Genomic DNA, 144,179 nt, shown 5'->3' with positions numbered 1-144,179 from the left:
GCATTTTGCTATATCACAATAGTATTAATTAGTGATGATAGTCACAATACTAGTGATACTATTACAGATCACAAGATTGACAGTTTAGCGCTAGTGATGAACAGAAAGACTATGAACTTCATTGTCACAGGTGTATACATTTAGGTGTTCCTTATGCTATTTGATACTGTGTTGTGTGAAATCCTTTTTTCCTTTGATATGGTTGGTGTGTATTTAATTGTATAAGAAACTGCAAACTGTTTCCAAAGGGACTATATCATTTGAATTCTTACCAATAATGTATGAAAATTTCAGTTCTTCTACATCCTTGGATTATTAGCTTTTGAGACTCAATATTAGTGAAAAAGATGACATTTTATAATTTTAGAAAGAAATTTGACTTTCAAAAGTATAAGTCTGTCATAATATGGGTAAAAACTCAAAATTATAATGGGTCTCGTGATTATTTCTCTACAAATGTCAATAAGCTATACGGAAATTGGCAGACAGAAATGCTAATGAAATACAAATCTCTGTACTAGACACCACAAATATAGCTAAATGACACAAGAACTCAGGAATCCTTTTGACTTCAACCATTCAGACTTCTTTTTTTCCTCCCTCCTTCCCTCCCTTCTTTTTTTCGTTCTTTCTTTCTTTCTTTCTTTCTTTCTTTCTTTCTTTCTTTCTTTCTTTCTTTACTTTCTTTCTTTTGCAGTACTGGGAAGGGAACCCAGGGGATTCTACCTCTGAGCCACACCCCAGCCCTATGTTTTATTCTTTATTTTGAAACAGAGTCTCACTGAGTTGCAAAGGGCCTCACTAAGTAGTAGCTGAGGCTGTCTGTGAACCGTGATCCTCCAGTCTCAGCCTCCCGAATGCTGGGATTACAAGCATGCGACACCACGCCCGGCTTTAAATCCAGATTTCTACAAAATTATTTTTTAAAATATTGTGTCTTCTTGGGTAGAAAATAAGTATTTTTGTTCTCCTTTGGTAAACTGGAGAAAAATTTCTCTAGAAATCTTTTTCTTACCTCTAAGTCAGTTTCCATGAAATCAAAGACAAGGCTAATATTTGATTTATGTCCAAAAGCATCAAGGAGCTGCAAAGCAAAATTTAAAAAAAATTAAATTAAAAGCGATTCCCTATTTTATACTGTTGGCATGACAACAACAGACCAACTGAGGTACTTTTTAAAAATTTAAACAAGGGCCAGGTGTGATGGTGTGTGCTATAATCCCAGTATGAGGGAGCCTGAGACAGAAGAATCAAAGGTTCAAGGAGAACTTCAGCCATTTAGCAAAGCCCTGTTTCAACATAAAAAATAGAAAGGACTGGAGTGTAGCTTGGGGTAGAATGCCCCTGGGTTCAATCTCAAGTACAAAAGAAGAAAAACAAAAACAAATGAAAAACTTCTGAAAGCATTTGACTGTTGATAATTTCCTATAAAGACAAAATAATTTTTTTTTTGGTACTTGGATGAAACCCAGGGGCATTCTACCTCCAAGCTACACCCACAGCCCTATTTTTTATTCTTTATTTTGAAACAGGGTCTCACTGAGTTGCAAAGGGCCTAAGTAGCTGAGGCTGTCCTTGAACCGTGATCCTCCTGTTTCAGCTTCCCGAAATTCTGGGATTACAAGTATGCACCACCACGCCTGGCTCAAGCTGGAATAATTCTATTAAAGTTGACACTTGTAGGAGTTGAGAATGATGGTGCACTCCTGAAATCCTAGTACTTGGAAGGCTGAAACAGGGAGAGCACAGGTTCAAGGACACAACCTCAGCAACTTAGTGAGGTCCTTACAACTTAATGAGACCGTTTCAAAATAAAAAATAAAATAGGCCTGGAGTGTAGCTCAGAGGTAGAACTACCTTTGGGTTCAATCCCTAGTTCCAAAAAATAAAAAAAGACATTTGTGCTTTTATTTATTTATTTTTTTGACAATACTAAAGAAATTAGTGTCTTGAGGCACAAAAATATTAAAATTTTTGTTACATTTATTGATTTTAGTTTTGCAATGTTGGAATCAAATCCAAGGACTTGTGCATGTTAGGCAAGCAATCTACTACTGAGCTCTGACCACTCAGTCCCTAAACTATTTTATTTTATTTTAATTTATTTATTTTTGGTGGTACTGCGGGTGGAACCCAGAGGCTTTCTTTTCTGGGCTACACTCCCAGACCTATTTTATACTTTATTTGGAAACAGGGTCGCACTAACTTGCTGAGAGCCTCACTAAGTAGCTGAGGCTGGCTTCAAACCTGTGTGATCCTCCTGTCTCAGGCTCCCAAACACGGGGATTACAAGCGTGTGCCACCACGACCAGCTCCTAAATTATTTTATAAAAACATGAAATACTGAAGCTTTTCTCCCACATCTTGGGAGTTATAATGAAGAAATAAATTAACAAAAACTTCACCTCAGTCACCAATTTTAAAAAAATTTCCAAGCACAAGACTTAACCCATTTCTCATTTAGGGGGAAAAAAGTATAGTTTGCTGCCATGTTCGTTTAATCTTACAGAAATATGTCCTTTGAGGCTAAAGCAAATCTGACTGTAATTCATTGACTGCAGTGTTTCTGTATGGAGTACATCAGGTAAAAATTTATTTATAAGAATGCTGTTGGCCAGGTGTGGTGGCGTACACTCATAATCCCAGTACTTGGGAGACCGAGACAGGAAGATGGCTAAGGTTCGAAGCCAGCCTCAGCTACTTAGTGAGGCTCTCAGCAACTTAGTGAGACTCTGTTTTCAAATAAAATAAAAAATAGGTCTGAGAGTGTAGCCTGAAGGTAGAAAGCCTCTGGGTTCCATTCTCAGCATCACAAAAAAAAAAAAAAAAAAAAAAAAAAAAGAATGTTGTTTGGCTAGGCATGGTGTTGTACTCTTTTAATCCCAGTACTCAGGATGCATCCTCCTGGATGGCAGGCTAGCAGCCAGCCTCAGCAACTTAGTGAGACCTTGTTTTCAAATAAAAAATAAAACAATGGTAGGGGTATAGGCTGGAAGTAAAAAACAAAAACCCAAACCTGGAATCTACTCCAGTATCTCTCTCTCTCTCTCACACACACGCCATTGACCTTGTGCAATAAAATCTTGGCCTTTGATTGGCCAGTAAATATGAAAGAAGTGTTGAAAAAATACAGACACCAAAGCAAAAGTAAAATCTTTTATCCCAAAAGACCATGTCATTCAAAACATCTCCAGCTCAGGTTTTTGCACAGTAAGGCCTTCAGCAACTTAGAGCCAGGCATAGTGGTGTCGCTTGCAATCCCAGCATTTGGGAGGCTGAGACAGGAGGATCATGGTTAGCAGACAGCCTCAGTTACTTAGTGAGACCCTCTGCACCCTGTTTCAAATAAATAAAAAATAGGGCTGGAGGTGTAGCTCAGAGGTAGAATGCCTGGGTTCCAGCCCCAGTACTGAAAAAAAAAAAAAAAAAAGAAAAAGAAAATACTTATCAGGCAGATAAACTCTTAAACTTCCTTTTCAAGAGTCATCTAGAACAATTCATCTTGCTGAATCATCAATCAACATTCACCACAATCAGAAAAGACAGGGTCCCAATTATCAAACAATTTAAGTTATACTCACACCAATTATGTTTGGATGACTTAGCTCCTGCAATAATTTTATTTCTCTTAAGGCTGTCCTATTTATACCTAAGTAAAAAGACAAAAGCAAAATGTGAACTACAATTCTAAAGTCTCAAACCTTCTTATAAACATATACATATATGTTTTATATATATATGTGCACATATATATACATATATATATATGTGTGTGTGTGTATATATATATATATATATCTCCAAGTTCCATTACACACACACACACACACACACACACACACACACACACGGTTACGCTCCAATCAGATTTTATTTTTTTGTTTTGAAACAGGATCTTGCTAGGCTGCTGAGAGTTTGCTACATTGCTGATGCTGTCCTTGAATCTGTGATTTTCCTGTCTCAGCCTCCCAAGCACTGGGTAGGATTATAGTACTTGGATTAAATAGGTTCTTTTCTCTTGACCAATGAAAATATTAAGGGAAGATTTTTTTTGTGTGCTAAAAGTAAACTAGTGACAAGACAGTTTTTTCTTTTCTTCTGGTTTTTTTTTTTTTTTTTTTTTTTTTTTTTTTTGCGGTACCAGGGATGAAATTCAGGGGCATTCTACCTTCGAGCTATACCCTCAGCCCTATTTTTTTAAAAATATTTTATTGGTGCATTATATTCATACATCATATTGGGGTAAAAAACTTGTGTGGACATACATGTACATATCACCCATTTAGTCCCTACCCAATTTCCACCCCATTCCCTCCCCATCCCTCCTTCCCATGGTGGCTTATTGATTGACTTCGATATGTTTAAGTACATTGTGTGTGTGTGTTTTAGAGAATTTCCTTCTCCCCCCCACCCCCATCCCCGCATTTAGGTTATCTTGTTTGCTCCTCTATAGGATTTTCTTTTTCATCTAGAGTTCCTCCTATGACCCATTTCTCCTTAGCTTTGGTGGTACTGAGGTTCCTGGAAACCCTGTACCTCCGGGCTACACTCCCAGAAACCTATTTTTTTTTAAATACATTTTTTATTTGGAAACAAGGTCTCCTAAACCAGCAAGGTTGGCTTCGAACCTGAGTGATCCTCCTGTCCTGCCTCCCAAGCCCAGGGATTATAAGCGTGCGCCACCACGCCCGGCCCTATTTTTTATTCTTTATTTTGAAACAGGTTCTCACTGAGTTGCAAAGGACCTAATTAGCTGAGGCTGTCTGCAAACCACGATCCTCCTGTCTCAGCCTCCTGAATGCTGAGATTACAAGTGTGAGCCACCATGTTGGCTACAAGACAGAATCTTTTCTAACACAAAGGATAGAATTTAAAAGAAGATTGAGTACTGGCACTTACACAGATGATAGTTCCCCATTTCCCAGTACTGGAGATTTTAACCAGGGCTTCCCATATGTTAGGCAAACATCCTACCACTGAGCTACATCCCCAGGGCTTTTTTTCTTTTCGCAGTACTTGGGATGGAAACCAGGGACATTCTACCTCCGAGCTACACCCCCAGCCCTATTTTTTTTTTTTTTAATTCTTTATTTTGAAACAGGGTGTCACTGAAATGGGGTCTTGCTAAATTGCCCAAGCTGGCCTTGATTTTGAGTCCCTCCTGCCTCAGGCTCCTGAGAATCTGGGATTATAGACATGTGTCACCCTGCTTCGCAATGGATGCCTTTATGTGGCGGGTGGGTGCAGAGGGGTTCTAGGGATTGATCCCAGAGGTATTCTAGCCTAGCCCTTTTTATTTAGAAACAGTGTCTCACTAAGTTGCCAAGGGCCTCACTGCATTGCTGAGGCTGATCTAGAATCTTCAATCCTCCTGTCTCAGCCTCCCAAGTATTGGAATTATAAGTGTGTGCCACTACCCCAAGATAAAGGATATTTTTTATAAGAAATATTTTGTGATGACTAAACAGGACTTACAACTCTAACAAAGCTCTGGAAGAAATAAATCATTTCCCCATAGTGAATTTTGTGTATTTCCACAAAGACATAACCTAATTTTCAAAGTACTCAGAAGCTCAGAAACAGAAAAAGCAATGGCTCATAACAACTAAAGCACTGAGGACAGCAGAACGACCTACTAATAACCTTGTTGCTCTCCATTTACTTAATAATTTGAATGCTCCTCTGAATTTAAATGGTAGAAACATCAAGTCCTTTCTCTATCCTAAGTCTATTTTCGTTCTTTTGGGATACTGTAAAAACTCTAACCAGCATCCATGCTCAGCCTTATTAGTACTTTGCTCACTTCCTCAGAATGACCAAAAACATTTCTCATTTTGACAAATTATACGACATACTTACCATCTTTAGCTTCTGATCTATGTCCAAGTTTTATCTGGTAGAAAAGAAAAACACACATTAAAAATGTGACTGGGCGTTGTGGCACATGCTTGTAATCCTAGTACTTGGGAGGCCGAAACAGGAGGATACCAGGTTCGAGGACAGCCTTAGCAACTTAGTAATGCCCTCTGGAACTTAGACCCCATTTAAAAATAAACAAATAAAATCGGGCTGGGGATGTAGCCTGGAGGTAGCATGCCCTTGGGTTCCATCCCCAGGACCACAGAAACAAAAAATGAAATGTGTGCTAAATTACGTAGAATTAACATGCAATTTATACTTTAAAAACTTAGCTATGGCCGGGCTTGGTGGTGTATGCTTGTAATCCCAGCATTTAGGAGGCTAAGAAAGGAGGATCCGGGTTCGCAGCCAGCCTCAGCTACTTAGTGAGGCCCTTTGCAATTCAGTGAGATCCTGTTTCAAAATAAAGACTAAAAGCTGGGTGTGGTGGCACACACTTGTAATCCTAGCATTTGAGAAGCTGAGACTGGAGGATCGCAGTTTGTAGACAGCTTCAGCTATTTAGTGAGGCTCTCCACAACTTGGTGAGACCTTGCTTCATAAAAAAAAAAAAAAAAAAAAAAAAAAAAGGGCAGGGGGTATAGCTTGGAGGTCGAAGGCCCCTGGGTTTCTTCAGCAGACTCACACACACAAAAAAGTAAAATAAATAAAGAATTTTAAAAAAGGGCTGGGGATGTAGCTTGGAGGTAGAATGCCCCTGGGTTCCATCCCCAGTACAAAAAAAAAAAAAAAAAAAAAAAAACTTAACTATGTAGTAAAACCATATAGTAACTCTTTGGCAGCTAGCATTAGTAGGCAAAAAGGGAGTGAGAATCATGAAATAAAAGCACCTCAGTGGTATAGCACATACTTGGTATGTACAAAAACCTTAAAGTTGACCCCTAACACCAAGAAAAGAAAAAGGCAACATTAGTAATACTTCAAAAATCAGCTAGGGGCATAACTCAGGGGAAAACAGCTTGCATAGCACATATGAGGCCTGTGTTCAGTCCTCAGTACCACACACAAAATGTTTAGCTGGGCATGGTGGTACACATCTACAAGCCTAGTACTTGGGAGGCTGAGACAGGAGGACCACAGGTTTCAGCAATTTAGCAAGGCCCTCAGCAACTTAGCAAGATCTTACTTCAAAATAAAGAATAAAAAGGATTGGATGTGTAGCTCAGAGGTAGAATGCCTCTGGGTTCAATTCCCAGGCAAGTACCATCATGTCCTACTCAGAACGATTCTTTACTTCACAGTCTATTGGGAGAGTTAAGTGAAGGAAATTTAGGTTAAAGTGCCTGGAACACATAAAGTTAGCTATATATGACTACAATCTTTTGGATGAATATAAGTTTAAAAGCTACATATGTATTTTTTTTATGTGTGTGTGTGTTAGTGGGGATTGTACCCAGGGGTATTCTACCTCCCCAGACCTATTTTTAATCCATTTGGAAACAGGGCCTCACTAAGTAGGTGAGGCTGGCCAGGAACCTGGAATCCTATCTCAGCCTCCCAAGTACTGGGATTACAAGTGTGTGCCACCACGCCCGGCTTATGAAGTCATTTTTGGAAATGCATCACATCATTATTGTAAGTGTTAATGAAAGCCTTCATGTAAATCTATATGAAAGACAGAACGGGATGCAAATAGAGCAATATAAGTGACCTGAAAATAAATAGTTCTGAAAACCGAACAGATATGCAGTATGTGTTCCTTTAGCCAACTCTGAGTTTATGCAGCAAAAATAACACGCAGCTTCCTCTTCAATTTAACTTGCATTGATGGAACAAAAACTGGTGCCGCCCCCGAGTTCCATCTTGGAATACAAGGCACTAATTAATGCTATTGTCTCAGAAAATGACAACAGTAACTCATTATCGGAGTGCAGTCAAGAGTAGTAAAAGGCCACCAAACAACTTATAATACAGATATCTTCAAGGGCACTTGAGGGGGGAAAAAAATTAACTTACTTTCTTAATGGCGACAATTTGGTTGGTGTTCTTATCTCTAGCCTTATACACCGTAGCAAACTAGAAAGAAGACCAGGAATAAGGTTACGTTTGTGGGAGTTTTTGTGTGTGCGTGTGCTGCCTTTTTGTTTTTGCTTTTTATTTTACACTAGAGAAAGCAAAGACCCCCCCCGCCCCGGGTTCAGGAGCGGGCTCGCGGCGGCGTGGAACGTGGCTGGGAAAGTCCACGTCCCGCTCCAGCCGGTTCTTCAGGAAGCCAGGCGGCGCCCCGCGGGGTCCCTCGCAGGGTGTCAGAGGACGCGAAGCGGCCGGCGGCCTCCCCAGGAGGAGGAGCAGCAGGCCAGTTCTCTGGCTTCCAGGAGAACCTGCAGAGGTGTGCGGGGCACCGAGCCGAGCGCTCGGCCCCGGTCCCGGGGAGAGCCTCACCTGTCCCTCCCCGAGGAAGTCCAGCTTCTCGTAGCGCTTCGCTCGAGACTTCACGTCTACAGCCATCAGGCGCCGACCACCGATTCCAGTCAAAACGGGAGCGCTCCCCACACAGCAGGAATTTAAAGCCACTAGAAAGCCTCCAACAGCCACTTCCGCTCCCCGGAGTTACGTCCTAGGAGGTCCGCCCCACTTCCGGGCTGGGCGGGGTCGCTGCTAAAAGGGCCCGGCGGAGACCGCACTGCCCGGCTGGGCGGGGCGGGGCCGATGCTGCCCCGCCCCGTCACGTGGTGCCTGTTCGTGCCGGAAGCCGAGCGTTTTTTTCGTGGCTTCTGTCTCACCGTTACTGTTTCAACTCCGTTATTTTTTTCACTTCCAGGGACAGGCCCGCCTTCTGACACACGTTGTTGTGATTTTAGTATTGGGTAGGACTGTATGACTGTGGAAGGCTTCGCATTATACCCTATACCCCATCTCACTTTCTGGTTCTTGCTCAAGAGCGTCCTGTCGCCACGGTTGCTAGGGACGCCAAACCCCGCGATCTCTCCGTAGAGGCGTGCCAAGTTTTTAAGGGCTGGTACCGAGCAAAAGCCAGCCGGGCGTGGTGGCGCACACTTGTAATCCCAGCATTTGGGAGTCTGAGACAGAACGCTCGCGGTTTACGGAAGCCTAAGCATTCTACCTCTGAACTACACCCCCAGTCATATGTGTGTATGTATATATACACACACACATATATATATATACATACATATATACATATATAATTTTTTTGTAGAACTGGGGATGGAACTAAGGGGCATTCTGCCCATGGGCTACACTCCCAGACCTATTTTATAATTTTATTTGGAAACAGGGTCTCTTAAACCAGCAGAGGCTAGCTTTGAACCTGCGCGATCCTCCTGTCTCAGCGCGGGGATTACAAATGCACCACCACGCCCGGCTTTATTCTTTATTTTTAAACAGGATCTCACCGAGTTGCAGAGGGCCTCACCAAGTGGCAGAGGCTGGCCACAAACCATTATCCTCCTGTCTCAGCCTCCCAAATATTGGGATTACAAGCTTGTGCCACCACAGATCCCCCAGCCCTATTTTGTTTTTATTTGAAAACAGTGTCTCACTAGGTTGCTGAGAGTCTCACTACTCTATGAGACTGTCATCTCCTGTGATCCTATCTCAGCTTCCTAGGTACCGGGATTACAATCCTGCACCACCGTGCCCAGCTCCTTTTTTAAAAATCAGTATTAGAAATTAAACCCGGTGACTTTCTACTTCTGAGCTACACCCCCAACCCTATTTTTTTCTTTATTCTGAAACAAAGTCTCACTAAATGGCAGAGGACCTCATTAAGTAGCTGAGGCTGGCCTCAAACCTGCAATCCTCCTCTCAACCTCCCAAGTACTTGGATTATATGTGTGCATCACTATGCCCAGCTCCTACTTTTTTTTACTTTGAAAAAGGGTCTCAATTGTTGAAGGCCTCAAAAATTTTTAAGACTCATTTGGGTGCAGTGGCACATGCCTGTAATTCTAGTACTTGGGAGGCTGAGACAGGAGGATCTCGGTTCATGGACAGCCTCAGGTACTTAGTGAGACCCCTGGCAACTCAGTGAGACCCTATTTCAAAATAAAGAATAAAAAGCTGGGTGTGGTGGTGCCGGCTTGTGATCCTAGCATTTGGGAGGCCAAAACAGGAGGACTGCAGACAGCCTCAGCTAGTTAGCGAGGCCCTTCACAACTCAGTGAGACCCTGTTTCAAAAATAAGAAAGACTAGCTGGGCATAGTGGTGCATGCTTGTAATCCTAGTGCTTTGGGAGGCTGAGACAGGAGGATCACACAGGTTGGAAGCCAGCCAGACTCAGCTTCTTAGTGAGGCTCTCAGCAACTTGGTGAGACTTTGCTTCCAAATAAAGTATAAAAAATAGGTCTGGGAGTATACCCCGGAGGTACAAAAGCCCCTGTGTTCCACCCTCAGTACCACGCAAAAAAAAAAAAAAAAAAAAAAAAGACTAAAAAATAGGGCTGGGGGGGGGTGTAGTTTTGAGGTACAATGTACAATGTCCCCTGTGTTCCATATCTGGTACCTGCAAAAACAAAAACAAAAAAAGCTGGGTGTGGTGGCGCACGCTTGTAATCCCCGCACTTGGGATGCTGAGACAGGAGGATCAAAGCCAGCCTCAGCTACTTAGTGAGGCTCTCAGAAACTTATTGAGACTCTGTTTCCAAAATAAAAAATATAAAATAGGTCTGGGGGTATAGCCCGGAGGTGGAAAGCCTCTGGGTTCCACCCCCAGTACCACCAAAACAAAACAAACAAAAAAAAAACCCGCAAAGAAACAAATAAAAAATAGGTGTAGCTTAGAGGTAGAATGCCCCTGGGTTCCACCCCCAGTACTGCAAATAAATAAATATAAAATAAAAGAAGTATGACTACAATGAATCAATAAAAAAATTAAAAGAAAAAATGGCTGGAGGTATACAGCTTAGATGTAGAAAGCCTCTGGGTTCAATTACCAGTGCAAAAAAATGAAGTGGTTAACTCTGGAATTATAGAAAAAAAAACAAAGATGAACTCCCAGGAAATAGGGCAAATAGTAGAAGCATATACAACACCCCCACTATTTATTCTCCATGAGTCAACCTTGTTATTAGGGGTGACTTCTTTTTTTGTGCGAGGCACTAGGAATTGAAGCCAGGGGCATTCTACCTCTCAGGTACATCCCCACTTGTTTTATTTTTACTTTGAAATGGGGTCTCACTAGGTTGATGAGACTCACTACATTGCTGAGGCTGTCCTAGACCCTGTGATCCTCCTGTCTGTCTCCCAAGTACTGGAATTACAAGCATGTGCCACCACGCCCAGCCTTACAGTGACTTCTTTAAAGCATGTTCTAGAAATGACTATATACGGAAGGGAATTTATTTCGCTTTGTGATGCTCTTTTACAACATGCATACTGTAGACAGAGGATACCTTTATCATAATTTCACAGGTTGCTTTAATAAGGTAAATAGGTAGGTTTTCCTTCTATTCTCTCTTTGAGTTACACTCAGCCTTTTTTTAAACAGGGTTTCACTAAGTTGCTTATGGCTGGCCTTGAAGCCACAACCCTCCTGTCTTGGCCTCCCAAGTACTGGGATTACAGGTATGCGTAACCATTCCCCGCTATGTTGACTTTATGAGGCATTCAGACATTAAGTTTGAGAATAATGGTCATCAGGTTTCGCACATATCTCAAAACCAAATGGTAGCTGGGCAGGTGGCGCACGCTTGTAATCCCAGTACTTGGGAGGCTGAGACAGGAAAATTGCAGGTTTGTTCCCGGCCTCAGCTACTTAGTGAGGCCCTCTGCAACTTAGTGAGAACCTGTTTCAAAATAAAGAATAAAAAAATAGGGCTGGGGGTGTAGCTCGGAGGCAGATGCCTCTGGGTTCAATCCCTAGTACTGGGGGGGGAAAAATTCTTTCCATGTCTAAACAGAAATCAAAAGAAAAGTGAACTCATAGGAAACCTATGATACTTTACTAGACACTGTGTTCTTTTAATAGTTTATTATTGGTGATATCTGATAATCAAGAGTAAATTAATAGGCTAACATTTAAAAATGATAATTTAATAAGTATAGAGTATATAAACAATTAGGTAAGCTTGTAGAGAAGCTGACCAGAATAATATAGACAGATAAAGTATCCATCTAAATATTCTATATTTCTTTTCTGATGAATATTTATTAAGGTTTTTTAATATACAATTTTTCATTTGCATTTTGGAAATCCTTTATTATAAAGACAGTTCTTTTGTCTGATGACAAAGAGCAGCCACATGACTATTCTGGACCTCCACGCTGAAAAAGAAAACATAATGCCATAAGATTAGATGCTAAATTGACACAGAATTTTTTTTTTTCTTTCTTCGTACTGGGGGAACCCAGGGGCTTTTCTACCTCCAGGCTATATACTCCCATACCTTTGAGGCTGGCTTCAAACCTGTGCAATCCTCCTGTCTCAGCCTCCCAAGCGCTGGGATTACAAGCGTGTGCCACCAAGCCCAGCAACACAGGAAATGTTTTTAACAGCCATTATAGAAATTTACACAATTTTAAGCTGATGAATCCCAGCCCCTTTTATTTCTTATTTGGAAATAGGGCCTTGCTATGTTGCTCATAGCCTGAGTTGCTCTGTGGCTGTCTCAGCCTCCCAAGCATTGGTATTACAGGAGTGACCATAATGCCTGGTTTGATTTTTACTTTTTTTTTTTTTTGGTGGTACGGGGGTTCCTGGAAGCCCTTCTACCTCTGGGCTATACTCCCAGACTTATTTTATTTTTTGAAACAGGGTCTCTTAAGCCAGTGCAGCTGGCTTCGAAAGAGCGTGATCCCCCTGTCTCTGCCTCCCAATTTCGGGGATTACAAGTATGCGCCACCATGCCCAGATTGATTCACATGCTTGTAATTCCAACATTTGGGAGGCTGAAACAGGAGGATCACAGGTTCGGGGCCAGCCTCAACTACTTAGTGAGGCCCTTTGCAACTCAGTGAGAACCTGATTCAAAATAAAGAATAAATGCCGGGCGTGGTGGCGCACGCTTGTAATCCCCTCGCTTGGGAGGTGGAGACAGGAGGATTGCGCAGGTTCGCAGTCAGCCGTGCTGGCTTAAGAGACCCTGTTTCCAAATAAAAAATGTAAAAATAGGTCTGGGAGTGTAGCCCGGAGATAGAAGGGCTTCCAGGAACCCCAGTACCACAAAAAAAAAAAAAAAAAAAGGAAGGAAGGAAGGAAGGAAGGAAGGAAGGCAGGCAGAGCTCGGAGGCAGAACATCCCTGGGTTCCATCCCCAGTACCTCAAAAAAAAAAAAAAAAAATTCAGGTCTTTCATAGTTTTGGGCACTTATAGCAACTGTTGTAATCAGAATTACAGATTCAGTGAGTTAGTGAGAGACCCTGTTTTAAAATAAAGAAATAAAAAAAAAAAAGAGGGCTAGGAATGTAGCTTGGAGGTAGAATGCTCTTGGGTTCAATCCCCAGTACCTTAAAAAGAAAAATTTAAAAGCTGGGTGTGGTGGCACATGCTTGTAATACCAGCATTTGGGAGACTGAGACAGGAAGATCATGGTTCCAGGACAGCCTCAGCTACTACTTAGTGAGGCCCTTTGCAACTCAGTGAGACCCTGTTTCAAAATAAAGAATAAAAAATAGGGCTAGAGGTACAGTTTGGAGGTAGAATGTCCCTGGTTTTTTCCATCCCCACTATGCAAAAAAAAAAAAAAAAAGAAAAGAAAAGAAAAAAAATTTATCTAGTAGCCGGACATGGTGGTACATGCTTGTAATCCCAGTACTTGGAAGGCTCAGACAGAAGGATCACAGTTTCGAGGACAGCCTCAGCAAATAGTGATGACTCTCATTAAGCTAGCAAGATTTTTTTTTTTTTGGCGGGTCTGGGGATGGAACCCAGGGGCATTCTACCTGCGAGCTATACCCAGCCCTATATTTTAGTCTTTATTACATATATATTTTTTGGTGGTACTGGGGTTCCTGGAAACCCTTCTACCTCTGGGGCTACACTCCCAGACCTATTTTTATACCTTTTTTTTTTGGAAACGGTCTCTTAAGCCAGTGCGATCCTCCTGTCTCCGCCTCCCAAGCGCAGAGATTACAGGGGTGCGCCACCACCATGGCTTATTCTTTATTTTGAAACAGAGTCTCACTGAGTTGCAGAGGGCCTCACTAAGTAGTAGCTGAGGCTGTCCACGAACCGTGATCCTCCAGTCTCAGCCTCCAGAATGCTAGGATTACAAGCTTGCGCCACCATGCCCGGCGTAGATTTTTTTTCCAAAATAAAAATAAAAATAAAAATAAAAATAAAAGAGAGCTGGGGTGTAGCTCGGAGGTAGAATGCCCCTGGATTCAATCCCCAGTGCCACACACAGAAATTTTATCCAGTGACATATACGCAGATTTGCTGAGGTCTCCAAGGGTAGTCTGTTTTTCAGATCTGGCCTTTGTCTTTGCTATGACTATACTTGATAAAACAGAAAGAGCAAGTAAATCAGCAAATGAAAATCCCAAACCAATATGCTACAGTGTTTTGCAGTCTTACGATAAAGAGTAACAACATACTTGGATGAATTCAATTTCTTCTTGAGATACAGGTTTCCTTCGATATTTCTGAGGTAATGACTTTATTATTTCTGCAGTGTCTGGAGGGCCTTGATGCATCAGCAAATCTGGTGGTTTACTTCCTTTAGAGTGCTGTGAAATCACAGAAGAATGAGATGGTAGCCCTGAGGATCTCAAAGCTTCTGAAACTGAAATTTAAAAACACAACACCTAATTAGAGAAATCATTCAGGTGTCATAAAATTTTATTTTGAGTTACCTATTGGTAAAGAATCAAGTCATTCTTTTTCTTTTTTTTTTTTTTTTTTGTACTAGGGATTGGATCCAGGAGTGTTCTGCCTCCAAGTTATACACCTAATCCTTTTTATTTTTTAATTTTAATTTTTTTGTGGTACTGAGGATGGAACCCAGGGGCATTCTATCTGTGAGCTACACCCTCAACCCTATTTTTTTTTGCGGGTCTAGGGATGGAACTCAGGGGCATTCGACCTCTGAGCTATAGCCCCTGCCCTATTTTTCATTCTTTATTTTTGAAACTGGGTCTCACTGAGTTGCAGTGGGCCTCACTAAGTAGCTGAGGCTGTCCACGAACCTCAATCCTCCGATCTCAGCCTCCCAAATGCTGGGATTACAAGCATGCGCCACCACACCCGGATCGTCAGCCCTATTTTTTATTCTTTCTCTCTCTCTCTTTTTTTTTTTTTTTTTAGTGGTACTAGGGGTGGAACCCATCTACCTATGGGCTACACTCCTAGACTTATTTTATACTTTATTTGCAAACAGGGTCTTACTAAATTGCTGAGAGCCTCACTAAGTAGCTAAGGCCAGCTTCGAACATGTGCGATCCTCCTGTCTCAGCCTCCCAAGCAAAGGGTTTACAAGCGTGCGCCCGTCTTTATTCTTTATTTTGAAACAGGGTCTCACTGAGTCACAAGGGGCTTCACTAAGTAGCTAAAGGTGGCCACGAATCCGGATTCTCCTGTTTCAGCCTCCAAAAGGCTGGGATTACAGCTGGGCGTGGTGGTACAAGTTTGTAATCCCAGGATTGGGGAGGATGAGACGGGAGGATCGAGGTTCGTGGACAGCCTTAGCAAGTAGTAAGATTCTCATCAACCTAATGAGACCCTATTTCCAAATAAGCAATAAAAGCCAGGCGTGGTGGCACATGTTTGTAATCCCAGCATTTGGGAGGCTGAAACCAGAGGATCGCGGTTCGCAGACAGCCTCAGCTACTTAGTGAGGCCTTCTGCAACTCAGTGAGACCTTGTTTCAAAATAAATAAAAAATAGGGCAGGGGGTATAGCTTGGAAGTTGAATGCCCCTGTATTCCATCCCCAGACCTGTAAAAAATAAAAATAAAAAATAAAATAAAAATAAAAAATAAAAATGAGTTGGAGGTGTAGCTAGAGGGTAGAATGCCTGGTTCCATCCCCAGTACTGAGGGGGAAAAAAAAAAAGTAGAATGCCTTTGGGTTCAATACCCAGTATTACAAAGAAAGAATGAAAGACAGACAGACAGACAGACAGACAGACAGAAAGAAAAATGAAAATGTTTGTTAGATAAACCATTAGAGGCCAACACATTATGAAGTTTACATGTAATATTGTAAAATGGGAAATAACAAAGTCATTAGCCAGGCGGAGCCTGGTGGCACACACTTGTAATCCCAGTACTTGAGAGGCTGAGACAAGAGAATTGCAGGTTTGAGGACAGCCTCACAATGTAGTGAGACTCATCAACCTAGCGAGACGGTCTCTGAATAAGAAATAAAAAACTGGGCTAAGGGTATGGCTCGAAGATAGAATGCCTCTGAGTTCAATCCCCAGGAAAACACACACACACACACACACACACACACACACACACACACACACACACACAGAGTCACTAGCCAGGAGTGATGGCACATGCCTGTAATCCCAGTACTTGGGGAGCTGAGACAGGAGGATTGAATGTTCAAGGTCAGCCTCAGCAACTTGATGAGACCATGTTTCAAAATAAAAAAATAAATTGGGCATGGAGGTACATGCTCATAATCCAGTACTTAGGGGACTGAGACAAGAGGATCTGGGTTCACAGCCAGCCTCAGGTACTCAGTGAGACCCTGTTTCAAAATAAAGAATAAAAAACTGGGCTGAGCCAGGTGTGGTGGCACACACTTATAATCTCCACGCTTGGAAGGCTGAGACAGGAGGATCACACAGGTTCAAAGCCAGCCTCAGCTACTGAGTGAGGCTCTCAGCAACTTGATGAGACCCTGTTTCCAAATAAAATATAAAATAGGTCTAGGAGTAGAGTCCGGAGGTAGAAAGCCCCTGGGTTCCACCCTCAGTATCACCAAAAAATAACAAAAAAAAAAAAAAACTACGTGGTTGCTGGTCATGCTGCTGCACGCTTGTAATCCCAGCATTCAGGAGGCTGAGACAGGAAGGATCGCAGTTCTCGGACAACCTCAGCTACTTAGTGAGGCCCTCCACAACTCAGTGAGACCCAGTTTCAAAATAATAAAAAATTGGGTGCAGGGGGTGTAGCTCAGGGATCAAATGCCTCTGGGTTCCATCCCCAGACCCACAAAAAAAAAAAAAAAAAAAAAAAAAATAGGGCTGACAGCATATCTCGGAGATAGAATGTTCCTAGGTTCCATCCCCAGTACCAAAATAAAAATAAAACTGGGCTGGTGGTATAGCTTGGAGGTAGAATAGCTCTGAGTTCAATCCCCAGCACCATAAAAATAACTAACTAACTAAAAAATAAAGAAATAGGGCTGGGGGTGTAGTTCAGAGGTAGTATGCCTCTGGGTTCAACCTTCAATTACCAAAAACAGACAGACAAAGAACACAGTCATTAAATGAGAGTAGTTCTTTCAATAGTTTTCATACCTGCTTTTCTTAATGTTTTAGTAGTTAAATGTAAGTTTAAAAATCAATACATAAAGGCTGGGTGTGGTGGCACATGCTCATAATCCCAGCATTTGTGAGACTAAGACAGGAGGAATGCGGTTCACAGACAGCCTCAGCTCCTTAGTGAAACCCTTTGCACGCAGTGAGACTCTGTTTCAAAGATAAAGAATAAAGCCGGGTGTGGTGGTGCTCACTTGTAATCCCAGTACTTGGGAGGCTGATATAGGAGGATCATAGGTTCGAAGCCAGCCTCAGCAGCTTAGTGAGAGCCTATTTCCAAAAATAAAATATAATAGGTCTGGGAGTGTAGCCTGGAGGTAGAAGGCCCCTGAGTTCCATCCCCAGTACCACAAAAAAAAAAAAAAAAAAAAAAAAAATAGGGCTGGGGTATAGCTTGGAGGTAAAATGCCCCTGGGTCCCACCCTCAGTACTGCAAAAGAAAGAAAGAAAGAAAGAAAGAAAGAAAGAAAGAAAGAAAGAAAGAAAGAAAGAAAGAAAGAAAGAAGTACAACAAAATTCTTCCAATTTAATTCAGTATCACTAAAAATCGAGGCATCTGTTCTTGAGTCATAACTTTTTATTTATTTATTTATTTATTTATTTATTTATTTATTTATTTATTTATTTATTTTATATACTTGGGGTTGAACCCAGGAGCATTCTACTTCTAAGCTATACCCCCAGCACTGTTTATTTTATTTACTTATTTATTTATTCCAAGCTACACCCCCAGCCCTATTTTTATTCTTTATTTTTTTGAAACAAGGTCTCACTGAGTTGCAAAGGAGGGCCTCACTAAGTAGCTGAGGCTGTCCACAAACCATGATCCTCCTGTCTCAGCCTCCCAAATGCTGGGATTACAAATTTCTGTCACCATGCCCAGCTTCTTTTTCTTTTCTTTATTTATTTGCTGGTTTGGGGATGGAACCCAAGGGCATTCAACCCTCAAGCTACACCCCCTGCCCTAATTTTTATTCTTTAATTTGAAACAGGGTCTCACTAAGTTGTGGAGGGCCTCACTAAGTAGCTGAGGCTGGCCGAAAACAGCTATCCTCCAGTCTCAGCCTTCCTAATGCTGGGATTACAAGCGTGTGCCAACACGCCTGGCTTTCTTTTTATTTTAAAAGTGTCTTGCTAAGTTGCTGAGGGTGTCCTCAAACCTAAATCCTCTGTCTCAGCCTCCCAAGTATTGGGATTATAGGCATGTGACATGTCTATCTTTTGTCTTAATGTTTTAATTTTTGGTGCTGGGGGTCAAAAACGGGCATTTTACCTCGAAGCACATCCCTAGCCCTATTTTATTTTTTACTTGAAACAATTATTTCACTAAGTTGCTGAGGGTCTTGCTAAATTGCTGAGACTAGCCTTGAATTTACAATCCTCCTGTCTCAAACCTCTGAAGTACTGGGATTATATATGTGTACCACTTCACCCAACAAGTATCAACCTTTTATATTTATTTACTTATTTATTTATGCATTTATTTTTTGGGGGGTACTGGGGATGGAACCCAGGGGCTTTCTACTTCCGGGCTCTACTCTCAGACCTATTTTATATTTTATTTTGAAATAGGGTCTCCCAAAGTTACTGAGAGCCTCACTAAGTAGCTGAGGCTGGCTTCGAACCTGCGTGATCCTGCTGTTTTAGGCTCCCAAGAGCTGGGATTACAAGCATGAGCCACCATCCCTGACTAAGTAACTACATTTTAAAACAGAAGTAAAGCCGGGCGTGGTGGCGTACCTTGTAATCCCCGCCCTTGGGAGGCAGAGACAGGAGGATCACGCAGGTTCGAAGCCAGCCGTGCTGGATTAGGAGACCCTGTTTCCAAAAATAAAAAAGTATAAAATAGGTCTGGGAGTGTAGCCCGGAGGCAGAAGGGCTTCCAGGAACCCCAGTACGACCACTAATAATAATAATAATAAATTAATAATAATAATAACAATAATAATAAAACAGAAGTAAAGAAGTAATAGCTGCGCATGATGGCACATGCCTGTAATCTCAGTACTTGGGAGGCTATGACAGGTGGATCTCAGGTTTGTGGCCAGCCTCAGTTATTTAGTGAGAAGAGGGTGGGGGTGTAGCTCAGAGGCAGAATGCTCCTGGATTCAATCCCCAGTACAGCAATAAATAAACAAACAAACAAACAAACAAATAAAACAGGGGTAATAAAAAGTTAATGTCTACTTGTATGCTACCAAAGGTACCATTTTGATCTATCCTACAACAGTCTGACTTTAAAGGGCTTTTTTTTTCTTTTTTTTCTTTTTTGAACCAGGGATTAAACCCAGAATGCCATACCTGTGAGAAATACTGCTTATAATACGATATTCATCTCTAAACATGTATATATACTTTTTTAAAAAACCTAAATAAAAGCTGGGCATGGTGACGCAGGCTTGTTATCCACAGGCTTGGGAGGCTGAGACAGGAGGATCGCAGACAGGTTCAAAGCCAGCCTCAGCTACTTAGTGAGGCTCTCAGCAACTTAGTGAGATCCTGTTTCCAAATAAAATATGAAAGAGGTCTGGGAGTATAGCTCGGAGGTAGAAAGCCCCTGGGTTCCACCCCCAGTACCACCAAAAAAAAAAAAAAAAAAATCTAAATAAAGTACAACTTACCACTGAGTTTTGGATTGTCTCTTCTGTCAGGGAACCTTATTAATGGAGTATGTGGCTTGACTACCTAAAGGAAAAATAAAATGTATATAAAGAAAAAAACCCATTAACTATAAAAGCAATGATCTACTAATCCTCATGGATACCTGTTAGAATAAATTATTTGATAATATCATTACATTTTACTCATCCCCAAAGTGTGATGCTGACCTATGAATTAATTCATCTGTTAGTCATCACTCTGTACTTCACATATTATAAAACTGTGTGTGCGTATTACTAGGGATACTCTCAGAAAGCTAGTGAGACCCTGTTTCAAAATAAAAAATGCTAGCCGGGTGTGGTGGCGCACGCTTGTAATCCCCGCGCTTGAGAGGCTGAGACAGGAGGATCCTGCAGGTTCGAAGCCAGCCTCAGCTACTGAGTGAGGCTCTCAGCAACTTAGTGAGACCCTGTTTCCAAATAAAATATAAAATAGGTCTGGGAGTATAGCCCGGAGGTAGAAAGCCTCTGGGTTCTACCCAAGTACCACCAAAATAAATAAATAATGCTGAGTGTTGTCCTGCATGCCTGTAATCCCAGAACTTGGAAGTCACCATGCCTGGCTCCCAATTTTTATTCTTTGCTTTGTTTTGCTTTTGTTTTGCAGCATCAGTGACATTCAACCTCTGAGCTACACCCCCTGCCCTATTTTTTTCCTACTCTTTTACTTTGAAACAGGGTCTAAGTTGCTGAAGACAGGAGGATGGGGGTTCAGGGTTCACGCAAAGCCTCAGCTACTTAGTGAGGTCCTTTGCAACTCAAAATTTATTTGTAAAAAATAAATACTGGGATTACAGGCATGTGTCACATCGCAGAACATGTTAAGACTTTTGAGCACCTTTCATGTTTATTGCTCATTTGGGTATCTCTTTAGGCAGTATCAATTCCTTTACTTTTTTTTTTTTTTTTTTTTGCAGTATTAGGGATGGAACCCAGGGGCATTTGACCTCCAAGCTAAAGCCCCAGCCTATTTTTATTTATTTATTTATTTATTTATTTATTTATTTATTTATTTATTTATTTTTTGCGAGTCTGGGGATGGAAACCAGGGGCATTCGACCTCCGAGCTATACTCCCTGCCCTTTTTTTTATTATTTATTTTCAAACAGGGTCTAAGTTGAAAAGGGCCTCACTATGTAGCTGAGGCTGTTGGCAAACCGTGATCCTCCCATCTCAGCCTCCTGAATGCTGGGATTACAAGCATGCGCCACCACACCCAGCTCTTCCAGTCCTATCTTTTCATTCTTTATTTTTATTTTTATTACTTTTGTTTTTGCGGGCCTGGGGATGGAACCCAGGGGCATTTGACCTCTGAGCTACACCCTCTGCCCTATTTTTTATTCTTTATTTTGAAACAGGGTCTCACTGAGTTGCAAAGGGCCTCACTAAGTAGCTAAGGTTGTCCGTGAACCGCGATCCTCCTGTCTCAGCCTCCCTAATGCTGGAAATACAAGCGTGCGCCACCACACCCGGCTTATTCTTTATTTTTAAACAAGGTCTAAATTATGGAGGGACTAACAGGCGTAAGTTATGGAATAATAATTGGGCGGTGTATTACTGATTATAAGGTTTTCTATTATGAATACTAGACCTTTGTCAGGTGTTCTGTCTACAGAATCTTAATTAGCGATCAGTACCCACCCATTGAATGAATGAATGATCATTCCACTGCAATGGGCCAAAGACTAGGACTTCAGGAAAAGATCCTTTGAGAAAGGTACTCGCATAAAAGGAAATGCACTTTTATTAATGGTAAACGTTAGCCATTAAATAATATGCTTTCTAGGTTCAAAAAAAAAGACGAAACCAATTACAAAAGGTTCGCATTTTGCCTTTCCTATTTACGTTAGACTGGAGCTTCAGAACCAAATACAAAAGGTGTCAGGAGTTAGTAGTTTGTAGGTGGAATAATAATATGAGCCTAGCTAAACACTGAGAAAAAAGGGTTAGGAAACATATACCAATAGAGTGGCATCTTTTTCCATACCCGCCCCCCACTGGGCCTGTAGTCAGACCCTTGGGCAGGCGGGTGTGCCGTCCCAGGGGCCACCTATCTGGCCATCCCCAAGACCTTGAAGGGACACCGGGTCAGACCCAGAACGCGCTTCCTCCAACGCCGCAAAACTGCCTCCTCCCGATTGGCTGGCTGGGGACGCCACAGCCGAGCCTCGGCGGCGATTGGCCAGCTCCGGGAGGTCAGCCCAGCCCACAGACTCCGCAGGCTGCGGAGGTGCAGGCGGAGGAGCCCCGGGCCCGCGCCGGGACGTGCCGGTCGGCGGGCCTGCCCCACTGCCCCCGCCAGGCTGGGACCCGCGGCTCCGCACCCCGGCCCACCGCCCGACGCGGCGGGCTTGCGTTCCTATCCTCACACGCGCCCCGGGCGCAGCCTCAGGGCCGCGTCGCCGCGCATCCTCTGCCACCGCCTTTCCTCCCTGGCCCCGTGGCTACGTCTGCGCTACCTCTACTGGCCAAGGCGCGAAAAGCTTCCCAGTCTCTTTACCTGGACGACCCGGCTGGCAGACGCCATCTTGCTGCCCATCATGACCCCCGAGAAGGGGCAGCTTCCGGGGCGCCAGCGAGCGACCGCGGTGCTGGAGTCTGGGCGACCGGGGCGGGGCCTGGGCGTGACGTCTCGGGGGGCGGGGCGAGCGGACGCGGACTGAGCCGCCCTGGCCCCGCCCCTCTGCTCCTGGCCCCGCCCCCAGCCTGCCTTCTGGCCCAAGACCTGAGCCGTACTATTTAATTTTGCTGTAGAGGGTTTGTGATGTTGGATTCATTTAATTGTTCCTTGGCCTGTGCGTAATCTAAGACCTTTTGTTTCTCAGCCAGTTTTTTTTTCCTTTGGAGACTGAAGGTGAAGAATCTGTCTCTGAACTACTCCCCCAGCCCCAGCATTATTTATTTTTATTTTTTATTTTTTATTTTTGCAAAGGCTAGGGGTGGGGAGTATAGGTTGGAGGTAAAAATTCTCCTGGGTTCCCTTCCCAGTACCGGAAAAAGAGAGAGGGAGAGAGAGACGGGGTCCTAGTAAGTTGCTGACAGCCTCACTAAATTGTTGAGGCTGGCTTTGAACCTGCAATCCTCCTGTCTTCTCAGTCTCCCAATGCTGTTATTTTTGTTGGGATTACAAGCAAGCACCACTACCAGCTTAGTTCAAAATTTAAGGTGGAAACAAATAGGTAACACATGATGCAGTTGTGTTTTCCTAAAATAGCCGGTCTTGTTAAAATGGGTGGGAGGTGTTAATGGCTGCAGTGGTGCTGTGGGCCCTTCATCCTCTTTTTTTTTTTTTTTTTTTTGCGGGTTTGGGGATGAAACCCAGGGGCATTTGACCTCCGAACTACACCTCCTGCCCTATTTTTTTTTTATTATTCTTTATTTTGAAACGGGGTTTCACTGAGTTGCAGAGGGCCACACTAAGTAGCTGAGGCTGTCCGTGAACCATGATACTCCGGTCCCAGCCTCCCAAATGCTGGGATTACACGCGTGCACCACCACGCCTGGCTTCTTCATCCTTTTTTCAACTAAAATATGTTGGCTAGGGAAATTAAAACGAATAGACAGGCTGGACATGGTGGCACACTTATAATACCATCATTTGGGAGGCTGAGATAGGAGGAGCTCGGTTCTGGACAGCATCAGCTACTTAGTGAGGCCCTTTGCAACTCTTGAGGTCCTGTTTCAAAATAAAGAAGATAGGGCTGGGGGTGTATCTCGGAGGTAGAATGTCCCTGGGTTCCATCCCTAGTACTGCAAATAAATAAATAAATAAATAAATAAATAAAATTGTGTTCGCAGCCGCCATCGCTCTCCAACACCAGCGCCGCCTCTTGCTCGCCGAGCTCCAGCCGAAGGTGAAGGCGGGTAAATAAGGAGATCTTTATACCATGAGCCTTACTATGCAGACTGCCCGCAAATCGACTGGTGGTAAAGCACCCAGGAAACAACTGGCTACAAAAGCCGCTCGAAAGAGTGCGCCCTCTACTGGAAGGGTGAAGAAACCTCATCGTTACAGGCCTGGTACTGTGACACTGCGTGAAATTAGAAGTTATCAGAAGTCCACTAAACTACTGATTCGCAAACTGCCCTTCCAACATCTGGTACGAGAAATTGCTCAGGACTTCAAATAGATCTGCGTTTCCAGAGCGCAGCTATTGGTGCTTTGCAGGAGGCAAGTGAAGCGTACCTGGTTGGCCTTTTTGAAGACACCAACCTGTGTGCTATCCATGCCAAACGTGTAACCATCATGCCAAAAGACACCCAGCTGGCACGCCGCATACGTGGAGAACGTGCTTAAGAATCCACTATGATGGGAAACATTTCATTCTCAAAAAAATTTCTTTTCTTCCTGTTATTGGTAGTTCTGAACGTTAGATATTTTTTTCCATGGGGTCAAAAGGTTCCTAAGTATATGATTGGGAGAGGAAAAATAGGGGACAGAAATCAGGTATTGGCAGCTTTTCTATTTCCATTTGTGAATTTTTAATATAAATGCAGGGATGTAAAGCATTAATGCAAGTCAAAATGTTTCAGTGAACAAGTTTGAGCAGTTCAACTTTATAACAATTATAAATAAACCTGTTACATTTTTCTGGACAGTGCCAGCATTTGGATTTTTTTAAAACAAATTTCTTATTGACGGCAACTAAATGGTGTTTGTAGCATTTTTATCATACAGTAGATTCCATCCATTCACTATACTTTTCTAACTGAGTTGTCCTACAGGCAAGTATATGTTTTTAATGTTGTCTGTCTTCTGTGCTGTTCCTGTAAGTTTGCTATTAAAATACATTAAACTAAAAAATAAACAAGTAAAACTAACAGCTTGGTGCAGCTTTAAGAATACTTTATTACACAATTAGTAGGAAATAAAAAGGGAGAAGTAAAGCAGCATATCTGGGGCACACTGGAGAGCCTGGTGATGGAATTCTGCTTCCTTCTCCCTCCCTGGCCTGTGCTTTGCCTCTGGACCGTGTACTTACTAAGTGCAGGGGTCAATAGTCTACCTTGTTTTTACCTCTAGTATATTGGGCTATATTGGTTGCTAGTCAATTATGGGTGCTTTGAAGTAGCACAGAGAGTCTACCTTTCCTATACATCAAGTTGGGTCACAAAGGAGAGGAGGTAAGCAGAGGCAGTGATTGCCTCTACATACACACACACACACACACACACACACACACACACACACACATATATATATATATATTTTTTTTTTTAAGGGCGGAAGGCTTCAGTTTTCCCTAGGGCTTTTAAGGGTAAATGCCTTAATTTCATTACATTCTTACTATAGGTAGTATAACATTTGCCAACCCACTCTTCCAGTACCGACACGGGTTATTGCTAAGCTCAGAACAGTCAATTCTGTTTGTAATGTTAGTAATTAGCCAGAGATAAGCAGGGTAGGAAAAGAAAATGGGGTAGGGAGCCTTCTTGAGAAGAGATATAGGAGCCGGGCATGGTGGTGCACGCTTGTAATCCCAGCATTCGGGAGGCTGAGACCAAAGGATCGCGGTTCGCGGACAGCCTCAGCTACTTAGTGAGGCCCTCCGTAATTTAGTGAGACCCTGTTTCAAAATAAAGAATAAAAAAACAGGGCAGGAGGTGTAGCTCGGAGGTTAAATGCCCCTGGGTTCCATCCCTAGACACCCACACCCCCCCACACACACACACAAAAGAGATATGGGAATGGCCCCACCCAGCTGAGGTCAGAGAACACATCCAACCTGTAGCTTTAGATACCAGCCAGAAATCCAGCATGACAAATTCAGTGGGCTAAGGTGTAACCCCACAAATGACTGCATGAGATGGGCTGGGATTTCTGGGCAGTATAAAACCTCACCAAAAGGCAGACTCACCCTTCCTTCTTATGCTCCTGGACTAGACAGCTCTGTGAACCTCATGGTGAACCCACCTAATATTACCTTTTATACTCACCCTGAGTCCCCCAAAAGAAGTGTTTCTTATAGGGAGACAAGAACTGAGGGAAATTTATGGCCCTGTAAGTATAAGGACCACATCATACTCCCTTAATAATTGACATTGCTTGATTTCAGTTTGTTTCTGTTTTCTCTAATTTATCTAATTTGTCCTAATAATTGAACTGCTGCCTTCACTTCAAGCATTTTTATTTTGTTTTATTCAGAACTGAGAATTGAACATGGGGATTCTACCTCCGAGCTACACCCCCAGTCCTATTTTTATTATTTATTTTGAAACAGGGTCTCAAAGTTGTGGAGGTCCTCACTATGTAGCTGAGGCTGGCTGTGAACCTATGATCCTCCTGTCTCAGCCTCCCAAGTATTGGGATTATAAACATGCATCACCACGCCTGGCTCCCAGTCCTATTTTTTATTCTTTTTTTTTTTTTTTTTTTGGTGGTACTGGGGTTCCTGGAAGCCCTTCTACCTCCGGGCTACACTCCCAGACCTATTTTTACGTTTTTATTTGGAAACAGGGTCTCCTAAGCCAGCGCGTGCGGCTGGCTTCGAACCTGCGCGATCCTCCTGTCTCTGCCTCCCAAGTGCGGGGATTACAAGTGTGCGCCACCACGCCCGGCTTTATTCTTTATATTAAAAAAAAACATCTAAGTTGTGGAGGGCCTCATTAAGTAGCTGAGGGTGGCCTTGATCTTCCTGTCTCAACCTCGCAAGTACTGAGATTACAAATGTGAACCACAATGCCCCACTTGCTTCAAGTATTTTAAAAACATAAACCAGCCGGGCGTGGTGGCACACGCTTGTAATCCCAGCGCTTGGGAGGCTGAGACAGGAGGATCACACAGGTTCGAAGCCAGCCTCAGCTACTTAGTGAGGCTCTCAGCAACTTAGTGAGACCCTGTTTCCAAATAAAGTATAAAAAATAGGTCTGGGGGTATAGCCCGGAGGAAGAAAAGCCTCTGGGTTCCACCCCCAGTACGAAAAAAAAAAAAAAAAAAACTAGCATCTCAGTGAAATGCTAAGTTCCAAGTAAGGAGATCAGCTGAAGAGGTAGGTGCAAGACAAGAATGTGTCCTCTGCCCTACAGGACGAAGGGGGTGGAGTTTGGCACTCCTCCTTGACCCAGGAGGCCTTGGGGGTAGTTAATATTATAAGACCAAAGGTGCTTGTAGCCCAATTGTAGGAGTAGAGGGCACAGCCTTTGTCCTTTGAAAACAGCACAGAGCCCAGGGCTGGCAAATTAAGACTCTTGACCTAGGCCCAGCTTTGTGGGTCTGGAGTACTCTCTTCCTGCCTGCCTACACTACCAGTCCCTGCTGACCTACCACCTGGTCCATTCCTATGGCAGTGAAACTTGAGGCTGGGGCACGGGTGGAGGTACCAGGGATTGAACCCAGGGCATTCTACTCCAAGCCACACTCTCAAGCCTATTTTATTATTTATTTGGAAACAGGATCTCACTGAGTTGCTGACAGCCTCACTAAGTTGCTGAGTCTGTCCTCAAACCTGTGATCCTCCTGCCTCAGCCTCCCAAGTACTGGAATTACAGGTGTGTGCCACCACACCCAACAGCTCCCAGTGTTTTAATGGCATAGTTAAGTTGCCTTGCCTCTGCTTCCAGATTATCAGGAGTGAAGGAAACAAACTCGGTGTTTTCTAGTGTCTTCTAAGGGAAAAGCTGTAGAATTGCAACAGCCAGACTGACCTTGAGATCCTGATATGGAGAAACTCCAGGGATTTGGTTTCAGGAGGTCTCCATGGTGTTCACAGGCAAACCTCCATCTCACATTGCAAGTCCCAGAAATTAGGTTGATTTTCTGGAAAAGTGAAATGCCTTGGGACTTTGGTGCACAGGATGTCTCCTGGGCTTTAGACCTTAGCCCAGGCCTGAGTTGGAAAAGTAGTTTCAAAGCCAGGCATGGTGGAGCATGTTTTTAATCCCAGCATTTGGGAGGCGAAGACAGGAAGATTGCAGTTTGCAGACAGGCTCAGCTTCTACTTAATGAGGCCTTTTGCAACTCAGTGAGACCCTGTTTCAAAATAAATAAAAAATGGGGCTGGGGGTGTAGTTCGGAGATAGAATGCCCCTGGCTTCCATCCCCAGGACCGGGGGTGGGGGAGGCTCTTCCATGAATGACAGAGTCAGAATAACTAGAGAAGCAGGGCTGCTGGGGGAGAGAGATCTCTTCAATCTCATCCAACCAGTGCCTCCTTTTTTTGGGTAGTGTTTAGGAAAAACATTACAGAGAATAATTACAACTCAATAAATCAATCATAGGGAGAATGAAGAATAAACAATAATATAATCAAGATATTCTGGAAAGACATAATCATAGCTGAGTCATGGCACAAAAGGATAAACAATACTGAGAAAGAGGAGATGGTCAGAGTCCCTTTTTATGGGTCAGAGCCTCAGCTTACTGGTCCCATTTGGTCCTTGGAAATTGCTGGCATGCAAAAAATCTCCACTTGGGCAGTTTGTGCCCCTCCCAAGCCACACTGAGGTGACCTTAGTGCTCCAACATAATCCCAGAACCAAAAAAAGGCAAAGAGAAAAAGACAGTTGAAGCAGGGTGTGGTGGTGCACACTTGTAATCCCAGTGCTTGGGAGGCTCAGACAGGAAGGAGGATCGCATGGGTTCGAAGCCAGCCTCAGCTACTTAGTGAGGCTCTCAGCAACTTAGTGAGACCCTGTTTCCAAATAAACTATAAAATAGGTCTGGGAGTATAGCCCGGAGGTAGAAAGCCTCTGGGTTCCATGACCAGTACCACCAAAAAAAAAAACCTAAATAAAAAATAAAATAAAATTTTATTTTTATAAAATTATATATATATATGTGTGTGTGTGTGTGTGTGTGTCTAGGAAGTATAGCCTGGAAGTAGGAAGCCTCTGGGTTCCACCCCCAGTACCACACACACAGACACACACAAAAGGGCTCAGGGTGTAGCTCAGAGGTTGAATGCCCCTGGGTTCCATCCCCAGTACCCCCCCCCCACACACACACAGTCTCAGGAGCTGAGTGTGATGTTATATGCCTATAATCCTAGTATTTGAAAGGTTCAGACCAAAGAATCACAGGTTCAAGGTCCGCTTTGTCAATTTACTGAGACCATCAGAAACTTAATGAAACTGTTTCAAAAGAAAAAAATAAGCCAGGTGTGGTGGCACAAGCTTGTAATTTCAGGGCTTGGGAGGCTGAGACAAGAGGATCACACAGGTTTGAAGCCAGCCTCAGCTACTGAGTGAGGGTCTCAGCAACTTAGTAAGACCCTGTTTCCAAATAAAGTATAAAATAAGTCTGAGAGTATTTCCTGAAAGTAGAAAAGCCCCTGGGTTCCACTCCCAGTACCACAAAAATAAAATAAAATAAAAAAGGCTGGAGGTATAGCTTAGAGATAGAATGCCCCTGGGTTCAATCCTCAGTACAAAAAAAAAAGTGTCAGCTGGGTACAGTAATTCAAGCCTATAATCCTAGTATTGGGGAGGCTGAGACAAGAGGATAACAAGTTTGAGGCCAGCATGGGCAATTTACAGAGGACCCTGTCTCAAAGTAAGTTGAGCATGGGGGCACAGGCCTGGGAAAGCTAGACCAGAGGATCACATGTGCGTGGCCAGCCTCAGCAATTGAGTGAGGTCTTTGGCAACTCAGCGACACCCTGTTTCAAAATGAAGAATAAAAGCCGGACATGGGGGCGCACGTTTGTAATCCTAGCATTCGGGAGGCTGAGACTGGAGGATGGTGGTTCACAGATACCCTCAGCTATTTAGCGAGGCCCTGTTTCAAAATAAGAATAAAAAATAGGGCAGGGGGTATAGCTTGGGGGTCGAATGCCCCTGGGTTCTAACCCCAGACACACACACAAAAATTTTTAAAAATCAAAAAATTAAAAATAAAAATAACAAAAAGAATGATAAAGAGAAAAATAAAGTCACACACAATCCCTGTACAAATAATTACAACTATTAACACTTTGGATATACTTTTCTAATATAGATATATTTTTAGATTTTTTTATTTTTTATTTTTTGCAGGTCTGGGTTGGAACCCAGGGGCATTCAACCTCTGAGCTACACCCCTGCCCTATTTTTTATTCTTTATTTTGAAACAGGGTCTCACTAAGTTGCAGAGAGCCTCGCTAAGTAGCTGAGGCTGTCTGCGAACCGTGATCCTCCAGGTCTCAGCCTCCTGATGCTGGGATTAAAAGCGTGCGCCACCACGCCCGGCTTTTCTAATATTTTTATTGACACACAAATACACAAAAATGTATAAATGCATAGGTATATTCCAAAGAACAGCAGGGACCATCAGAAATGTTGTTGAACTAGATATCTTCTTTCCAAGCTAAGATTTTCTTTCAGAGTATGCCAACCACTTTAACACGTACATTTAAAACAATGGCTTTTGCCTGGTGTGGTGGCGCACGCTTGTAATCCCTGTGCTTGGGAGGCAGAGACGGGAGATCACACACGTTCCAAGTAAAAGACCCTGTTTCCAAATAAAAAAGTATAAAAATAGGTCTGGGAGTGTAGCCCGGAAGTAGAAGGGTTTCCAGGAACCCCAGTACCGCCAAAAAATAAAAAATAAAGAAAAAAAATAAAACAATGGATTTTAAGCTGTAGTGTTAAGCTAAAAGAAAATTGCAGCATTAGAATAGTAATAGTTCCAAATATACTAAAAATAATTCACTAGAAATCTGCTAATTAATAATAAAAATTAAAAACAATGGCAAAACAGTATTTTTATTAGATCATGGTGAGATTCTTCTCAAGCTGCAGAACAGTTTCCCTGAGGGTAGGATCCTCTGCCCAGTTGGCTTTGCTCCCCAAAATGAGGTTCTGCAAGTAAATCAACAAGTTATAAGTAAGCGCTTTGTAAACTTTAACAAGATTTTGAACATTCTTTCATCGATCTTATCATTTACAAGGTATGCATCTCTGTGATTGGAAATAAAAACACAGTAACACACTCATGCTTTTGTTCCCTCTTTCAGTAGGGCTTCAGCCTGGTTCCCACAATGCCAGGTGATATTTACATTGTGTATGGGAACTGCCAATATGTCATCAGTTTCGATGCATGGGTCTTATTTGTTAAGGATATTTGCAGTGTTATTTTATTATTTTTTTTTGGTGTGTGTGTATGTAGTACTGGGGATGGAACCCAGGGGCATTCTACCTCCGAGCGACATCCCCAGCCCTATTTTTTATTCTTTATTTTGAAACAAGGTCTCACTGAGTTGCAAAGGGCCTCACTAAGCAGCTGAGGCTGGCCTCGAACCTGCACTTTCCTCCTGTCTCAGCCTCCCAAATGCTGGGATTACAAGCGTGCTCCACTACGCCCGGCTCTGCAGTGTCATTCTAAACTAGAGGTAAAAGGCTATAGCTGTGGGTGTATTCATTTCGAGTCACCCCCCCCCCCATGCCATTTTGGCATGGGGCTGTATTTCTATTTTCTGTATTTCTATCTTTCTAATAAACTTCTTTAAATCTTCAAAAAAAAAAAAAAAAGACTACAGCTGTGGTGAAAATAGCAATTTAGTTTAGTTTTTTTTTGGTGGTACTGGGTACTGAACTCAGGAGCATTCTGAGCCACACCCCCAGCCCCTATTTCTTATTTTATTTACTTAATTACTTATTTATGTATTTATTATTTTTGCAGGCCTGGGCTCCGAGCTACATCCTCTGCCTATTTTTTATTCTTTATTTTGAAATAGGGTCTCACTAAGTTGCAGAGAGCCCTACTAGGTAGCTGAGGCTGATCCTCCAGTCTCAACCTCCTGAATGCTGGGATTACAAGTGTGTGCCACCATGCCCGGCTTTTATTTTTTATTTTGAAACAGGGTTTCACTAAGTTTCTGGGGTCCTTGCTAAGGTGCTGAGGCTGGCTTCCAATCTACAATCCTTCTGTCTTAGCCTCCCAAATACTTAGATTACAGGTATAGCAACCTCACTCAGCTAATATGCCTTATTTTCAAAAGATGTTAAAGAAAAGTTTAGTTCTCGGCCCTTACAAAGTTTCAAGACACTGAAGAAGGTGAAGAATATTTTTGTGATAGATAATGGAGGAATTATTAGGGTCATAATTAATAGAAATTTTAGCCTTTACTGTACAAAAAAACTATGACTCAATGTTAATGAGCTATTGATCATCTCAGTCCTAATACTGAATTATCAGGATTAAAGATGCAATGCAAGTAAGTAAATACTGTAATTGTATTTTTTTTTTTTTTTTTTTTTTTGGGTCTGGGGATGGAACCCAGGGGCATTTGGCCTTCGAGCTACACCCCCTGCCTTATTTATTCTTTTAGTTTGAAACAGGGTCTCACTAAGTTGCGGAGGGCCTCACTAAGTAGCTGAGGCTGTCCGTGAACCACGATCCTCCAGTCTCAGCCTTCCAAATGCTGGGATTACAAGTGTGCGCCACCACTCCCGGCTTGTAAGTGTATTTTTTAAAAAGTTCTTTAACCCTTCCTAATTTATATAAATGGTACCTGGAAGCAGGGCATGGTGGCTCACGCTTGTAATCCCCGCGCTTGGTAGGCAGAGACAGGAGCATCGCATAGGTTCGAAGCCAGCCTCAGCTACTTAGTAAGGCTCTTGGCAATTTAGTGAGATCCTGTTTCCAAATAAAGTATAAAATAGGTCTGGGAGCCGGGCATGGTGGCACATGCTTGTAATCCCAGCGCTTGGGAGGCTGAGACAGGAGGATCGCACAGTTTTGAAGCCAGCCTCAGCTACTTCGTGAGGCTCTCAGCAACTAGTGAGACCCTGTTTCCAAATAAAGTATAAAATAGGTCTGGGAGTATAGCCCAGAGGTAGAAAAGCCCCTGGGTTCCACCCTCAGTACCAAAAAAAGAAAAAGAAAAGGTCTGGGAGTGTAGCCTGGAGGTAGAAAGCCCCTGGGTTCCACCCCCAGTACCACCAAAATAAATAAATAAATAAATAAATAAATAAAAAAAATAAATAAATGTTACCTGGAACACATGTTGAATAACTGTAGTAACGTGTATCTCTCTCTGTAGTTTTTGTTGCATGGTCTTTATGTTGTCTGAATTTTCCATACTGTCCAAATCCTCTTTCTGTTTGTTCTTTTCAGTTTGTATTTCTAAAAGCTTACTTTCTGAAGCTTGTTTTAATTCTATTAGGTTAAAAACAAAACAATATACTATATCAGACAATTCTATAAACAAGAATCTTAACTAATCATGAAGTAAAGTGAGGTGTGGTGGCGCACGCTTGTAATCCCAGCATTCGGGAGGCTGAGACCGGAGGACTGTGATTCGTGGACAGCCTCAGTTACTTAAGCGAGGCCCTTTGCAACTCAGTGAGACCCGGTTTCAAAATAAAGAATAAAATATAGGGCAGGGGGTATAGCTCAGAGGTCGAATGCCCCTGGGTTCCATCCCCAGACTGCACAAAAAATAAATAAATATGAGGGAAAAAAAATTTTTTTTTGGTGGTAATGGAGATAGAACCCAAGAACAGTCTACCTTTGAGCAACACCCCCAGCCTCCCTCTTTCTCTCCTTTCCTTTCACTCTCTCCCTCTTTTCTCTCTTTTTTCTTGTGGTACTGGGGATTGAACTCAGGGCCATTTTACCTCTGAGCTCCTATTTGTGTGTGTGTGTGTGTGTGTGTGTGTGTGTGTGTGTGTGTGTGTGTTACTGGGAATTGAACCTAGGGGCATTCTACCTCGCAGCTACCCCTCTACCCCTATTTTATTCTTTATTTTGAAACAAGGTCTAATTAAGTTGAGGAGGGCCTCCCAAGTTATTGAGGCTGGCCTCATACTGGCGATCCTTCTGTCTGAGCCTCCCAAGTACTGGGATTACAAGCATGGGCCATCACACCTTGCTCTGCCAGCCCTATTTTCTTCTCTTTTTTTCTGCAGTAGTGGGGACTGAATCCAAAGGCATTCTACCTCTGAACTACATCCTAAGCCCTACTTATTTATTTTTATTGTATTTTTTTGCAGGTGTGGGGATGGAACCCAGGGACATTTGACCTCTGAGCTACATCCCCTGCCCTATTTTTTATTCTTTTTTATTTTTTTGTGGTACTGGGGATGGAACCCAGGGGCTTTCTACCTCCGGGCTATACTCCCAGGCCTATTTTATATTTTATTTGGAAACAGGGTCTCACTAAGTTGCTGAAAGCCTAAGTAGCTAAGGCTGGCTTCGAACCTATGTGATCCTCCTGTCTCAGCATCCCAAGCCCTGGGATTACAAATGTATGCCACCACATCCCACTCTTTTATTCTTTATTTTGAAACGGGGTTTCACTAAGTTGTGGATGGCCTCACTAAGTAGCTCTGGTTGTCCGTGAACTGCAATTATCTGGTCTCAGTCACCTGAATGCTGGGATTTGTGGACAGCCTCAGCTACTTAGTGAGGCCCTCCACAATTTAGTGAGACCCTGTTTCAAAATAAAGAATAAAAAATAGGGCATGCGGTGTAGCTTGGAGGTCTAATGCCCCTGGGTTCCATCCTAAGACCCACAAAAAGAAAAGAAAAAAAAAAAAAAAACTACCATCTTCCTGTATCTGCCTCCCAAGTACTGAGATTATAGACATAATCACACCTGTTTGAACTTAGATGACTGGGTTATTTTTTTGGAACAGGGTTAGGTGGGGTGGCACACACTTGTAATCAGTTACTTAGGAGTTGAAAACAGAAGGATCACAAGTTCAAGGCCAGCCTTGGCAATTTAGTGCAGACCCTGTCTCAAAATAAAAAATAAAAAGCTAGCATTGTGGTGCACACTCATAATACCAGCATCCGGGAAGCTGAGACCAAAGGATTGTGGTTTGTGGACAAACTCAGCTACTTAGGGAGGTCCTTCACAACTTAGTGATACCCTGTTTCAAAATAAAGAATTAAAAATAGGGCTGGGAGCCTGGGGTGGTGGTGCACCTTGTAATCCCAGCATTTGGGAAGCTGAGACAGGAGGATTGCGGTTCAAGGATAGCCTCAGCTCCTTAGTGAGGCTCTCTGCAACTTAGTGAGACCCTGTTTCAAAATAAAGAATAAAAAAAATAGGGCTGGGGTGTAAGTCAGAGGTCAAATGCCCCTGGGTTCCATCCCTAGTACTGCAAAAAAAAAAAAAAAAAAAAAAAAAAAAATTATGGCTGGGGGTGTAGCTCAGAGGTACAACATCTCTAGGTTCCATCCCTAGTAACGAAAATAAATAAATACATAAATAAATAAAAGCCAGCATGGTGGAACACTCCTATAAATCCAGTACTTGAGACGCTGAGACAGGATGATTGCAATTCAAGGACAGCCTCAACAACTTAGTAAAACCCTGTTTCAATAAATAAATAAGCAAATAAAGGACTAGGAGTATAGCTCAGTGTACAACACCCCCAGGTTTAATCTTCAGTACTACAGAAACAAAAAATAATATATCATGTATATACTGTGGGGTTTTGTGTGTGTGTGTGGTACTGGGGATTGAACCTGGGGGATTCTACCTCTGAGTGACACCCCCAGCTCTATTTTTTATTCTTTATTCTGAAACAAGGTCCCACTGAGTTGCAGAGGGCCTCAATAAGTAGCTGAAGCTGTCTGTGAACCGCGATCCTCCTGTCTCGGCCTCCCAAATGCTGGGATTACAAGCGTGCACCACCACACTCAGCTATATTCTACTTTTTAAATTGTCATGTTCAAAATTTTAAGAAGTTTTGAAAGTTAAAAAATTTGTCAGGCGCTTAGATCTGGCCTTATCAATCTCTAAAGTAGGTAAAAATGTGTTCTACCAAAATATAAGTATGTTACATACGCAATCTTTTCTTTTTAACATGAAGTAGTTTTTCTTCTAATTCCCAAGATTCCTGTTATTAAAATAAAAACATTAAGGCATATTATTAAGAATAAATCTATTATATTTAAATAATTGAGTTTCATCTATTCATGTTTTTGTAAATCTTCAATTTTCAACTTTATTTCCACATCAAAAAAGGATAAAGAGATTTACTTAAAAGTAGATAATTTGCAATACTAGTCAGCAATAAGAATTATGAATAAAAAATGGGAACTTGAAATTCCAGTCACACCAATCCCTGCGGGCAATTTTTTTATTTTTGCGGTTCTGAGGATGGAACTCGGGGGCATTCTACCTCCGAGCTACACCTCTAGCCCTATTTTTTAATTCTTTATTTTGAAACAGGGTCTCACTGAGTTGCAGAGGACCTCTCTAAGTAGCTGAGGCTGTCCGCAAACCGCGATCCTCCTGTTTTAGCCTCTCAAATGCTGGGATTTACAAGCGTGCACCACCACGTTAGTAAGCAGTTGTCTCTGAAATCACAAGAATGTGTAAGCACAAGGTGTAAGTTTACCTGCTGTAGCTTCATTATTAATTTATTTAGCTTTAATATGTGTTTCATGTTATCCATGAGCATACTGAAAGGAAAAAAAAGTATGATTAACCTTAGTTAACAGAGTAAGTGTCCAGTTTTGTTTTTAAATGATATATCAGTTAGTGTTTTATTGTTTTTGTTTTTTGTGGTACTGGGGATGGAACCCATGAGCATTCTATTTATATATATATATATTAATATTATATTAATATTTATATACATAAATATTATATTTATATATGTGTGTGTGTATATATATATATATATATATTTTTTTTTTTTTAATGTTTTGGTGGTACTGGGGTTCCTGGAAACCCTTCTACCTCCGGGCTACACTCCCAGACCCATTTTCATCTTTTTATTCGGAAACAGGGTCTCTTAAGCCAGCGAGGCTGGCTTCGAACCTGTGTGATCCTCCTGTCTCCGCCTCCCAAGCGCTGGGATTACAAGCGTGCGCCACCACACCTGGCTGTCTTTATATGTTTTTGAAACAGGGTCTCACTGAGTTGCAAAGGGCCTTAGTAAGTAGGATGTCCTCAAACCTCGATCCTCCAGTCTCTGCTGCCCAAATGCTGGGATTGCAAGCGTGCACCGCCATTCCCAGCCCAATTAATGTCTTTATAGGTGTTCTATAGCTAATACAACAGGACAAAATTAGTTAAAAATTTTTAACTAATGAAAAAATCAATTAGTAAAAAATTACTTTTATTTCTTTTTTGTGGTCTTGGAGAGTGAATACAGGGGAATTCTATCTTTAAGCTATACCCCAGCGTATTTTTTTAACCCAGTACTGGGGATTGAACCCAGGGGCATTCTACCTTGGAGCTACACCCAATGTCCTATTTTTAATTCTTTATTTTGAAACAGGGCCTTGCTAAGTTGTGGAGGGCCTAAGTAGCTGAGGCTGGCCACAAACCTGGGATCCTCCTGTCTCAGCCTTCCAAATACTGGGATCACAAGGGTGGACCAGCATGCCTGGCTTCTAGCCCAATTTTTTTTTTTTTTTTTTTTTTGGTGGTACTGGTGATGGAACCCTGGGGCCTTCTACCTCCGGGCTACACTCCCAGACCTATTTTTTTATATTTTATTTGGAAACAGGGCCTCTTAAACCAGCTAAGGCTGGCTTCGAACCTTCGTGATCCTCCTGTCTCAGCCTCCCAGGCACGGGGATTACAAGGGTGCGCCACCACACCTGGCTCCCAGCCCTAATTTCTATTTTGAAACAGGTCTCACTAAGTTGCTGATGGTCTTGCTAAGTTGTTGCAACTATCCTTGAACCTATGATTCTCTTGTCTCTGCCTTCCAGGTACTGGGATTATAGATATACTAATAAGCTACATTTCCATCCCTTAGTGCTGTGGTTTGACTTTCTCCCAAAAGTTCCTTTGCTGAGGGTGTAGCTCAGCGGTAGAATGTCCCAGGATTCAGTCGGGTGTGGTGGCATACCCTTGTAATCCCAAGACAGGAGGAACACAGGCTTATAGCTAGTCTCAGCTACTTAGTGAGGCCCTCTGGAACTTAGACCTCTTTCAAACTAAAATTTAAAATAGGGAAGAGAGTGTAGCTCTGAGGTACCCTAAATTAAATCCCCAGTACTATACATACAAAAAACAAGACAAAACCCCCAAACTTCAAAGGGCTGGGGGTATACCTCTAAGGTAAAATGCCCCTGGCTCAAACTCCACTATCACTATCACACACACATATAAACACAGAAGAAATAAGCTTAGAGCCAGGAACAGTTGTTCATGCCAGTATTCCCATTACTTGGGAGGCTGAAACAGTAGAATTGCAGGTTCAAAGACAGCCTCAGCAAAGTAGAGAAACCCTGTTTTTAAAAAAAAAAAGAAACTTGGGGCATAACTCAGAGGTAGAATATCCTTGGGTCAATCTCCAGCATGCATGCACGCACGCGCGCGCACACACACACACACACACACACACACACACACACACACACACACACTGTCCCCCACAAAACTACAGTCAGTTTATTGATCTTCCTAACTCTTCCTATCCTTTCTATCCTCATGGGGGTGGTGGGGGTCGTACCTGCTCTGGGTGTCATTTTTTTCCAGGCTTTTTTTAAGTGCATTTGAAAGTTGCATCCTATGAGAAGGAAAAAGTTTGCATTATAAAACAGATATTTATGGTACATTAAAACTTTTCCTATCTATTATGAGATTGATTTCCTTTAAAATATGTACACAAAATTTAAAACATAAGTAGATTTTTAAAAAACATTGCATGGAAAATACTTTGAGAAATAAATCATAAAAATATAAATAACAGCAAGACAGACAGGGCTGTGGCCTATGGCTATGCACTGAGGCAGAGTGATCTGAGTCATCTGAGCCCATGAGCTATATGAGCCATCCACCTTGAGGGGTCAGCACAGGTCTGAATGGAGAGACTTAGGGAATACAAAGCCACATTTGACTGTAAACTTTAAAATTTACAGCAACTAATTACTTTATTTTTTATTTTTTTGTGCTACTGGGGTTAGAACCCAGGGACCTTCTACCTCCGAGCTCTACCTCCAGACCTGTTTTATTTTTTATTTGGAAACAGGATGTCATTAAGTTGCTGAGAGCCTCCTGTCTCAGCCTCACAAGTACTGCGATTACAGTTGTGTGCCACTGTGCCAGATAAAAATAAAAGTATTTTATGTCCTATGACAATTGTTTTTTCTTGATTAATAATCACTAGAATAAGTCAATCTATGTAATCCTTTCAAACAGCAACAGGAGTATTAACCTCACACTTCCACTGTCTTCCTTGAAGTTTCCTAGCCAGCTGTGGTGGCGCATGCCAATAATCCCAAAACTTGGGAGGCTGAGACAGAATTCCAGGTTCAAGGACAGACTCAACAACATAGTAAGATTCATCAATCTAGTAAAACTCTGTTTCAAAATAAAAATAAATAGGGCTGGGTATGTGACTCACAGGTAGAACACTCCTGGGTCCAATCCCTAGTACCACAATGAATAAACAAATGAATGAATAAATAAAGGGCTGGGAGTTTCCCTTAGAATTGTAATGTCCCTGGATTTAATCAATAAGTAAATATATAAACAATTTCCTCCACCTTGCCCACATACCCATTTTGCATTCAGTTTACAATGCTTATTAAAAATGTAATATTGCCGGGCGTGGTGGTGCACGCTTGTAATCCCCACGCTTGGGAGGCTGAGACAGGAGGATCGCGCAGGTTCGAAGCCAGCCTCTGCTAATTAGTGAGGCTCTCAGCAACTTAGTGAGACCCTGTTTCCAAATAAAATATATAATATAATATGTCTGGGAGTACAGCCTGGACGTAGATAGCCTCTGGGTTCCACCCCCAGTACCATAAAAAAAAAAAGTAAAGTAATATTACCTGTCTAATGCAAGACTTTTCATTTCAAAATCAATCTTGACCTCTTCAATTTCATTTTCCAGATCTTCAACTTTGCTATTAAAGAAACACAAGCAAAAGAACGTCAGCAATTATAGAAAAAGTCCTAACTGAATTAAATGTATAAAGTAAGCCTCTGAAACAAGTAAAACAACCTTACTTGATTATGAGTATTGTATTAAAAAATACAGCTTTACTCTATCAATGCAGTTACAGATTTAGTAAACTGATTCTACCCACCGTCTCCACCATGGGGTATTCTACCTTTGAGCTAAACCAATAAACCAATAGACCTTTATTTTATTTTTTTGTGGGATTAGGGATGGAGCTCAGGGGCCTTCTACCTCTGGGCTACACCCCCAACCCCAATATATTTTTCTTTGAAAAGAGTCTCATTAAGTTGCTGAGAGCCTTACTGAATTGCTGAGGCTGACCTCGAGCCTGTGATCCTCCTGTCTCAGCCTCCTAAGTACCGGGATTACAAGTGTGGGCCACCACTGCTGGCTAGATTCCACTTTAATACTTCACTCAGTACAAGGGATGTCAGAACTCTAATGTAATCATTCATCTACTTTTAAGTCCCATTCCAAATCAGCAACTTTCAATAGATGTATGACATATTACTTGTTAAAATAAAGGAAAGAGTAAAAACCACAAATAAAATTTAAAATTATGACATACGCTTCTATTTGTTTTTCCTGCATGATTTGTTCTGGAGTTTTTTCTTCATCTACAAAAAAATAATATTTTGAAGTCAGTAACATTTTAGAATGGCACCATCCCAAAAGAATATAATGTAAGGCACAAATGCAAAAGATGGAATTTTATTTTATTTTGTTGCTCCTGGCCATTGAATTTAGGGCCTCCCACATACTAAGCATATGCTCTACCACTAAGCTATATCCTCAGCCCGAAAGATGCAAGTAAGTGTGCATGTGTGTGTGTGTGTGTGTGTGTGTGTGTGCGTGTTAATGGGAATTGAACTCAGGAACATTCTACCTCCGAGCTATATCCTCAACCCTATTTTATTTTATTTTATTTTTATTTATTTTTTTTTTTTTTTGGTGGTACTGGGGTTCCTGGAAGCCCTTCTACCTCCGGGCTACACTCCCAGACCTATTTTGACATTTTTATTTGGAAACAGGGTCTCCTAAGCCAACGCGCACGGCTGGCTTCGAACCTGCACGATCCTCCTGTCTCTGCCTCCCAAGCGCGGGGATTACAAGCGTGCGCCACCACGCCCGGCAACCCTATTTTATTTTTATTTTGAAACAGGGGCTTGCTAGTTTGTTAAGAGTCTCACTACTTGCTGAGGCTGTCCTTAAACCTGTGATACTCCTGTCTCAGCCTCTCAAGTACTGAAATTACAGGCATGCATGACCATGTCTGGCCTCAAATATGTAATTTTATATATTTAATTCTTGTGGCACTGGAATTGAACCTGGGGGCATTCTACTTCTGAGCTACAACCCCAGTGCTACTTTATTTTTTAGTTCAAAACAGGGTCTCATTAAGTTGTGGAGGAACAACTAAGTTGCTGAGGCTGATCTTAAACCTGTGATCCTCCCGTCTCAACCTCCCAAGTACTAGAATTGCAGAGGTGCATCACCACGCTCAGCTAAAATATGTAATTTTGAAGGTAAGTTTCCATAAAACTGTAATGAGAAACAAGTAAAATTAATTTTTTGGTGGTGGTACTAGGAATGGAACCCAGGGGCTTTCTATCTCCAGGCTATACTCCCAGCCCTATTTTATATTTTATTTGGAAACAGGGTCTCACTAAACTGCTGAGAGCCTCACTAAGTAGCTGAGGCTGGCTTTGAATCTGCGCAATCCTCCTGTCTCAGCCTCTCAAGTACTGGGATTACAAGTGTGTGACACTATGCCCAGCTAGTAAAATTAATTTTAATATATTTAGCTCAGTAGATCCAAAATATTGTTCTAGCACACAATTTAAAATAACTAATGAAATATTTTACATTCTTTTCTTCTGTGTGTATTTTATATTTATTGCCCATTTCAATGAGGACTATCTACTTTTTTTTTTTGTGGTACCAGAGATGGAACCCAGGGGCATTGTACCTCTGAGCTACACCCCCAGCCCTATGTTTTAGTCTTTTTATAATTTTTGAAACAGGGTCTCACTGAGTTGCAAAGGGCCTCATCTGTCCACAAACTGTGATCCTCTGGTCTCTGACTCCCGAATGTTGGGATCACAAGCGTGCGCCACTACGCCTGACTACTAACTACATTTTTTTTTTTTTTTGCAGTATTGGGGATCAATCCCAGGGGCAGTCTACCTTCAAGCTACACCCCCAGCCCTATTTTTTATTCTTTATTTGAAACAGGGTCTCAATAAGTTGCCGAGAGCCTCACTTAAGTAGGTGAGACTGACTGAAACCTATAATCCTGTCTCAGCTTCCCAAGTACAAGGATGACAAGTGTGTGCCACCACACCGGACAACTAACTACATTTCAAGTCTTCAATAGACATACAGAGCTAGTGTTCATCACACTGGACAGAACAGTGTTAGAATGGCAGAAAATAAAGGAGAATAAAATTAGTAAGATATTTAGTAGCCAGGCATGGTGGCACATGGCTGTAATCCCAGTACTTGGGAGACTGATACAGGAGAATTATAGGTTTAAGGACAACCTCAGCAACATAACAAAATACTCTCAGCAACCTAATGAGACTGTTTCAAAACAAAATAATAGCCGGGCATGGTGGCGCACGCTTGTAATCCCCACGCTTGAGAGGTGGAGACAGGAGGATTGCGCAGGTTCAAAGCCAGCCTCTCTGGCTTAAGAGACCCTGTTTTCAAATAAAAAAAATATAAAAATACGTCTGGGAGTGTAGCCCAGAGGTAAAAGGATTTCCAGGAACCCCAGTACCACCAAAAAAAAAAAAAAAAAAAAGCTGGGTATGGTGGCAAATGCTTGTAATCCCAGCATTTGGAAGGCTAGGCCAGGAGGACTGTGGTTCGCGGACATCCTCAGCTACTACTTAGTGAGGCCCTTTGCAACTCAGTGAGATCCTGTTTCAAAATAAAGAATAAAAATAGGGCTGGGGGTGTCACTCAGAGGTAGAATGTCCCTGGATTCCACATCCAATACTGCAAAAACAGCAACAACAACAACAAATCTCCAAAATAATACCCAGGTGTGGTGGCATAAGTTTGTAATCCCAGCATTTGGGAGGCTGAGACAGGAGGATCATAGTTTTTGGACAGCCTCAGCTATTTAGTGAGGCCCTTTGCAACTGAGTGAGACCCTGTTTCAAAATAAAATAAAAAAAAAATTGGGCTGGAGTGTAGCTTGAAGGTAGAATACCCCTCGGTTCCATCCCAGTAACACACACACACACACACACACACACACACACACACACACGCAAGCTAGGGATATAGCTTGGAGGCAGACTGTTCCTGAGTTCAACCCCTAAATACCACAAAAAGAAAACAAGTATGTTCTACCACACCTGGCTCCTGTGTGGTCAGCTTTAAATCTTATATTTATTTATTTATTTATTTATTTATTTATTTATTATTATTATTATTATTATTGTGTGTGTGGGGGGGGGTCTGGGGATGGAACCCAGAAGCATTTGACCTCTGAGCTACAACTTCTGCCCTGTTTTTTATTCCTTATTTTGAAACCGGGTCTCACTAAGTTGTGGAGGGCCTAAGTAGCTGAGGCTGTTCGCGAACCGCGATCCTCCGGTCTCAGCCTCTTGAATGCTGGGATGACGAGCGTGCGCCACCACGCCCGGCTCGGTCTGCTTTAAATCCGTCCTCTCCTTTAGGTATAGAAATTCTATAGTATGAAATTAAACCTAATGAAATTTTCAGATATTATAATCACTTAAAAGTAGAATTTTTTTTTTTTTTTGCAGGTCTGAGGATGGAACCCAGGGGCATTTGACCTCTGAGCTACACCCCCTGCCCTTTTTTATTCTTTATTTTGAAACAGGGTATCACTGAGTTACAGAGGGTCTCACTAAGTAGCTAAGGCTGTCCGCGAACTGCAATCCCCTGGTCTCAGCTTCCTGAATGCTGGAATTACAAGCATGCGCCACCATGCCTGGCTCAAAACAGTGCCTCACTAAGTAGCTGAGGCTGTCCAAGAACCGCAATCCTCCTGTCTCGGCCTCCCAAATGGTGGGATTACAAGTGTGGGCCACCACGCCTGGCTCCACACTTCTTAATTATCTTACAGGTTTCTTTGTTTACTTGTTTTGCTATACTAGAATATATATAAAAAATCTTTTGTAAAGTTGATTTTCTGTTCCTAGAATACTGTTCCATCATCAAACTTGCAAAACCTTATCTGAAAATGAAAGCACTTACTTGCAGCAACCATGGACTTATATTCTAAGAGTTGTTGTTTCGTCTGTGCTCTCAGCCTGAAAACAGAGAACAGAAATTCATGTTTATAAATTGAGGTTTGACTGACATAAACCAATTCATCTTATATCATCCAAGTTGATATAACAAAATGAACACAAATTCAGCATTAGAGTCTTCCAGTTTGACCTATTTTTTTTATTTTTTGTGGTACTGGGATTAAAATCCAGGGACTTTCTACCTCTGGACTACACTCACCGACATATATATATAATTTTTTTTTTTTAAACTTAGAAACTGGGTCTCACTAAGCTGCTGAGAGCTCACTAAGTAGCTTGGGCTGGCTTTGAACCTGCAATCCTCCTGTCTGAGCCTCCCAAGTACTGAGATTACAAGTGTGTGCCACCAAGCCCAGCATATTTTAATTTTTTTAGAAACAGGGTCTTGCTAGGTGGCTGAGAATCTTACTACATGCTGAGGCTGTCCTTGAACCTGTGATCCTCCAGTCTCAGCCTCCTAAGTGCTGAGCCGCCACACTCAGCCAGAACAGTTCCTTTTTTGGCTGAAATGGAAAAGAGATTATATGTATTTGGCACTGGGAATGAAACCTGGGACATTCTACCTCTGAAATATACTCTTAGCCTAATTGTATTTTTTTGGTTTGGAACAGGGTCTCACTCAATTGCTGAGGCTGGCTTCATATGATCCTCCTGTTTCAGTCTCCCAAAGTATTGGGATTACAGGTTATGCCAGCACATTTGGTTGAAAATAAAGAATAAAAAATAGGGCTGGAGGTGTGGCGTGGAGGTAGAATTCCCTTGCATTCCATCCCCAGTACTGCAAAAAAAGAGCTAAAATATAGTCACACTATTTGAAAAAAATTCCCCTTGTTTTGGTGTGTGTGTGTGTGTGTGTGTGTGTGTGTGTGTGGTACTGAGGATCGAACCCAGAGGCAATCTACCTTTGAGCCAAAACCCCAGCTCGATTATTTCTTTTTATTTTGAAACAGGGTCCCACTAAGACTTAGACTCCATTTTGTAAAACTGTCATTGTATAACCTTGTGTGTGCTTGTATTTTTGTAAAGATAGCATTTCTTGGAAATTGTGTGTGCTTACCCCTCATCTGGCATCCTCTTTAGCCAATGCTGTAAAGATTATGAGGCTATGTTCCCACCAATAGCAGCACAGCATAGCACAGCACAGAAACCCCTTGTTGGAAATAAAATATGCAGCAGTTTTTTTTTTTTTTGTTTTGTTTTCGGGTCTGGGGATGGGACCTCTGAGCTACACTCCTTGTCCTGTTTTTTATTCTTTATTTTGATTTATTTATTATTATTTTTTTTTGCGGGTCTGGGAATTGAACTTAGGGGCATTCAACCTCCGAACTATACCCCCTGCCCTATTTTTTATTCTTTATTTCGAAACAGGGTCTCACTAAGTTACGGAGTGCCTCACTAAGTAGCTGAGGCTGTCCGCGAACCGCAATCCTCCAGTCTCAGCCTCCTGAATGCTGGGATTACAAGCGTGCGCCACCACGCCTGGCTATTTTGAAACAGGGTCTCAGTAAATTGTGAAGGGCCTCACTAAGCAGCTGAGGCTGCCTGCGAACCGCAATCCTCTGGTTTCAGCCTCCCAAATCCTGGGATTACAAGTGTGTGCCACCACACCCAGCTTCCAGCAGTTTTTCTACTATGCTGTTCCTATGTGTTTGACTTACTGGTGGCAAGATCCTTTTTGGCAAAATGTATAATTCGCCTTACTAGCTGGGGGTGATGGCACACGCTTGTAATCCCAGCATTTGGGAGGCTGAGACAGGACAATTGCAGTTCACGGGCAGCCTCAGCTACTTAAGAGAGGCCCTTTGCAAAATAAAGAAAAAAAAAAAATAGGGCTGGGGGTGCGGCTCAGAGGTAGAATGTCCCTCAGTTCTATCTCCAGCACTGCAACAACAATAACAAAAGCCTTACCAAGCTGCTTTCTAATTTGTGTCTTCTTACAACTCCATAGAAATATATTTCTAACTCTGTCTCAGCTTCCCAAGTGCAGGGATTAAAGTATTCGCTACCATGCATGGCCCTTGTTATGAGTTAGAAAAAGGGTTTGCAAGATTTTTTATTTTTAAGGACCAGATAGCAAATAATTTATTGATGTATTCCAATAAAATTTTACTTACGGGCACTGAAATTTAAATTTCATAATGCTGTAGTGATCTCTTTCCACACTACCGTTTAAACGTGTAAAAAGCCGGGTGTAGTGGCACAGGCTTGTAATCCCAGTACTTGGAAGGCAGACAGGAGGATTTCAGGTTCCAGGCCAGCTTCAGCAAATAGTGAGACTCTCATAAACCTAGCGATGAGAAAATAAAAATAAAATAGGGTGGGGGGTAGCTAGGAGGCAGAATGCCCCTGGGTTCACTCTCCAGTGCCATACACACATATACACACAGCAAAAACAAAACAAAAAGGTTCTTAGAGCGGTCCCACAAAAATAAGCAGTAGAGTAGATTCGGCTTTAGTAATCCCTTGTGGTACTGGGGATGGAACCCAGTAGCTTTCCACCTTCGGGCTACACTCCCAAACCTATTTTGTATTTTATTTGGAGACAGGGTCTCACTAAGTTGCTGAGAGCCTCACTAAGGATCTGAGGCTGGCTTCCAACCTGCTCAATCCTCCTGTCTCAGCCTCCAAAGTACTGGGATTAGAAACATGGGCCACCACACCTGGCTTGTCATCAGATCTTGCCTACCAAGTGCTTAACGAAAAAACATGAACATTGCCCTCTTAGAAAACACATAAGGACGCCAAATAAAATATAAAATAGGTCTGGGGGTGTAGTCTGGGAGTAGAAAAGTCCCTGGGTTCCATCCCCAGTACCACAAAAAAAGAAAGAAAAAGAAAGAAAGAAAGAAAGAAAGAAGACATAATGAAGCCTGGCGTGGTGGCATAGGCTTGTAATCCCAGCATTTGGGAGCCTGAGCCCGGAGGATCGTGGTTCTCAGCCTCAGCTACTTAGTGAGGCCCTTTGCAACACAGTGAGACCCCTTTTCAAAATAAAGAATAGGCCGGGCGTGGTGACGCCCGCCTGTAATCCCAGCATTTGGGAGGCTGAGACAGGAGGATCACAATTCGAGGGCAGTCTCAACTACTCAGTGAGGCTCTTTGCAACTCAGTGAGACCCTCTTAAAGACAGGGCTGGGGGTGTAGCTCGGGGATAGAATTCCCCTGGGTTCTATCCCCAGTACCACAAAAAAACAAAAACAAAAACAAAACACACATAATGAAGCTCCGGCCTGCAACGCGTCACAGCCGCAGCCCCGGCGGCCTGGGCGCTGGTCCCGGGCAGTGAGGCCGGAGGGGCAGCCGGGGAGCAGCGCAGCCAGGCGGCCCTCAGCCCCGAGATGAAGAAAGGCTGAGCGTAAGTGAACACTGCAATTAGTCGTGGAGCCATCAAGGGACCGAGTCCGAATTCCAGCCCCATCCCTCCAAGCAGAGAGGGAACGACCTGAGCAGGAGCGTCACGTGGTCCTCGCTGCCCGCCTCGGGGCCGCGGGCGGCCTGCGGCGGCCGGTCCGACCCGCCGGCCCCTCCCGAGTCCGCGCACCCCGCGACGGAGGGCCCCCCGCACTGCTGCTCCATGGTTAGGGTGCCGGTCGCTCCGGAAGCGCTGATTTTCCCGCCACGAAATCAACGCCCCGAAAGTGCCACGGGCCACGCCCCTTCCGCCCGGGACCACGCCCACTCCGCCCAGGCCTCGCCAATCCGCCCCAGCCTCCGGTTGCCGTGGTTACTGCCCGCTCCCCTGCGGCCTGGGTCCACTGGTCCAAGTCCTAGTGGGTCACTAGTAAAGACTTCAAAGATTTTGTCTGGGTTAAGGCTCACTGGCACTGCGCTTGGCTACTGTGCGCGAGGCCCTGGGTTCCATCCCAGGATCGAAGAATAAACTTAGCATCAGCTGTGTCCTAGGAAGAGCAGCCTGGATTGGAGAAAAAAACCAACTTAAAAGGTCAGCCTGGGCTCTGGGACTTAGCGCTGGGACAGCTGTTTATTGATCCACCCTCATACACCTGGTGCTTGGAGCTGGTTGGGAGGGTGTGGCCGGCGGGTGGGAAGAAACTTTGGAGAGTTGTTTAAAAGCCCCTGTGCTTCGCTGGCGTGGTAGAGCAGGATTGTAATCCCAGCATTTGGGAGGCTGAGACAGGAGTATCGCGGTTCAAGGAAAGCCTCAGCTATTTAGTGAGGCCCTGTTTCAAAAAATAAAGCCGGGCATGGTGGCGCATGCTTGTAATCCCAGCATTTGGGGGGCTGAGACCAGAGGAATGTGGTTTGCAGACAGCCTTAGTTATTTAGTGAGGCCCTCAGCAACTTAGACCGTTTCAAAATAAAGAATACAAAATAGGACGGGGGGTGTAGCTCGGGGGTAGAATGCCCCAGGGTTTCATCCCCAGACCCGCAAAAAAAAAAAGTAAAAAAAAAAAAAAAAATATATATATATATATATATAGTAATGAGCCGGGCGTGGTGGCGCACGCTTGTAATCCAGCAGCATTGGGGAGGCTGAGACAGGATCACAGTTCGCAGCCAGCCTCAGCTACTTAGTGAGGCCCTTTGCAACTCAGTCAGACCTTGTTTCAAAATAAAGAAAAAAAAAAAATCCGGCTGGGGGTGTCGCTCGGAGTTGGAATGCCCGTGTTCCATTCCCAGTACTGCAATCAATCAATCAATCAATCAATAAATGGGCTGGGAGTATAACATAGCTTATGCCCCCTGGGTTCCATCCCCAGTACGGCAAATCAAAACAAAAACAGACCACCAACTATGGCTGTGCTGATGGATGCCGGTAATCCTACTTGAGAGGCTGAGACTGGAAGGTTGTGAATTCCCCACCAGCCTTAGCAATTTAGTGAGACCTTGTTTCCAAATTAAGATAAAGTATGGCTGAGGATGTAGCTCAGAGGTAGAATGCCTGAATTCAATCCCCAGCACCACAAAAATAAAAAAAGAGGCTGGGTGTTATATTTAGAGGTAATGCTCCCTTGTGGCTCCAAGTACCAAAAAACAGAAAAGATTAAATGTTGGGAAAAAGCCGGTGTAGTGGTGCAAAATTCTAATTCCAGCATTCAGGAGGCTGAGGCAGGAGGAGCCCAGTTTGCCAACAGCTTCAACTACTTAGTGAGGGTCCTTGCAACTCAGTAAGACTCTGTTTCAAAAATAAAAAACTAAAAAAGTCCCAGGGGTGTAGCTCGGGGTTCTATCCCCTGTACCACAACAAAAACAAAACAAAAAAAAAAAAAAAAAGGAAGAAACATACTTGGGGGAGGGATACTGGGAATTGAACACTGGAGAGCTCTGTCCTCAGCCGTTTTTTAAAATTTTTAAACATGCTCTCTCAGCTATTTGCTGAATCTCACTAATTGCTCAGATTGTCCGTGAATCTGCAATTCTCCTGTCTCAGCCTCCCATGTACTGGGATTACAGGCGTGCACCAACCACGACTAGAAAACTTTTTTTCTAATGTAAGGTTTTGAAAGCTCTACCAGTAATAACCTAAGAAAGAAAATTAAAAGCTGGGCATGGTGAAGCACACGTGTAATCCTAGTACTTGGAAGCTGAGACAGGAGGATAGCAGGTTCATGGCCAGCCTCAGCAACTTAATGAGACTTTCAAAATAAAAAATAGGGTCGGGAGTGCAGCTCAGAGGTAGAATATCCTTGGGTTCAACCCCAAGTACCAAAAAATAAGATTAAACAATAAAAATACAACTATCTGGTACTGCCTCCCCCAAAGCCATAAAAATAGAAGTATAAATATGTCTAACTCATAATGGCAAAAACCATAAACCCAGCATATCTGAAAATTACAGAATTATATCTAACATTGTATTGAAGGGCATGAACAAGGCTTGATGGAAAAATTTCTAGAGGGGAAGATAATATTCCTGCCTAACCCAAGATAATACCTAATGTACAGGCAAAATCTCAAAGGAACTTTTTTGTTACTATACATAATTTTGTTTTTGATACTGGGGAATTCTACACCTCCGAGATACACACCCCTGGCCTTATTTTATTTTTACTTTGAAACGGGGTCTCACTAGGTGGATGAAATTTTCATTAGATGCTGAGGCTGTCAAATCTCTGATCCTTCTGCCTCAGACTCCCAAGTACTAGGATTACAAGTGCACACTATCATGCCTGGATTTAAAGTTAATATGAGAAACTATTTTATAATGCTCCCAAATACTTGAAAACTAGTGGTGAGCTGCATCTGAGCAGATAAGTTGGTAAGTATAGTATAAAACTATACCATTTCCGGGCATGGTAGAACATTCATGTAATCCCAGTACTTGGGAGGCTGAGACAGGATAGCAGGTTTATGGTCAGCCGAAGCCAAATTGTGAGGCCCTTCATAATTTAGGGAAACTGTTTCAAAGTGAAGTAAAGTAGGGCTGGGGTGTAACTCAGGTTGAAAGCCCCTGGGTTCCACCCCCAGTACTACAAAAGTAATATAAATAGGGCTGGGGATGTACCTTAGATGTACAATGCCCTGGTTTAATCTCCAATGCCACAAAAAAACAAATTATCTCATGAAAAAAAATTTTTTTAAAAAAGCAGGTCAGAGAACAATAGGCATTTAAAATATTAACTTGAAAGCCGGGCGTGGTGGCGCACGCTTGTAATCCCTGGGCTTGGGAGGCTGAGACAGGAAGATCGCACAGGTTTGAAGCCAGCCTCAGCTACTTAGTGAGGCTCTCAGCAACTTAGTGAAACCCTATTTCCAAATAAAATAGAAAATTGGTCTGGGAGTATAGCCTGGAGTTTTTAGAAAGCCTCTGGGTTCCACCTCCAGTACCACACACACACAAAAAATAAAATATTAACTTGAACTAGAAGAGTTTTAATTGGATAGTCCTGGCATAAATGAGTGCCACCTAGAAGAACCCTAAATTCACATACAAAAGCAGCTTAATGAAGTATGAAAATTTTCTGAGAAAAACTAATTTTAGAAAATGTTCATTGTTTTGGGATGGAACTGACCAAAAAAGAGTATCTAAAGGCAACTACAGAAGTAATAGACCTGGTAATATGAATATGTAAAACCTCTGCATGGCAAAATAAAGCATAAACAGCCAAAGAGCAAATGACAAGCTGGGAAAGCCTTCTATGTTTTTAAACAATTTATTCAAACTGTCTTCATTAAGTTAAAACAGCAAATGCAGTAGGATACTTTTTTTGCCATTTTAATTCAGAAAAAGACTGAGTAGTTTCAGGATGCAGAAAAAAACAGCACATCCGTATCTACCTGTCACAGCTTAAAATGCACACTGAGATACCAGCGTATAAAGAAAAGCACAGTATAGAATGACATTTCAACAGCACTGTCTGAACATGCAGAGAAAACGCAGTCTGGACACCAACAGGGGAATGGTGAAATAATTACAGTCCATCCACACCTCGTAAAGAGACGCCAACACAGAAAGGCCGATGCACATTGAGAGGACTTGTCACATACAGAAGGAGCCCACTTAAAACCAACCATGTCCATTGGTACCTGGTAAGTGGATGGAATTGAGAAGAAGCAAAGTACCTGGTTCCTTGAAAGAATACCCTTGTTTTACTTTCCTATCCAATAAATGAAAATAAATGCATAAAACAAAAACTAGGTTAGAATGTCTATTAAAATCCTTATTCTTCAAAGCAAAAAAACTTGATCTCAGCTTAGCTACTTAGCTACACCCTGTTTCAAAACAGAAAAAAAAAAATAGAAAAGCAAAACAAAACTTATAATTAGGACAGCAAACATTAGAATAAAACAGAGAACAGAGGAACTAAGGATGAGGTGGTAGTCTTTTACTTTAAAAGAACAAGGAAGAGGATTCTTTAAGGTGACTTGGCAAGTAACAGTTTTATATATATCCTCACCTCATTTTAAAAGTAAATGCCAGGTACAAAGAAACAAGGACGAGTATATAAACATACAGGCAACAACTATATACATTTGTTGGATTCCTTGGTACACTGAATGCAGTCCTTCAACCCTTTAAGATAACTTTCGGGTTACCCTAGAAAAGAAGGTAATTACATTCAAATGAGTTAAGCTATGAAAAACAAAAAGGGCCGCAACCTTTATTAAAAGTGAGTAAATGTATGTACAGGTGGCACATGGTGCCAATTTTATTTGCAGATATAGTACTCCAACTCAAGTTCACAAGTTACGCCTTTGCCACAGCCTTGGCTAAATCTTGAACTAGTGCAGAATTCAGCTGTGCTAGAGTGCTGATGTTAGCATGCTTAGATGTGGCATACTTGTTCCTGATAGTCTGGAAGAGAAAAGTACAAGTAATTAAAGGGAGGAAAACATCACGAGATCCAATGATATCCATTTAAAACAGGCGTGGGGGCAGACTTATAATCCCACTACTTGGGAGGCTGAGACAGAAGGATCATACAATTGCAGCCAGCCTCAGGTATTTAGTAAAGACCTCCGCAACTCAGTGAGGCCATTTCAAAATTAAGAATAAAGTCGGGCGTGGTGGTGCATGCTTGTAATCCCCGCTTGGGAGACGGAGACAGGAGGATCGCGCAGGTTCAAAGCCAGCTGTGCTGGCTTAAGAGACCCTGTCTCCAAATAAAAAGTATAAAAATAGGTCTGGGAGTGTAACCTGGAGGTAGAAGGGTTTCCAGGAACCCCAGTACCACCAAAAAAAAAAAAAAAAAAAAGAATAAAAATGGAGGGGGGTAGCTCAGAGGTAAAATGCCCTGTGGCTCAATCCCCATTTACACAAATAAAAACAAACCATTCCTGGAGCTGGGAATGTAGCTCAATGGCAAAACAAAATCTCAAATCAAACTCCTCAAAAGCTAGGCATTTTTCGTCATCCAATATGAATTATTTTACTATTACAACATCTACAATACCAACGAATTTGACTCACCATGTGCTTTGTAAGCCCCCGATTCACCATGACTATATTCTTAGCCAGGTGCTGCATTACAGGAAGAAGAGACTCTTCAGTGTATAAGAGGTAGTGTTCCAGAGTTGGTGTCTAAAAACAACAAAAAACATGTTACAAATGCCCATGAACAATGGTTCTCAAAGTTTCTAGATGTGTCCAAGTGTGGGGCAGGGAGATAGATGCTTCATGACTACTTAGACAAGCCATGCATGGTGGTGCACGCTTGTAATCCTAGCACTTGGGAGGCTGAGACAGGAGGATTGTGCAGGTTTTAAGCCAGCTTCAGCAACTTAGTGAGACCCTGTTTCCAAATGCAATAGAAAATAGGTCTGGGAGTGTAGCCCAGGGGTAGAAAGCCCCCGGGTTCCATCCCAGTACCACTACTGCAAAAAAATAAATAAAAAATAAAAAAATTATCGAGACCATTTTTTTTCTTTTTTCTTTTCTTTTTCAGTACTGGGGATGGATTCCAGGGGCATTCTATCTCCAAACTACACCCCCAGCCCTATTTTTTATTCTTTATTTTGAAACAGGGTCTCACTAAGTAGCTGAGGATGTCCGTAAACCGCGACCCTCCGGTCTTAGCCTCCCACATATTGGGATTACAAGCATGTGCCACCACAGCTGGCATTCTGAAACAGGGTCTCACTAGGTTAATGAGAATCTCACTACTTGCTGAGGTTGTTCTCGAATCTTTTATCCTGTCTCAGCCTCCCAAGTACTGGGATTATAGACAGGTGTGTAGCATTATACCATAATGTTTATAAGATTATTTTTGAACTTTCCCTCAGTAGTGTCCATATATAGGAACCAGTGGAATTGGCCTTTTCTTCTTTTTTTCTGGTACTGGGAATTGAACCTAGAGACCTTCTACCTCCATGCTACACCCCCAGCTCTTATTTTCTATTTTGAAACAGGGTCTTGCTGAGTTGTGGAGGCTGTCCTTGAACCCGCAATCCTCCTGTCTTAGACTCCCAAGCACTGAGATTACAGACTCGTGCCACCACGCCTGGCTAGAATAGTCTTAATGATGAACGTTCTGTACTCAACCACCATTTCCAAAGCCAAAATACAAATTTTAAAGTTTGGGAGCTTGGGGAGACAGAGCTTACCCATTCACCATTATCAAGAATTTTCAGGGCTAAGCAAAAAGCTCCTGCTGCTATTTGAGAAGGAGGAAAGTGCACCATGTCGTAGTCCAACATAGTCAGTTCCATCAAGTATTTGGCCAATGTGTGTTGCTCAACATCAACCTGGAACAAAACCCATGTCAATAAACTTTTGGACAATTTTACATTGGCAATAACCCGTATTCCCATTATGTGTAATTATAAGCATCTAAAGACTCTCTAATGCATTTGTCTATGGAAGGAACTGATGATACTGATATGTAGCCTGACTGGAATCAAGTAACACATTCATCCCTTCCCCCATGTTAGTTATGCATTTACTATCTTAGCAGCAGCAGTATCCCCTAATGGTCTATAAAAGTTTCTCAAGAAATCTGTACCTCTCCAATCTTAGATGCTCTGCGAAGGAAGTGCAAGGGTAGAGGGCGGCCCAGAGCAAAGTTTAAAACTCTTAGAATCTTCATTTCCATTTGCCTGATTTGGTGCTTAGTGTAAGTGTTGTTAGTCACAAAAGCAAAGTCACCAATTTCTGGAGGGTACATTTCTTCGTATTTGCTTGCAATAAACATGGCAGTGACACCAACCAGCTGCAGCATCTTCTTGGGCACGCAATTGTTCTGCAATGGGAATTTCAACTGGATAAATTAAACATACTTGAAAAGCAGACACAAAGCTGTGAAAGATGTGGGAGATACACTTCCACAGCAAAATCTGAACCAGTGATACTATCTCCTGAGACAGATTTTGACTAAAAGTCATTTTCTTATGACTCAACTAGGACCCTAGAATGGAGAAGTTGTAATTACTGAATTCTGCTCACCTGCATGAACCGATCAATAATGGAAACAGTCATGTACATGGTCTCCTGCAGCAACCTGAATTTCATCTGCACCTGTATTAGCCAGTCAATCAGGATAGCTCTCATATTTCCAGTGACTTCCCGGCCCAGAAGGTATTTTGGCCTCACTGATTGCTCTTCCTGCAGATGAAAACACCAAGTATCCTTAGATGCATGACTGCATTTGACATTTATGTCTAGGAAGGACCATTAGTTATCATAGAATAGCTTTGAGAAATTTAGAATTTAATTCATGGTACTGGGGATGGAACCCAGGGACATTCTACTTCCAAGCTACATCCCCAGCCCTATTTTATTTTCATTTGGAAACAGGTTCTTTCTAGGTCAATGAGGGTCTTGCTACTTGCTGAGACTGTCCTCAAACCTGTGATCCTCTGGTCATAGCCTTCCAAGTAGTAGGATTATAGGTGTGAGCCACCAAGTACATCTATTTTATTCTTTTATTTTGAAACAAAGTCTCACTAAGTTGTGGAAGGTGAAGGGTCTTAATAAGTTTATGAGGCTGGCCTGAAGCTGTGAGCCTCCAAGCTGTGATCCTTCTGTCTCAGTTTCCCAAGTACTCGGATTATAAGCATTCACTACCATACCTCTGCACATTTAGAATTTGTAACAGTTTCTAGGTTAATTACTCATATAATAGCTTTAAAAAGATCCATCTCCGGGAAAGAAAAACATTAGAGGGGCAGTGTGACAGGTTTTTCCCTTTGTCAGATCTTGAGATGTTCATTTCACCACCACAGCTTCTGGCTCAATCTCATGTCCAACCTTTCTCCCAAATAAAGATACCATACTAGCATCTCTTTTCACTGTAGATTCTAAAACTAGAGCCTGACCAAGTGAGCTTTATGAAATAGAAAAAATATCCACAATGAAGAGATGAACTGGAACCCAGTCCTGCTCCAGGGTATAAGCCCCAGAATTAACACAGTTAGTTGACTACTATGGCTCTTTCTGAAGGAAAGTCAATAGATTGTGGACACACATTACTGCTAGAATGTAGTAAATTTCAAACTCCCTGGCTTTAAAAGGAATAATTAGGCAGTAGGTGGATGAGTATGGAGAATGCAGAAGAGTATAGCCATACCCAAAGCAAGGCATGTTGTCAGTGTGCCTGATATGCATGCAACTGTCAGAGAAACTTAGTTATGCTCAAAAGGAACACACTATAAAACTAAAGTCCTTGGTTTTCTTCAACTTTATCTCACTTCTAAGACTTTTTTTTTGTGGTACTGGGGGTGGAACCCAGAGGCTTTCTACGCCCGGGCTATACTCCCAGACCTATTTTATATTTTATTTGGAAACAGGGTCTCACTAAGTTGCTGAGAGCCTCACTAAGTAGCTGAGGCTGGTTTCGAACCTGTGCAATCCTCCTCCCAAGTGTGGGGATTACAAGCGTGCGCCACCACGCCCAGCCAACTTCTAAGACTTTCTATTGCCCGGCACGGTGGCATATGCCTGTAATCCCTGTACTCGGGATGCTGAGATGGGAGGATCACAGGTTTGAGGGCAGCCTCAGCAAGTAGTGAGACTTGAATCAACCTAGCGAGACTGTTTCCAAATAAGAAATAAAATTGGGCTGAGAGCGTAGCTCGGAGGTAGAATGCCTCTGGGTTCAATTCCCAGTAACACACACACACCCAGAAAACATACAATTTTCTATTAATACCTTTCCACTCCCAAAACAAAAAACATTTTGTATAGTAAAATAAACACTAATATTTACCCAGTGTTTTTTGTTTCTGTGATATTGTGGCTTGAACCCAAGGTCATTCTACCTCTGAGCTACAACCCTAGCCCTTTTTATTTTCTATTTTGAAATAGGGTCTCATTAAGTTGCTAGCGTATCACTAAGTTTCTAAGGATGGCCTTGAACGTATAATCTTCATGTCTTAGTCTCCCAAGTACTGGGAATATAGGCGTGTGCTACAAAATCCGGCTAAAATAATATCATTAATAGCTAGGCACTTTGACTCAAGCCTGCAATTCTGGCTATGCCTCTCCAGTTCGGGAGGCTAAGCAGGGAGGATGGCTTGAGCCTGGCCTGGGCAGTATGGAGAGATCCTGTCTCTAAAGCAAAAACCAAGCAAATCTTTAATAGAGTGAGATACAATTTAGAAAGATTAATTCTTATACAGACCTCAAGTTGTCTCAGATAAGCATAGATATCTTTCACATATTCACTACAAAGATTTGGGTCAGCTCCATCTTCTGCATCCACATCATTCACCACAAGAATCACATCAGAGAAAGCTTGACACAGATAGTCTTCTGCAGGGGCACAGCCGGATGTTTCCATTGGGCTCGGAGAGGGCGTATCAACCTTGAAACAGAGAGACCTCTTGAAGTGATAGCAAAGCGGGCACACACTATAGTTTGGTAATGAAGAGCAGATTATTGGTCTCACCAACTCAGGAAATCATAATGCTGAACAAACAATTCATTCCCTTAAAGGAAAAATATCTTTTCAGGTTTTTTTTTGCGGTACTGGGGATTGAATCCACAGGCATTCTACCTCCAACCTACACCCCTAGCCCTATTTTGTATGGCTTATTTTGAAATAGGGTCTCACTAAGTTGTGGAGGGCCTCAGTAAGTAGCAGAGGCCTAGAACCCGTGATCCTATCTCAGTTTCCCAGGTACTGGGATTACAAGTGTGTGCTGCCACGCCCTGCTCAGTTTATTTTCAAGGAAGTGATTAACATTAAAAAACCCAAGCCAGGTGTGGTGGCACAAGCTTGTAATCCCCGCACTTGGGAGGATTGCCGCAGATTCGAAGCCAGCTTCTGCTGAATTAAGAGACCCTGTTTCCAAATAAAAAATAGAAAATAAGTCTGGGAGTGTAGCCCGGAGGTAGAAGGCCCCTGGGTTCCATCCCCTGTACCACAAACACACAAAAACCCCAAACCCCAAAATGCCAAATTTAGACTAAGCCAATTTAAAGTTGTTAGAACGCCGGGCGTGGTGGCGCACGCTTGTAATCCCAGCATTTGGGAGGCTGAGACCGGAGGATCACGGTTCGCGGACAGCCTCAGCTACTTAGTGAGGCCCTCCGCAACTCAGTGAGACCCTGTTTCAAAATAAAGAATAAAAAAATAGGGCAGGGGGTGTAGCTTGGAGGTCAAATGCCCCTGGGTTCTATCCCCAGACCTGCAAAAAAAATAAATAAAGTTGTGAGAACCTAAGTAATTATAGGCAAAAGAGATTCATATTCTGTACCTTCCTCTAAGAAACTGGTTAGTAATGAGGCTGTTTATCAGCATCATGTTTAGTTTATTCAAAGAAATGATAAGTCAGCCTTTAGTGTTTATTTCAAAATGGTCTGATTCTCATTACTCAGCTTCTCACTACTTAGGAGAATACAGGATCTGTCCTATTACCCGCCCCCCCTTTTTTGGGTGGTACTGGGGGTGGAACCCAGAGGCTTTCTACCTCTGGGCTATATTCCCAGACCTATTTTCTATTATTTGGAAACAGGGTCTCACTAAGTTGCTGAGAGCTTCACTAAATAGCTGAGGCTGGCTTTGAACCTGTGCGATCCTCCTGTCTCAGCCTCCCAAACGCTGGGATTATAAGCATGCGCCATCATGACCGGCTACGTGCCATTAATATCAACCACGTCCTTTAAGCTCCTTTTACCCTACAGTGTAAACATTTATTAAATACCTTTTTTTGGTACTGGAAATTGAACCCAGGGGCATTCTACCTCTAAGCTATCCCCTCCAGCTCTATTCTTTTATTTTACTAAATTGCTGAGGCTGGCCTCAAACCTGCATGCCTCTTGTCTTGGCCTCCCAAGTAACTGAGATGACAAGCATGAGCCACTACACCCAACATTTCTTTTGTAGTACTGAGAATGAAACCCAGGGCCATTCTACTTTGGAGCTACACCCCAGCCCTATTTTTTGTTATTCCTTATTTTGAAACAGGGTCTCCCTTAGTTGCAAAGGGCCTTGCTTGGGATTATAACAGTGTGCCACCACACCCGGCTCACACAGCTCTTTATTTTTACCCTTTTGTGTATAGTATTCTACCCTAGCCCTTTGTTATTTTGAGACAAGGTCTCTAAGTTGCCCATGTTGGCCTTCAACTTTCTTTCCTTTTTTTTTGGGGGGGGGGGCAGTACTGAGGTTGGAACCCAAGGGCATTCTACCTTTGAGCTATGCCCCAGCCCTATTTTTCATTCTTTATTTTGAAACAGGGTTTCACTGAATTGCACAGGGCCTCACTAAGTAGTAGCTGAGGCTGTCCGTGACTGTGATCCTTCTGTCTCAGCCTCCCCAATGCTGGGATTACAAGGTTGCACCACCATGCCCGGCTTGGCCTTCAACTTTAGATCTTCACCTTGGCCTACCCCAAGTACAGGAGCATGCTACCGCACCTGGCTTGAGCACCTTTTTTCCTTTTTGGTGGTACTGGAGGTGGAACCCAGAGGCTTTCTACCTCCAGGCTATATTCCCAGGCCTATTTTATATTTTATTGGGAAACAGGGTCTCACTAAGCTGCTGAGAGCCTCACTAAGTAGATGAGGCTGGCTTCAAACCTGTGCGATCCTCCTGTCTCAGCCTCCCAAGCACGGGATTACAAACATGTGCCACCACGCCCGGCTCTGAGCACCTCTTTAAGTCAAACTGTGCCAGGCATCAATCTCATGGTGCCCTCAAGGGGCTTTTAATTTCGGGGGGAAGGGGGTACTGGTATTGAACCCAGATACTAGACAAGTGCTATAAAACTGGGCTATATCCTTAGCCCTCCTCCCTCCTCAAGGGGCTATTTGAATTTAGTAGAGAAAAAGTAAATAAACTAAATGAGATTGATTCTGTGAGCAGGGATGGTGTGGAGGAAGTTAGGGAAGGCTTTAGGAGTCAATGTTTTACCTGTTTTGAGTATGACAAAAAGTTGTTGGCTAAATGAGATAAAAAGTTGGGTGGGGTGGCTTATGACTATAATACTAATGATTCCAACTAAGGAGGCTGGAGTCAGAAGGATCACCTATTCCAGGCCAGCTTGGGCAATTTGATGGGACCAAGTCTCAAAATAAAACGGAATGCCCTGGGTTCAATCCCCATTATTTAAAAAAAAAAAAAAAAAGTGTGTGTGTGGAAGGTAAGAATCAGTAGAGGTATGGATGCGGTGGCCCATGGCTACAATCATAGCTTTTCAGGAGGCTGCAAAAGCAGGAGGATCCAAAGTTAAGAGGTCTCAGCATTTGGGAGGCTAAGACAGGAGGAGGATCCGGGTTCGTGGCCAGCCTCAGCTACTTAGTGAGGCCCTTTGTAATTCAGTGAGACCCTGTTTCAAAATAAAGAATTAAAAAATAGGGCAGGGGGTATAGCTTGGAAGCCAAATGCCCCTGGGTTCCATCCCCAGACCCACAAAAACATAACAAAACAAAAACACTAATTTCAGGAAAGCAGCCTCTTCTACAAGGGATTTTTCCTCCACAGAGATATTTATATTCCTGACATTTAATAAGTTCTTGGAACCAGCAGTGGTGGCACTACCCCAGTACTTGGGAAGCTAAGACAGGAGAATCGCAGGTTCACAACCAGCCTCAACTACTTAGTGAGGTGCTACTTCAAAATAAAGAATAAAAAATAAGGGTGGAGCCGGGCGTGGTGGCGCACGCTTGTAATCCCCGCGCTTGGGAGGCAGAGACAGGAGGATTGCACTGGTTCGGAGCCAGCCTTGCTGGCTTAAGAGACCCTGTTTCCACATAAAGTTAAAAAATAGGTCTGGGATTGTAGCCCGGAGGTAGAAGGGCTTCCAGGAACCCCAGTACCACCACACACACACAAAAAAAAAAAAAAAAAAAAGGGTGGAGAGGTAGTTCGGAGGTAGACTGCCCCTAGGTTCAAACTCCAGCACTGAAGAAAAAAGAAAAGGTTCTTGGGTTATTTTTGTTTTGTGCTTTGGTGTGGGGGATTGAACCCAATACCTCATGCATGCTTTGCAAGGACTTTACCAGCCAACCAACTATATCCCTAAACAAAGTTCCTTGGTTTTTGTTTGTGTTACTGGGGATTGAATTCAGGGGCTTTTCTTTTCTTTCTTTTTTTTTGGTGTGTGTGTGTGTATGTGTGTGTGTGTGTGTGTGTGTGTTACTGGGAATGAAACCCAGGGGCTTTCTACCTCTGGACTACACTCCCAGACCTATTTTATATTTTATTTGGAAACAGGGTATCACTAGATTGCTGAACCTCACTAAGCAGCTGAGACTGGCTTCGAACCTGTGAAATCCTGTCTCAGCCTCCCAAGTACTGGGATTGCAGGTGTGCACCACCATGACCAGCTACCCCTCAGCTGAGATATTATCTCCAGCTCTTTTTAGTCTTTATTTTGAGAAAGGGTTTTGCTAGATTGCGGAGGCTGGCCTCAAATTTACAATCCTTCTACCTTAGCCGCATGTGTTATTGGGATTACAGGTGCGTGCGTGCCGTTGCACCTGGTAAATTCTTGTTTTTTTAGACCAAGTGTTACTTCATCTTAGCAAATCTCTTCTTTCTCCTTCACTCCATTATATGATCCAACATGACAGTCTTATTAATTCATTAGTGACCATATTAGGGAGTAAGATTCAAGAAAACAGTATGTTTTACACTGACTAAGTTCTGGATAGACTTGGTTTGTATTTATTTTAAATTTTTTTTTTTCCCGGCACTAGGGATTGAACCCAGGGGGATTCTACCTCTGAACTACACTTCCAGCCCTATTTTAGTCTTTATTTTGAAACAGGTTTTCATTATGTTGCAGAGGTCCTCACAAGTTGCTGAGGCTGGCCGTGAACCTAGATCTTCCTGTGTCAGCCTCCCCAAGTACTGGGATTACAAGCGTGCACCACCACACCCGGCTTTGGTTTGTATTTAGACAACAAAATCTTTGGTTTCAGGCAGCTACTATTTCCTATCATTTACAAAGGGGATAATATAAAAATTACAAGTAGAGGTTCTGAAGTAAGACAAGCCTATGCCTGAATCCCATAGGCCATTGCTGTTGTGACCCTCACAATTTCTTTTATCCATTATCTAAACAGTAGGGGTAATACATGCTCTAGAGTATACATGTAAAGATTATCTGAGTTGCTGTACATAAAAGCTTAGTAGGGCCTGCCTTAGGCTAAGCATTCAATAAACCTAACCATCTTTACTATTTATTCAAAGTCTATATACCACGCAGAAGAGTGAAATGAGAGAAAATAATTTAAACGGTAAGAATAGGTTTACCAAAATAGGTTCAGGCGACAGTTTTTCCTCCTTAATAGGCTCAGGCTCCGGTTCAGGTTCAGGCTCCAACTCTGGTTCTGGCCCACACACAGGTGCCTTTTCCAGAGCTTTTGGTAGTTTAGCCATAACTTTTCCAGAAACTGTAGTTTTTGATTCCTGCAGGTGAAACAGCATAGAATGTTTTTCTCTCATGGGTCACAGCTGAAATGTGGGCTTTTCAGGGAAGTTGGGTCAGAAAGATAGTTACCTTTTTCAGAGGCACTCTGGCCTGCAGCTGGTCACTAACTTTGTTGCCAATGTCTCCAAGAGCTGTTCTTGGCCTCAACCCAGGCTTGCAGGCTGCAGCTGTGGCCACAGGCACACGCTTGGCGCCTGCCATACTGATCTTGGCCTTACTTTCAACATTATTTTTCGTGTTCTGAAAGAAGAAAGACCACTTAAAGGGCTGGTCCAGGTAGATTCGAGTTAAGTCAAGGGTCAATTAAGTTAGGCACACTTGAGGATCTTAGAAAGGAAAGCCGGCAGCAATGGGTTCCGATAGGAAACCTGGGTTGCAGGGTTTACTCTGCGGCCATGACGCGTCAGTTTGCTCCCAAAAGCTCTCCGTTCACCCCTTGAGGGATTTCTCCCAAAATCCCGGCCTGCTCTAAAACACCGTGAACTTGGATTAGAGAGGGAACAGGAAAAGTCCCCAACTGCAGACACATTTCTGGAAAAGAGGATGCGCAGATGGTTTCTGCTTCGCTTTTAAAGAGTTCTCCATCGACCTCCCCAAGATCTTTATCCAAGCTTGGTCCAGTTCTCTCGCACACCTTCCGCAGTCCGCCCGTCCCCCAAACTCCCCTGCCATGCCAGGGGCCCAGCTCCGCACTCTCTCGGTGACCCTGCTCCCGTCCTCCCCCGGCTCCCATCGCTGCCGCGGTCCTCCCGGATCCCGGGAACTCCCGCAATAGTGACCAGGCTCGAAGGCGCGCAGCGAGGCAGGCGGCGTTTGCTCACGCCCGCAGGGCTCACCCTGGTGACTCGGAGAGCCATGGCTTCCTCTTCACCAGGCAGCGGCTCAGCCGGCAGAAGCGGGAACACCTGAGCGCCAGAAGAGCTGCGGACCAGACCTCAACACAGATCAACAGCCGTTCGGCTTCAGCACGCCGGGAGGAGCCAGCCCGGCTCTGGTTTAAACCCCGCAACGCCTCCTCCTCATTGGCCCATTCGTGGCACTCGCTCCCTTCCCATTGGCGCCTGCAGGTTCCCGCAGAATGCGTTTCCAGGACGACCACGCGAAGACGTTCGGCAGGGGCGGGGCCAGAGCGAGGCCGCGGCCGCAGGCAGCGCCCTTCCCTCCCGCGGGCCAGCGCGCGCCTGCGCCCTAGGGCCGCTGCTGCCGCCACCAGGCCAAGGCGGGCGGGCTGGGCAGCCCACGTGGGGCCGCGAGAGCTTGTGGTCCGGCTGGCTTTTGAGGTGGGACTCTGGAGCGTCCGCAGCTTAGAAACATGCAAAGCAGTTTTGGCTCTGATTTAAATGGTCGCTACTCCTTTTCCACTTCTATAACAGCAGTAATGTCTCAGGGAACCGGACAGGGAACACTGTAACCCCATTACTTGGGAGGTTGAGACCAGAGGATCGCAGGTTCAAGGGCAGCCTCAGCCATTTAGCGAAGGTCTCAGCAACCTAGAGAGACCTTGTTTTACTTAGTGAGGCCCTTTGCAACTCAGTGAGACCCTGTTTCAAAATAAAGAATAAAAAATAGGGATGTGGGTGTAGCTCAGAGGTAGAATGCCCGTTGATTCCATCCCTAGTACTGAAAAATAAAAAATAAAAAGGGATAGAGATGTACCTCAGAAGTAAAATACCAATGGATTCATTCCGGAAAAAAAAAAAAAAAACGAGAAAATAATACCGGAGCCGGGTGTGGTGGCCCACGCTTGTAATCCCTGTGCTTGGGAGGCAGAGACAGGAGGATCGCGCAGGTTCGAAGCCAGCCGCGCTGGCTTAAGAGACCCTGTTTCCAAATAAAATATATAAAATAGGTCTGGGAGTGTAGCCCAGAGGTAGAAGGGCTTCCAGGAACCCAGAGGCTTTCTACTTCCGGGCTATACTCCCAGACCCATTTTCTATTTTATTTGGAAACAGGGTCTCACTAAGTTGCTGAGAGCCTCACTAAGTAGCTGAGGCTGGCTTCGAACCTGTGAGATCCTCCTGTCTCAGCCTCCCAAGCGTGGGGATTTACATGCGTGCGCCACCACGCCTGGCTCCTACATTATTAACATATATCTCATTCATAAAGGTTTTATTTTCTTTTTATTCTTGTGGTACTAGGGATTGAACCCAGGAGCATTCCATCTCCAAGCTTCATCTTCAGCCCTATTTTTTCTTTATTTTAAACAGTGTTGCCCTAAATTGCAGAGAGCCTAAGTAGCTGAAGCTGGCTGTGAACCTGTGATTTCTCCTGTCTCAGCCTCTTCAGTACTGGGATTAGGAGTGTGTGCCACCACATCCGGCTCCCAAAAGGGGTTTCTATTCTTCTACTAGATAACTTCTAAGTGTCTTCTTTCAAACATAGAACCATATTAATTTTGCCATTTCCCCAGAATGCATGAATTCATGCTCTATAGCTTAAGATTTTTTTTTTTTTTTTTTTTTTTTTTTTTTTTTTGGTGGTACTGGGTATTGAACTCAGGGGCCTTCTATCTCTGACCTATACCCCTAGCTATTTTATTTTTTATTTTTAAAGAATCTTGCTAGGTTGCTGAGGCTGGCCTAAAACCTGCCATTCTCCTGTCTCAGCTTCCCAAGTACTGGAATTATAGGTGTGCAGCACCAGGGCCTTTTTTTTTTTTGGTACTGGAATCAAACCCAAGGACATTCTCCTCCAAACTACACCACTAATCCTATTTATTTATTGTACCGGGGACTGAATCCAGGTGCATTCTAGTTATGAGCTTTACCCCAGCCCTATTTTTAGTTTGAAACAGGTTGATTGTATTCTCAGTACTTGAAGCTGGCCTTGAACCTTCTATCCTCCTCTCTCAGCCTCCCAAGTAGTGGCCATTTACTCTTGAATAGTGACTCATGTGATCATTAACTAGTAAAACCATGATGCACCTTTGCATTAATATAGTAGATATTTTAGGGGAGAATAATAATCTAAATTTAAAGTCAGAATACTTTGATGAGAAATAAAATTTGTATTATAAACGATGTAAAGTAGCTGGGCGTGGTGGTGCACGCTCTTAATCCCAGCATTTGGGAGGCTGAGACAGTAGGATCTGGGTTCACAGACAGCCTCAGCTATTGCTTAGTGAGGTCCTTTGCAACTCAGTGAGACCCTGTTTCAAAATAAAGGATAAAAAATGGGGCTGGGGGTGTTGTTTGGAGGTAGAATGCCCCTGGGTTCCATCCCTGGTACTGCAAAAAAAAAAAAAAAAAAAAAAAAAAAAAAAAAAAAAAAAAAAAAGAAAGAAAAAGAAAGAAAGAAAGAAAGAGAAAAAAAGTTTACTTCAAATGGAAATCTATTTTTTTTTTTTTTTTTTTTGGTGGTGGTACTGGGGTTCCTGGAAGCCCTTCTACCTCCGGGCTACACTCCCAGACCTATTTTTTATACTTTTATTTGGAAACAGGGTCTCTTAAGCCAGCGCAGCTGGCTTTGAACCTGCGTGATCCTCCTGTCTCTGCCTCCCAAACGATCCTCCTGTCTCTGCCTCCCAAGCGTGGGGATTACAAGTGTGTGCCACCACGCCCGGCTCTCATACAGAAATCTTGTTTTTAAATTGGTAATAATGGCCAGGTGTGGTGGCATATGCAGAGACACTGTTTCCAAATAAGAATATTGGGCTGGGGGTGTAGCTAGAAGGTAGAATGCCTCTGGGTTCAACCCCAGCACCACACACACACACACACACACACACACACACACTGGTAGTAATAATGGAAAGTAATGGTTTGAGATCATGGTAAACAATCGCCATCTTCTTGGGAGCAAATGAACTATCAAACAGGCTTTTATCTTGGGTATTGTTTTATTTTATTACTATTTTTTGGTACTTGGGAGTTGAACACAGGGGCATCCTACCTCTGAGCTATGCCCCTAGACCTATTTTATTTTATTTTTTTTTCAACCTTGTTTTATTTTATTTTATTTTTTTAATTTTATTGGTGCACTGTATTCATACATCATAGTGGGATACAAACTTTTGTAGACATACATGCACACATCGCCCAGTAAGCCCCCACCCGATCCCCACCCCATTCCCTCCCTATCCCTCCTTCCCATGCTTGGCTTAGTGGTTGACATCTAGTATTATAGCAATTTATCCAACATTAAAAATGATAATCTCACATAACAGTTTCTTTTGTCTGATACCAAGCTTTTGATGACCTAAAGATAACATTTCAATACTTCTTTTTGCTTCCTTTCTTGCCAGAGGATATTTTTTTTCTGTTTTTTTAGGTGAAACTATCATATATTTATATATTTCTTTTTCAGAAAAAAAAATCTATCCTAATATGGAATATGGACTCTAGATACCCAAAACGATCTTGAAAAAGAACAAAGCTAGAAGATATATATTTTCTGCTTTCAAACCATATAAAGCTACAATAATTGAAACAGTGTAGTACTGTTCTAAAGGCATATATATAAACCATTGGAGTTAAATACAAGCCTAGAGCTAAATTCTTTCCTATATTGTCAAGTTATTCTTGACAAGGTTTCCACAAACATTTGGTGGTGGAAATAATAATCTTTTAACTAAATATTGTTGAAAAATAATAATTACATGGAAAAGAATAAAATTGGACCCTTACCTAATCCCACATACAAGTATTAACTCAAAATAGATAAAAGGCCTAAATATAAATCTTAAGACTATAAACTTTTAGAAGAAAATCTGGGTCATAAAATCTCACAACATTGAAATTGGCAGTGATTTCTTGGATATGATTTCAATGGCACAGGCAACAGAAGAATATACAAACTCCCTAAAAAATAAAAAAATATTGTATATCCAAAGACAATGTAAACAGAGTTATAAGTTACTAATGGAATTGGATAAAATATTTCCAAATGCTATATCTGAAGGTATATTAATATTCCAACTAGAAATCCTAAAAATTAACAACAATAAAGGCAAACAATACCCTTTAGAGATAGGTAAAAGACTAACATAAATAATGAATCTCCACAGATAACCAATCTTAGTTGTCTGTTGGATAGAAAGTCTTGTTTCTCTGGTTCTGGTGTGTGTTACTTATTTCTTCTTTTTAGTTAATCTCTTTGAGTATTTTCTCTAGCGCTGGTTTTGAAGACATAAATTCCTTCAGTTTCTGTTTGTCATGGAAGCTTCTTATTTCTCCATCTAATTTGATAGAAAGTTTTGCTGGATAGGAAATTTTTGGCTGGAAGTTGTTTTCTTTCAGAGTTTGGAATATGTTACTCCAAGCCCTTCTGGCTCTCATGACTTGGTTTGGGAAGTCTGGAGTGATTCTAATTGGTTTGCCTCTGAATGTCACTTGGCCCTTTGTTTTTGTTGCCTTTAAGATTCTCTGCTTGGCTTCCACATTGGTCATTTTGACAATTATGTGGCGTGGGGATCCTCTTCTCTGATCCTGTCTAAAGGGAGTTCTATAAATTTCCTGGATCTGTGTATCAACCTCTTGCTCTATGTTTGGAAAATTTTCTGCTATTACTTCCTTGAAGAGATTGTTGATCCCTTTGGTTTCACTTTCTTTTCCCTCCTCTATTCCAATTATTCTTAGGTTAGCTCTCTTAAGATGGGCCCATATTTCTTCAATGTCAGATTCCTGCTGTTGGATATTTTTTTCTAGATTAGAAACTATGCGTTCATTTTTGGATTGCTCATCTTCTAAGAGCGAGATTCTGTTCTCTATGTGGTCTAATTGGTTGTTTGTGCTTTGAATTGAGGCCTTTACTTCATTAATTGCATCCTTTATCTCTTTTTGGCTCTCTCTGAGTTCTTTTCGAAGCACCTCTATTATTTCTACAGTTATTTTCCTGATTTGATCTTCTAGAAATCTCTGATTTTCTGTTTTGTCGGGTTCTGATGTTGTGGGATTGTGGGCATTCATTGCTCCAGTGTTATTCCTCTTTCCCATGATTTCGGAGGTTTGTGCCTTCTCTGGGTTCTTCCCTTGGGTCACTATGACTTCACTTAAGCTGCTCTGGATCTCGAGTCTGTAGTATCTCAGACCCCACTACTCCTTTACTGGGTTGTATCACAGAGTCTCTGACCCTGGGAGTCGATAGAGGCTGCTTTAAACTATGGGGGGTGCCAGGTTGCACGTTCTCCTATGGTGTGATATCTCTGCCACCGCCACTCCCTCACTGGTTCAAGTCCTAGGGAGTACAGTACTGGGATTTCTCCTCTGTGGCCCGCAATTTGACTCACTGTTCTTGAGTACGCAGATGTAGCTGTACTGGCCTCACTGAATTCGCTGCTGCTGCCGCCGGTGGCAATATGGCGCTGCTGCCACGCCCTCGGCCGTGAGGCTGGTATATTTTTTCTTCTCTGGTTTTGAGTTCCACTTTGAGTCCCTGCAGCGTGTGCTGAGCTCAGCCACTGGGAGCTTTAAATGCTTTCTGCGCCGAAAGATCCCGCCTGGCTGTTCCGCAGCGGCTCACCTTGGCTTGCTGTAGCCGCCCGGAGAGTTCGCTGCTGCTGCCGGCAGTATGGCGCTGCTGCTGCGTCCTCGGGCGCGTGTATCTCCTCTGTGGCTCTGAGCCCTGTTCTCAGTCAGCTTTCTCTCTGGAGCCTGGTGGTTTTTTTGTTTTTCTGGTGATGGTGTTTTCTGGCTATGAAAGGCGCTAATTTTGTGGTAATGGAGATTGGTTGTTAGCGGGGCTCTTAAGCCCCACTTTTCTCGGTCGCCATCTTCCCGGAAGTCCCTATTTTATTTAATGGTGGTATTGGGGGATGGAACCCAGGGAATTTCTACCTCCAGGTTATACTCCCAGACCTATTTTATATTTTATTTGGAAACAGGGTCTCACTAAGTTGCTGAGAGCCTGAGTAGCTGAGGCTGACTTCGAACCTGTGTGATCCTCCTGTCTCAGCCTCCCAAGTGCGGGATTACAAGTATATGCCACCATGCCCGGCTTCCTATTTTATTTTGAAACAGGGTCTAAGTTGCTGAGAGCCTTCCTAAGTCGCTGAGGCTGGCCACGAGCCTGTGATCTTCTTGTCTCAACCTTCCAAATCCCTAGCCCTTTTCATTTTTAGGTGCTGTGGATTGAATCCAAGGAATTTTTTTCCCCCTAGTACTGGGTATTAAACCCAGGGTAATTGTACCTCCGAGCTATATCCCCAGCCCTATTTTTTAGTCTTTTTATTTTATTCTTTTGTGGTACTGGAGATGGAACGCAGGGGCATTCTAACTGCTGGCTTGGGAGCTACTTTTGAAGCCAAGCTTAAAATAAGGATTCCTCAAGTTTATTTAGCCCTTTTAAAGTTTCAGTTCATTTGCACATGTTATTCCTTTAATTTCCAAAACTTATGAACTATTTCACAATAGTTGAACAGATTTTATTGACTCTATGAATGAGAGGGTAAAAAAGATAACTAGAAGATAGCCCTCTCTTCTACCTGGGTAGCTGTCAATCACATGGATTTTCTTGTCATTTATATGTCTTCTAAAGGAAATGACAATTTTAACACTGGTATAATATTTATTGTACTTTACTATCTGCTTAAAAAGTTTTGCCTAGTCATACATGTTTCCCATGAGCCAGAACCAGTAACCCAGTGCTTTTCAATACTGGAGCCTCCCTAACTTCTTCCTGTATCACTACACTTTATATATTTTATTTATTTATTTATTTAATAAATTTTTATTGGTGCATTGTAGTCATACATCTCAATGGGATAAAAGGCTTGTGGAGATATACATGCACACATCACCCAATCAGCCCCTACCCAGTCTCTAACCCCTTCCCTCCCCAATCCTCCTTTCCATGCTTGGCTTCCTGATTGACTTTGATAATATGTTTAAGTACATCATGTGCTTTAAAGAGTTTCCCTTATCCTCCCTTTTATCTCCTCAGATATGTCACCTTAATTGCTCCTCTATAGGGTACCTTCTTCATCTAGAGTTTCTCCTGTTACCCATTTCTCTGTTGCACATTGAGAAAAGCATCTGATTTCTTATTTTTTATGACATTCACTATAAATGCCATAATTTTGTTCTCACCTATGGCAGGGCAAAATTCCATTGTGTACATATCCCATAGTTTTGAAATCCACTCATCCATTGAAGGCCATCTTGGCCGGTTCCACAGTTTGGCAATGATGAACTGTGCAGCTATGAACATGGTTGTTCATGCATTAGTTTGGTATTTTGGTTTTCATTCTTTTTGGTAGATACCCACAGGTGGTATTGCTGGATCATATGGTAAGTTCGTTTTCCTTCTTCTGAGGATCTTCTATACTCTCCTCCAAAGTGGTTGCACCAACTTGCAATCCCACCAACAATGTATTAGAGCTTCTATTTCTCCACACTTATTCCCACTTACTGAAAACCTGAAAGCCAGAAGGTGAGTAACTTTGACAGGATGATCCACTCACAACCAATTTTTTTTTTTTTTTAAATAAAGGTCACTTTGGTCTGGAAATCTGCTGAGGATAGGTAAGGAAGCGGCAGCTTCTATTGCTTCCTAGCCACACATTTGAAGAAACCTGCTGGCTCTTTGCTGTGAAGCAGACCCCAGTTCCAGGCCTGCCGTGCAAGACTCTGGGCCGGCCTCACTGGCTCCAGACCCGGCCTTGCCACGGGGCAGGCTCTGGGACTGGCTTCGCTGGCTCCAGACCCGGCCTTGCCATGGGGCAGGCTCTGGACCCGGCCTCCTGGCTTCAAACCCAGCCTTGCCCAGCGGCAGGCTCTGGTTCCTGTCACTGTGGGCATGGTGTTTATTTACAGAGGTTCCCATTTTTCCCAACACACACACACACACACACACACACACACACACACACACACACACGTAGGAGAAAATAGCACATGTCATTTGCAGAAGCTGAGAACCCAATTTCCCAGCAGCAATGGATTATCTCCCCAGTGAAAGTGGAGGCTCACAGCCTCACCATGGAGAGCGGGATCTGCTGCTCCAAGCACACTCTCACCCCCAGTGCAGTGCAGAGGAGCACCGTGGCCACGAGCTGAGGTCTCCCAGGACACCCAGTGCAGCAAATCGGCCTAGCAATATGGGCGGGGCTCCCTCTGACTTGCCCTGGACATTTTTCTTACATATTATGTTGTCCAGAATTCCTGCACATGTGTGGCAAGAGCAGTCTACTTTTGGGGAGATCTTTTCAAAATTTCAAGGTGGATTGGATTGGATCTGTCTGCCTCTCCGGAATACTGGCCGCCGCCACTGCTGCCATCATGTTCAGTCTCCACAAAACTTTTCTTACATAGTATGTTGTTCAGACCCAGCATTCAGTTCCTGAGCATGTGGGGCAGGAACAGTCTACTTTTGGAGAGATTTCTTAAAAAATTCAAGGTGGATTTGGTTGGATCAGTCTGCCTCTCCTGAATACTGGCTGCCGCTGCCACTGCCTTCTTGGTCTTTCCTAGAGTATGTTGTTAAGTATTCCTGTACATGGGTGGCAGGAGCAGTCTGCTTTCTGATCTCTTCTGGAATATCCCTCCAAAAATCACTTTTCTTGCAGTGGCAGGCGCTACGCTGCAGTCTTGCCTCAAATTCTGCCATTTCCCACTCACTCTCCTATATTCCAGATGGGAAGTCATGAATGAAAATGTTTTTGTGTGTTGTCCCAATCAGCTATTAAATCAAAATCTGTTGTCCAGAGTTTCTCAGGGGATGCATGCCTATTTAGCTACTGCTAACCATCACCACTGTGGCTGTGGTCACTGCTGCAGCTGCAACTGCAGCCACTGTCATCTTCCTCCCTCATCAATATTTTTTTCCTTTTTTAAATTTTATTTTGGTGGTACTGGGAATGGAACCCAGGGGGCCTTCTACCTCTGGGCTACACTCCCAGACCTATTTTATATTTTATTTGGAAACAGGGTCTCTTAAACCAGCTGAGGCTGGCTTCGAACCTGGGCTATCCTCCTGTCTCAGCCTCCCAAGCGCGGGAATTACAAGCGTGCGCCACCATGCCCAGCTTCTCTTCAATATTTTTTAATAAAAGAAAATAGTACGTGTCTTTTGCAGGAGTTGGGAGCCCAAGTACTTAATAGCAATGTTTTATCTTCCCACCAAGAGTGGGGGCCCACAGCTTCACCCCGGAGAGCAGGTTCTGCTGTTCTGAGCTCACCCAGCCCCAGCGCTGCAGAGGAGTGTGGAGGCAGCAGGAGCGCCCCTGGCTCCTGGGATGCGCGGTGCTGGCTGACCAGACTATGTGCGGCTCCATCTGATGCACCCCAAATATTTTTCTTACATAGTATGTTGTCCAGAGTTCCTGAGCATGTGGGGCAGGTGCAGTCTACTTTTGGGGAGATTTCCTCAAAAGTTCCAGGTGGATTAGAATGAATCTACCTGCCTCTCCCTGATACTGGCTGTTGTTGCCGCCGCCATCTTGGCCCTCTCCTGAACATTTTTTTTACATAGTATGTTGTCTGCAATTCCTGAGCGTGTGGGGCAGGAGCAGTCTTTTCTTGGGGGAGATTTCTCCAACAGTTCAAGGAGGGTTGGATTGGTTTTATCTAACTCTCCTGAATACTGGCCGTGCTACTATCTTGATCCGTCTCTTCTTTCTTATATTTTAGTTAGGAAGTCATGGCTATAAATGTCTCTATATATTGTCCCAATCAGATATTAAACTAAAATCTGATGTCCAGGGTTTCTCAGAGGAATACCTGTCCTATTTGGCCACTGCCAGCTATTGTTGCTGGCACTTTACATATTTTATTTATTTTTTAATATTTTATCCAGTCATTTTACATATTTTATTTTTTTGTGGTGCTGGGGGTGGAACCCAGAGGCTTTTCTACCTCCGGGCTATACTCCCATACCTATTTTATACTTTATTTGGAAACAGGGTCTCACTAAGTTGTTGAGGCTGGCTTCAAACCTGTGTGATCCTCCTGTCTCAGCCTCCCAAGTGCTGGGATTACAAGTGTGAACCACCATGCTGGGCACTTTACATCTTTTATAATACAAATTTTACCCTTGCCCTCTCTCTGAGTAGCTCTCAATCACATGGATTTTCTTTTCATTTATATGTCTTCTAAAGGAAATGATAATTTTAACACTAGTATAATATTTACTGTACCTTACTATCTGCCTAAAAAATTTTTATTGTACAAAAAATTACATTAAAACATCAATATGCAACTCTTTCCCACCACTCAAAATTTTAATATACACTAAAGATTCTGGACCAAAAAATGTGCAAAGAGAACACAAAGTATAAAAATAACTCATGACAAATTTCTAAAACTCCTTACGTATTAAAATTGGTATAAGACAAAATATGATTTACAGTACATGTTTGCCATTATGGTATAGATAAGAAAATAGTATTGACACTAAATTCATCCTACTTATCAAAATTCTTAGTATAAGAATGAAACTATTCAGATGCTTATAAATAGATATTAAGTTTTTTGGACATTCTTTGGTGTTCATAAATATATTATGTATCTATTTATTATAAAGTCTTTTCAGATTATATATCCAGTTAACATTGAAAGTGAAAATATAAATTAGGTATTACTAAAGAAAGTAATTATATAAGGAATTTTGATTTCATGGTGCCCAAATGTTTATGGAAAACTTTTACTTATTAAACCTTGACATAACTATTCTTTATTCTTATATATCTGCATTTTCCAGAAATTACAAAAAAGTTATATCCATAGAGAATTCAACTAAGTTGGCAATTACTCATGATTCTCATAATTGTCTGCCCCCACAACAGATGGAGGCAAATGAAATGGTGAAAAGCCTAGGATTGCTTGGATACAGTATACCCTGGAGTACCAGATACATGCTAAGAAACAGAATATCCTGCCTTGAAGGAAGATGACAAATAAATGCATAACATGGACACAACTTAGTGTAAGTTCTTTACCCTAATAAATTAATTATTCATTTGCAAATATTACCCAAAGTAAAAAAATTTATTTTACAAAGTGGTTGGTTTTGCAATACATCAAAAACTGTAATGTATTTTTCTATTCTCACTGCTTATCTCAAATCAGTGGTTTAAGTTTGTTCTAAATAATTTAATTTACATTTAAAGTGGCAATACAGATTTTGCTTGATGGACTTAAGTTATAATTAGAAACCAGTTTTATATACAGAAAATCCATAAATATAGAACTTTTATTCCTATTTTATGCTTAGGCTATGCAAAAAAATTGACTAAAAATTTTTCATTTGGGTCTTTGTAATAAACATGTAAATACATATTTACAATAAAGATGCTTTCTGACAGAAAGTAACACACATGAGTAATTTTGGTCTTCACTAGAATCCATCATTGTGTGTCCATTTTGAAGATGATGTGCTGCATCATGTTCATACACATAATTCAAACATGGTAATTATTTTTCTGTAATAATTATGCTTCATTCCATACTTAAATTTTCTTTAAGAAATATTCCTTGATCCAACAGTAGGGAACGTTAAAACTTTTTGTACAATTATGTGGAATTTTTGTTCTTCTGGTAGTATTGTAAATACCGAGTCATTAATCTTCATTGTTCACACCCCAAAGGTGATTCCTGAGTTTGCTCACATGATGTAAGTACCATCTTTGCAGTACTTCATAGACTCCATTTGTTTTGTCATAGCCAGAACATCATGAAATCCAGTACTTAGGCCAGACATATGTTGAAAGTATGCCTCTTTTTCTACTTGAATTGTTAAATTGTTTGCTCCAGCATCTTTGAGTATTCCTGTAACCTGTTATAAAAATCCAGACATTTAAAAGCCTTTGAAGTATCTGGTATTAATTCATGCAATCGTGTATTCATTTATTTTGAACTTAAGAGTGTTCTACCTTTGAGCTACATATACTCTTGCTCTTAATCTTTTTTTCTTTTTTGCGGTAGTGGGGATTAAATCCAGAGGCATTCTACCTCTGAGCTACATCCCCAGCCCTACTGTATTCTTTTATTTTGAAACAGGGTCTCACTAAGTTGCTGAGGCTGGCCAGGAACCTGCAATTCTTTTGTCTCAGCCTCCCACCATGCCTGACTTATAGGTGTCTTAAGTAGTCAAAATGGTAGATAGAATAGCTGGACATGGCGGCACATGCTTGTAATCCCAGTACTCGGGAGGCTGAGGAAGGAGGATCATGCAGGCTCGAAGCCAGCCTCAGCTACTTAGTGAGGTTCTCAGCAACTTACTGAGACCCTGTTTCCAAATAAAATATATAAAAAAAGTAGGTTTGGGAGTGCAGTCCATAGGTAGATGGTCCCTGAATCCCAGTACCACATACACCTACAAAAAAGGTAGATAGATCTGTAGGAGGTCACTGAATACTGACCAGAAACCAGGTATGGTGGCACACCTGTATAATCCCAATGTTTGGGAGGTTGAGACAGGAGGATTGAAGGTTTGCAACCAACTGCAGCTCCTTAGTGCTGCCCTTTGCAACTTAGTGAGACCCTGTTTTAAAATAAGGAATAAAAAATAGGGCTGTGGGTGTAGGTCAGAGGTAGAATGCTACTGGGTTCCACCCCCAGTACCGCAAAAAAAAAAAAAAAAAAAAAAAAAAGTAATCTTCCTGCTTAAGCCTCCCAAGTAGCTGGGTTTACACTATGCCTTGTCAAGATTGTCATATTTTTCTTTTCTTTTATGGTACTGGGGCTAGAACCCGGGGCATTCTACCTCTGAGTACACCCCCAGTCCTATTTTATTTCTCTTTTTTTGTGGTACTGAGGATTGAACTCAGGGGTATTTTTTTTTTTTTTTTTTTTTTGTGGTACTGTGCGATCCTCCTGTCTCAGCCTCCCAAGTGCTGGGATTACAAGTGTGCACCACCACGCCCGGCTGAACCCAGGGGCACTCTACCTCTGAGCTACACCCCCTGCCATATATATATATATATATATATATATATATATATATATATATATATATAATTCTTTATTTTGAAACAGGATCTTACTAAGTTGCGAAGGGCCTCACTAACTAGCTGAGGCTGTCCATGAACCATGATCCTCTGGTCTCTGCCTCCCAAATGCTGGGATTACAAGCATGCACCACCACTCTTGGCCTCCCCAGACCTATTTTGATGTCTTATTTTGAAACAGGGCCTAAGTTGCAGAAGGCCTCACGAGGTTGCTGAGACTAGAGGAGAACCTCTGTTCCTCTTGTCTCAGCTTCCCAAGTACTGGGATTACAAACCTGTGTCACTGAGCCCACCTTTATTTCTTTATTTTGAAACAAGGTCTCACTAAGTTGCAGAAGATAATTGCTGAGGCTGGCCTGGAACTTGTGATCCTCCTGTGTCAGCCTCCCAAGTACTGGGATTATAGGTGTGTGCCATCACACACTTAGCTCTATATTGATTTTTTTTTTTGCAGTACTGAGGATGGAACCCAGGGGTATTTTACCTCCGAGCCCCCCCCACCCCTTCTTTCCTTTTCCGGTACTGGGGATGGAACCCAGGGGCATTCTACTTCCGAGCCACACCCTCAGCCCTATTTTTTTCTTCTTCTTCTTCTTCTTTTTTTTTGGTGGTACTGGGGTTCCTGGAAACCCTTCTACCTCCGGGCTACACTCCCAGACCTAGTTTTTATATTTTTATTTGGAAACAGGGTCTCTTAAACCAGCAAGGCTGGCTTCGAACATGTGTGATCCTCCTGTCTCTGCCTCCTAAGCAGAGATTACAAGCATGCACCACCACGCCTGGCTTCTTTTTTTTTTTTTAAAACAGGGTCTCACTGAGTTGCAAAGGACTTCAATAAGTAGCTGAGGCTATCCATGAACTGCAATCCTGTCTTGGCCTCTCAAATACTGGGATTTTAAGTGCACACCACTATGCCCAGCTTATATTGATATTTTTGAAAAGTAAATGATTATAAAGCTATATAATGACACATTCAATTTTACATATGAATTATCTCAACTGAAATTACAAAAACAAAAGACTATTACCTGCTGTACTATTCTTTGTTCCAGTACATCAGATGTCACCTGTATATGAATTGTTCCTGCTACAATATTGGCAGAATGACGCCAAAAATGAGGATCCCGGTATGATATTAATCCTTCAATTTTCTGTATCTGTCAAGTCAAAGAAGAGGCGATATAAATGGTCTTATAGATTAATTTGCTTAGCACAATTATGATGCTTACTGCTAGAAAGTAAATGCACAGATTCCTTGGTCTAGGAACCATTATTAGTTAGGCTGATTTAAAAAAGAACGAGGGCAAAGCAAAAGCCTGTGATCCTACTGTCTTAATCGTTCAAGTACTGGGATTACAAGCATGTGCCACCACACCCCATTTGCCAATTTTCAACTGGTTAAATGTGTAGACATAGTTTCTCCTCCCCTTTTTTGGCTCCTGGTTTCACTCTGAATTTGTTTGTTTGTTTATTTATTTATTTAGGTACTGGGGGTGGAACCCAGGGGCTTTTCTACCTCCAGGCTATATTCCCAGACCTATTTTGTACTGTATTTGGAAACAGTGTCTCATTAAGTTGCTGAGAGCCTCACTAAGTAGCTGAGGCTGGCTTTGAACCTGTGAAACCCTCCTGTCTCAGCTTCCCAAGTGCTGGGATTACACTTATTTATGAACTTATTAAAATGTTTTTCCTACCTCTTTGAAGATAAAAATATAATTCTTATGCTAGGAATGTACCTCAGCATTAGAGGGCTTAACTAGTGTGCACAGGCACGTGAAAAATACATATATGATCCCTGGCACATGAAAAATAACACATATATACATAAATGTTTGCTTTATTTTACTAATTCTATAATTTGTCACTTACATATTTAGGCACATGAAAAATAACACATATACATATTTCTATTTTATTTTACTAATTCTATAATGTCACTTACATATTTAACTTGACACACACACACACACACACACACACACACACACACACACACACATTTTGTGATGCTAGAGATTGAACCCAAGAGCATTCTAATACCAAGCTACATCCCCAGCTGATATTTTTTACTTGAAAACAGGGCTTCACCAATTTGCTGATAGCCTCATGCAGTTGCTGAGGTTGGCTGTGGATCTGTGATTGCTCCTGTTTGAGCCTCCCAAGTATTGAGATTACAGGCATATACCACCATCCCTGGCTTAGAAGTATATTTTTATATGGGATGGTAAAAAGATACAACTTTTTCGGGGTTGGGGATTTGGCTCAGTGGCAGAGCGCTTGCCTAGCACGTGCAAAGCTCTGGGTTCGATCCTTGGCCCCATAAAAAACAATCGGAAAAAAAAAGTATAAAAAAATACAAAAAAGATACAACTTTTCTTTCTTTTTTTCCTTTTTTTTTGTGCAGTACTACGGATGGAAACCAGGGGCATTCTACCTCAGAGCTACACCCTCAGCCCTATTTTTATTCTTTATTTTGAAACTCGGTCTCATCAAGTTGCAAAGGGCCTTACTAATTAGCTGAGGCTGTCTGCGAACCACGATCTTCCTGTCTCAGCCTCCCAAATGCTGGGATTAAAAGCATGCACCACCATGCCCAACTTAGCGTTTCTTTTCCACATAATGTAAATATAATCAACCCAAAGATGGATGATCAACTTCCCCCAAAGATCTGAAATGGTACCTTTGTCGTGTATCAAATTTCACAAATTCCTGGGTTTGTTTCTAGAGGAAATATTAGCTTTTTTTGGGGGGGGGCACTGGGGATAGAACTCAGGGTGTTCTACCTCTGAGCTATACTCTCAACTCTATTGTATTTTAAAAATTTATTTTCTGTGATTTTTTTTTGGGTTGGTACTGGGGTTCCTGGAAGCCCTTCAACCTCCGGGCTACATTCCCAGACCTATTTTTACATTTTTATTTGGAAACTGGGTCTCCTAAGCCAGCGCATGGCTGGCTTCGAACCTGCGCGATCCTCCTGTCTCTGCCTACCAAGCGCGGGGATTACAAGTGTGCGCCACCACGCCCGGCGCTGTGATTTTTTTTTTTTTTAATGTGTGTGTGGTCCTGGGGGTGGAACATAGAGGCTTCCTACCTCCGGGCTACACTCTCATGTTGGGGTCTGCTCAACCGCCTGACAAAACTTCTGATAAATCAGCTACATGTAGCGCCAAGCGCGTTGATGTCTGCACAACCGCCTGACAGAACTTCCGACGAATCAGCTACATGTAGCGCCGAGCACGTTGGGGTCTACACAGCCGCCTGACAGAACTTCCGATGAATCTGCAACATGTAGCGCCGAGCGGATACGGAGGGCATAATTACTCTCCTTGTCCCCACTATCCCAATTTGGTAATGTTGAGCCTTAATGGCTCAAATAATGCTTCCGTGCTCGTGAACCCCTCATGCATTGGATAATGACTGGCTGTAAGTTATGTGCTTTGCACATGCAAGAGTGACCTTTACCTTGATAGGTTAGAATAGTTTCCTGTTGGAAATCCCCCTTGCGGTTTTCTACTTTAAATTGGGTTGCCTGAGATAAATAAATGAGATTCTGCTTGACTTGACTCCCAGCTCGTGTGCTTCTGTTCAGGCCGTTGGCACTCCTGCTAAGCCCCACGGCTAACAGGCTGGACCTGTCACTCCCAGACCTATTTTATATTTTATTTGGAAACATGGTCTCACTAAGGTGCTGAGAGCCTTACTAAGTAGCTGAGGCTGGCTTCGAACCTGCACAATCCTCCTGTCTCAGCCTCCCAAGCATGGGGATTACAACCGTGCACCACCATGCCTGGCTCTGTGATTTTTTTGATCAGACCCAGGGGCATTCTAGTTCTGAGCTATACCCCCAGCCCTTTTTAATTTTTTGTGAATACAGTTTTACTGGAACACAGTTATATGCATTTATTTATACTGTCTATGATTACTTTTATTATCCAATGGCAGAGCTGAGTGATTGTGACAGAGATTGTACAGCCTTCAAACCTGAAAATTGTTATTATCTGGCCTTTTTTTGTTCTTTTGAAACAGCATGTTGCTATGTTTCTGTGAGAGAATCTGGCTAAGTTATTGAGGCAGGTCTCAAACCTTTGATCCTTGTCTCAGCCTCCCAAGTATTTGAATTACAGGCATGTGCCACCATACCTAGCTCTATTTTTTTTTTTTTTTTTAATTCTGAAACAGGGTCTCACCGATTTGCTGAAGGCTTTGCTAAATTACTGAGGCTGACTCTGAACCTGTAATATTCTTGTCTTGGAATTCCAAGTATGTGCCACTAGGAAGTATTAAGTTTTTTTTTTGGTACTGGGGATTGAACCCAGAGGCAATCTACCTTTGAACTACACCTCATCCCTTTTTAAATATTTTGTTTTGAAACAAAGTCTTGCTAGGTTGCTAAAGAGTCTCACAAAGTTACTGAGGCAGGTGTCAACCTGCAATCCTCCTGTCTCAGCCTCCCAAGTACCAAGTGATACATTTTCAAATGTTATATTTATAGGAAAATAACAGTGAAGAAATTATACACAGTACCTTTTCTAAAGCAATATGTAGTTCTTTTTCATATTCTGGTGGCAATCTCAGAAGTAGAACTTGACAGGCATCTTTAATCAGTGGGACAACACTGAGAAATATTAATACAGCAATAAAAAGAGAACAGAGGGGATCAGCAATGAACCACCCAAACTGTTCTATAAGAATTGTGGAAACAATCACACCGATACTGCCAAGTGTGTCTGCCAAAACATGGAGAAATACACCTACAAGAAAAATGTAAGAACATTAAAAATTAAAGTGCATCTAATTTAGTTCTTTTATTTATTCTACTAATATTGCTGGGTACCTACTAGGCACTGTGCACTTTGTTAGTGGAACTTCAAAATGACTAAAACATGGTTACTATCCTCAAGGAATTTAAAGTACAAAGGTAAAGATGTGGGCAACAGTGTAAGTTCTGAGATAGTGTGCTTTGGGAAACTTTTCTTTTTTGTGTGGTACTGGGGACTGAAACCAGAGGCATTTTACTTGAGCTATACTCCCAGACTTTTTTTTTGTGGGTCTGGGGCTGGAACCCAGGGGCATTTGACCTTCAAGCTACACCCCCTACCCTAATTTTTATTCTTTATTTTGAAACAGAGTCTCAATAAGTAGCTGAGGCTGTCCACGAACCATGATCCTCTGGTCTTAGCTTCCCCAATGCTGGGATCACAAGTGTGCGCCACCATTCCTGGCTACTCCCAGCCTTTTTTATTTTTTTGGATCGCACTAGGTTGCTGAGAGTCGGCCTAAGTGGCTGAGGCGAATCTTGAACCTGCAATCCTCTAGTCTCAATCTCTCAAGTACTGGGATTACATGTATGTGCCATGGCATCTGGCCAAATTGCTTTTTTATGTGTGTGACACTGGGGATGGAACCCAGGGCATTCTACCTTCAAGTTACACCCCCACCCCTATTTTTTCTTCTTTATTTTGAAACAGGGTCTCACTGAGTTGCAAAAGGCCTCACTGAGTAGCTGAGAGTGGCTGCAAACCACAATCCTCTTGTCTCAGCCTCCCAAATGCTGGGATTACAAGAATGCACCACCATGCCCGGCTCTGCCAAATTACTTTTATTAAGCAATTATTATATTCAGTTCAACAAAGTAAGAGAAAAATATATCCTCCATTAAAAAAAATTTTTTTTTGCAGTACTGGGGATAGAACCCAGGGACATTCTATCTGTGAGCTACACCTCCAGCCCTATATTTTCTTTATTTTGAAATAAGGTCTCACTGAGCTGCAAAAGGCCTCACTAAGTAGTAGCTGAGGCTGTCCTTGAACCGCAAGCCTCCTAAATGCTGGGATTACAAGTGTGTGCCACTACACCTGGCTAAAATAATTTTGTGTGTGTGTGGTACTGGGGATTGAAACCAGGGCCATTCTACCTCCGAGATATACCCCCAGCCTTATTTTTTATTTTTATTTTATTTTAGTGAGTCTGGAATCCAGGGGCATTTGACCTACAAGCTACACCCTTTGCCCTTTTATTCTTTATTTTGAAATAGGATCTCACTGAATTGCAAAGGGCCTCACGTAAGTAGTTGAGGCTGTCTATGAACTGTGATCCTGAGGTCACAGCCTCCCGAATGCTGGGATTTTAAGTGTGAACCATCATGCCCAGCTTTTATTCTTTATTTTGAAACAGGGTCTCACTGAGTTGCAAAGGGCTTCACTAAATAGTAGCGGAGGCTGTCCTTGAACCATTATACAGCCTTTTTTTTTTTGAAACAGGATCTCACTGAGTTGCAAAGGGCCTCATTAAGTAGCTGGGTCTGTCCGCAAACTGCGATCCTCCTGTCTTAGCCTCCCAAATGCTGCAATTATTATTTTATTCCATTTTTGTGGTAATGGCCATGGAATCCAGAGATCTTCTACCTCTGGGCTACACTCCAAGACCCATTTTATATTTTATTTGGAAACAGGGTCTCACTAAACTAAGTAGCTGAGGCTGGCTTTGAATCTGTGCAATCCTCCTGTCTCAGTCTCCCAAGTACTGAAATTACAAAAGTGTGCCACCACGCCTGGATTTTTATTTTATTTATTTATTTATTTATTTATTTATTTATTTATTTATTTATTTACTTACTTACTTACTTACTTACTTATTTTTGCGGGTTTGGGGATGGAACCCAGGGGCATTCGACCTCCGAGCTACATCCCCTGCCCTATTTTTTATTCTTTATTTTGAAACTGGGTCTCACTGAGTTGCAGAGGGCCTAAGTAGCTTAGGCTGTCCACGAACCGTGATCCTCCAGGTCTCAGCCTCCCAAATGCTGGAATTACAAGCGTGCGCCACCATGCCCGGCCTATTTTATTTTATTTTTGCGGGTCTGGGGATAAACCCAGGGGCATTCAACCTCCAAGCTACGCCCCTGCCCTATTTTTTATTTTGAAACAGGGTCTCACTAAGTTGCAGAGGGCCTAAGTAGCTGAGGCTGTCTGCGAACCACAATCCTTTGGTCTCAGCCTCCTGAATGCTGGGATTACAAGCATGCGCCACCACGCCTGGCTCTTTTTTTTTAAAGTTTGAAACAGGGTCTCACTAGGTTGTATAGAAGGCCATGCTAAATTCTTGAGGGTGACTGTGAACCTGTGATAGGAGGATCACAGGTGGTGTACTCCCAAGTATACCACCATGCCTGGCTCTTAGATTGCTTCCCCCACCCCTTTTTTTTGCAGTGCCAGGGATTCTACCTCCAAACTACACCCCCAGCCTTTTTTTTTTTTTTTTTTTTTTTGGTGGCCCTTGGGGTGGAACCCAGAGACTTTCTACCACCAGGTTATACTCCCAGACCTATTTTATATTATATTTGGAAATAGGATCTCACTAAGTTGCTGAGAGCCTCACTAACTAAGTAGCTGAGGCTGGCTTTGAACCTGTGCGATCCTCCTGTCTCAGACTCCCAAGTGTGGGGATTACAAGCATGCGCCACCATGTCCGGTTAAAAATATAACTGAATTTAGATGGTCGTGGTAGTGCAAGCTTGTAATTCTGGTATTTGGGAGGCTGAGACAGGAGGATCACGGCTTCATGGCTAGCCCCAGCTACTTAGTGAGGCCCTTTGCAACTTAGTGAGACCCTGTTTTTAAACAAAGAATACGCATTTGGGAGGCTGAGACCGGAGGATCATGGCTCGTGGACAGCCTCAGCTACTTAGGCCCTCTGCAACTCAGTGAAACCTGGTTTCAAAATAAAGAATAAAACATAGGGCAGGGGGTGTAGCTCGGAGGTAGAATGCCCTTGGGTTCCATCCCCAGACCTGCAAAAAAAACAAAAACAAAGAATAAAGAATAGGGCTAGTGGTGTAGCTCAGAGGTAGATAGAATTCCCCTGGGTTCAGTCCTGGGTACTGCAAAAAACCACAACAAACAAAAAACCACCTTAAAAGACTTTACACTAGAGCTAGGCGTGGTGGCGCACGCTTGTAATCCCCACGCTTGGGAGGCTGAGACAGGAGGATAGCGCAGGTTCGAAGCCAGCCTCAGCTACTTAGTGAGGCTCTCTGCAATTTAGTGAGACCCTGTTTCCAAATAAAATATAAAATGGGCCTGGGAGTATAGCCCAGAAGTAGAAAGCCTCTGGGTTCCACCCCTAGTACCACACACACACACACACACACACACACACACACACACACACAAAAAAAAACAACCCCAAAACAAAAAGACTTTACACTAAAAAACCCAAATAACCCAATCAAGTAATGGGCAACTGAATTGAACAGACAGGTCACAAATGAAGAGATACAAATGGGCAATAGATTAATGAAAAAGTATTCAACATCATTAGCGATCAGGGAGATGCAAATCAAAACTACACCAAGATTCCATCTAACTCCAATCAGAATGGCAGCCATCAAGAAGTAACAATAAATGTTGGCTAGAATGTGGGAAAACTGGAACTCTCCTACACTGTTGGCTGGACTGTAAACCAGTTCAACTGCTATAGAGATCAGTGTGGAGATTCCTCAGCAAACTGGGAATGGATCCACCATATGATCTGGCTATACTACTCCTAGGCATCTTTCCAAAAGGGCTGTAATCAGAGAACTACAGTAATATATGCATATCCATATTCATAGCAGCACAGTTCACTAAAGCCAACTTATGGAACCAACTTGCGTATCCATCAACGGATGAATGGATTATAAAATTATGGGAAAAACACACAATGGAATTCTATTTAGCAATAAAGAAGAACAAAATTATGTCATTTCCAAGAAAATGGAATGATCTGGAGAACATTATGTTGAATGACATGAGCCAGTCACAGAAAGCGAAGGGTCATTGTTTTTTCTAATACACACAAGCCAAGCAGTAATTGGAATACCAGAGGGACTCTAGATAAAGAAGGAAACCTCAGTGGAGGTGGTCTGAGGGAAGGAGAGGGGGGAAGAGTGAAGATCATTAATGGAATTACTACCATTGACTATGTGTGCACATGTGAATATACCAATATCAATCTTAGTACTTTGCATTGGGAAGGTGGGGTGTGGGGCACCATGCTGTGTGCATGTATGTCACTGTCAACATGATTTACATTGTGATGTGAGACTATAATACACCAATTAAAACACATTATAAAAAAGAAAACTGAGCTGACATGGTGGTGCATGTCTATAATCCCAGTACTTCAGGGATTGCTAAGGTAGAGGGTGGATAGCAGGTTAGTGGACAGTCTCAGCAACTTAGTGAGGCCCTCTGAAACTTGAGACTTTCTTTTTTTTTTGGGGGGGGTACTAAGAATTGAACCCAGAGGCATTCTACCTCCAAGCTGCACACCCAGACCAATTTTATTTATTTGGAAACAAGGTCTCACTAGGTTGCTGACAGCATCACTAAATTGCTGATGCTGTCCTCAAACCTGTAATCTTCCTGTCTTAGCCTCCCAAATACTAGGTTTACAGGCATAGGCGTGTGTCACCATGCCCGGCTATGAGACCCTATTTCAAAATATAGGGCTTGGAGTGTAGCTGAGAGGTAAAATGCCCTTGGGTTCAATTCTCAGCACTATAAAAAGAAGGAAAAATAAGTATTACAGGGCGAATATTTATTAAAAATTAGCATGGAGTATCAAATCAGAACATGGTTGAAAGGTAGGACAGTATTTCTCAAGGACTCACCTCTCATGTTAGCATTCATGCCTCCACCTGTGGATCCGTGGCTGTGACCGTGCCCGTGGTCACTGTGTCCATGCATATGGTGTGAATGGCCATGATCAGATGAGTGACAGCTTCCTTGAGAAGCCCCATGACTATGGCTATGGGCATGGCTAAAGGCACAGATACCAATAAGGTTTACTATCAGCCCTCCAACTGAGACTGGCTAGTAAAAGGGAGAAAAGAAAGCCTTTAAATTTGTAATTTTTAAAATAAAGTTGTTCTTTAAACATTGTTATATGACCATATATGGTTTTCTGTTTACAGTCTTAAAAATATTCATAGTAAAACTTTGCTAAATTCCATATGTAAGTCCAAAATATTAAATATAAATTTTATTTTTGGTCCTGTGGATTGAACCCAGAGGCATTCTACCTCCAAGTTATATCCCAACCCAATTTTATTTCTTGTTTGGAAATAGGGTCTCACTAATTTATGGAGGGCCTAAGTTGTGAAGGCTAGCTCTGAATTTGTGATCCTCCTGTCTCAGCTTCCCATGTTCTGGGATTATAAGCGTGTTCCACTATGCCCAAATGTAATCTAGTATTTTGAATATTAAAATATAAGAGAAAAGGGTTAATTAATTTCTAAGCGCCAGCAGTATAAATGTAGAATAGTCTTTTCTTATCCTTGAGAAATATATTTCAACATTCCAAGTAGATGCCTAAACTGCAGACAGTACTCATCATATATATAATAGTTTTTGGGGGTAAAGAGTTCTGGGGATTGAATTCAGGGGTATTGTGCCTCCACAGTATACACCCTGCCCTTTTATTTATTTATTTTATTTATTTATTTTTGGTGGTACTGGGGTTCCTGAAAGCCCTTCTACCTCCGGGCTATACTCCCAGACCTATTTTATATTTTTGAAACAGGGTCTCTTAAGCCAGCGTGGCTGGCTTCGAACCTGTGCGATCCTCCTGTCTCTGCCTCCCAAGCGCGGGGATTACAAGCGTGCGCCACCACGCCTGGCACTCCCTGCCCCTTTTAAGTACTGATTGAATTCATGCGTGTTTTATCTCTGAGTTATACCCTCAGCCTTCTTATTTTTTTTGTGTGTGGTGCTGGGGATTAAACCTAGGGGCATTCTACCTTTGAGTTACACCTCCAGCCCAATTTTTTATTCTTTATTTTGAAACAGGGTCTCACTAAGTTGTGGGGGCCTCACTATGTAGCTGAACTGGCTGTAAACCAGGATCCTTCTGTCTCAGCCTCCCAAATACTGGGATTACAAGCATGGGCCACCATGCCTGCTTTATTTTTTTGTTTTGAAACGGGTCTCACTATGTTACTGAGAGTCTGACTACTTGCTGAGGCTGTGTTAGCTCCCTCAAGTACTAGGATTACAGGCATGTACTACCATGCCCAACTCCTCTTTTTTAACTTAGTTTTTTTTTTTTTTTTTTTTTTTTTTTTTTTTTTTTAGTGGTACTGGGGATTGAACACAGGGTCATTCTACCTCTGAGCTATACTCCCAGCCCTATTTTAGGTTTTACTTTGAAATGGGATCTCACTAAGTTGTGAAGGGCCTCACTAAATTGCTGAGGCTAGCCTTGAACTGGCAATCCTCCTTTCTTAGCCTCCCAAGTACTAGGAATATAACCATGTGCCACTACACCAGGCTTCCTTTTTTTTTTTTTTTTTTTGTGGTACTGGGGTTTCTGGAAGCCCTTGAACCTCTGGGCTACACTCCCAGACCTATTTTTAAAAATATGGAACGCTTCACGAATTTGCGTGTCATCCTTGCGCAGGGGCCATGCTAATCTTCTCTGTATCGTTCCAATTTTAGTATATGTGCTGCCGAAGCGAGCACCAGGCTTCCTTTTTATTTATATTATATTTTTATTTTTTTTGTGGTACTGGGGATGGAACCTAGGGGCATTCTACCTCCAAGCTACACCCCCAGCCACATTTTTTAGTCTTTTTTTAATTTTTAAATCAGGGTCTCACTGAGTTGTGCAGGGGCCCGCTAAGTAGCTGAGGCTGTCCATGAACCATGATCCTCTGTTCTCTGCCTCCCGAATGCTGGGATTACAAGTGTGTGCCACCACACCCCATCTCCTTTTTATTTTTAATAGGGTCTTGTTAAGTTGCTGGGGCTGGTCTCAAACCTGAAATCTGTTTTCCAAGTACTGGGATTATAGGCCTGTGCCACCATGACCAGCTATGCTGTATGTTTTTACTTACACATACAAATCTATAATAACATTTAATTTCTAAGAGTTAACAATAACCAATAATAAAATAAAACAATCATAACAACATAATGTAATAAAAGTTATTAAAGCTTTGGGATTTTTTTTTTTGTGGCACTAGGGATTGAACCCATGTACATTCTACTTCTGAGCTATACCCCCAGCCCTAATTTTTTTTTTTTTTTTTTGCGGGTCTGGGGATGGAACTCGGGGGCATTTGACCTCCAAGCTACACCTCCTGCCCTGTTTTTTATTCCTTATTTTGAAACAGGGTCTAAGTTGCAGAGAGCCTCACTAAGTAGCTGAGGCTGCCTGTGAACCATGATCCTCTGGTCTCAGCCTCCTAAATACTGGGATTACAAGCGTGCGCCACCACGCCCAGCTTCCTATTTTGTTTTTATTTTCAAACAGATCTCTCTAGGTTAATGAGAGTCTATCACCAAACCTGCAATCCTCTCATCTCAGCCTCCACAATATTAGGATTAGAAGTGTGTGCCACCATGCCTGGGTAGCTTTGGATTTTTTTTTTTTTTTTTTTTTTTTAGTACTGGGGATTGAACCCAGGGGAACCTCTAAGCTATACTCCCAGCCCTATTTTTTATTTTGTTTAATTTTTTGCAGGTCTGGGGATGAAACCCAGGGACATTCAACCTGCGAGCTATACTCCCTGCCTTGTTTTTTATTCTTTATTTTAAAACAGGGTCTCATTAAGTTATGAAGTGCCTCACTAAGTAGCCGAGGCTGTCCACAAACCACGATCCTCCAGTCTCAGCCTCCCAAATGCTGGGATTACAAGTGTGCGCCACCACACCTGGCTTTATTTTTTATTTAAAAACAAATTATTTTTTGGTGGTAATGGGGTTCCTGGAAACCCTTCTACATCCAGGCTACACTCCCAGACCTATTTTATATTTTTATTTGAAAACAGGGTCTCCTAAACCAGCGTGACTGGCCTCGAAACTGTGCGACAGCCTCCCAAGTGTGGGGATTACAAGCGTGAGCCACCACACCCAGCTATTTTTTAATTTTTATTGAAACAGGGTCTCACTGAGTTGCAAAGGGCTTCACTAAGTAGCTGAGGCTGTCTGTGAACTGTGATTTTCCTGTCTGAGCTTCCCAAACACTGGGATTACAATTGTGGGCCACTATAGCCGTCTTAGCTTTGGAATTATTACCTGACACAATTTTCATTTAATATTGTCAGACCATACTTAACGAACTCTGGGTAACCAAAACTGCAGAAAGCAAAATGCTAGATAAGGAGGAACTATGTAGCAAGAAAAGAAGTTATCTTAATTTAAATAAAAACAAAAAAACCTTTCTAGATTAGTAACTACAAGTATTTAAATCCTATCACGAAAAAAACTGGGCAAGTAGGAGTAGAAATTTAAATAAGAAAAGAAAAAGACTTACTGTTAACATGTTTGTGTCCAATTCTGGAGGATCAATCAATCTAGCCACTGACTCCATAAACACAAAAAAAGCTATTACCATTAGAAAAAGTCCATTAATAAATCCAGAGAGAATTTCTATTCGGCCATACCTAAAACATAGAATATTTTTTAGAAAAGGAAAATGACAAGTATTTTTAAAATATAAACATCACCATAAGTGAGGAAACAAATCTGGATTTCTGGATTTTATTTATTTATTTACTTGTGGTACTTGGGATGGAAACCAGGGTCCTTCTAACCTTCGGGTTATACTCCCAGAGCTATTTTATATTTTGTTTGGAAACGGTCTCACTAAGTTGCTGAGAGCCTCACTAAGTAGCTGAGGCTGGCTTCGAACTTGTGCGATCCTCCTGCCTCAGCTTCCCAAGTGCTGGGATTACAAGCATGCACCACCACGCCTGGCTGGATTTTAAAACTACTAAATAAATAATAATACAAAACCACCAAGATTTAAAATATAATAATGCTGGGAAGGTTTTTTTGTTGGTTTTGGGTGGTACTAGAGATTTAACTCAGGGAACATTCTACGCCTAAGATACTCCCTCAGACATTTTTATTTTTTGTTTGGACACAGGGTCTTATTAGGTGGCTGAGAGTCTTGTTGTGTTGCCGAGGCTGTTCTTGAACCTGTTATTTGTCTGTTTCAGCCCCCCAAGTACTGAGACAATAGGCATGAGCTGCCATGCCCAGCTTGGACTTTTTTGTTTTGTTTTTCAGTTTAGGTATTTAACTCAGGGCATTCTACCTCCAAGGTACATTCCTAACCCTATTTTTTTAAAATTTATTTTTATTGGTGTATTGTAATCATACATCACATTGGAATATAAGACTTGAGAGGATATATAAGCACACATCATCCAATAAGCCCTCATCCAGCCCCTATCCCATTCCCTCCCCCTCCCTCGATCCCATGCTTGTTTGGTGATTAACTTTGATACATTTGTTTATGTACCTCCTGCCATTTTAAAGAGGCTCCATCCTCCCCTATTCCATACCCTCTGATTGGTCACCTTAATTGCTTCACTCTAGGGCCCTTTCTATAGCTCGACCACTTCCTATTGCCCGTTTCCTCCTAGTTATTGCTGATTAGTCCTAACCCTATTTTTAAAAAATTATTTATTTTGAGACAGGGTCTAAGTTGTGAAGGGCTTTATTAAATAGCTGAGGCTGGCCACAAACCTGTAATTCTTCTGTTTCAGCATCCCAAGTACTGGGATTAAAAGCGTGCGCCACCACCCTTGGCTTGGATTTTTTTTCCTTTTTGTAGTGCTGGGAATTGAACCCAGGCAATTCTACCTCCAAGCTATACCCATAGGCACCCCCCCCCCTTTTTTTAAAAAAAAAATCTCAAGTATTTAGGAGGTTAAGGCTGGAGGATTCCAAGTTTGAGGCCAGCGTGGACAATTTAGTGAGACTCTATCTCAAAATAAAACTAAAAAGGGAGATGAAGATGTAGCTCAGTGAAACACTGCTTGTCTACCTTGTACAATGCCCTGGGGGTGGGAGGAGGAACCCAGTACCTCTAGTCATCACCCTCTCAATCCAGGGGCTTTTCTAACTCTGAGCTATACTCCCAGACATATTTTATACTTTATTTTGAAACAGGGTCTCACTAAGTTGCTGAGAGCCTCACTAAGTAGCTGAGCACAGCCCAATTTTTTATTCTTTATTTTGAAACAGGGCCTCACTAAGTTGTGGGGAGCCTCACTAAGTAGCTGAGGCTGGCTGCAAATCTAGATCTTCCTGTCTCAGTCTCCCAAGTACTGGGACTACAAGCATGTGCCACCATGACTGGCTTGGCTCGAAATTTTTTAAAATACATACATCTGTTAAAATTTTACACATCTATAAAAAAGAAAAAAGAAAAATTTTCCCCCTAGAACGGTACTGGGGATGGAACTGAGGGGCATGCTACTTCCAAGCTACACTGCCAGCCCTACTTTTTATACTTTATTTTTAAACACAGTCTTACTGAGTTGCAAAGGGCCTTAATAAGTAGCTGAGTTGTCCACGAGCTGCGATGCTCCTGTCTCAGCCTCCCAAATCCTGGGATTACAAGTGTGGACCACCAGACCCGGCTCCTTTTTTTTTTTTTTTTTATGTGTGTGTGACTGGTGAACTCAGGGGTATTCTACCTTTGAGCTAGGGCCCTAGCCCTATTATTTTTGTGGAACCAGGGATTGAAACCAGGGGTATTTTATCTCTGAGCTACAGCAGTAGCTATTTATTTATTTATAAGCATGTGCCACCACACCCAGCTTCCCCTTCTTTTTAAATTTTATTTTGGTGGGGTCTTGCTAAATTGCCCAGGCTGGCCTTGACTTTGCAATCCTCCCAGCTTCAGCTTCCCAAGGAACCAATATTATAGGCACGTACCACTGTGTCCAGTTGCCTTTCCTAATTTCTTACCAAAAAGTTACTTCTCTCTCCTTTAAATCCTTAATGTGCTCTGTATCTGTCATAGCCCATAGATTCTGCTCTATACCAAAACTGTCCATTTTTGGTATATTATTTTTGGTCCATCCATCTTTAAAATATAAACAATTGAAAATAAGAAGCTGGGCGTGGTGGCGCACGCCTGTAATCCCCGCGCTTGGGAGACTGAGACAGGAGGATCACACAGCTTCAAAGCCAGCTTCAGCTACTTAGTGAGGCTCTCAGCAACTTAGTGAGACCCTGTTTCCAAATAAAATATAAAAAAGGTCTGGGAGTATAGCCCGGAGGTAGAAAGCCTCTGGGTTCCACCCCCAGTACCACCAAAAAAAAAAAAAAAAAAAAAAAAAGAAAATAAGAAATAAGGCTGGGGATGTAGCTCAGAGCTAGAATGCCAAATAACCCTGAGTTCAATCCCCAGCACCAAAATAAAAAAATAATAAAGTTGTAAATAATTATGCATATATACATATTCCATTGCCACAAAGAAGCATATTGGGAAAACATCTAAACAAATTTAAATGCTTAGTTCATATCCCTATACCTACTTCAAATTAAAGAGAAAGGAATAACTGAATATTATCTACATTAAAAGTAACACAATCCGGCCAGGCGTGGTGGTGCACGCTTGTAATCCCAGTGCTTGGGAGGCCGAGACAGGAGGATTGCACAGGTTTGAAGCCAGCCTCAGTTACTGAGTGAGGCTCTCAGCAACTTCTTAAGATTCTGTTTCCAAATACAGTATAAAAAGCCGGGCATGGTGGCCCATGGTTGTAATCCCAACATTTGGGAAGCTGAGACCAGAGGATTGTGGTTCGTGGACAGCCTCAGCTACTTAGTGAGGCCCTCTGCAACTTAGTGAGACCTTATCTCAAAATATAGAATAAAAATAGGGCAGGGGGTGTAGCTCAGAGGTCAAATGCCCCTGGGTTCCACTCCAAGACCCGCCAAAAAGAAAAAAAGGTAACACACTCCTGCCAGCCAGGTGTGGTGGTAGACATACAGTTCGGAGATTGAAATATAAGGATCAAAGATAACTCCAGCAATATAGCGAAACTCTCAACAACCTAGGTGACACCCTGTTTCAAAACAAAAAATAAAATTGGGTTGGAGTGTAGATCAGAGGTAAAATACCCCTGGGTTTAATTCCAGTCCCACAAAAACAAAACAAAACAAAACAAAAAACAAACAAACAAAAAAAAACCCACAAAAAAAGGTAATACAACCTCATTCCCTAAAAATAGAGTTACAATTAAGAGTTTTCACTGTACTGTATTACCTTGATGGTATACCTACCCATAGGAGAAAATCCGAGTTGCTTTCCATCGACTCATTAGGGCAGCAAAAAGTCCCATGACCAAAGCAGAGCAGTCAAAGAGCATGTGAAATCCATCTGAGATCAGACCCAGACTATTGGTCAACACACCATAGAATAATTCCACAAAGGTAAAAAGCTTAAAAAGTTAAAAAAAAAAATAAAAGGAATATGTTGGGAAATATGTTTCAACAGAAGTTTAAAAGAATTTAATCATAAGAACTTTGATCTCTGATTACTTAAACCTTTTCTGAAAACCTGCTTAAACTATGCCATTTTAGGTAGCTACCACTTACACTTGTAACTTCATTTATTTATTTTTTGCAGTACTGGGGATGGAACCCAGGGGCAATCTGTCCTATTTTTTTATTCTTTATTATTTTGAAACAGGGTCTCATTGAGTTGCAAAGGGACTCACTAAGTAGCCGAGGCTGGCTTTGAACCTGAGCAATCCTCCTGTCTCAGTCTCCCAAATGCTGGGACTATAAGCGTGTACCACTATGCCTGGCACTGTAACCTCATTTATATAATTGTAAGAAGCTAAATCAGATACATCCATCTTATGACTTTTTTTTTCTTGCGGTACTGGGCATGGAACTCAGGAGCATTTACACCCCCAGCCCTGCTTTTTTTTTTTTTAAATTCTTTATTTTGAAACAGGGTCTCACTGAGTTGCAAAGGGCCTCACTAAGTAGCTGAGGTTGATGGCAAACCCAGATTCTCTTGTCTTGGCTTCCCAAATGCTGGGATTACAAGCGTGCGCCACCACATCCGGCTCTTATGAACTTTTTAAAAGGACACAGTTATATTTATGTTTGTAAAAGTCAATAAACAAGGCTTTAAAATGTTAGCAATCAGTGTTCTACAGTGATATCCTCTAAGAAGGAGATAAAACTTCTCAAAAGCTACTATGTTTTCTGATTTGAAATAGCATACTAAGCCGGGTGTGGTGGCACACACTTGTAATCCTGGTAATTGGGAGGCTGAGACAGGAGGATCATGGATTCGCAGACAGTCTCAGCTACTTAGTGAGGCCCTCTGCAACTTAGTGAGAACCAGTTTCAAAATAAAGAATAAAAAAATCAGGCTGGAGAGCCGGGCATGGTGGCACACGCTTGTAATCCCCGCGCTTGGGAGGCTGAGACAGGAGGATCGCACAGGTTCGAAGCCAGCCTCAGCTACTTAGTGAGGCTCTCAGCAACTTAGTAAGACCCTGTTTCCAAATAAAATATAAAAAAGCTCTGCGAGTATAGCCCAGAGGTAGAAAGCCTCTGGGTTCCAACCCCAGTACCACCAAAAAAAAAAAAAAAAAAAAAAATCAATCAGGCTAGAGGTGTAGCTCGGAGGTAGGATAACCCTGGGTTCTATCCCTAGTAACACACACACACACACACACACACACACAATAGCATACTCAATTAATGCTTCCACAGCACTTCAAAATTGTTTGCATAAGTAGTCTGTATATGATCCTGGGATCCTGCTACTACTTAAAGAAAATATAAATTCTAGGCCATCTTTAATTTTTTTTTTTTTTTTTGGTGGGTCTGGGGATGGAACCCAGAGGCATTTGACCTCCAAGCTACATCCCCTGCCCTATTTTTTATTCTTTATTTCAAAACAGGGTCTCACTAAGTTGCGGAGAACCTCACTAAGTAGCTGAGGCAGTCCATGAACCATGATCCTCCAGTCTCAGCCTCCCAAATGCTGGGATTACAAGCATGCACCACCATGCCCAGCCTTCCATCTCTTAATTATCAGACACGCTAAACTTGAGACGTATTAAAAACATACCATTCTGTTAAAATTAAAATATCGAGCTCTTTTTTTTGTGTGTGTGAGACTGGGGATTTAACCCAGGGACGTTCTACCTCTGAGCAACACCCCTCAGCACAATTTTATTTTATTTTTTGTGGTACTAGGGGTGTAACTCGAGGCTTTCTACCTCCGGGCTATACTCCAAGACCTATTTTATATTTTATTTGGAAACACGGTCTCACTAAGTAGCCGAGGTTGGCTTTGAACTTGTGCGATCCTCCTGTCTCAGCCTCCCAAGCACAGGGATTACAAGCGTGCGCCACCACGCCTGGTTTTTTTATTTTTTATTTTGAAACAAGGTCTCACTAAGTTGTTGAGGATGGTCTTGAACCTGCAATCCTCCTATCTCAGCCTCTCAAGTACTGGAATTATAAGCATGAATCATGACACACAGGTAATATTGAGCTTTATGCCACTCATATTTGAAAATCTTAGCTGGGCATGGTGGTGCATGCTTGTAATCCCAGTATTTGGGAGGTTGGGACAGGAGGATCCCCGGTACTGGCCAGCCTCAGCATCTTAGGCCCTCTGTAACTTAGTAAGACCCTGTTTCAAAATAAAAGGGTCCAGCACCTCAATAAATAAATATATGAAAATAAAAATAAAAATCTTACCAGATTCAAGCATAAGAAGTAAAAGATTTGCCTAGAGTCACTCTCCTCAAGGATTTGTTTCAGTGATTCCTTAATGAACCTAGGGATCGACTGAGAGCTATGCTGAAAGGCATCACCCATGAAGTTATAAAGAGGTGTTCCTTCGGGAGAATACCCAATAAGGGTACCTTTCTGTCCTCTCTTGGAGGGTGACGATAAGATGTTGGCAGCTATAAAGAAAAAAAAAAGTGTATTATAGAAGTTTCTTTTTTTGTGTGTGTGTGGTACTGAAGATTGAATCCAGGGACATTCTACCTCCAAGCTACATCCCAGCACAATTTTATTTTTTTATTTCAAAACAGGATCACTAAGGTGCAGAGGACTTCACAAGGTTGCTGAGGCCGGCCATGAACCTACGACCGATCCTCCTGTCTCAGCCTCCCAAGTACTAGGATTACAAGCATGTGCCACCACACGTGGCTTATAGAAGTTAAAAGTACGAACTACCAAAATACAACATGGTAACTGCCAGCAAGCACTAAAATGTTTCCCAAATTAAGTAAATGGTTTGAACACTAAATCCCATAAAAAGAAATTATGATAAAAACATGGAGGAATATGCTTACACAAAATGAAGAATACGGCGCTCACTACCACTCCTCCAGACAAGACATGTTCAGTGCTCTCCTGGTTAGCTGCTCTGTTCATAGCCCGAAGCTGGTCTGTTATTGGATGAGTCCAAAAATTTCCAAAAAGTAAAGCACTAATAAAAATGGAAAAGGATCCATAGCGGGCACATTTGGAAACTTCCATTTTGACCAAACAAATGGAATCCACATAGAAATCCAGGATCATGACAAAAAAGATAACCGTTGTGAAAGGCATAATGAGAGAAAACCAAGACTCAACTTTACTCTAGAAATTAAGAAAGAAAAAAAAAGTTAACATTGTGTATACAGTTGATACTTTTACAAGATGTTCTTGTTCATCCTTTCATATATAAGCAAATATTCTCATGATTCAGTATGGTTCATAAAATGACATTACATCTGGGTGTGGTGGTGCACGCCTGTAATCCCAGTATTTGGGAGGCTAACACAGAAGGATCACAGGTTAAAGGACAGCCTCAGCAAGTAGTGAGGCTTTCATCAAGCTAGAGAGAATGTTTCAAAATAAAACTTAAAAAAATAGGGCTGGGGGGTGTAGCTCAGAAGTAGAATGCGCCTGGGTTCAATTCCCAGTACCATACACACTAAAAAAAAAAAAAAAAAAAAAAAAAAAAAAGCTGATATGTAAGAGCTACAAATAATTATCATATTTCCCAAAGTATTAAAAAAAGAGCAATATTATTTCTTTTGGTACTGAAGACTGAACCCAGGGGTATTCTAGCTCTGATTATAGGTATGTGCCACCATTAATGGCTCAGCATTAGTGTTTAATAATTTTACAAATGTTAGGTAATATACAATCCCAACACCTGAGTTTTTCTTTTTGCGGTACTAGGGATTGAAAAGAGGGGCATTCTACTTCTAAGATACACTCCCAACCCTATTTTTTTTTGTACTAGGGATTGAACTCGGGGGCATTATACCTCTGAGCTACACAGGGTCTCACTACTTGCTAAGACTGTCCTCAAACCCATAATCCTCCTGTCTCAGCCTCCCAATTACTGGGATTATTGCACCACTACAGCTGGCTTTGCACCTGATTGATTGATTTTTGTGGTACTAGGGGTTGAACCCTGGAGCATCCTACCTCCGAGCTATACCTCCAGCCCTATTTTCTTCTTCTTTTTTTTTTTTTTTGGTGGTACTGGGGTTCCTGGAAGCCCTTCTATCTCCGGGCTACACTCCCAGACCTATTTTATATTTTTTATTTGGAAACAGGGTCTCTTAAGCCAGCGAGGCTGGCTTCGAACCAGCGCGATCCTCCTGTCCCAAGCGCAGGGATTATAAGCGTGCGCCACCATGCCTGGCTATTTTATTTTATTTTATTTATTTATTTATTTATTTATTTTTTTTATACTTTTTTATTTGGAAACAGGGTCTGATAAGCCAGCGCGCGCGGCTGGCTTCGAACCTGCGCGATCCTCCTGTCTCTGCCTCCCAAGCGCGGGGATTACAAGCGTGCGCCACCACGCCCGGCTATGGCTATTTTATTTTGAAACAGGGTCTCACTAAGTTGCTGAGGGTCTCACCAAATTGTTGAGGCTGTCATCGAACCTGCAATTGTCTTGTCTCAGCCTCCTAAGTATTGGGATTACAAGTATATGCCACCACACTTGGCTTTTTATTTGTACTTTCATAAACAAACAAATATTAACTCCAATTAGAAAAAACCTAAAGAAAATTGACTCCAAATTAAAAAAAAAAAACCAAGGGAAAAAACAAGAGAAATTCCAACCTCAAATTAAAATAAAATACAATGTATTGAACTAATATTAACAAGTAATAGTAATTCATTTTACTTAAAACCAATACATTTTTGCTCTTACCTCAGTTGTCACAGAAAGAACAATGACCCATGGGCACAAGAGAAGCACAGAAACAAGCTGGGATAAAGCTTGAAGACGTTTGGCTCCACCAACATCTATAGAGAGCTTTCTGGAAGCTGTATGAAAACCAACTTTGCAACACAAAGCTAGTACTAGCAACAGTACTCCACCCTATGAACAAAATTAGGAAAGTGTCACTGGAAACATACATAGGCCAGTACTTAATCCTTAACTACATAGTTGAAGAAATGGAATTAGCATGTTTTTTTCCATATCTTCAATTACTCAACTACTTAAATGGCAGGCAAAATTGTAACTTACTGATTTTTTTTGTGTGTGTGGCACTGGGGGGGTCTAATCTAGAGCCTTATAATACATGCTAGGTGAGGGCTCTATCAGAGAACTACTTCAGTGTATTTTTTTTTTTCCAGTATTGGGGCTTGAATCAGGAACATCTACCTCCAAGCTACACCTCAAGCCCTTTAAATTTGGTTTTGAAACCGTCTTGCTGAAAGTCCGAGTCTGACCTCAAATCTGGGACCCTCCGGTCTCAGCTTCCCAAGTACTGGAATTAGAAATGTGCACCACCATGCCTGGATTTAAGTGCATGTGTAAAGTTATAGTTGGTATGACTTTACAGAATTTTTTGATCACATTAGCAACAAAGAAAAGAACATACCTTATGATCTGCAACACCCAAGAAGGCAATAGCTGTGTAAAGCATGTGAGTTAGAGCACTGTCGTGATGTCCTTCAGCTAAGAGAGTTGGAGTAAAGGAAAAAAAATTAAATATTAACACTGAAACCTAAAGTCCTTTTGAAATCCTAGCTTTATTTTGGTTTGAATACAGACTAGGGTGCCACAAACTTGATTACTTTTTTTGTGTGTGGTACTTGGATGGAACCCAGGGGCATTCTACTTCCAAGCCACACCCCCAGCCCTATTTTTTATTCTTTATTTTGAAACAGGATCTCACTGAGTTGCAGAGGGCCTCACTAAGTAGCTGAGGCTGCCTGAGAACTGCGATCCTCCTGTCTCAACCTCCGAAAAGCTGGGATTGTATGAATGCGCCACCACGCCCAGCTACCTGATTACTCTTAAGAAACTATTTCTCTTCAAAACAAATCTAAAACTTAATTCTGGGAAATAATTTGTAATTTGGAATGGCTCATGTTTCTTTTTTTGTTCCTCAAACAATTATAATTGCTAAAAACAAAGTGGCTAAATTTTAGTACTTAACCTCCAAAGAACACATGAATTATAAATAGGAAAAAGGGACAGGAGCAAAGGACTCTCCTTGAGCCACTCATAACCAGTGGAATATGATTACACAGTTAGACTGACACAGGCTAAGAGTCTTCAATCTGCCTTCTAAGTCACTGCCTTTATTTACTTTTTGTGGTACTAGGGATTGAACCCAGGGGCATTCTTCCTCCAAGCTATACTCCCAGTCTTATTTCTTTTCTTTCCTTTTCCTTCCTTCCTTCCTTCACTGGGGATGGAACTTAGGAGCATTCTACCTCTGAGCTATAATCCCAGCTTTATTTATTTATTTACTTATTTATTTATTTATTGGTACTGGGGATGGAACACTTTGAGCCACACCCCCAGCCCTTTTTATTTTTTAACAAGGTCTCACTGAGTTGCAAACAGCCTAAGTAGCTGAGGCTGTCGGTGAACCGTGATTCTCCTGTCTCAGCCTCCCAAATGCTGAGATTACAAGCGAGTACCACCACACCCAGCTCCATTTTTTTTTATTGAAACAAGGTTTCACTGAGTTGCAGAAGGCCTCACTAAGTAGTTGAGGCTGTCCACAAACTGTGATCCTCTTGTCTCAGTCTCCCAAGTACTAGGATTTATTCTTTACTTTGAACCAGGGTCTCACTAAGTTTTGGAGTGCCTTACTAAGTAGGCGAGTCTGGCCTCAAACCTGTAATCCTCCTATCTCAGGTTCCCAAGTACTGGGATTATAAGAGTGCCCCACCATGCCCGGCTCAAGTCACTGCCTTCTAAGACACTTCTTTTGTTGCTGAGGTTGTGATAGCGGGGATTGAACCCAGGGGAATTCTACCTTTGAGCTATATCCCCCCCCCCACCCCCGCTTTGTGGTAATGGGGATGAAACCCAGGGGCATTCTACCTCTGAGCTACACTGCCAGCCTGATGTTCTAGTCTTTTTTTATTTTTTGAAACAGGGTTGCACTAAGTTGCGAAGGGTCTCGCTAATTAGCTGAGGCTTTCTGTGAACCGCAATCCTCCAGTCTCTGCCTCCCAAATGCTGGGATTACAAGTGTGCACCACCACACCCGGCCTAAAACATTTTATTTTGAAATAGAAACTTGCTATGTTGCTGAGTTTTGCTAAGTTGCTGAGGCTGGTCTCAAATCTGTGATCCTTCTGTCTCATCTTCTTCACTCTCTCAAGTACTGGGATAGCAAGTGTACCACTATGCCAAGCCTTAGTCACTTCTAAGTCACATAAGCACCAGCCAAGAAAGCAACAAACAAATGAGGTTGGGTGGGAAACAAAAGGTTGTATCATAAGTAACTTGGTGCTTTCCAATGTCATGCTTCCCTTTCTCAATATAACAGAACAAATTTTTATTAGTTTACTAATAAGCTTTAGGGCAGTCAGTATCTGCAAGAAGAACACAATGGGTGCTTGGAGTCTTGCTGGATGGAGTAGCAAAGGTGTGTGGATGGAAAAGAACAAGGCACGTGTATAGAATAAAATAGACATATTTGACTAGAAAGTTGGGTTTATATGAGGAAAGGATGGGGCTGAGTTGGCAATAATAATTTAGAGCAATAGAGTAGAAACCAGTTAAGGAAATTTAATTGTCCTGTTTTTAGCACAGGACATTCTAATACATTCATTTAATGAATAAAATTTATTTAATGAATAAATTTCAGAAATATAAATTTCTGAAAACTCCAAGTACTTTAAGCACTCCAAATACTGAGTGCTATAGTTTATTTAACTTACAATGAATTTGTTCATTATTTGGATATTGATTTAGTATGCATATATTAATCTATGAAGGTTTTATTCAAGATAGATCAGTTTAATTCATCTCTTCTCATTCTATCAGCCTTCCATTTTCTGTAAGATTTTATTTTTTAAAGTTTATTTATTTATTTATTTTTGTGGTACTGGGGGTGGAACCCAGGTGCATTCTACCTCTGAGCTACACTCCTTGCTCGATTTTTATTTTTTGTAGTACTGGGAATGGAATTCAGGGGCCTTCTACTTCCAGGCTTTACCCCTCAACCTATTTTTTATATTTTATTTGGAAACAGGGTTTCAACTAAATTCCTGAGAATATCACTAAGCTATTCAGGCTGGCTTTGAACCTGCATGATCCTCCTGTCTCAGTCTCCCACGTAATGGGATTACAAGCATGTACCACCATGCTTGGCTGTTATTCCTTTATTTTGAAACAAGGTCTCACTAAATTGCAAAGGGCCTCACCAAGTTGCTGAGGCTGTCCTTGAACCTGTAATCCTCCTGTCTATGCCTGCCAAGTACTGGTATCACAAGTGTGTGCCACCAGACTTGGCTTGTAAGATTTTAAATAACATCAGTGAACTGCAAAAGGATACGGTGTTCAGCCATCTTAGCCATGAGGTCATCATTGTCGAAAAGCAGTAAACAGATTACAGCAATTATGAAAAAAGCAGCTCCCCTTGTCTAAAAATGAAAAAAAAAAACAAGATATTTTATTGAACGGTTGATTCTTAATTTAAGTATTGAATGCTAAAGAAAAAAATTTTCTTTTTGTGATATTGTGGATTGATTGAACCTAAGGATATTCAACCTCCAAGCAATGCCCCTGGCCCCCACCTCCATTTTTTTTTTTTTTTTTTTTTTTTGCAGTACTGGGGATGGAACCCAGAGCATCCTACCTCCAAGCTACACCCCCAGCCCTATTTTTAATTCTTTATTTTGAAACCGGGTCTAACTAAGTTGCAAAGGGCCTCACTAAGTAGCTGAGGCTGGCTGTGAACCTGCAATCCTCCTGTCTCAGCCTCCCAAGTACTGGGATAACAAGCATGTGCCACCGTGCCCAGTTCCCCCAGCCCTTTTTATTATTTAAAAAAAAAAAATTTTTTTTTGTAGTGAAATTGAACCCAGGAACATTCTAACTGCAAGTTAAATCCCCAGCCCTTTTAATTTTAAAACAGAGTAAAGCTAGGTTGCTGAGAATCTTGCTACATTGCTGAGGCTGAGCTCTAATCTGCAGTCCTGCTCAGCTACCTAAGTATTGGGACTAAAAACATGTGCCACCAAGTCCAACAAAGTAAAACATTCTTTTAAATATCTGGAGAAAATTTCTAATATTTCTATTTTATTTTGTGGTACTGGGGATTGAACCCAGGGACATTGTACCTCTGAATGATACCCTAGGCCCTTTTTATTTTTTGTTTGGAAACAGGATCTCACTATATTGCTGGGCTGTCCTTGAACTTGTGATCCTCCTGTTTCAGCCTCCCAAGTACTGGGATTACAAGCGTGTGCTACCACACCTGGCCTAATATGTATATTTAGATATAATATTCTGTGGATATTTGTAAGTATAAGTAACTACTTATGATAAAAGTATAGTATAGCCGGGTGTGGTGGTGTACACTTGTAATCCCAGCGCTTGGGAGGTTGAGACAGGAGGATTGCACAGGTTCGAATCCAGCTTCAGCTACTTAGTGAGACTCTGTTTCCAAATAAAATATAAAATAGGTCTGGGAATATAGCCTGGAGGTAGAAAAGCCTCTGGGTTCCATCCCCAGTACCACCGGGAAAAAAAAAAAAAAAGTATAATATTTTCCTTTTTTGTATGGTACTGGGAATTGAACCCAGGGACATTCTACCTCTAAGCCACACCTCCAGTCTATATTACTTTTATTTTGAAACAGGGTTTTACTAGGTTGGTGAGAGTCTTACTACTTGCTGAAGCTGTCCTCAAACCTGTGATTTGCCTGTCTCAGCCTTCAAATACTGGTATTACAAGTGTCCAATACCACAACTGGCATAGTACAATACTTCTAGTAAATACAAGTTTAAAATGAAAAATGAAAGCCATGCTGGGCGTGGTGGCACACACTTGTAATCCAGTAGTTGGGAGGCTGAGACAGAAGGACTGGGGTTCACGGACAGCCTCAGCTACTTTGAGGCCCTCCACAACTTAGTGAGATCTTGTTTTAAAATAAAGAATAAAAAGTAGGGCTGGGGGTGTAGCTTGGAGGTAGAATGTCCCTGGGTTCATTCTTCAGTAACACACACACACACACACACCCCAACGAATCCTGGATAGATGCTGATTCATTATTAATACTAATGAGAGGATATGCAAGATCTACCCTTGTGCTGGGTGTGGTGGTACATAACTATAATCCTAGCACTTGAGAGGCTGAGTCAGAAGGATTGCAATTAGGAAGCCAACTTCAGCAACTTAGGGAGACCATGTTTCAAAAATTAAAAAGTGGAGGGGAGAGGGCAAGGGATGTAGATAGGAGGCAGAATGCCTCCTGGGTTTGTCCCAGTTTAGAAAAAGTTCTTATACTATCATTTGTATTTGTTCAAACAAACTTTTTAGTTTAGTGTTTTGAAGTCATTTGTATTTCTTTTATAAGTTGTCTTTTTCCTTCCTGTTCCTCACTCATTTCTGTTGAAGAATTTAAGTAGTTTTCTTAACTGATGTGATTTTTGAAATTGTAGAACTTTTTTTTTTTTTTTGGTCCGGGGATGGAACCCAGAGGCATTCTACCTCTGAGCTATACCTCCTGCCCTATTTTTTATTCTTTATTTTGAAACCAGGTCTCACTGAGTTGCAGAGGGTCTAAGTAACTGAGGCTGTCCGTGAACCTCGATTCTTCGGTCTCAGCCTCCCGAATGCCGGGATTACAAGCGTGCGCCACCACGCCCGGCTAGAACTTTTATTTGTGTGTGCATTTTTTTCTTTTTGTGGCAATGAAGATTGAGCCCAACAGGCCTTCTAACTCTCAGCTACACCCTCAGCTTTATTTTATTTTTTATTTTGAAACAGGATCTCACTAAGTTGTTGAGGTTGGCCTCAAACCTATGATTCTACTGTATCAGCCTCCCACTAGCTGTGGCCTATTCAAGGGCAGTACTTAAATTACTTAAGATTAACAGGGATGCCTAATTGACAAAATGTTGGATAAATGTTCATCAGACTTTAAATATAATAAATTCAGAGGTATTTTCCAAAAACAACTTGTAGAGGTTAAAATGAGTTAGGGAAGAGGGCTTGGACATCAAAACAAAGAAATCTTTGGATTACTGAATCAGTGTTCTCTCTTGGTTTTGGTGATAATTACACAAATCTATGTGTGTCTAAACTAGTAAAATCTGAATAAGGTCTATGAATTGCACCAATGTCAATTTCCTGGTTTTCATGATATATTTTTGATAGGTAAGAGGTTATCTTTAAGGGAAACTGATTGAAAGGTACATCTCTGCCGGGCGCGCTAGCGCACGCTTGTAATCCCCACACTTGGGAGGGGGAGACAGGAGGATCACTCTGGTTTGAAGGCAGCCTTGCTGGCTTAAAGAGACCCTGTTTCCAAATAAAAATATAAAATAGGTCTGGGAGTGTAGCCCGGAGGCAGAAGGGTTTCCAGAAACCCCAGTACCACCAAAAAAAAAAAAAAAAAAAAAGAAAGGTACATTTCTGTACTATTTTTGCAAATTCCTAGAAATAATCAAAGAGTAAAATAATCATTTCAAAATAAAGCGTGAAAAACAAAAGAAAAATGTTTTTGTAACAAAAATATAAAACTAGCACAAAAAGCCCCTGCATTTTTATATATATAATAAAACATAAAGCTGGGTGTGGTGGCACATGCTTGTAATCCCAGCACTTGGGAGGCTGAGCGAGAAGGATCACACAGGTTCGAAGCCAGCCTCAGCTACTTGGTGTGGCTCTAAGGAATTTAGTGAGATCCTGTTTCCAAATAAAGTATAAAATAGGGCTGAGGGTATAGCCCAGAGGTAGAAAAGCCCCTGGGTTCCACCCCCTAGTACCAAAAAAAAAAAAGAAAGATATAATACTTTGACTTTGGATAATATCTTACACCTATACTTTCAATTTCCAAGTAACTGATAGGAGAAAATTTTACCTTTGCTGGTCCTCCTCCAGAACTAGTGAACAATACACTTAGTAGCGAGATGACAATGATATCACTATGTTCAAATAGCAGCAAAGTCCTATGAAAATATCATCATTTATTAAATATATCTGATTTTTTATCAGGAAGCATAAATTCAGCTAGAGTAAGAGAAAAAGAAATTAATATTTCCCTTGATTTCATAAAACATTATGGGAAAAATATATAGGTACAATCACTTTGGAAAATATTTTGGTATTATGTACCCTAGAATGGTTGAAGCTACAAATTTCAGCAATATTCCTCGATTATATCATCAATGGCAAGGTACTTTTTCTTATACTTACCCACTACATAAAACCCTTCAGAAATACAGAAATAATAAAAGGATCCTTTATGTAAGTTTCATATATTACAATTCTATTAAATGGTTCTTAAATTTTTCTTCCCAAGCTGTGCATGTGGTGTACATCTGTAATACCAGTACTTGGGAGGCTGAGACAGGAAGATTAAAGGTTCAAGAAGTTTCAGAAAGTAGTGAGACTCTTAGTAGGACCCTGTTTCAAAATAAAAATAAAATAAGGCTGGGGGTATAGCGGAGAGGTAGAATGTCCCTGAGTTCAATTCCCAGTATCCCCCCACCCCGAATCTTTCCCAAAATGTCAAATGGCCCACATGCAAAAAAAAGACTATTCTAGCCCAGTGGGCATGCTTGTAATCCCAGTACTTGGGAGGCTGAGACAAGTGGATCGCAGGTACATGACCAACCTTAGCTACTTAGTGAAGCCCTCCAAACTTAGACCCTGTTTCAAAACAAAGAATGAGCCGGGCGTGGTGGTGCATGCTTGTAATCCCCGTGCTTGGGAGGCTGATACAGGAGGATCACACAGGTTCGAAGCCAGCCTCAGCTACTTAGTGAGGCTCTCAGCAACTTAGTGAAACCCTGTTTCCAAATAAAATATAAAATAGGTCTGGGAGTATAGCCCGGAGGTAGAAAACCTCTGGGTTTCACCCCAGTACCACTAAAAAAAAAAAAAAAAAAGAAAAAGAATGAAAAATAGGGCTGGGAGTAGCTCAGAGGTAGAATACCCCTGGGTTTAATCTTCAGTACTGTAAAAACAAAACAAAAAAACACAAACAGGCTCTTTCTCTCTTTGCTGAATTCTACCCAATGTTATAGAAGTATCAGAACCATGTAGCCAGGCGTGGTGGTGCACGCTTGTAATCCCAGAGCTTGGGAGGCTGAGACAGGAGGATCGCACAGGTACAAAGCCAGCCTCAGCTACTTAGTGAGGCTCTCAGCAACTAAGTGAGACCCTGTTTCCAAATAAAATATAAAATAGGTCTGGGAGTATAACCTGGAGGTAGAAAAAGCCTCTGCATTCCACCCTCAGTACCACAAGAAAAATAAATAAATAAAACATAAGTAAATAAAAAACAATTATAAAAATATAAATATTTGACATAAAATATAGTGAAAAAAGTTAATCAAAGTAATTGATTATTAATTAATCAAAATAAGGATATATATAAACATTCAAAATATGTATTTTATTTACCTTAGTGGTCCACAAAGAGTAAGGCCAAAAAACCACAAGAGTGAAATGATACATCCAGCAACTGCATGTTTAAATATTTTGATCCACTATAAATAAAAAAATGACAAATTTCAGTCATTATATATGTGCTAAATATTTCAATCTTAAATAAACCACACATGGATATATAATAATCATAATATAAATATTTTAAAAGCTAAATAATCACTTATTTATTTATTTATTTATTTAGTGGTACTGGGGGTGGAACCCAGAGGCTTTCTACCTCTGGTCTATACTTCCAGACCTCTTTTATACTTTATTTGGAATCAGGGTCTCACTAAGTTGCTGAGAGCCTCACCAAGTAGCTGAGGCTGGCTTTGAACCTGCGTGATCCTCCTGTATCAGCCTCCGAAGCACGGGGATTACAAGCGTGCGCCACTACGCCCAGCCTACATATTTTAATTTTATTATTTTGTGATACTAGGGATTGAACCCAGGGGCATTCTATCTTTGTAGCTCCACCCCCAGCCCTACTTTTTTTTATATTGAAACAGGGTCTAAGAATGAAAAACAGGGCCATTCTTTATATTGAAACAGGTCTTAGCCAGGCGTGGTGGTGCACACTAGTAATCCCAGCATTTGGAAGGCTGAGACCAGAGGATTGCGATTCGTGGACAGCCTCACCTACTTAGTGAGGCCCTCTGCAACTCAATGAGACCCGGTTTCAAAATAAAGAATAAAAAATAGGGCAGGGGCTGTAGGTTGGAGGTCAAATGCCTCTGGGTTACATCTCCAGACCCCCCCCCCCCAAAAAAAAAAAACAACAACCAAGTCTTACTAAGTTGTAGAGGGCTGCGAACATGGATCCTCATGTCTCAGCCTCCCAAGTACTGGATTACAAGCATGCACCACCACTCCTGGCTCATATTTTAAATTTAAATAGAAAATGCTAAGATTACTTGACTAACTCTAGATTTAAAAGACAGTATTCTGGATTCTATTACCTATGTTCTTATGTGTTGTTACATATTGGAATAATTTTCTACAGAGTACATTTTTTTCTCACTAGTTTTTGAGAAATAATCATTGATTTAGTCTTTAAATTCTTTTCCATCAGGAATTTTAGTACTCCCAACTATTTGAAAACAGAGAAAGATACCTGAAATGGGGCTTAAAATATTAAGGATATCCTATTCTTTTTTCTTTTTTTGTACTAGAAATTGAACCCAGGAGTATTCTATCTCTGAGCTACAAAAGCCCCTTTATTTTATTTTTTATTTAGAAACAGGGTTTTGCTAAATTGCTAAGGCTGGTCTTGAACCTGTAATCCTGTCTCATCTTCTCAAGTACTGGAAGCTTGTGCCACCATGCCAGGCTTTTAATACTTTTTTTTTTTTTTTTTTTTTTTTAGTGGTACTGGGGATGGAACCCAGGGGCCTTCTACCTCCGGGCTACACTCCCAGACCTATTTTATATTTTATTTGGAAACAGGCTCTCTTAAGCCAGCTGAGGCTGGCTTCAAACCTGCGCGATCCTCCTGTCTCAGCCTCCCAAGTGCAGGGATTACATGTGTACACCACCATGCCTGGCCTTTTAATTATATTTAAAAAAATGTTCTTGGTCCTCCATAGGGCCCTTTCTTCCAATAGATTTCCTGCTATTACCCATTTCTTCCTAGTTTTGCATATTAGGGAGAGCATCTGATTTTTTATTTTCTTTGATATTTCTCTGTGTATGACCAATCAGAGGGGATGGGATGGGGGAAGATGGAATCTTTTTAAAACACATGATGTAAGTTGGGCATGGTGGCGCACGCTTGTAATTCCCGTGCTTGGGAGGCTGAGACAGGAGGATCGCACAGGTTCGAAGCCAGCCTCAGCTACTTAGTGAGGCTCTCAGCAACTTAGCGACACCCTATTTCCAAATAAAATATAAAATAGGGCTGGGAGTATAGCCCGGAGGTAGAAAGCCTCTGGGTTCCACCCCCAGTACCACCAATAAAATAAAATACATGATGTATGTAAACAAATATATCAAAGTTAATCAGTAAATCAAGCATGGGATTGAGGGAGAGGGATGGGGATTGGATAAAGGCTAATTGGATGATGTGTACTTGGATATCCTCACAAGTCTTATATTCCATTGTGATGTTTGACTACAATGTATCAATAAAAATATATTAAAAAAAATAAAAAATAGCCGGGCGTGGTGGCGCACGCTTGTAATCCCCGCGCTTGGGAGGCAGAGATAGGAGGATTGCACAGGTTCGAAGCAGCCGCGCTGGCTTAGGAGACCCTGTTTCCAAAAATAAAATAGGTCTGGGAGTGTAGCCTGGAGATAGACGGGCTTCCAGGAACCCCAGTACCACCAAAAAATAAAATAAAAATAAAAAAATAAATAAATAAATAAAAAATAAAAAAATAAAAATAAAAAAATAAAAATAAAGAATAAAAATGTTCTTGGGAGCCAGGCGTGATGGCGCACACTTAGAATCCCAGCATTTGGGAGGCTGAGACAGGAGGATCCTGGTTTGCATATAGCTTCAGCTACTTAGTGAGGCCCTTTACAACTCAGTGAGACCCTGCTTCAAAATAAAGATAAAAATATATATATATAGGTCTAGGGTTATAGCTCAGAGGTAGAATGCCTGAGTTGAATCCTTAGTACCCCCCCAAAAAAATTCTTGGCTTGTAAAACAAAAGTACTTAAATTAGTCATTCTAATAAAAAGTCATGCTATAGGTTTTTAATTTGTGGTATAAATCAGATATGTATGTAGTAGAGCACAGCTGCTGTCAAAAGAAGTACACAGTGTGAGAAGATCATGCAGAATGTAGGACTTTTCTGGCCTGAAGCTTGAACCTCAGTTGTTTAAAGCAAGAGTAAAAGTAGCAGTAAAGGACACTTAGGGTACATTGCACCCCAATACAGTTTGCAAATCACTGTATGCTATGTACTAGTCTATAAACTTTACATGTATAAATTCATCCACTCCTCACAGCTCTATTAGAAACTTGTTATTATCTCCATTTTATAGGTGAGGAAATTCAGGCAGAGAGAAATTAAGTACCTTGGCCAAGGTTAAAAGTTAGTAGGTAGGACAGACAAAGCAAGAATTTGTCTGATTCCAGGGGCCTCAGTTTTAACTCCTATGTTTTATCTGCCTACCACTGACATTTATAGTAGGCATGTCTCTATGTCCAATTTGTATATCTTTTGGAATAAAGAGCCTGTATTAAAGAAAACAATTACATACATGCTTTTAAATATTTTTCTACCCTCTTCTGCTTAAACATTCCATTATCTTGGCATTTTATAGTTTACTCTTCAAGTCTGAATTCTGAAAAGACAAGCCAAGAGCAAGTCAATTCTGGAAATTTTCTGTTGTGCATTTAAAAAACTCATTAAGTATCCTTGATTAAAAAATGAGTAGTACATTCTGGTCTACTGGAAAGCTGCTAGGAATAAATGATTCTGCAAAACCCTTACCTGATGTTTGGTAATACTTTTCCCAGAAGAGAATGGCTTTTGAAAAAAAACCATAAAAAATGCAGTGCTGTAAATATTGAAACAGTAACATTATTAATATTAAATATAAGATGTAGTTTTAAGTAAAGACATTTCAAGCAAATATACTTTAACTTGAAAGGTATGCTATCCTCTAAAGAACTGTAATACAGAACTATACTTATTGTAATAAGGCTTTTATGGCAACATTTTAGTAACTCTTGTAATTGTTTTCAGTACCAATTCACAAGTCTCAAAAGTAAAGGAGTCTCAATATTTTTTAATACTTGATATACCAAAGAAAATAATTACTTTTTTTTTCTAAATTTCATTAATAACATATCTCAAACAAATATAACAGAAATAAAGAAAGTATTAATTATGTGTTTGCACTGTTAAAATGTTACATAAAGCTCTATTCAGCTGGAATGGGCAGGGGTGCACATCTGTAATACTAGTACTTGGGAGGCAGAGACAGGAGGATTAAAGGCTTGAGGCCAGTGTGTGTTAACAGCAAGAACCTGTTTCAAAATAACAAATAAAATAGGGCTGGGGTTATGACTCAGAGGTAGAACATCCTTAGGTTCAATCCCGAGTAACACTAACATACATACACATGTATATATTATCATTATTATTATTTTTTGTGATCCTCCTGTCTCAGTCTCCCAAATGCTGGGATTACAAGCATGTACCACCATTCCCAGCTAGCATGTGTTTATATATATAGCAAGTTTGCTGGCACATTCCTGTAATCATGGCTACTTGGGAGACTAAGGCAGGAGAAATGCAAATTTGGGGCTAAACTAGGCCACCTAGCAAGATTCTGTCTCAAAATAAAATATACTCTCAAGACTATTAGTTTTGGGGGTAGTTTACTGGGCATTAAACCCAGGGCATTCTACCTCTGAGCTATACCCTCAACCCTTTTTAATTTTGAAACAGGGTCTAAGTTGCTGACAGCCTCACTAAATTGCTGAGGCTGGTTTTCAACCTGTGATCCTCCTGTCTCAGCCTCCCAAGTACTGGGACTACAAGCATGTGCCACAGTGTCTGGCTCTTAATAGGTTTTTACAAATATAGTCACTATTAATCTTAAGATCCAGAAATCTCTACCAGGAAAGAATTTCTTACTCTATGTAGAATGTAAATTTATGACAAAAGTCGCCAGGCATGGTAGTACACACTTGTAATCCCAGTACTTGGGAGGCTGAGACAGGAGGATTGCAGATTCATGGGCAGCCTCAGCTACTTAGTGAGGTCTTCTGCAACTTAGTGAGATCCTGTTTCAAAATAAAGAATAAAAAATAGGGCTGGGTGTGTAGCTCAGAGGCAGAATGTTCCTGGGTTCAATACCCAGTACTGAGAAAAACAACAACAAAAAATTTATGACACAAGGACCCAGTATACTAGGAAGGGATTATGTAGGGAATACAGTTCAGTGTTTTTTTTTTTTTTTTTTTTTTGAGATGGGGGTCTCACTGTGTTGTTAGGCTGATTTCAGACTCCTAGGCTCGAGTGATCCTTCTGCCTCACTCTCCTGAGTGCTGGGATTGTAAGTGTGCACTGTGCCCTGATACTAGCATGGTTTATAGAAAATAAAGAACATACTCACCCAAGTTTTAATATAAAAATGAACTGAACAATGTGAACAGCTTTTAGGAGATCATATGATTCAAAAAGTCCCACAGCTTTCAAAAATTTAGTGAAACATAGTAACACAATATATTTTGTTATTCTGAAAAATAAAAACAAACAATTTTTAATATCACTGAAGTCACAAGGAACTCAATAATCTTATTATACTAGTAAGAGAAGTCATTAAAGAAACCACAGAAACATAAAAGCAAATATGAAACAATTAAAAAATCCAAACAAGCCGGGTGTGGTGGCGCAGGCTTGTAATCCCCGCGTTTGGGAGGCTGAGACAGGAGGATCGCGCAGGTTCGAAGCCAGCCTCAGCTACTTAGTGAGGCTCTCAGCAATTTAGTGAGACCCTGTTTCCAAATAAAATAGAAAATAGGGCTGGGACTATAGCCCAAAGGTAGAAAGCCTCTGGGTTCTACCCCCAGTACCACACACACACACAAAAAAAATCCAAACAACTCACCACCCATATGATAACTACTTTTTGTGTATGTGTGGTACTGGGAATGGAACCCAGGGGCATTCTACCTCTGAGCTACACACCCAGCCCAATTTTTTTTTTAAATCTTTATTTTGAAGCAAGGTCTCACTGAGTTGCAAAGGGTCTCACTACGTAGCTGAGGCTGTCCGCGATTCCGGATCCTCCTGTTTCAGCCTCCAAATGCTGGGATTACAAGCGTGGACCACCACACCTGGCTTGATAACTACTTTTAATATCTTGCTATATATGTCCCTGGTTTCTTTTAAATGTATATAAATCATTACATAGATATAGTTTGTTTTGTTTTTCTGGTACTGGGGATCAAATTCAGGGGCATTCTACCTCCAAGCTATACCCCAGCTCTATTTAATTTTTATTTTGAAACAGGTTCTCCCTAGGTTGATGAGAGTCTCATCTTGCTGAGGCTGTTCTCAAACCTATGATTCTACTCTCCAGCCTCCCAAGTACTGGAATTATAAGTGTGTGCCACCACACCCAGCTTGATATAATCTATTAAAAAAAATCACCAAAGCCAGGTTTGTAATGTCATTTCTTGGGAGGCTGAGACAAGATGATCACAGGTTCACAGCCAGCTTAGTGAGGCACCCTGCTACTCAGTGAGACCCTGTTTTTAAATAAATAAAATATAGGGCTGGTGGCTGTAGCTCAGAGGTAGAATGCCCCTGGGTTCCATCTCCAATACTGGGAAAAAAAATTACCAAAATAAAAATAAAAAAGTTCTTGGTTAACTGAATTGCCAGAACTATTTTGTAATCTGCTTTTTTTTTTTTGCAGGTCTGGGGATGGAACCCAAGGGGCATTCGAACTCCGAGCTACCCCTCCTGCCCTATTTATTTTGAAACCTGGTCTCACTGAATTGCAGAGGGCCTCACTAGGTAGCTGAGGCTGTCCACGAACCGAGATCCTCCAGTCTCAGCCTCCCAAATGCTGGGATTACTAGTGTGCACCACCACGCCCAGCTAATCTGCTTTTGAAATTTAGTAGTTACTCCACACAAATAAGGTGAACAGAAATAGAAACTAAACTCTATCTGCAATGAAACTAAAAGACTACAACATAGGAAACAGAGGAATGGTAAATACCCTAGATTTGCCCTTCCTTTAACTTGCTAAGTGACTGCAGTGAGCATAACCGAAGGGTCACATAATCTGACCTACAGGACCTGAAAAGGTCCAGGAACTGGAAGCACCTCAGAAAGGGAGTGGGAATCTGCAGTAGGGAGGATCCTTAGGGTAAGTCTTCCAAGTAATCTGATCCCCAGGTTCTGGCCACACACAACCAGGCCACAACTGCTCCTACAGCAGCCATGAGACAGCCTCCAGCTGGGTTTGGACAATAGGCAAGAGGAAATGAAGGATGAGGCACTGGACTAAAAAGGTGGAGATTAAAAGAAAATTTCTGTAGTAACCTTGTTTCCTTCTCTCATTTAACTCCAACATCTACCAACCTTCCTGCTAGAGAACCCTCTGGGAAACCTACCAAATCTTTAGCAGTTACCAGAAAGTAAATATATATGTATTAGAAGAAAAGATAGGCCATTAACATTTAAGAGGGGGAAACTACCTTAGAGAGCCTATAGTTCATTCAGCTCCTTATAAGTTGAAAATTGAGAAGATAAAAGTTTAACCTAGGTAGGGTCAAGCCCAAGTCTCTTTAGGCTGTTCTTTCCCCTCTCCCTCCCTTCCATTGAACCCAGGGGTGTTGTACCTCTGAGCTACTCCCAGCCTTTTTTATTCTTTATTTTGAAGCAGTATCTTGCTAAATTCAGTTACCCTGCACTGGTCTCAAACCTGCAATCTTCCTCTCTCAGCTGCCCAAGTACTAGGATTACAGACATGTGATACCAATGCCAAGCTTATAATTAGCCTGTTTTAAAAAACTTATTTCACAGAAAAAACAAAGTTCACCCAAGACGTGTGTGTGTGTGGGGGGGTGGGTACTGGGGCATTCTACCTCTGAGCTACACACCCAGCTCTATTTTCTTTTTTATTCTTTATTTTGAAACAAGTCTCACTGAGTTGCAAAGGGCCCCACTTAGTAGTAGCTGAGGCTGTCCTTGGACCAAGATCCTCCCGTCTCTGCCTCCCAAATGCTGGGATTACAAGCATGTGCCATCATGGCCGGCTCACCCAAGACTTTTGAGGGTTTTCACTGTCTCAGCTGTTTCCAGTTATATACCTCCTCCCACAGGGTAACTGTATTAAGTCCTTCACATATTCCTTACTCATTTGATGTGCACCAGACAAACTGGGCATGGTGGCACATATTTGTAATCCCAGTACTTGGGAGGCTGAGACAGGAGAGTCATGGTTCACCCATGGACAGCCTTACCTACTTAGTGAGGCCCTCTGCAACTTGGTGAGACATTGTTGTAAAATAAAGAATAAAAAAATAGGGCTGGGGGTGTATAGCTTGGAGGTAGAATGCCCCTCCAGAACTGCAAAAAAGGCAAGATATACCTGAACTACTTCCTCTACCTTTATCTTGCCTGAAAGGGAGGACTTTTACCTAAAATTTATCATCTAACCAGTTTTATTTAAAGCTGCTGCATCCATTTTATAATGAGCCTAAATATGAAAGTCAATACACTAATAATTGCAGAGAGGAAAGACAAAAAGAATCCTTACCCCAGATGGTATCACTGAGGGCTAAGAGCAATACCAGTAACCTCTGGTTTCTTTCACATGAGAAGAATGAACCCCTCTTTGCTTAAGCCTCTGTTAAGTTTTGTTGCTTTCTAAAGACATCCTTGGGTAATATCCAAGACACTAAATGTGTAACTAGAAACCCTGTCCTCAAGGATCTCCAGGTCTACTGGGAAAGAGAGACAAGTAACAATTCTATGTGATCCACCTACATTAAAAGAGAGTTCTATAAAAACAGATGTGGAAGTGGAAGATATTTTCATGGAGTTTGAAACATATATAATGTATTGAAGACTTTGTAGAAATTCCCAAGCATGGAAAGGGAAATGTATTTTAAAGTAGAGAGAGCACAGCATAAGTAAAACATGAGTACTGGGAAGGAGTCCTTGAAGTTAGTATTGTATTTAAGATCAATTCACCAGACGATGCTCATAATGATTAGAAGTCAATAAGGAAAAGATAAATTATGTAATATAAACACACAGAGGTATGGAAACATTTTATCAATGCTGAGTATCAAACCCAGGGTCTTGTCCATGATGGGCAAATGCTCTATCACTGAACACCAAATTATATTTACTATTAATTTAATTACTCTTCCAAACCCAAATTACATTTATTTTTAATTTAAATTAAAAAATTTTTTGTGGTGCTGGGGATTGAACCAAGGGGCATTCTAGCTCTGAGCTATGCACGTCTTGCACTAATTGTTAATACATTTTTATTCTCTCTCTTGCCAAATTAACACATACAGTCCCCTCCCCCCTTGGATTAACTGGGAGTAAGTGAAGTATATAAATGATCCTTCACCCCTAAATGAGATTATGGATATTCCGCTATAAAAATCAGTGCTATCAACAGGAAACAACAGGAACTATGATACTTTATCGTTCATAGTCCAATTCTGCCAACTGACAGTAGTCATGTCCTTTATAGCAGTCCCCATATCACTACCAAATGCAGACTAGAACCCCCTACTGCAGTCATCACAGGTCAATATTTAACATCTGACACGCTGTTGTTTACATAATGAGTTGCTCAAAATAGGTTAGAAAATTTAATTTATACTACAAAGATGCGGCTGGTTTAAGTTCTGTTCAGGAATATGCAGTGATCTTTCCTTGCCACAAAAAAGCTACATAACACCATTACTGAAAAATGCTGAAGTACTTATCAAAACAATCTCTTAAAATCTCGAAGAAAGTACTGAAGAACCAGAACAACTTAACCTTGTTAAATAAGAAAGGAAAAAAAAAAACCCAAAACAAAAAGCCAGTTCCAATCAAACTGCCGAGCCATATTTTAACATCTTTAACACTACCTCAAAATTTAGGGCAGGTCAGGATGGACATACTGGACAGCGTCATTGTACCACTACCATCCCTGGTCTTTCGGGGGTTGGTGGAAGGTCTGGAAGGAGGATAAAGGGGATTTTCCACTTGATGCTCTGAATTCCTGTTCTGTTTGAATTTTCATTTTTTGCAACAAGCGCATACTCCTAATACAATAATCTAAAAAAAGGAAAAGGGAGCTGGATGACGGGGCTGGGTTCCTGCTGCGCTGGGCTAACCCGCACACTCAAGCTCCTCTGTCTGAACTTTGGTTTTCCACGTGGGGAGAGATGGTGGTGGCGCCGTCCCCGCGCTGACAGGGCGCCAGGACGGCTGGGCAGCCCTGCGCTCCCTCCGGAGCGGCGGCCAGGGGAGGCGCTCCTCCGGAGGGCAGACGCGGGCTGGCGGCTCGCAGGCTGGCACTCAGCCCCGAAGCCCAGGACTCCGCAGAAGCTTCCTGGATCTCGGCGCTGGCTCCGCGGCCAATGGGCCGGGGAGGCCGAGGGGGCCGGGGGGCGCTCCGGGGGCGCGAGCCCGGGGGCGTCGGGGCCGCTGTGTCCGGCCGGCGGGGCTGGCGCTGCCGGCGCGGTCCTTACCGAGCGCTGGGCACGTCCACCGGGCCCAGGCGGCCGCCGCCGGGGCCGGGCAGCGCGTCCCCGCTGTACTTCTCCTCCATGCCGGGCTCAGGAGCCGCCGCCACTGCCCCCGCCGCGGGGTCGCCTCATGTCTTGCGGCTGCCGCGGGACGGCGGGCGCGTCACTCTCCCATGGCAGCGGCGCCGCGGGTCCCGGCTCCGGCTCTCGGGCACTGGCGCGTAGGGCCTAGGCCGCGGGCAGCTGGCGGCGCCGGCTCCCGGGAGGCCGCACCGGCCTGGACGGGGCCAGGCCACGTCATCGGGCCCAGCAGCCCTCACTCCCGGGGGAGTGCCCGGCCCGGCCCCGCGCTTGCGCACCGCGACCCCGCGCCTTCCCGCGCTCTCCTAGGCCCCGCCCACGGCGCGGTGACGCCCAGAATCTCCGCCCCCTCGCGGCCGTCCCTTAGACGCGGCTCCGCACTTACTTGTCCCTGCAGCGCCACCTGCGGGCGTCCTGAGTATCGCGGGTTCCTGCAGAGTAGCGGGCACTGAAAATGTATAACCTGCAATTAAACAGTTTACTAGTCATATCCTCTGAGTTAGGGATTCCTAATCTAGGGTCCGTAACATGCCTGCCGCTTCAACATTCTGATCCAGAATTGTATAACTTTCTCAGGAAATTTTTTCTTTTTTCTTTTTTCTTTTCTTTTTTTGCGGTACTGGGAATTGAACCCAAGGGTGTTCTACCTCTGAGCGATACCCCCAGCCCTATTTTTAAATTCTTTACCTTCAAACAATGTGTCACTAAATTGTGGAGGGCCTCACTAAGTAACTGAGGCTGTCGGTAACCCGCTATCTTCCTGTCTCGGCCTCCCAAGTACTGGGATTACAAGCCTGCGCCGCCATGCCCAGCTCTTTCAGGAAATCTTTCTAAAAACTTGAATGTAGAGAAAATATTCCTATCACACGTTCTCATGATATTATGTTCTTCTTCTTTCTCAAGGGATAATTTTTTGTTTATTTTACTGATAGATTAGTTGATTAAGCTCCATGAGGGTAGGACAAAGAATATTTTACTTCTCCCTTCTCTTTTGCATTATGTAGTCCGGTGTTGGAATAGTGGACATGCAGTATTTGTTGAAAGAATAAGTGAATGGTGAAAATAGAAAGTGTGTATATAGGCCGGGCGTGGTGGTGCACGCTTGTAATCCCCACGCTTGGGAGGCGGAGACAGGAGGATCGCGCAGGTTCGAAGCCAGCCGCGCGCGCTGGCTTAGGAGACCCTGTTTCCAAATAAAAATATAAAATAGGTCTGGGAGTGCAGCCCGGAGGTAGAAGGGTTTCCAGGAACCCCAGTACCATAAAAAAAAAAAGTTAAAAAAAGAAAAAAGAAAAAAAAAAGAAAAAAGAAAGTGTGTATATAGTTATGTATCCAGAATATTTGTCATGTCTAAAAAGAGGGTTTTGTGTACTGTGAGTTATGTGTAATAGAATTTCATCACATTCATATTTAGCTTATACAAATTCAACTGTATGAGCTCAGTCCCACAAAAATAAGAGACAAACTGAACAGTGTATGGAAGCTGGGCACAGTGGCATACTCCGGCAATCCTGAGTCCAGAGGCTGAGTTCAACTCAATCCTGAGGAGGATTGCAAGTTGAAGAGCAGTCAGCTTGGCAACTTAGTGATCCCATCTCAAAAATAAAATAAAAAGGGTTGGGGTGTATCTTAGGGGTAGAGCAGACCCAGGTTTAATCCCCAGTACCACAAGAATAAAAATAAAGGGTGCATAATTCTCCCTAACATTCCACCCAGTGAAGCCTAGAGTGAGCATAAGATGGGGTGTGTAAATCTTTGTCTTCAGTTCTCTAGTATCTGGGTGCTTCTGATTCTATCATCTCACCATTCTAAGTGTGATTCTACAAAGGGACACAATGTAGATTTTTCTTAGGATACCCAGTTGCTTTTCTTTTGCACCATCTCATGCTCAACCAAAGAAATAGCAATAATTCCAATAGTAGAAGGAGAATGGGCTGTATTGCAAAAGCACTTTGTACTTTCCTAAAATCACTATTGGCCTGACTTTTCCTTCCTTCCTTCCTTCCTTCCTTCCTTCCTTCCTTCCTTCCTTCCTTCCTTCCTTCCTTTTTTCCTTCCTTTTCTCCCTCCCTTCATCCCTCCCTCCTGGGGACTGAACCCAAGGGCATTCAACCTCTGAGCTACATTCCAGCCCTTTTTATTTTGAAAGAGAGCCTTGCTAAATTTCTGAGGATTTCACTAAATTGCTTAGGCTCGTTTTGAACCTGTGATCCTCTTGTCTCAGCCTTCCAGGAACAAGGATTACAGAAGTGTGCCACCATCACCAGCTCACTCTTGGACTTTTTGAGCGACAGCCCAATATAATGAATATTCAAGGTACTATTGCACATATGTGTTTAAAAAAACGTGCTAGCTAGCCAGGGGTGGTGGCGCACGCTTGTAATCCCCGCGCTTGGGAGGTGGAGAAAGGATGATTGCACAGGTTCAAAGCCAGCCTTGCTGGCTTAAGAGACCCTGTTTCCAAATAAAAAAATATAAAAAGTAGGTCTGGGGGTGTACCCCGGAGGGTTTCCAGGAACCCCAGTACCACCAAAATAATAATAATAATAATAATAATAATAATAATAATAATAATAATAATAATATAAAAATAAGTGTTAGCTTGCCTGGTGTGGAAGTGCACTCTTGTGATACTGGTACTTGGGAAGCTGAGACAAGAGGATCCCGGTTTGTAGCCAGTCTCAGCTACTTCGTGAGGCCCTCTGCACCTTAGTGAAATCCTGTTTCAAAATAAAGAATAAAGGGAAAGGGTAAGGGGGGAGGGCACCAAGCACTGTGTGAATGTATGACATTTTTAATCTGATCCACATAAAAATAAAATAAAATTAAAAAATAATAAAAAATTGGGCTGGGGCGTATAGCTCACAGGTAGAGTGCCCCTGGGTTCAGTTCCCAGTAACACACACACACACACACACACACACACACACACACACACACACTAAAAAAATAAGGCTGGTGGTATAACTCAGTGGTAGAATACCCCTGAGTTCAACCCCCAGTACCACACACACATTAAAAAAAATAAAAATCTAGCTTGACATTGAATCTCCGTAGTTGTTGAGAGTACTGCATTGTTTTATAAAAAAAATTGAAAATACAGAAAAGTAGAAGAAATTATATATACTTTAAGCTGTAAACTAAAAAACCCCTACCTCTTAGCTGCCCATACAATGATAGTAATTTATTTTTAGAATATTGCATGAAGAAAATGAATTAGAAGTACATTTTTGAAAATTCAGGCTAAGCATGGTGGTGCACGCTTGTAATTCCAGTACTTGAGAGGCTGAGACAGGAGGATTGTAGGTATGAGACTAGCCTGAATATCTTAGTGAGGCAGCAACTTAGTGAGATCTGATAGGTCAGGTCCCTTCCATCCCCTACAGACCCTGCAGCGGGGACAGGAGGCAGAAACCCGGAAGCCAGAAGCGGAGATGTCATGAGACTCCAGGTGTCACAAGACTCCAAACATCACTAGACAGACTCCAGGCATCGTGAGACTCCGGATATCAGGAGAGAATCAGCATTTCCATACTGCTAGCCCCACCCCAAACCCCCCACTTTAGACATAGGCATTTCCACTCCACGGAGCGACTCTGTTGACTGCATGGCTCATCAGTCTCTTCCCCCACAGACTGCAGACCCGCCTGAAGGCGCCAGTTAATTAAAGCTGCTTTTGAGCCAGGCGTGGTGGTGCACGCTTGTAATCCCTGTGCTTGGGAGGCTGAGACAGGAGGATTGTGCAGATTTGAAGCCATCCTCAGCTACTTAATGAGGTGCTCAGTAACTTAGTGAGACCCTGTTTCCAAATAAAATATAAAAATAGGTCTGGGAGTATAGTCTGGAGGTAGAAAGCCTCAGGGTTCCACCCCGAGTACCACACACACACACACACAAAATTATTACACTAAGCTGGGTGTGGTGACGCAGATTTATAATCCCAGCACTTGGGAGGTTGAGACTGAAGGATCGTGGTTTGTGCTCAGCTCAGCTACTTAGTGAGGCCCTTCACAACTTAGTCAGACTCTGTTTCAAAATAAAGAATAAAAAATAGAGCAGGAGGTGTAGCTCAGAGGTTGAATGACCCTGGGTTCCATCCCCAGACCCTCAAAAAATTTTATTACACTAAACAAGTTTTTTTGTTATAACATGAGAAAAAGAAATATAAAAAGTATACATGTACCACAATTCATAAACTAAAACTCCAAAATAAGCCGGGCGTGGTGGCACACGCTTGTAATCCCAGTATTCGGGAGGCTGAGACAGGAGGATCGCAGTTCGTGGACATCCTCAACTACTTAGTGAAGACCATCTGCAACTCAGTGAGACCTGGTTTCAAAATAGAGAATAAAACATAGGGCAGGGGATGTAGCTCAGGTCGAATGCCCCTGTGTTCCACCCCCAAAACCCGCAAAATAAATAAATAAATAAATAAATATAAAAATAAAATATAAAATAGGCCTGGGAGTGTAGCCCCGGAGGTAGAAAGCCTCTGGGTTCCACCCCCAGTACCAACAAAAAAATAAAATAAAATAAATAAAACTCCAAAATACTATGCTTAGAAAAGAGAATAAAATAAAAAATTGTATCATACTGCGTGTGTCAAAAATCACACCAAACAATAGTATGTTTTGTTAAGAAATATGCAAAAGTAAATGACAAATGGTAAATGAAGAATACTGCTCTGAGAGTTTGGTGGGGAGAAGAGAGAACTATGTTTAGAAATGCTTTCTTTTTGGCTCACAGTTCTGGTCCACAGTTGAGGGGCTGCATCTAGGGATGCTCTTCTTGATTGCAGCCCTACGGTGGCCTCGGGCAGCACACAGCGAGGAACAGGGAGCATGTACACACATGGGTATACGTGTCTTCTGCGGCCTCTCTTTTCTTAAAAAGACACCAATATTCAATCACGGGGATCCATCTTGATGAATTTATCTACTTCTAATCACCTTTCAAAATCCCTACCTCTAACTGCCATAGTCAGATTGTTTCTACTTCAATATCTAACAATGGAGATTAAACTTGACCATTAATTTTGGAGGGGAAATACCATGCTTAAACCAGAACAATTTCATTAGCTCAAAAGCCCACTAGCAGCCGGGGCGTGGTGGCGCAAGCTTGTAATCCCCCCCTCCCCCGCTTCAGAGGCTGAGACAGGAGGATCTGGGTTCTACTCCCAGTACCACCAAAAAAAAAAAAAAAAAAAAAAAAGCCCACTAGCATAAAATTTAATTTTTGTGTGTAACTATTTATTTATTTTTGTGGTATTGGGAATGGAACCCAGGGGCTTTCTACCTCTGGGCTACATTCCCTTTTTTTTTTTTTTTTTTTTGGTGGTACTGGGGATGAAACCCAGGGGCCTTCTACCTCCAGGCTACACTCCCAGACCTATTTTATATTTTATTTGGAAACAGGGTTTCTTAAGTCAGCTGAGGCTGGATTTGAACCTGTGTGATCCTCCTGTCTCAGCCTCCCAAGCGCAGGGATTACAAGCGTGTGCCACCACGCCCAGCTCCGGGCTACATTCCCAGACCTATTTTTTTAAAAATACATATTTTATTTGGAAACAGGGTCTCACTCTGGTGCTGAAATACTCACTAAGTAGTTGAGGCTGGCTTTGAACCTGTCTGATTCTCCTGTCTCAGCCTCCCAAGTACTGGGATTACAAGCATGTGCCACCACACCCAGATTATTTTTTAAAAAGCCTAAGTAAGCCATTGTGGTGCAAGCCTATACTCCTAGTACTTGGGAGGTTGAGACAGAAGTATCTCAAGTTCAAGACCAGTCTCAGCAACCTAATGAGACTCTCAGCAACATAGTGAGACCCTGTTTCTAAATAAAAAATAAAAAGGGTTGGGTGGAGAGCCCAGAGGTAGAATGCCTCTGGGTTAAATCCCCAGTACCTAAATAAATAAATAAATAAATAATCTAAAAAAGCCTAAATAAGCAAATTTTTAGCCATTTAGGACCTTCTTCTAGCCGGGCGTGGTGGCACACGCTTGTAATCCCAGCATTCGGGAGGCTGAGACCTGGAGGATCACGGTTCGCGGACAGCCTCAGCTACTTAGTGAGGCCCTCTGCAACTCAGTAAGACCCGGTTTCAAAATAAAGAATAAAAAATAGGGCAGGAGGTGTAGCTCAGAGGTCAAATGCCCCTGGGTTCCATCCCCAGACCTGCAAAAAACAAACAAACAAAAAACCTTTAGAACCTTCTTCTTTGTATAACTTCATTAAACCTTACTCAACTTTTTTTATGTTGTTGTTCCTGGGTTTCTAGTACAAGGTAAAACTTTCCTGTTCCATTATTTACTTATCTATTAATTGCTACCAGTTCAGTCTCATAGGTTCTTATTTCATTCAGTGAGTTATTAGTAATTACTATCATTGTTTTGATGCTCAGATTGGCCTAGATTTAGCCAGGGAGAGGATCTTGACTGGCTCCTGTGTCATTCTGCCATATCCTCATCATCCTTTGAGAATTTACATACTTTATGGTGTAAGATGCCCCAGACTCATTACGTACCCTCCCTATCTTCTTCCCTAAATTAGCCATTTGTCCAGGGAGCTCAGTTTCTTTTGAGAAGAATGCTATTTAGAAACCAAGGTCTGGGTGTCTGGTGTGCTGAGTGTCACTGGTTTTCTCATCCTGTGTGTGTGCGTATGTGCGTGTGTGTGTGTGTGTGTGTGTGTGTGTGTGTGTGTGTGTGTGTGATATAGATACAAATATCTTTTTATCATCTATCCGAAGCCAGAAATTTGTACTGATACTCCCATTTAAAAAAATTTTATTGGTGCATTGTAGTCATACATCTTAATGGGGTACAAGATGATAGAGGCATACATGCACACATCACCCAGTTGGCCCTTACCCAATTCCCACCCCAGTCCATCCTCCTCCCTCCTTCTCATGTTTGGCTTAGTGATTGACTTTGATATGTTTGTTAATGTACATCATGAACATTAGCGAATTTTCTTCTTCCCCCCTCCCATCCCCTCAGTTAGTTTGCCTTATTTGCTCATGTATAGAATCTCCTTCATCCAGAGTTCCTCCTATCACCCAATTTTCTTCCTAGTTTTTGCATATTAGGGAGAGCATCCAATTTCTTATTTCTTGTGACTGACTAATCTCACTTAGTATAATGTCCTCCAGTTCCATTCATTTCCCTGTAAATGACATAATTGTGTTTTTCTTTATGGTTGAGTAAAATTCCATTGTGTACATATCCCACAGTTTTGTAATCCATTCATCTGTTGATGGACATCTTGGCTGGTTCCATAGTTTGGCTATGGTGAATTGTGCAGCTATGAACATAGATACACATGCATTAGTTTGGTAGTTTGGTTTCCATTCTTTTGGGTAGATACCCAGAAGTGGTATTGCTGGATCATATGGTGAGTTCATTCCCATTCTTCTGAGGATCTCTATACAGTTTTTCAAAGTGGTTGCAATAATTTGCAGTTCCACCAACAATGTATTAAAGTTCCCACTTCTCCACATCCTCACCAGCATTTGTTGTGGTTTGTGTTTTGAATGATTGCCATTCTAGTTGGGGTTAGGTGAGATACTCCCAATTCTAATCCAACTGTAGATGTTTCTCACTGTAGCCTTTCCCCTTCCATATTGTACCTCCCTTTTCCTAAGAGTAAGAGATGTGGCGTCCATTATCCTCAATGCATTGGCTTGTGTGTGTGTGTGTGTGTGTGTGTGTGTGTGTGTGTGTGTGTGTGTTTCTGGGGATTGAACCCAGGGGCATTCTAGCTCTGAGCTAAAACCCTGGTCCTTTTGAAATAGGGTCTCACTAAGTTCCTAAGGCAGGCCTGGAACCTGTGATCCTCCTATTTCAGCCTCCCAAATACTGGAATTATAGGCATGCACCACCATGTTACTGCCAATTCCTACTGGCCTGTTCTAGCCAAGATTTCTTCTTGAGCTCAACTATTATTATTATTATTATTATTATTATTATTATTATTATTTTAGTACTGGATATTGAGCTCAGAGGCATTCTACCTCCAAGCTACACCTCCAGCCCTATTTTATTTTTAATTCTTTTCGGTACTGGGGGTGGAACCCAGGGGCATTCTACCTCTGAGATACACCCCCAGCCCTATTTTTTATTCTTTATTTTGAAACAGGGTCTGTCTGAGTTGTGAAGGCCCTCACTAAGTAGCTGAGGCTGGCTACGAACCGTTATCCTCCTGTCTCAGCCTCCCAAATGCTGGGATTACAAGCATGCACTACCATGCCCGGCTTGTTTTATTTTTATTTTGAATCAGGTTCTCATTAGAATGATGAGAGTCTTACTACTTGCGGAGGCTATCCTTGAATCTGCCATCCTTGAGTCTCAGCCTCCCAAGTACTGGGTGGCACAGGTGTGCACCACCCTGCCCAGCTTATTTACTATTATTTATTTATTTATTTATTGGTACTGGGGATGGAACCCAGGGGTATTCTACCTCCGAGCAATACCCCCAGCCCTATTTTTTATTCTTTATTTTGAAACCGGGCCTCACTAAGTAGCTGAGGCTGGCTTCAAACCTGCGGGATCCTCCTGTCTCAGCCTCCCAAGTGTGGGGATTACAAGTGTGTGCCACCATGCCTGGCTGGATTTATTATTATTTTTAAAATCTAGATTTGACTCATTTGCACACACACACTGAGTAATAAATATCATATGGAAACTTTATTTTTTCAATTTAAATTTCAGGCAGCTGGAGGGAGCAAGAAAGAGAACTAACTTTCTGAAGAGCATACTATATGCCAGGAATTCTCTTGTTTAATTTAACTTTATAGAAGATTCTTTTAAGCTGGGCATTGTGGCTCACGCTTGTAATCCCAGTATTCGGGAGGCTGAGACCAGAGGATCGCGGTTCACAGACAGCCTCAGCTACTTAGTGAGACCCTCTGCAACTCAGAGACCAGTTTCAAAATAAAGAATAAAAAACAGGCTAGGAGGTATAGCTCGGAGGTCGAATGCCCCTGGGTTCCATCCCCAGACCTGCAAAAAAAAAAAAAAAAATAAATAAATAAAAAGAAGAAGATTTAAAAAAAATTTGATGTTTTCTTCTGTTGCAGTTTAACTTAAGAGAGGTTAAGTAAATTTTCAAGATTAAATTGGTGTACCCTACTAAGATGTATGACTATAATGCACTAATAATAATAATAATGATAATAATAATAATAAAAAGCATTCCTGTAATCCCAGTACTTGGGAGGCTTAGACAGGAGGATCACAGATTCAAGGCCAGCCTCAGTAACTTAGCAAGACCCTATTTCCAAATAAAAAACAGGGCTGGGGATGTAGGTCAGAGGTAGAATGCCTCTGAGTACCATCCCTAGCAACACACACACACACACACACACACACACACACACACACACTTATGTAAAAGGGGCCTGCATGGAGTTAATGGGCAGACTTACAGCTAGGTCAGAAGATTACTTGGTAGAGCAAGGTGAAGGACTATGTATCTATAAAATGCAATGGATACAAAAACCTTTGGTGACTTCTTTTCAGGTCGCCCCCCCCCCTTCGCCCCCATACTACCTCTGGTACTGGGCTATATTAACTCTGTCTTATCTTTCCATCTTTGTAATAATAAGCTTGTTTAAGCTTACAGTAAGAGTTTGGGCTATGTTTTTCTACACACAGCTCAGAACAAGAACCCGCAGCTACACCCAGTCTTACAGTCTGGGGGTTCAATTGGGCCCCCAAAACAGTTCTTCACTGTAACACCCAGTACCGAGATAAAAAAAAAAAGAAAGAAAGAAAAAAAGAAAAAGAACACTAGATGTGCAAGGTACCAAACCTTGATCAGCCATAAAATGTTTGTGGACTTTGTAAATGCCTTTCAGACTGAAGAGCGGTACACTCTTCATAAAAGTTAACTCCTGATATGTGGGGAAAGCTACCCAGACTCATCAGATGGCTTCACCCAATGCCAAATGTATTCTCCTCGATCTGAAAACAGAAAAGGAAAGTAAGACAATGTTCAATTGTTCCACATGTTTCCTCAGCTAGACAGAAAGAGAAAGGGAGGTGTGAGCGTTCTGGACTTCCCAGAGTGTATTGGGCTTCACACTACAACTCCTGAGTTGTGAAGGAGCCACTGGGGGTTCTTAAGATGTGATCCTTTATAAATTAGGGACTTTCATATGTGGAATCTCTTTGGCAGACATTAAATGTGAGTAGTTAAACAATAAAATACTAGCCAGGTATGGTGGTGCACACCTGTAATCCAAGTATTTGGGAAGCTGAGACAGGATTTCATGTTTGAGACCAGCCTCAGCAACTTAATGAGACTCAGCAACATAGTGAGATCCTGTTTCAAAACAAAAACTTAAAGAGGGATGAGGGTGTGGCTCAGAGGTGGACTGCCCCTGGGCTCAATCCCCAGTACTGCGGAAAAAAACAAAAACGCACAAAACAAATAGTTGGACTGTGCTACAAAATAAAAAACAAGGTAGGGCTGGGGATGTACCTCAGACACCCCTGGGTTCAATCTTCAGTGCCACCCCCCTACACACAAACCCCAATTATCCACAGGAAAAATTAGAAGGATGCCAATGAGGAGATGAAGAGAAACAGCTAACATTCAGACATTCTCAGTTAGCAGATCAATTAGTGGATGTAATGAATTTTATTATAATTATGCCTAAAGCTTTTCAAGCATTTGTCCTTCCTTGTGGGCACTGTGAAGTCTGCAAGGACTCACTGGAGGAGGCTGAGAACAAAAAACTTCTGGAAAGGTGGGAAAATGCCTCTAACCATCCCCCTACTCCCAGCTCCCAGTCCCATAAATTTACCTGCCCTGGCCTGGCCATCAGTCAGAGAAATACACTCTGCCTCCCTCCTAATGCCCCATAAAATGCCCCTAGTCTGTAAAGAAGCGGGCTCCTGGCTCTGCTGGTGCACTCTCTCCTGATCAGGCTTCAGTCCAATTAAAGAGCCTGTTCTGGACTGTAGAGCTGTGTTTCTCCTTTATTCCTATATTTTCTAACAGTCCTTCCATCCAACCCCATGTCTATCCAGTAGTCAAAAGAAAACCATTTAATGAGGGTTCACTCTGATGATATCCAAGTGGAGGAAAGTGAAATGTCACTCTTCTCAAGCTGATTAGAAACCCAGCTGGCAGCAACACACTTTGGGAAAAACAAACCAAGGAGAAGAATCTCATGGGAGGTGGATGCTCTTTGGGTCTCTTATTTTTCTGAAAGACTTTTGAGCAGAGACATTGACAGCTTTTGTTCCAGCCTATCTTTTGAAGGATGTTTGCTTAGCAAACAGCCTGAGAAGGCAGAGATAGCACTTCCTCTAGGGCACAGGAAGATTTACTTGCTGATCAGGATGATAAAGGTAATACCTCACTTCATGGTACAGGTTGGTCAGGTCTGCTCACAGCCTCTTAGAAGACTGGTGTTTCTTAAACTCCGGCTTTCCCAACCATGATGCACACTCGCTGTGGCAGTGTCTGCCCAGGCTGCCTGCATCACCCGCAGGGGCTTGGCAGCGAGGGGATTAGAGAAAAATGATGCAACCATGAGGCTCCTGCTGTCTACTGTGCCAGAAGTAATCAAGCCCTTTGTCTCTGATATAGTTTGGATCTCTGAAAGGGCCGCATGCTAAAGGCTTGGTCCCCAGCTTGGCTCTACTAGAAGGTGGTGGAACCTTTAGGAGGTGGGCCCGGTGGGAGGTCTCAGGTCACTGGGGGCATGCCCTGGAAGGGGAGTGGGGGAGTGTGGGACCATGGTCCTTCCTCTCTCTCTTTCTCATATATACCCAAAAAAAAAAAATATATATATATATATATATATATATATATATATATATATATATATATTTTTTTTTTTTTTTGCAATACTGAGGGTGGAATTCAGGGGCATTCTACCTTTGAGCTACACCTCCAGCCCTACTTTTTATTCTTTAATTTGAAAGAGGGTCTCAGTGAGTTGCAAAGGGCCTCACTAAGTAGCTGAGGCTGTCCACGAACCATGATCCTCCTGCTTCAATCTCCCAAATGCTTGGATTACAAGCATGTGCCTCCATGCCTCACATTTTCAAGGACAATTTGATAATACTGATCAAAATTTAAAGTGTTGGGAGGCTGAGACAGGAGGATCATGGTTCACGGACAGCCTCAGCTACTTATTGAGACCCTTTGCAACTCAATGAGACCCTGTTTCCAAATAGAGAATAAAAAATAGGGCTGGAGCTGTAGCTTGGAGGTAGAAATACCCCTGGCTTCCATCCCCAGTACCGCAAAAATAAATAAATGAATAAAGTGTACACAATGTAGGAATTTAACCTATAGGTATGTTGCTCAAATGTGCAAATGTAGTAATATCAACTGCGGCAATAATTGTTAGTTTATATGTAATAATTTGTTCCTTACAACGACTTCATGAAATAGTGTGTAGAGCATGGCATCTGAGGCAGCTTTTGAAACTCATAAACAACTTGTTTAGACATTTCAGTTGTATAGATTATGGGGCATAAACAACTTCCAGAACTCATACAGCAACTTTGGACCTGCCAGTATATGGCTCAGACCAGCACACCTGTGCCGATTTGATAGTGAACCCTTGATTCATAAATCTCTTCCTGCATCTGATGGAGTTACATCATCAATACGTTGGTGAATATGACAGGTATCTGGTAAGTTTTGATAAGTCCGCCAAGAACTCTTGACAGCACTTACAGAAACCCTATGAAAAGAAAAGTCTTTTCAACACGCAGTGCGCTGAGCTACTGCTTACGTGCACAACTCTGATCCAGCAACATGCTTGGTCTTGCTCTTAGCTAACTGAGGATCAGCTAAGATCTTCAGTCTTCCCAGAACCCAGACCACTTTTCAATCTCCTCTTCCATTCTTGGACTTGGTTCATTATCCCCTCTTTCTGCTTATTTGTGGCTTGTTAATTGCTAATTATTTGAAGTGCTTGAATAATAGGACTTGTATGTTATTTCGTATACTTGTCTGACATAATTGTAGAGGGGTAGTCTAGTTAGAATCCTTAGTGCAAAGTGTATCCTTTGCTGTTCATTCAGTTATTTGGTTTTGGCAAAGCAGCCACTCAGCATCCAAATTAACTTAACTTTACTTAGAGAATTTCCTAATAATCTTCTGTGTGCTATGGCCTTTGAGTGTTGGATAAACCCTGTGACATTGTGGAAAGACACAAATTGGGCGTGATGTGACTTATCAGTCTTAGGATCTTGTGGCTATTGTTCACAACAGATAGTTCTATTATATTATTACCCATTCTTCACATGGATATATGCTCCTGGGAACCCAACCTGAGTCAGATCTGTCCCCTTTTCATTTATTTATTTATTTATAGTTTTTGTGCTACTGGGGATTGAACCCAGAGGTGCTTTGCCACTGAGCCATACCTCCATTCGCTATTGAAAAATTTTTTTTTTTCAATCAACATCTCAATAAGTTGCCCAGGCTGTTTGTTTTTTTTTTTTTTTTGGTGGTACCGGGGTTCCTGGAAGCTCTTCTACCTCCGGGCTACACTCCCAGACCTATTTTATATTTTTTGAAACAGGGTCTCTTACGCCAGCACGGCTGGCTTCGAACCTGCGCGATCCTCCTGTCTCCGCCTCCCAAGCGCGGGGATTACAAGCGTGCGCCACCACGCCCGGCTGTTTTTTTTTTTTTTTTTTAAATGGTTCTAGGGATGGAACCCAGGGGCATTCTACCTCTGAGCTACACCCCTAACTCTATTTTTTATTCTTTATTTTGAAACAGGCTATCACTGAGTTACAAAGGGCCTCACTAAGTAGCTGAGGCTGTCTGCAAACTGTGATCCTCCTGTGTCAGCTTCCCAAATGCTGGGATTATAAACTTGTGCCACCACTCCCGGCTTGCCCAGGCTGGTTTCAGACTTGCAATACTCCTGTTTCAGCTTCCCAAGTACTAGGAAGTGTCACTGTGTCTGGCTTCTTTACCTGTCTTAAAAATTTTCAAGCTGAAGCCGGGCATGGAGGCACATGCTTGTAATCCCAGCATTTGAGAGGCTGAGACAGCAGGATCTTGATTCAAGGACAGCCTCAGCTACTTAGTGAGTCCTTTTGCAACTCAGTGAGATCTTATTTCAAAATGAAGAATAAAAAATTGGACTGGGGGTATAGCTTTAAGGTAGAATGGCCTTGGCTTCAATCCTCAGTACTGAAAAAAAAAAAAAAAGTTGAGCTGGACATGGTGGCACATACCTGTAATCCCAGTACTTGGAAGGCTGAGGTAAGAGGATTACAGTTTTGAGGTTAGCCTCAGCACCTTAGTGACACTTTCAGTAACCTAGTGAAACCTGGTTTTAAGAAAAATTAAAAGGGGCTGAAGGTAGAATGCCCCTGAGTTCAATTCCAGTACCACCACCACCACAACAACAACAAATTTTTTTTCATGTTGGCACATTAAAAGTTTGACAAGCTGGGCACATGCCATGGTGGCACATGCCTGTAAATCCAGTACTTGAGAAACTGAGACAGAAGAATCACAGGTTCAAGACCAGCCTCAGCAATTTAGTGAGACTCTCAGCAACCTAGCAGGATCCTGTTTTAAAACAATAATAAACTGGGCATGGTGGCACAGGCTTATAATCTCAGTCCCTGGGAGACTGAGATAGGAGGATTGCAGGTTTGCTGCAAGCCTCAGCTACTTAATGAGGCCCTCTGTAGTTTAGTGAGACCGTGTTTCAAAATTAAGAATAAGAAAACAGGGCTGGGGGTGTAGCTCGGAGGTAGAATGCTCCTGGGTTCAATCTCTGGTACCACAAAAAACAAAGTGCTGAGGGTGTAGCTCAGAGGTAGAATGCCTCTGAGTAAATCCCCAGTACCACCACCACTAAAAAATAAAAATAAAAAATAATAATAATTGATGGGAATTGAGCCTGTATTGATTGCTAATAAGGGCAGTATTAATTGCTAATAAGAAAAGCTTTCATATTTAAGCAAAATAATAATTTTTTTCCTCCTTTCTCTAAGCTGCCAGCCAAGAGCTACAGCCAAGGTTGACCTTGGTCAGCTAAAAGTTGGCTTGCTAGCCCAGCTGAACACTGAATGTTAAAACACATACACCTACACTTAGAAAAAGAATTATACAGACTCACACTAATTTACACTAAAGTTAAAAGGTAAAAAGCAAACTATAGTAACCCAATATTAATTACTAGTAATACAAAACAGTTATAGCTTTCCAAACCTGTTTACTTTAAAAAAACTATATTCTTGTGTCTTTCTTTTCTTTATTATTAAACACGTTTTCAGCATAGTAAGTAACTTCTAGCAGAAAGAGATAAGGAGAGGCTGAGAGCTCAACCAAGGACACAGGTGGACAATACATGCTTTAAACTTTTTTTTTTTTTTTTTGGTACTGGGGGTTGAACCTCTGAGCTACACCCCCAGCCGGATGTTTATTATTTATTTTGAAAAAGGGTCTCACTGAGTAGCAAATGGCCTCACTAAGTAGCTGAGGCTGGCCGTGAACTTCCAATCCTCCTGTCTCAGCCTTTGAAGTACTAGGACTACAAGTGTGCTTGCCACCATACCGGGCTTGCTTTAAACTTTAAGAATAAAAGTAAAACAAAAACAAAGCAGGTTTCCACTATGCAGCCCCCTGAACTTGCTAACCAAGTAACATGTTTTGATCAGTGATGTCAGACATGTCTGTCCCTGTGAGGATGAACAAGAGAGGCTAATAGAAACAGCAGAGATAACTGGGGGCCTGCACCTGCTTTTGGTGGGAAAAGACTATTGGCTAAGCAGGGTGGGAGAAATGAGATAATGAATTCTTATAAAAAAAATGTCATGTGTTCAGACACTTCAGTGTCTTACTTTCCAGACACTCCACTGTGTCCCTCTGACATAGTGCTTTGATTGTTCTGTCCCTCCTTTCTACATTTGTAATAATAAAGTTTTGCTTAAGCTTGCGGCAGCGTAGTTCTGGCTATTTGTTCTATACTAGCTAAGAAAAAGAACCCATGGCGACGTCTCAAACCATTATAACAACAACAACAGCAAAAACAAGAACAACAACAAAAACAACAACCAAAAGGGCTGGCTATAGCTTGAAAGTAGAATGCCCCTAGATTCAATCCCAGTATCACACACACACATACACATGCAGAAATTGACAAATTCTAACTAGGAGACACACTGGACTATTCAAAATGATCATTTTAGCTTGGCATGGTGGCATATGTTTGTAATCTCAGAATTTAGGAGGCTGAGACAGGAAGATCACAGGTTCACAGCCAGGCTCAGCAACATAGTGAGACCCCTCCATAACTTAGTGAGATCTTGTTTCTTGTTCTTTCTTTTTTTCTTTTTTTTTTGGTGGTACTGGGGTTCCTGGGTTCCTGGAAACCCTTCTACCTCCAGGATACACTCCCAGACCTACTTTTTATATTTTTATTTGGAAACAGGGTCTCTTAAGCCAGTGAGGCTGGCTTTGAAGCAGCGCAATCCTCCTGTCTCTGCCTCCCAAGCGCAGGGATTACAAGCGTGCGCCGCCACGCCCAGCTCTTCTCTTTTTTCTTTTTAAATAAATGTTTTTTGGTGCATTTTAGTCATACATATTAATGGGATAAAAAATTTGTGGAGATATACATGCACACATCACCCAATCAGCCCTTACCCAATCCCTAAACCCTTCCCTCCTCCTCCCTCCTCTCCATGCTTGGTTGGCTTCCTGATTGACTTTGATATGTTTAAGTACATCATGTGTTTTAAAGAGTTTCCCTCTTCCTCCCTCCCATCCCGTCAGATAGGTCACCTTAATTGCTCTTCTATAGGATCCCTTCTTCATCTAGAGTTCCTCCTGTTACCCATTTCTCCTTAGTTTTTGCACATTAGGGAAAGCATCTGATTTCTTATTTTTTGTGACATTTCACTGTAAGTGCCAAAATTTTGTTCTCCCTCATGGCTGGGCAAAATTCCACTGTGTACACATCCCATAGTTTTGAAATCCACTCATCCATTGAAGATATCTTGGCTGGTTTCACAATTTGGCAATGGTGAACTGTGCAGCTATGAACATGGTTGCTCATGCATTAATTTGGTATTTTAGTTTTCATTTTTTTTGGTAGATATTCAGAGGTGGTATTGTTGGACCATATGGTAAGTTCATTTTCCTTCTTCTGAGGATCTTCCATACTATTTTCCAAAGTGGTTGCATTAATTTTCAATCCCACCAACAATGTATTAGCGCTTCTATTTCTCCACATCCAATCAGAGTTTCTTTCTTCCTTGTAAGTCTTTTTAATTTCCACACTGATTCCCACTTACTGAAATTCTGAAAGCCAGAAGGTGAGTAACTTTGACAAGATGATCCAATCACAACCAATTTTTTTTAAAATAGAGGTCACTTGGATCTGGGAATCTGATGAGAGATGAGGTGAGGCAGTGGCAGCTTCTAGTGCTTCCTGGTCACATGGTTGCAGAAACCCGCTGGCCCTTTGCTGTGGGGCAGGCCCTGGTCCCAGACCTGCTGTGCAGCAGGCTCTGGGCACAGCCTCGCTGGCTCCAGACCCGGCCTCACCCCATGGCAGGCTCCAGGCCTGACCTCGCTGGCTCCAGTCTCAGCCTCACCACACAGCAGGCTCTGAGCTCAGCCTTGTTGGCACCAGACCTGGCCTTGCCACGCAGCAGGCTTTGGTCCTCATCACCGTGGGCAGGATGTCTACAGAGGTTCCAATTTTTCCTTTCATATATATTTTTTTTAAGTAGGAGAAACAGCACATGTCATTTGGAGTAGCTAGGAGCCTGATTCCCTAGCAGCAATGGATTTTATCTCCCCACCAAAAGTGGGGGGAGATATATATGTATATATATATATATTTTGGTGGTACTGGAGTTCCTGGAAACCCTTCTAGCTCCAGGATACACTCCCAGACCTATTTTTATACTTTTTATTGGAAACAGGGTCTCTTAAGCCAGCACGGCTGGCTTCGAACCTGTGCGATCCTCCTGTCTCTGTCTCCCAAGCGCGGGGATTACAAGCATGTGCCACCACGCCTGGCTTCAATATTTTTTAATAAAAGAAAACAGTACATGTTTTCTGCAGAAGTTGGTGGCCTGAGTACTTAGCAGCAATGGGTTTTATCTCCCTGTCAAGAGCGGAAGCCCACAGCTTCACCATGGAGAGTGGGTTCTGCTGTTCCAAGCGCACCCTGGCCTCCTTTGTGGTGGAGAGGAGTGCTGCAGCCAGGAGCGCCTTTGTTTCCTGGACGTGTGGCATGCTGACTGACCCGGCTATGCAGGGCTCCCTCTCATGCGCCCTGAACCTTTTTCTTACATAGTATGTTGTCTAGAGTTCTTGAGTATGTGGGGCAGGTGCAGTCTACTTTCAGGGAAATTTCCTCAAAAGTTCAAGGTGGATTAGATTGAATCTGTCTGCCTCTCCCAAATACTGGCCACTGCCACCGCCATCTTGGTTTCCTGAGCATTTTGCTTACATAGCATGTTGTCTAGCATTCCTGAGCATGTGGGGCAGGAGCAGTCTATTTTTGTGGAGATTTCTTCAACAGTTCAAGGTGTGTTAGATTGGATCTGTCTGCCTCTCCCGAATACTGGCCACTGCTGCCATCTTGGTTCATCTCTTCTACCTAATATTAAAGGTAGGAAGTAATGGCTGGAAATGTCTCTGTATATTGTCTCAATCAGATATTAAACCAAAAATCTGTTGTCCGGGGTTTCTCAGAGGAATACATGTCCTATTTGGCCACTGCCAGGTGTCACTGCTATGGCCACATGGATGCTGCTGTGGCCGAGACAGCTGCCATCTTCCACCAGCTCTTTTGTTTTTTGTTTTTTTTTTCTTTTTTTGTGGTACTGGTGATTGAACCCAGGTGGCATTCTACCTCTGAGCTACACCTCCAGCCCTATTTTTTTTTTTTTTTAATTTTGAAACAGGGTCTTTGTAGGTCAATGAGAGTTTCATTACTTGCTGAGGCTATCCATGAATATGTGATCCTTCTGTCTCAGCCTTCCAAGTTCTGGGATTACAAGCATGTGCCACTGTGCCTGATTGAGACCCTGTTTCAAAATAAAAAATAAAATGGTGTTGGAGATGTAGCTCAGAGGTAGAATGCCCTCTGGATTCAATTCCTGGTACCACATAAACACACACACACACACACACACACACACACACACACACACACACCTTTGGGTAGAAAGGTACCACACCCAGCTAGAAAGGTTATAGATGATTTAAATTTTTTTTGTGTGTGATATTGGAGATTGAACCCAGGGGCATTTTTCCTCTGAGCTATACCCCCCCATTCCTTTTTATTTAAGCCTCTTTAAGTTTCTGAGGCTGGCCTCAAACTGGAGATCCTCCTGTCTCAATATCCCCAAGTACTGGGATTAAAGGCTTGTGCTGCCATGCTTGGCTTCTTGGGGGTACTTCAGAACACTGCTGGTGTAGAATCTGTGTTTACTCTGGTTTCTCCCTACACCACAAGCTCTCTGAGGGCAGGGCGTGGGGTGTTCTATTTGCATCCCTAACGTCCCCAAAATTCATCATCAGTGTGCTTTCTACACAGTAGAAGCAATGAACACGTTAATGGATAGAATTAAAAAAAAAAGCACACCATATACCAAGCTGAGAGATAATAAGGGTTAATTAGCCATTCAGAGGTTCCCCAACTTATTTGGCTTACTGTCCCCTTAAAAGAATTACTCAGCACTTCCCTTGGAAGTCTACCTTTAAGGGAAATCACAGAAAGACATATGGACAAATTTGTGATCTTTTATGTTCCCGCGTGCCCTGGGGGTGGGATCGCTCGTTTGGGGAATGAATGGATGCTCTTCTTATTCAGGAAGCAGGACATTCACATTTCAGACGTGACTGAGCTACAGAGGCCCACACTGGGGTCTTTTGCACTCACAATGTTCTGGAATAGGGAGCAGTGTTGACACATTCACGTACTGTATTTGTTCTCACCAGTAGGAAACTTGTAGCTACTAATTTTGGATTTTTTGTGCTTCTTCCTAGGCCTACAAATGACACTGGATTGCCTTGAAACTGTATAAGAGGCTCTCTTATCTCTGCTGTAACAACTCATAGATGGGGAGGGCTTACACAAGAAACATTTCTTTCTCATAGTTTTGGAGGGTACGAGCCCAAGCCCAAGCCCAAGTTCAGGGTGCGGGCATGGCGAAGCTCAGATGAAGCTCCCTTCTTGGCTTTCAGATGGCTGCCCTATTTTTTTTTTTTTTTTTTTTTGCTTGTTATTGTTTTGTGTTTCTGGATATTGAACCCAGGGACATTCTACCTCATTCTACTGCCGAGTTACACCCCAGCCCCTTTTTTTGTTTTGTTTTGTTTTGTAACAAGTTCTAGCTAGGTTGCTGAGAGTCTCACTAAGTTGCTGAGGCTGTCCTGGAACCTCTGCTCCTCCCGTTTCAGCCTCCCAAGTACTGTGATTACAGGTGTGCACCGCGGCGTGTGGCTGGCTGCCCTCTTGCTGTGATCTCACATGGCAAAGAGCAATACTAGTCTCTTTCCTTCCTTCTAAGGACACTAATTCACAGTTAGTGAATTAATTCCTCCTAAGGACTCAATATGGGACTTTACCTTTATGACTTCATCTAAATCTAACCACCTCTCAAAAGCTCCAAAGTCCACTGCATTTGTGATTAGAGATTCAACATATGAGGTTTCTTTGGGGGAAGGATTTGGGGGAACATATCCAGCCCACAGCAGAGGCAGTGACAAACTATACTGTACTACCTAATTTTTTTGGTGGTACTGGGGATTGAACCCAGAGGCTCTCTACCTCTGAGCTACACACCCAGTCCTATTTTATGTGGTTTTTTTTTGTGTGTGTGTGTGTTACCAGGAGTATTTTGTGGAACCCAGGAGTATTCTACCTCCTAGCCACAACCCCAGCCCTGTTTTTTTTCTTCTTTATTTTGAAACAGGGTCTCACTGAGTTGCAAAATGCTTCTCTAAGTAGCTGAGGCTGTCCACGAACCACAATCCTCATGTCTCAGCCTCCCAAATGTTGGGGTTACAAGTGTGCACCACCACGCCCAGCTCTACTTTATCTTTTGTTTGGAAACAGGGTCTTGCTAAATTATTGAGGCTGGCCTCAAATTTGTGATCCTCCTGTCTCAGTCTCCCAAATACTGGGATTATAGGTGTGTACCACCGTGCCTGACCTGCACTATCTAATTTAAAGAAAGCGCAATCATGGCATGAGTGTTCTAAGCCTAAGATACTTGAACATCCGTTATTTTTAGGGAAACTGAGATAGGTTGTATCAACTAGTCTCAGTCATTGAATTGTACTCAGGTTGTTCATTTAGTCTTTTAATAGACATTTGTCATGCACCGGGTATTTCTGTGGCCTATGATAAACGTTGCCTAAAGAGAAGGGAGAGAAGAAAATTTTGAAACCACTAGAGGACGATATAATACAACACAACACAGGGAATTCAGCTATGAACAGGCTGCCAAAATTCAGAGAAGGGAAGGGTGGGCACTGCAGCCCAGGGTGGCTGGGGAAGGAAGCAGGTTTTTACTTGGCTTCCTACTTTCTGTTATCCTACTTTCAAGGACAAAAATAGTGTGTACTGTTCTTTACAAGCACCCCTGTTAGAGACTGACCACACACGCTCTTTACCAAAACAAAGGGCATATATTTGGGTTATTTCTTGCCTTAGTGGAACTGCTGACTACTTCTTCCTTTTCAAAAGTCTTACTTTACTCCTTTGCAAGCAACTGGATTTTGAGGTGTTTTCAACCTAATGTACTTTGGTTTTCTCAGTGTTAGAATCTCCCCCCCCCCCGCCCCCCGCCGCCTCTCTCAGTATCAGGGATTGAAGCATTCTCTCTGAACTACACCTCCAGTCCTATTTTATTTTTTATTTTGAAATAGGGTCTCACTAAGTTGCCAAGGCTGTCCTTGATCTGCAATCCTCTTGTTTCAGCCTTCCAAGTACTGGGATTGCATATTTTGAAACAGGGTCATACTAAATTGTGGAGGGCCTTGCTAAATTGCCAAGGCTGGCCTTGAACTTGTAATCTTCCTGTCTCAACCTCTCAAGTACTGGGATTACAGTTGTGTGTTAACGTGCCTGGCAGTGTTAGAATTTTTGAATTGTTCATAACTCATTCTTTACCTTAAGTAGCTATTTTTTTTTTTTTTTGGACTGGGATTGATCCCAGGAGTATCCCTCCTCTGAGCCACACCCCCAGCCCTTTTTGTTTTTCATTTTGAAACAGGGTCTTGCTAAGTTGCTGGGGCTGGCTCCCATCCGGTGTTCCTCCATCTCAGCCTCCCAAGTACTGGGATTACAGGTGTGTGCCACTGTGCCCAGCTGGAAATTTGTTAGAAGTACAAATGATTGGGCCCTTGCTAGAGATCTACCAAATGTGAAGTTTTGGAGGTGGGGGCAGCCATCAGTATGTGTTTTTTTGTTTTTTTTCGGGTCTGGGGATGGAACCCAGAGGCATTTGACCTCCGAGCTACACCCCCCGTCCAATTTTTTATTCTTAATTTTGAAACAGGAGTTGCAGGGCAGAGAGATGCTCAGGGTGAGGAAGATGGCCACGGAGTCCTAGTAGAGGGTCAGTGGCCACAGCTGTTGGGGAAAGCATGGCCACCTGGGTTCATCACGGTCATCTTACAGTTCTGAAACTACATTCCACACTCCATGGAACTGTGCTGCCTAGTTCACCTGTGCCATGTGATGCCTGGCCAGATGGCAGAGATTCCTATTTCTCTTAGTCCCATAGGCAATTAATGATGAAATCCCTCAGTACTTGAGGTAACTTTAAATTGTTTTGACACCAAAAATCTTAAACACATCCAGATATTTTGGTGCCCTTAGCACTGTGTTTTAGCTTCACATACAGCACATAGGTTAAATCCTTCTCTGCTGGGCATGCCCTGGCAAAAGTTTCTGTAAGTTGATATGAGGCAGGGTGAGTTATAGCTTCTCATAGAATCAAAAGTAAAATAGGAGGTGATATTTTTGCTTAGTGGTTTGGTGTCTTTTTAAAGAAATGACCTAAAAAAATGGTATTTGTGCTAAGCTTTTGGTTATGGTTTGGATCTGTATGTCCCCCCAAACCTCATGTGTTGGAGCCTGGTATTAGGTGCAGCACAGTTCAGAGGTGGGCATGGCTGGAGGATGGGGGTCACTTTGGGTGTGGCCTTGAGGGCTGTATCTATTCCTCCTATAACTCTGGCCTCTCTGGCACTCTCTCTCCCTCTCTCTGTGCTCTGGCTGCCATAGCTGAGCAGATTTCCTCTGACACTCCCTGAGCCATGATGTTTCTGCCTTGGAGCCGACCATGTACTGAACCACTGAAATCATGAGCCTAATAAAACCTTTCTTTCCCTAGGTTGTTCCTGTCAGATCTTTTGATCACAATGATGAAAAACTAGCAATCATATGTTCCAAAATGCTTATTGGCCAAAACAGGCCAATAGTATAAAATATTACATAAAATTACACTTTGTGCCAGGTATGATGGCACATACCTATAATCTCAGTACTTGGGAGGGAGGCTGAGACAAGAGGATCATAGGTTCGAGGACAGCCTCAGCAAGAAGTGAAACTCTTATGTACCTAGTGAGACCCTTTCAAAATAAAATAGGGCTGAGGGTGTAGCTCAGAGGTAGAATGTCTCTGGGTTCAAACCTCATTGCAAAAAAAAAAAATACATTTTGTTATGGGCTAAAGTGTGCTTTCCTCCAACTCATGTGTTGGAGCTCCAATCCCCAGTGTAATGGTATTTGGAGATGGAGTTTTGGGGAGATAATTCCATTTAGATGAGGTCATGACAGCGTGATAAGAAGAGATGTCGAGGGCTTGCTGTCTCTCTCTGCCATGTGAGAACACAGCAATAAGGCAGTTGTCTACAAGCCTTGAAAGGGGCCTTCGCCAGAAATTGACAGTGCTGGCACTTTGATATTGGACTTTCCAGAACTATATATTTTCAGATAATAAATGTGTGTGTTTATGTATAAGAAAAACACACAGACTATATAATGTTTGGTGGTAGCCACACTTCTAGGGTCTTTTTTTAATCCACACTGAAGATCTTTTTTCTTTTTTTAAATTAAAAAAATTTTGTAGCACTGAGAATTGAACCCATTCTACCTCTAAGCTACACTCTGACTTTATTTTTTCTTTATTTTTAAATAGGGTCTCATTAGATTGATGAGAGTCTCCCTGCTTTCTGAGGCTGTTCTTGAACTTGTGATCCTTCTATCTCAGTTTTCCAAGTACTGGAATTACAGGCATGTATCACTGAGCCCGGATCTTCCTTCCTTCCCTTCCTTCCTTCCTTCCTTCCTTCCTTTTTTGTGGTACTGGGGGTGGAACCTAGGGGCATTCTACCTCTGAGCTACACCCCCAGCCCTAATTTTTTAATCTTTATTTTGAAACTGGGTCTCACTTAGTGGTGGAAGGCCTCACTAAATAGCTGAGGCCGTCTGAGAACTGTGATCCTCCTGTTTCAGCCTCCCAAATGCTGGGATTACAAGTGTGTACCACCATGCCTGGCTAACCTAGCTTTTTTTTTTTTTTTTTTTTGTGTGTGTGTGTGTGTGTGTATGTGAAACAGTCTCATTAGGTTGCTGAGAGTCTTGCTATGTTGCTGAGGTTAACCTAGAACCTGTGATCCTTTTATCTTATCCTCTCAAGAACTGGGATTACAGGCATGTGTCAGTATTACAAGAATACTGAGGGTCTTGGAACATACCCAGACAAAAATTTCCGTTGTCTAAGCCACTCAGTCTGTGGTATTGTGCTATGGTAGACCAAGTTGACAAAACCCTTCATATGACATAATCTTATAGTAGCTTAGTATATAATGTATAAATTATCATCATTATACATTTGACCTTAGTTTTACTAGAAATATTAGAAGATGAACACCATAACAATAACGAAGCGGGGATATTGTCATAGGCTCCTCTGAGTGTAGATTTTTAGGGAGACCTAGGACCTCTTCTTTAGAGAGAACAAAGGGTCTAGTTGCCTTAATGGGAAACAAATTCTATAGTGTCTGTTATTTTGTTTTTGTTTGTTGTTCATTTTAAATTCCACTGCAAAATTTCTTGAGGCAATTACAGGCTCAAGTTGAAATTTTTTGAAGCGTCTCCCCCTCATCCTGGTGTGCGGCAAGTCACATGTATATTTCAACTGTGTGTGTCACATCAGAGAGTGGCTCGCTCCACACTTGGGGTCTCCCAGCACATGGTCTCATTGCTGTGTTAACGCCGTGGCTTGAATGTGGGCTTATGTGCTGAACTGTCATCCGCTGTGTTGAAAGCAGGCCTTTTCAGCAAGCTGTGCAACTTGCCTGGCTGCAGGAGGTTATAGGGATCACTAGACTCCTCCTCACTGTATGAGCTATTAAAGAGATTAAATGTGTGCTGTGAGTATGGTAAGAAGTTTTAAATAAACACATCAGAAACTGTATGTCCAAATTTAGAAGTTTTCCATTTTGTGACTTGGGTTGAGGGACCGTTCTCTTGCACAAATTATGCTGGAAATACCGAGAACATCTTCAGAATTACAGAAATGATTTAAATGGAGGACTAATTAGCAGAGTGCTATTCTTCCTTCAGCGGGATAAATAACTTGAGAGATGTTTCCATAAGTGCTTATTAACTGCTCTAAATATTTCTAATCTCTCCAAAGAATGGAGAGATCAAGTCTAGAAAGTTGTTATAAGAGTTAGTATAGATGGGAAATGTGAGTTCAGATGAAGTTAGTTCGGAGAACATTTCAGAAAAACAAACAAGCAAAAAATAAACAAAATCACCAGAGTGTATAAGAAATTGAGAGTGGGGGTCTGTTCCTATAATTGACCAAGGCAGGACATACATTTGGAATAAGATTCAATGATGACATTAATATTGAAAGTAGATTATGGAGAGAACGCTGTTTTGGTTGTTTGAAATTTGTTGTTGTTTTGGACCGTGAGGATGGGATATTTTCCTACTCAACTTGGTAGCATATCTTGTCAGCTAGACTGGACCCAAGCATAAGGAGAGTCCTCATTTTGGGGTACACTACTGGTATTTAAACAAAAGAAACTAAATCAATTAAACCTCTAAACAAAAACATCATCAACAACATGAACAATTAGTAAGTAAAAAAAACCAAACAAACAAAAACAAAAACAGAAAGGCAAGTTATACCAAGAATGAATTCAGGAAGATCTAGATATTAAGTAATTAGCTCTCTCTGTGTGTGTGTGTGTGTGTGTGTGTGTGTGTGTGTGTGTGTGTGTGTGTGTTTGGTGCTGGGGCTGAAACCCAGGGGCCTTCTACCTCCGGCTACACTCCCAGACCTATTTATATTTTATTTGGAAACAGGGTCTCATTAAGTTGCAGAGAGCCTCACTAAGTAGCTGAGGCTGGCTTTGAACCTGCGTGATCCTCCTGTCTTAGCCTCCCAAGTACTGGGATTACAAGCCTGTGCCACCACGCCTATCTGTAATTAGCTTTTTTTTGTGATACTGGGGGGATTGAACCTGGGGCTTTCTGCCTCTGAGCTAAACCCTGGCCTTGTTTATTTTATTTTATTAATTTTTTATTTTTGCTGGTCTGGGGCTGGAACCCAGGGGTATTCGACCTCCGAGCTATACCCCCTGCCCTATATTTTATTCTTTATTTTGAAACAGGGTCTCACTAAGTTACAGAGGGCCTCACAAAGTAGCTGAGGCTGTCCATGAACTGCGATCCTCCGGTCTCAGCTTCCAGAATGCTGGAATTAGAAGTGTGTGCCACCACACCCAACTTATTTTTTTAAATTTTGAAACAGGGTCCCACTAAGTCGCAGAAGGCCTTGCTAAGTTGTTGGTTTTGAAACTGCAACTCTCCTGTCTTAGCCTCCCAAGTATTGGATTACAGTTCATCTCACAATGCCCAGCTAACTAATTAGCTTTTAAGGAGCAAAATATACATCTTAGTTATGAAAAAGTAAGAAAAACCAGAGACAATCACATTTGAGAT

At 42.1% G+C, this 144,179-nt stretch overlaps 5 protein-coding genes and 1 pseudogene across 8 annotated transcripts in view; 1 reads left to right on the top strand and 5 right to left on the bottom strand.

The window, feature by feature from the left end:
• CDK7 (cyclin dependent kinase 7) overlaps nt 1–8,367 on the bottom strand; it is a gene marked incomplete at both ends in the record, with an annotated part of 30,167 nt that extends 21,800 nt beyond the window's left edge. Inside the window, 5 exons of one of the 2 annotated variants that reach the window (XM_080695680.1) lie at nt 1,016–1,084; nt 3,582–3,649; nt 5,860–5,893; nt 7,876–7,935; nt 8,302–8,367. In XM_080695680.1, coding sequence (XP_080551806.1) covers nt 1,016–1,084; nt 3,582–3,649; nt 5,860–5,893; nt 7,876–7,935; nt 8,302–8,367 — 297 coding nt within the window. The remainder of the gene's footprint in view (nt 1–1,015; nt 1,085–3,581; nt 3,650–5,859; nt 5,894–7,875; nt 7,936–8,301) is intronic. The other variant, XM_080695681.1, reaches the window with a different exon arrangement.
• A 3,760-nt stretch (nt 8,368–12,127) lies between these two features.
• On the bottom strand, nt 12,128–22,518 carry KGD4 (alpha-ketoglutarate dehydrogenase subunit 4; the record flags this gene model as incomplete). Of its 2 annotated transcripts, none has more annotated exons than XM_080701069.1 (4): nt 12,128–12,145; nt 14,417–14,604; nt 19,938–20,001; nt 22,477–22,518. In XM_080701069.1, the coding sequence occupies 4 exons, from the start codon at nt 22,516–22,518 to the stop codon at nt 12,128–12,130; spliced, it is 312 nt and encodes a 103-aa protein (XP_080557195.1). The 2 variants fall into 2 exon arrangements, with proteins under 2 accessions (XP_080557195.1, XP_080557196.1); XM_080701070.1 differs by having other exon boundaries at nt 14,417–14,598.
• Nucleotides 22,519–23,863: 1,345 nt separating this feature from the next.
• On the top strand, nt 23,864–24,273 carry LOC308275814 (histone H3.3C-like; annotated as a pseudogene). The gene has a single exon. The product of its transcript is annotated as a histone H3.3C-like (transcript).
• Nucleotides 24,274–30,659: 6,386 nt separating this feature from the next.
• On the bottom strand, nt 30,660–47,644 carry CENPH (centromere protein H; the record flags this gene model as incomplete). Its single annotated transcript, XM_080703828.1, has 9 exons — nt 30,660–30,752; nt 32,888–33,051; nt 35,693–35,744; nt 36,249–36,312; nt 38,322–38,378; nt 39,646–39,720; nt 40,345–40,393; nt 44,013–44,068; nt 47,511–47,644. 9 exons carry the CDS (start codon nt 47,642–47,644, stop codon nt 30,660–30,662), a joined length of 744 nt encoding a protein of 247 aa, XP_080559954.1.
• Nucleotides 47,645–52,217: 4,573 nt separating this feature from the next.
• CCNB1 (cyclin B1) lies at nt 52,218–63,204 on the bottom strand (the record flags this gene model as incomplete). Its single annotated transcript, XM_080698463.1, has 9 exons — nt 52,218–52,325; nt 52,941–53,051; nt 54,074–54,214; nt 54,472–54,708; nt 54,912–55,070; nt 57,088–57,270; nt 62,170–62,325; nt 62,417–62,587; nt 63,184–63,204. 9 exons carry the CDS (start codon nt 63,202–63,204, stop codon nt 52,218–52,220), a joined length of 1,287 nt encoding a protein of 428 aa, XP_080554589.1.
• An 11,680-nt stretch (nt 63,205–74,884) lies between these two features.
• SLC30A5 (solute carrier family 30 member 5) lies at nt 74,885–117,190 on the bottom strand (the record flags this gene model as incomplete). Its single annotated transcript, XM_080696838.1, has 16 exons — nt 74,885–75,055; nt 77,258–77,386; nt 80,754–80,980; nt 85,882–86,083; nt 89,526–89,655; nt 93,296–93,453; nt 95,747–95,955; nt 96,352–96,640; nt 98,220–98,390; nt 98,899–98,975; nt 101,821–101,908; nt 105,355–105,442; nt 106,902–106,987; nt 110,372–110,438; nt 112,005–112,127; nt 117,111–117,190. 16 exons carry the CDS (start codon nt 117,188–117,190, stop codon nt 74,885–74,887), a joined length of 2,295 nt encoding a protein of 764 aa, XP_080552964.1.
• Nucleotides 117,191–144,179: the final 26,989 nt, after the last annotated feature.

Source organism: Muscardinus avellanarius, assembly GCF_963383645.1.
Source record: "Muscardinus avellanarius genome assembly, chromosome: 1".
NCBI lineage: Eukaryota > Metazoa > Chordata > Mammalia > Rodentia > Gliridae > Muscardinus > Muscardinus avellanarius.
Note: the sequence above shows the minus strand (reverse complement) of the source record. Positions and strands in the feature narration are given on the sequence as shown.